We start from the raw sequence: 144,179 nt of genomic DNA on the forward strand, positions 1-144,179 counted from the left end.
ATTTCTCCATTTATCTCGCTTATTTTCCTGCTCCTCACGTTCTTTTTCTAATCTTTGCTCCTTTTCCTCTGCTGTCTCTTTTTTATAGTATACCTTATTAGCTTCCTTGACTAAATCTCTCAGAGCCATGTCCTGTAACCCATCCATCCTCTGGAGTTTCCTCCGAATATCAATAGCCGACTGTCCTATAAAAGCCATAGCCAGTGCCCCTCTCTGTTCTTCAGACTCAGGGTCGAAAGGGGTGTGCCTCCTATAGGCTTCTATTAGTCTCTCTAGGAATCTGGATGGGGATTCCTCTGGCCCTTGAATTACTTCTCTTACCTTAGCCAAATTAGTGGGGCGTCTCGCCGCCGCTCGGAGACCCATCATCAGAGTCTGGCGATAGAGTAAGAGTCGCCGCCTACCTTCAGGCGTATTAGGGTCCCAGTCAGGCCGCCTCAGGGGAAAAGCCTCATCTATAAGGTTGGGGAGTTGAGTAGAACGACCATCAGGTCCAGGAACCAATTTCCTGGCCTCGAGGAGAATTCAGTCTCTTTGTTCTGAGGTGAAGAGGATACCTAAGAGCTGCTGGCAGTCATCCCAAGTGGGCTGATGGGAAAACATAAGAGACTCGAGAAGGTCAGTAAGTTTGACAGGGTCCTCTGAAAAAGGCAGATTATTGTTTTTCCAGTTGTATAGGTCTGAGGAGGAGAAGGGCCAATACTGAAGTGCCAGCATGTTTCCCCCTTGACCGTCAGGGACAGGGGGTCCGAAAGGCCGAAGGGGCAGGGTGACGGCCACGTCATCCGGGGTTTGTGCTCTCCGGCTCCGGGTACCTTGGGCTGGACCCTCCACTGATGGTCCCCGTTCGTTCTGATGTGGGGCCCCAAGCTGGGAACCAGCAGCACCGGCAGGGACATCCCTGGGATAGGGAGGCGGGAGTCCCGAATCAAAAAGAATAAGGTCAGTTTGAGATTCAGGGAGAACAGAGGAGGGAAGGGGAGGATACAGGGATGAAGTAGGCGTCGTTGGCTCCGAAGGTTTGAGTGGAAGCATAGAGCAGATGTCTGGATGAGTTAGAGCAGGTCTGGGAGGGCCCGGAGTGGTAGAGAGGGTTATTGGAAGGGAGGGTGTAGGGGGAGGAAAGAAAGGTCGGACCCATGAGGAGGGTCGTCGGCCAGGTCCTCCCAAACCCAAATATAAGGCTGCTGATCCGGACGGCCATGAGGTCCTGGACTGAAGACGACTGCTTTAACCGCCTTTATGGTGTCTTTGTGGAAGGTTCCAGTGGTCGGCCAACCTACTCCTAAGGTGGGCCACTCGGAGGTACAGAAAGTTTGCCACTTGCGCTTCTTAACAAGAAGAGACAGATTATGAGCTCGGGCATTAACCTCAGACCAATGAGACAGAGTCAGGGACAGTGGGGTGGAAGCTCCTTGTCTCATTTTAATTTCAAAGAGATAAAAAGACAGAAAGAAGGCAACAAATAAGACACTGACAAAAACAGACAAAGCCGGCTGCGCCGCGAACGGCAAAATAAAACTAAAAATAAATCTAACAGTCCGGACCTACGAGCTCGATTGGAAACTGGCAACAAATTTACAGATTCTGTCTGAGACAGCAGATGGACTTCCAAGCGTCCTTGGTCGTCCTCACACTCCAGGGCGTCCCCCAGAGTCGTGGCCTGCGACCCCCTGACACGTCTGTCGGTCGCAGCCAGGAGGGACTCACGTCCCTGCCTGACAGCCACCGCCAGTTTCACTCACCAGACGTCAGGCGTCCCGTGGTCTATGAAGATACTGAATCTCAGTGGGACCTCCAAATGTTGACCGAGGACGCACCAACAGAATTCTAGACTCAGGGTAAAACAAAGAAAAGTTTATTATACTCGCGAGCGGGCCCAAGGCAAGGAAATGGCCAAGAGCCCCGAGCCACTCCAGTAAGCAAGTTTTATACTTATTTTCAGGGAGAGGAGTTGTAACAGTTCTCAGGGTAATTGATGGGCAAACATCTGCTTACTTTCAGGGAGGGGAGTTGTAACAGTTCTCAGGGTGATTGATGTGACATAACCTATTCCCGGGACAGATGAGTCCTTGAGGTAAGGAAGGTGTTAGACTCCCAGGATGACTAGGAACAGATGGAAGTTGTTAGACTCCCAGGATGGCTAGGAATAGATGAGTCCTTGAGATAGGAAAGTCGTAAAACTCCCAGGATAATTAGTGTAACCCAATCCTGGAGGATAGATACGGACTTTTCCAGCTGGGGGCTTTCAACTGTATGACTGGTTACTAAGGCATGTCTGACTAAAATTTAATTTGGGGGAGCCAAGTGCTAAACGCAAAATTCGCTTCTGTATGAACCGCTTGCTTGCTACGCTATAAAAACCCCTAAATTGCAGGCGCTCGGTGTGACTCTGGTGACTGCCACCTGAGCTCACCCCTGCGCAGGTTTTGCTTTTTCTTTGCCATAAAACTTTGTTTAAACTCTCTAAACGTCTCCAGTGTCTATTTTACCCGGCGAGTGCAACAATTGATTGCCTCAGATGCTTGCGGCCTTGCCTTTCCGATAAGCCCCTAATCAAACACCGGATGCCTGCGGCTTCTTCAAGGAGCCTGGGCAAACATCTAGGGGCCGGGTGGGCCAGTTATTGTTTTACAAGCCAAGATGAGTTAAGCAAAGATCAGATGAAAAAGATCAGATGGAATCCACTGTTACAAAACTATACAGGAGAAAAAGAAATGTCAATCAAATGTGAAGTAGGAAATATTGAGTGTTCTTTCTTTATATTATATCATTATTATATTATAGTAACAAGTAGCAATAGTTATTAATAGAATACTAACATGTATTACTGTATGACAGAATTATTCTCTATAAAGAGGCCATCAGAGAGCATCAGTCAGCACCGTGGACCATGTGCTGGGCAGGTGTCAGACTTGTGTGCCACATGGCCAGTAACATAGTCTGTCATTTCTCTGAATTGTCTTATATTTTGACTCTCAGCATTCCAGCTTTTGTGCCTTGATGTACCACATTTTGTATGTTTTTGAATCAGTCATCTCAACACTTGTATAAACATCAGTTTCTAGAAAACCTTCGTCCGCCCCTGCAGCAGGGAGCAGGTGAACGAGAGGTCCCCAGAGCCACCAGCCCCCACCCCGGACTCCTCACATTCTGCAGAGAAGACTGTCTTGTGCAAGCAAAGGACTAAAGACAGCAGGACTCCCATGGTTGTGTCCCCACAGTGCACATCGCTGAGCAGTCTAGCAAATCTCAAGCTGGAATGATAGAAAAGACAAATAATAAGTCTTGGCAAGAACATTCAGAAAGGGGAACCCTCTTGCACTGTGGCTGGGAATGTGATTTCGGGAAAACACTATGTAAATCTGTGTGGCAGTTCCTCAAAAATTAAAAATAGACCCTCCTGACATCCAGTAATTCCACTTCTGAGAATTTACTTGGAGAAAATGAAAACAGTAACCTGAAGGAACACGGGCACCTTTATGTTCACTGCAGGGTTGTTTACACTAGCCAAGATGTGGGAGCAACCTGTCTGTAAATGTATGAATGAATGGATGAAGAAAACATGGTGTATGTATACAATGGAATATTATTGTGCCATAAAACGGAACATGGTCCATCTATATTGTTTTGTAAACTAGTTACAGCATTTGGTATTTTGTTTAGGTCTTTAATACATTTTGAGTTAATTTTTGGATAGAAGGATATGATTTTTTTTTTAAACAAAGATTTTTTTTTAAACTTTTATTTATTTATTCATTTTAGAGAGGAGAGAGAGAGAGAGAAAGAGAGAGAGAGAGAGAGAAGGGAGGAGCAGAAAGCATCAACTCCCATATGTGCCTTGACCAGGCAAGCCCAGGGTTTTGAACCAGCGACCTCAGCGTTCCAGGTCGAAGCTTTATCCACTGCGCCACCACAGGTCAGGCAGGATATGATTTTGTGATGGAAACCTGGAATTGCATGAAAGAAACAGAAGTGTGAGTATAATTATTCCAAATATTCATTATTTAAATACTGTATGTTCTCATTTACATGTGACTCTAAAAAAGCTGAACTCACAGAAATCGTAGACTGGTGGGTGTCAGGGCCTGGGGATGAGGAATGAGGAGATGGAGCTCAGGGGCACAAACTTTCAGCTACAAGATGAATAATTCCTGAAGGTGTCACGTACAGCACTGAACAGTGTTGTATTATGTACTTGAGAGAGGCTAAGGGAGTGTGTCTTTAATGTTATAACCATAACAATGGTAATGATGTGAGGGGATGAAAGTATTAACTAACCTTATTGTGCTGAGCATTTCACTATAAATATGTAAATCAAATATGTACACTGTGCACCATAAATTTACATGTCTTTTATCTCAATAATATCTCAATAAATCTGGAAAAAAACCATTGTTTGCATCCAATTAACTGTAATGTTCTATGAAGTATATCACCTTTATAGATGTAAGATATATATGTTCATCGCAACATTATTCACAGTAGCCAAGACATGGAACCAACCAATGTGTTCTTCAATAGATGATTGGATAAAGAACATGTGGTACTTATATACAATGGCATACTACTCAGTCATAGGAAATGATGACATATTGCATGTACGACAACGTGGATGGGCCTTGAGAACATGATACTGAGTGAAATAAGTAAATCAGAAAAAGCTAAGAACTATATGATTTCACACATAGATGTGATATAAAACTGAGACTCATGGACAGAGATGAAGGTGAAGTTGTTACAGGGGAGGGCGTTGTGAGGGAGGGGTCAGAGGGACAAGTGTAAGGCAGTGGAGAGTGACTGGACTTTCGGTGGTGGGTACACAGCATAGTCAAGAGTTCAGATGCTACAGGGATGTTCACCTGAAACCTGTGTACTCTTATTGATCAATGTCACCGTTAAATATAATTTTCTAAATAAAAGTTAATAAATAAATAAATAAAAAGTTACTGAACTTGCAAAATAAAAATATAAACAATAATAATACCAAAATGAGAGCATAGATGGATGTGCTTTAAGTGTTGAAATCTTTTTATTATGTAGGAATAGATAAAAATACCAAAGGAAGAAGAAAGACAATATATTAAGAATGTATATTTTAATAACTAGACAAATACAAAAGAAAAGCTCACATAAACAAAAATAGAGGAGAATGAATAAATAAAAGACATTGGATTTATTTTAAACAGGCACAAAAGGAGTTTAAGTATAAAAAATAGAAAGAAAGAAACAGGACAAAATGAGGACAAAAAAAATTAAATTGAGTCACATCCAATTATATCAGTAATTACATTATCTGTATAAAGAAAAGCAATCCAAACAGCAGACAGATGGCCAGACTGGATTTTCAAAAAGGAACATAGCAGCACTAGTCACAACTATCAAACTCTGAAAACAGCCAAACGTGCTTCAGGAGCGAATGGTTATAGAAACGTGGAGCCTGAGGTTGGCTGGAAAGTGTAACTAACAGGAAACAGCACAAGGGGGCGTCTGGGAGATGGAATGATCCTGTATTCTAACCTCGGTGCTGGTGATGACACAAATCTACATAGATTCTTTTAAAAAAATATTTTATTTATTGATTTTTAGAGAGAGGGGAGAGAGAGAGAGAGAGAGAAGAGAGAGAAGGGGGAGGAGCAGGAAGCATCAACTCCCATATGTGCCTTGACCAGGCAAGCCCAAGGTTTCAAACCGGCAACCTCAGTGTTCCAGGTCGACACTTTATCCCACTGCGCCACCACAGGTCAGGCTACATATAGATTCTTAATTCTTAAATTCATGGGAATATACAACAAAAAAATAAATTGTCCTATGTGATTATTTAAAATAAAATTAATCTGTGGAAATATCTGATAAGCTCTATTGTTGGGGACCGACAAATAAACAGGGTATATTGCAGTCTGGATTTTGGGGACAGAGGTGTTGGGCCCAACCCCCCACCTCACCTGCCTAATTAAGTTAACAAAGGGCTGAGCTTCAGTACTCATCCTGCCTGCTCATGTTCCCTGGAAGAGACTGGAAGCATGTTTCTTCTTGATGTAAAGTTAGATTGACTAGTATGGTGGGGGTTGTCTTTGAGTTGCCTTGGAAACGTCATTGAATTGCTAATGAATCACATTACCCCGAAAATAAAGAGAGATGTTTTCTGGGGGCGGCCATATTTTTGTGGCTTGGACAGTAGTGACTGTTGGCAATGAACTGTGGCATCCATCGAACCCATCCTGTATAAAACTTTAAGTCTTTGTCTATCTTTCATTCAATTTCGTACTATTTCCCGCTCGAGACCCTGGAATTGACTCGTCGTGTGAGATATGGCACTCTATATGATACAAGGATATGCAAAGATGTCATAATTAGCACAGCAAGAGCACCACACCAATAATCTGACCGCCCCTCCCCCCAGCCGTCACCGTGTCCTTGGTGCTCCGGGTTCTCCCTCAGGAGCGTAGGTGGAGGTGCGTTTCCCCTCACCTGCCTCCATCTGGACACATGTCCACCTGAGCTGCCCGCCCACCTCTCCTCTGTCCAGCCTCAGCTCTGCCCCTCCTTTCTTCCTGGGAGCTGGACCTGGTCATCACCGGCAGGTCAGATGGGTCTGCATGTCGAGTTTGGTGGTGGAAGCACAGTGTGCACATATATAATCATTCATCTGGTTCAACTCTCGTTTTTGCATATTATGCTCAATTTACATTAGATATCAAAAACAACAACAAGTGAACAAAAAACCCTAAGATGAAACAGCTTCAACATAAAAGAACAGATGATTCAGATGTCAGATAACATAATTTGCTTCAAGAACACTCCCCCAGACAGTAAAGAGTAAAGTCTCTTTTAATCTTGTATTCCTTAAAAAAAAATGTTTATTTATAATTAAATGTTGTGATGTAGACACACTGACAGGACAATTTGGGGGATAAGAAACTAAAGTGTCAAACTGGTATTTCTGAAAAATGAGAGGAAAGGTCCCTGAGTTCAGTCCCATCCTGTTACTAGGGACAGAGAGGGAGGATCAGAGGGGTGGGGGGTGGGCGGGACCAGCCCTGAGAGAGAACAAGTCCAGTGGGAGAGGCACAGGCAGAAACAAGGGGCCGTCACTGGGTGGTATTACTTATTTCCTGTTTTCTGTATCTTATGAGACTTAAAACATTAATCATATTTGAGGCCAAAGAGAGACAGCTTTGCCCAGAGCAACATCTTTCCAGAGACAGCCAAGACCTCTGCCAGGAACAGCTTTTCAGAAGCAAACCAACCCACCCTGAGCCCATGGTCCCCAGCCACCCCGCCTGCCCTAAATCTCCCAGGACCTGGGACCAGACACACAGACACCTCCCCACAGACCCGAACCCCAGATTTATTCATCCCAGCTGATCCTAAATGCTCACCCTGCCTTTCCTTGTATTTCCCATGGAAACCCCAATAAAGGCTCTGGCTGGGCTCCCCACACTTGTGTCTGATTTCTGAGGGGCCCCTGCTTCCCCGGGGCCCTGCCTGGTGCGGTGGGGCCTCCTCTCAGGAAATGAAAGTAATACAATCTTCTTTCAAAGACATTGACTCTCCTTCTTGTTATTCAGACATTTTCACAAATTAAAATCCCAATGGTACAACTGAGACAGGTGAGTCCAGAGTTTCCAGGAAGAAGGTGACATTAATGTCCCACAACTGACACTCTAGCATTCCTGCCCACAAATCAGGCCTGCCTTTACAAAAAGAAGAATCAGTCAGGATGTCGGCCTTGTTCTCTGGGGACCTCCACACCTGCAGAGACAATAGGGATCTCAGCTCACAGACTGGCCATATTAGCGCTAACCTCAGGCAGGGTAGGACCGCTAAGCCTCACCTGGAACTAAGAGCCAATCAGAAACTTTTTTGTAGAGACAGACAGACCTGCTCACCTGGAGTAGTAGAGTCAGGTGAGGCCATAGGTGAGGAGAAAGCCGGTCCCCATGAGGGCCCCTATGATCAGGGTGAGGACCAGGGACCAGGAGCCCTGCTGCTCCTCAGTCACACAGCTGTGGGGAGGGGGGCTTCCTGGGGAAGAGCAGAGTGGGCTGATGTTCTGTCCCCAGGACCCAGTCCTGTCCACAGCCCCAAAACTTGACCAAACAGCCTGCCCCCAGCACCCACCTGTCCTGCAACTCACTCTGCACAGAGAGGCTGAAGGAAACATGCTGGGAGCCCAGCGGGTGCCGAGCCTGGCAGGAGAACTCCCCTTCTTCCGCAGTCCCCACGTGGGGCAGCTCCAGGGTCGCGGTGCTGGAGATGGGGGTTGCCTTCAGGGTTCGGGACCCCCGGAACCAGCTCAGCTCTGCAGGGGGGTTGCTGTCAGCTACACAGAGCAGCCGCACAGCCTCGCCCTCGGGGATGGGCAGGGAGGAGGTTGTTTGCAGAATCTTGATGGCTTTGGGGAGAGAAGTGCAGAGAGAGAGACAGAGAGAGGTGTAAAACAAATGTGCATGCTCCCACCCAGAGGAAGTGAGAAAGGTTGATGATTTTTCATCCTTCCCCACCCCTTATTAGATACCATTCAAACTATAATTTTCTCCTCTGCTCCATGGATGACCCAGGGGAAGGTCTCTGCCCCAGAGATTCGAGGTTCCTCTTACCTGTGACATTTCTAAAGAAGATGCCTATGGTGAGGTTCCGGGGGGCATCTGGGACAGAAAGACATGGTCCCGCTTCAGAGGGGAGGCGTGGATGGAAGTCCCCCTGAACCCAAGGAGTGCGTTGGGAACCAGAAAGGGATTGCTGTCCTCTGGCCCATCCCCCACCTGCACTCAGATCCATGCACGAGTGTCCTCTAGCTCAGCCTCCTCTACACACACACACCACTCACACGCATGTACACACAACAGCCACACTACCACCAGAGACCCAGCCATCCCTCAGACACTCACAGAAGACATTGAGCCAGATGGTTCTCTGTGTGATCATGGAAGATCCTGTGCATTTCACCTGACAGGTAAGGCTGGTGCCATGGTCCTGGGGCCTCGGGGTGAAGGTGAGCACCGAAGAATGGAGGGTGTTTGGATTCAGTGAGTCAAGAGCACCCCCCACCCAGGAGAAGGTGAGAGGGCTTCCCCATTTGCAGGCCCCTGGCAGGCTGCAGATCAGCTGTGTGGGGTGGCCAGCCTCCAGAGGCTCCGGAATGTGAATGTCGGGTTTGTCTGTCCGGGCTGAGGAAGACAGAGGGAGACGCTTGAATCACTGCATTTGGAGACCCAGTGTATGACCCTAAGAGGGACTGGTGGCTTAATTCCAAGCCAACCCTGGGTCATGTGCCTCTCATGCCCTCTCTGGGCCCAAGGCCAGGATCAAAGACTGTCCAGTGTTCCTGTTCCAGTTCTTAGACGGGGTCCCAATTCCCTGGGTCCTATTTGGCCCCCTCTCCTACCTGTCACCTGCAATTCCAGCATCTTTTTTTGGTAATTATATCTCACATAATGTCCTATCTCCATTCGGAAGAAGTAGGTTCCTGTGTCACTGATCCTGGCATCTCTGATGCTCAGGGAACAGTCGTTGGCCTTGGGGTCCGCGAGGAGGAAACGGTCCTGAAACTCTTCCTTCACAAGTTTCTCTGGGTTATTTGTGGCCACTGGATCGTCATGGTCTGTGTTGTCCCCATCCCGGTACCAGTAGGTGTAGAGTGTGCCAGAGGAATACCACCAATTCCACAGGAGGGAGAAGGAGCAGGGCACATGGACACACAGACCCTCCTGCACCGTCACCAACCCCTGCACTCGGAGCTCATAGCCTGGCTGCTCCTGCAGGGACCCTGCGGGGACACAGAGGCTCAGTTGTAACCACCACCCCTCCCCCAGCTGCCCGTCCTCCCTCCCTGGGCCCACTCACCCCCCCCACAGCAGGGGCAGCAGCAGCAGGGGCACCATGGATGCATCTGACAGGGCAGAGCGGGTCCAGGTCCCTGTGTCAAGGAGTAAATGTCCAGCTGTGAGGTGGAACAGAGTTTGCCCCAACAGGAAGCTGTGGGTGTGAGAGCTGTGACCACGCATGAAAGGGGAACTTCGGCTCCACAGGCCGTAGGGGTGCAGTGTGGTCTGAGAAATCATCCTGTAGTCCTGGCCATTGGCTCAGTGGAGAGAGCACTGGCCCAGCACATGGATGTCCAGGTTCAATTCTTGGATGGGACACACAGGAGAAGCAACCATCTGCTTCTCCCCCCCTTCTGTCCCTCTTCTCACCCTCTTCTCCTGCCACAGCTGTGGTTCAATTAGTTCAAGTGTGGCCCCAGGTACTGAGGTTAGCTCAGCTGGAGCACATCAGCCTCAGGCACTAAAAATGACTCAGTACTTGAGCATCAGCCCAAGAAGGGGTTGCCGGGTAGATCCCCATCGGGGCACAAGCAGGAGTCTGTCTCACTATCACCCCTCCTCTCACCTAAAAAAAAGAATCATCCTGTCTCACCTCCTGCATCACCTGACACAGCAAGTGGATATACTGAGGCCCCAGAGGTGGAGATTCTTGTCCAGATGTCAATCTAAAAGTGATCACATTATTATCTTACAAAGAGGCAATGAAAGAGCATCAGTCCACACTGTGAGAACCCGTGCTGTGCAAGTGTGTCAGACAGGTGTGTCACATGGCCAACAACATAGTCTGTACTTTTTCTGAATTGTCTTGTATTTTGGTTTTGAGCATTCTGGCTTTGATGACTTGATGTGATATGTTTTCTCATTTCAGAAATGTTCATGTGTGCCACGTTTTGTATTTCTCTTTGAAGCAGTGATCGATTTAACATTTGCATAAACATCAGGCTTCATAAGACCTGGTCTCACTGTGCAGTGGGGTCCAGGTGAACAAGAACCAACCAGCTCCACCCCCCCCCCCACCCACCTGGACTCCTCACGTATAACAAAGAAGATTGTGTTGTAAAAGCAAAGGATGAAAGAAAGCAGGATTTCCATGGTTGTGTCCCCACAGTTCACGTCACGGGGCGGTCTAGCAAATCTCAAGCTGAAATTATAAAGAAGACAAGAAATAAAAAGTGTTGGCGAGAATGTTGAGAAAGGGAAACTGTGTTGCACTGTTGGAGGGAATGTGAACTGGGGCAGCCGCTATATAAATCAGTAACACAGTTCCTCAAAAACTAAAACTAGAGCTGCCATATGATCCAGCAACTCCACTCCTTCATAGTTATTTGGAAGAAATAAAAACACTAACTTGGAAAGATACATGCGCCCCGTGTTCAATGGAGCGTTCTTTACAGTAGCAAGTTGTGTGAGCAGTAAGTGTCCACAGGTAAACGAAGAAAATGTGGTACATAGAGAATGGAAGACAACTCTGCCACAGAAAGGATGGAAATCCTGCCACTTGCAGCAGCGTGGATGGACCATGGGCCATTATGCTCAGTGAAGTAAGCGAGACAGAGAGACAAATGTCACATGATCTCACATAAGCTGGAAATGTTTCCTAAGTTGAACTCACAGACACAGAGTAAAGGTTGGAGGTTACCACAGGCAGAGGGTGGGAGATGGGCACAATGGGGGAAGGTGATCAAAGGTACAAATTTCCCTTTATACAATATTTAAATCATGCGGACGTAATGTACAACATAGTGACTGTTGTTAATAATAATGACTATTAATATGATACTAGTAACTATAATAATATAGTTGAATACTGCGTTGTATATTTAAAACTTGCTAATGGAGGACGTTGTTAAGATAGAAAATTGTTAAAAGTTCCCCTCAGAAGAAAATAAGTGTGTAACTGTGAGTGGGGATGAGGGTAAGAGATACAGCGTGATGAGCAATCGCAATATGTAACTTATCTAATCACATGATGGACACATGAAACTAGCAGTGTTCTGTCAACTAGATCTAATAACACTTATGTATATAAACACTAAAAAGATCTCACAGGAGAACCTCTCAGTGGGAAACCAGCACCTCGGGGTCCCTACCCTGATCTGAGAGAGGCGAGTCCTCAGGGAGCAGGGGGGGATGGGCTGGTTCTTTCAGGAGCTAAACTAACTTGGATTCTGTTTTGTGCATTTTCAGTCTAGAGTCAGTGCTTCCCTCCTGAGGAGAGGAATGAACTCATTAATCTCATTCATTACATGTTTGGCCAAAACCATTTGCTTAACCACAGTCAGTCTCAGAATCCCATAATTTGGACCAGGAACTCCCACAGCCACTAAATAGAAAAATCAATATATATGTTGTACTACTTAATAAAATGTTTATGTATAATTAAATGTTAAGCTGCTTTTTAATTAAGTGAGAGTTGAGGAGGCAGAGAGACTGACTCCCACATGTGCCCCAACCAGGATCCATTCATCAAGCGCACTAGGGGCCGATGCTCTGCCTACCTGGGCCGTTGCTTTGAAACTATTTTTAGCATCTGAGGCAGGAGCCATCCTCAGCATCTAGGGCCAACTCCCTCAAATAACTCCAGCCATGGTTGTGGGATAGAGACAGAGGGGGGGGGGAGAGAGAGAGAGAGAGGGAGAGAAGGGGGAGGGGTGGAGAAGCAGATGGTCTCTTCTCCTGTGTGACCTGACCGGGAACAGAAAAGGGGACATCCATACACCAGGCAGATGTTCTACAGCTGAGCCAACAGACCAGGGTCACGATGCTTTATAGTAACCATTACATGGTGGGCATCTTTGAACCGGGACAGAAGAGCTGTGCTCCTAACTCTACTGTGTGATGTCTGCACTGACAGGGCAGTTTGGGAGACCAGAACCTCAGGTGTCCACCAGGTAACTTCTGTGCAACAAGAGGATAAGGTCCTGAGTTCTGTCCCTTCTGGGGCCTGGGGATAGAAAGAGGAGCAGGGGGTAGGTGGGCAGGACCAGCACAGAGATAAGCAAGTCCAGTGGGAGAGGCACAGGCAGAAACAAGGGGCCGTCTGTGGGTGGGTTTTACTTGTTTTCTGTTTTCCGTGACTAATTGTGCTTTCACACCTTACACAGTGTTGAGGTCAAAGAAAGACAGCTCTGCCCAGAGCAAGACCTTTCCAGAGACAGCCAAGACCTCTGCCAGGAACAGCCTTTCAGAGGCAAACCAACCCACCCTAAGCCCATGGTCCCCAGCCACCCCGCCTGCCCTAAATCTCCCAGGACCTGGGACCAGACACACAGACACCTCCCCACAGGCCCTGCCGGGGTCCAGCCCCGGGGGGGCGATCCAGGGGTCCCACAGGAGGAGACGGCGTCGGCGAAATCGAGAGTGAGAGAGCCGAATTCTTTTCTTTCTCTATTCTCTGGTTAGCATTTACTGCCAGGCATCTCTGCCAAATGCTAGTATAGCTCCCTTTTTATACACATACACTGAGTTACAATTACATGGTGTTAATCATTGCTTTTGTTTCACTATGTTTACATGTTTTCAGATAACAGTTAATTTATATCTATAAATCACAAACCAGGTAGCAAATCATTCAAAATACAAAATAACTTGAATAGCAATAATAACATCGGTAAAAGCTTTTAAAGTATTAGTACTAATAGTTAACTAACTTTACTGCTGTTGTGAGTTAAGGGGCAGAGAGAGATTAGCAGACGAAATCATTAAGGACTAACAATGGACCACTGCTTGCTCAGGTAAATGGCTTTGAGTTTATGCAGTGTCCTATTTTTTCTCAGAAGATTCTAAAAGGCTTGCCTATAAAGAAATTGACATAACATTAAGAATAGCTTTCACCCAAAGATATACAGAGTGCACTTGCAAGATAGCCTCGTAGCAACATAAGACATTAACTGTTATTACTTCTATGGATTCCCCTACATTTTTCTCATTATCAAAGAATTTTGGAAAGTATATAAATCTCATGAGAACATCTCATTGAGAAAGCCTAGCAATTGCCTTTAGTCAAAAGACAATTCTCTTAGTAAAACATTCTTTTCTTGCTGACTGCGCTCTCATCCTAGGCCACACAATGGGCCATTCTACTATACCTTACTAAGATACTATTGTCTAGTAAAATATTACTTATTTATTATATTTAAACACTAGTTAAGTTCTGACTCTCTTATTCTCAGAGTGTACCACTATCTGCAGATCAAATAAGCAAGAAGAAAGGAATGTTTCTCTACTCTATCACATGAAAAGGCTAGGGAGGAAAAATGTTGAATTAAGTGAAGGCCGAAAGGCGCTCTGTGCACAGCCACTGCCTCCTACCTAGTCACAAGTCACAATCTAGTCTTTCTAACATGATTAAGAAGGAATTCTCCTACAGACTTAACCCTTTACAAGGGATATCATAGCCAGCCTCTTATGTCTATGAGCCCAGTTCAAGGGGCTTACAGGCTTTTCTGTGGAACTCACACCCTCTGTCTCATTTCCAAAGAAATCACTACGAATCTACAGAGAAAGCACGGTACTATTATCCCTGTGCCATAAATAATAGCACACACCCAGAAAAGGGGGGATATAAGGCCAGATTAATTCAAAAAGTCAAAGGGGGAAGTATCGTTGTGTCTCTCCTTTGGGTGACTTCGTCAACCCGCAGCCATTGGTCTTCTCTGCTGTGACTTTGTCAATCAGCAGTTTTTGATCTTCTTCTGCTGTGACCTTGTCAGCCAGCAGTTGTGGGTCTTCTCCTGCTGTGACCTTGTCAGCTAGCAGTTGTTGATCAGCTCCCGACAAGGCCCAAACCCCAGATTTATTCATCCCAGCTGATCCTAAACCCTCATGCTGTCTTCCCTTGTATTTCCCATGGAAACCCCAATAAAGGCTCTCGCTGGGCTCCCCACACCTGTATCTGATTTCTGAGGGTCCCTGCTTCCCTGGGGCCCTGCCTGGTGCGGTAGGCCTGTCTCTCAGAAAATGAAAGTAATACCATCTTCTTTTAATGGTATTGACTCTCCTCCTTGTCATTCAGACACCAGAAATTAAAATTCCAAGGGTATAATTGAGACAGGTGAGTCCAGAGTTTTTAGAAAGAAGGTGACATTGATGTCCCACGACTATCCCTATAGATTCTGTGCCCACATGTCGGACCCATCTTCACAAAAGGAAGAATCAGTCAGAATGTCGGCCTTGTTCTTCGGGAGCCTACACACTTGCACAGCGAACAAGAAATCGGCTCAGAGTCCAGCCATGTTAGCTCGAACCCCAGGCCAGGCAGAGAGCCCAGCCCCACCTGGAACTTGGAGCCAATCACAGAACTTCCCTAGATATAGAGACCTGCTTACCTGGTACAGTAGAGCCAGGTGAGGCCATAGGTGAGGAGGAAGCCAGCCCCCATGAGGGCCCCTCTGATCAAGGTGAGGACCAGGGGCCAGGAGCCCTGCTGCTCCTCAGTCACACAGCTGCAGGGAGGGGGGCTTCCTGGGGAAGAGCAGAGGGGGTGACGTTGTGTCTCCAGGTCTCAGTTCCACCCACAACTCCAACACCTGACTAGTGTGCTCACTCTGCACAGAGAGGCTGAGGAAACATGCTGGGAGCCCAGCAGGTTCTGAGCCCAGCAGGAGAACTCCCCTTCTTCTGCAGTCCCCATGCGGGGCAGCTCCAGGTTCGCGGTGCTGGAGATGGGGGTGGCGTTCAGGACTGGGGACCCCCGGAACCAGCTCAGCTCTGCATGGGGGTTGCTGTCAGCCTCACAGAGCAGCCGCATAGCCTCGCTCTCCAAGATGGAAAGGGAGGGGGTTGTTTGCAGAATTTTGAGGGCTTTGGGGATCGGAATACAGAGAAAGAGAGAGAGATGTGGAACACAGCTGCCGGCACCCACACACTAGAGGTGAGGGAGGGGGGGTGATGGTTTTCATTCTTGCTCTTCCCACATCTGACCCCATACAAACTCGGATTCAGCCCTTTGCTCTGTGGTTGAATCAATGGAACATTTCAGCCCCAGAGGGGTGAGGTTCCTCCTACCTGTGACATTTCTGAAGGAGATGCCTATGGTGAGGTTCCGGGGGGGCATCTGGGACAGAAAGACATGGCCCGCTTCAGAGGGGAGGGGTGGATGGAAGTCACCCTGAAACCAAGGAGGGCGGTGGGAACAGGGAAGGTGGGGTTGCTCTCCACCTGCCCATCCCTGACCTACACTCAGATCCAAGCACCAGTGTTCTCTAGGTCAGCCTCCTCTACACACACACACACACACACATGTACACACAAAAGCCGCACTACCACCAGGGACCCAGCCAACCATCAGACACGCACAGAAGACATTGAGCCAGATGGTTCTCTGTGTGATTACTGTAGAACCTGAGCATTTCACCTGACAGTTGAGGTTGGTGCCATGGTCCTGGGGCCTCAGGGTGAAGGTGAGCACTGAGGAGTGGAGGGTCTGAGTGTTCAGTGAGTCAAGAGCACCTCCCACCCAGGAAAAGGCGAGAGGGCTTCCCCCTTTGCAGGTCCCTGGCAGACTGCACGTCAGCTGTGTGGGGCGGCCAGACTCCAGAGGCTCCGATATATGGATGTTGGGTTTGTCCGTCAGGGCTGAGGAGGAGAGAGGGAGGCGCTTGAACCACTGTGTTTGGAGACCCAGAGTGTGACCCTAAGAGGGGCCCATGACTCAGGTCCAAGCACACCCTAGGTCATGTGCCTCTCTTGACTACCCTGGGCCCAAGGCCAGGATCAGAGAGTGTCCCAGTGTCCTGTTCTTGTTCATAGACCGGGTCCAATTCCCTTGGTCCTATTTGGGCCTCACTTATACCTGTCACCTGCATTTTTAGCATTTTTTGTTTGTAATTATATTTCACATCATTTCATTCTCCACTCAAAAGAAGTAGGTTCCTGAGTCGCTGGTCTTGGGTCTCTGATGCTCTGGGAACAATCGTTGGTCTTGAGGTTGCGAGAAGGAATCGGTTCTGGAACTCTTTCTTCACTGACTTAGCTTCATTGTTTGTGGTCACTAGAATTTCACGGCCTGTGTTATTCCCATGTCGGTATCAGTAAGTGTAGAGTTTGCTAGAGTAATTCCACGAACTCCCTGAGTAGGAGAAGAAGCAGGGCACGTGGACAGACAGGCAGATCATCCTGCACCCTAACTGATTCCTGCACTCAGAGCTCAGAACCTCGCTGCTCCTGCAGGGACCCCAGACGCTCAGCTGCAACCACCACCCCTCCTGCAGATTTCTCTCTCCCCTCCCTGGGCCCACTCACCCCCCCTCCACAGCAGAGGCAGCAACAGGGGCACCAAGGCTGCATCTGACAGGACAGAACGGGTTTAGTTCTCTGTGTCAGGGACAGAAATGCTGAGCTGTGAGGAGGGGTCGAGGACGCCCTAACAGGAACCCCGGGGTGACAGGGCTGCAGTCAGGTCTGGAAGGGGAACTTGGGCTCCACAGGCGGGTGATGGGAGGGTGCAGTGGGAACTAGAAATCATCCTTCTCCCCTCCCTGCCTGACCCTGCAGGTGGCTGTACAGAAGCCCCAGCGGTTGAGAGGATCATCAAGATGTGAATCTGAAATGGCTCACTTTACTGATGATGTTTAAGTCAAGAGGGAGGTCACTCAGAAGTCATCAGACTCAGAGCTGGTTCTGGTGAAACAGGGGGACCCACCGTCCAGCTGACACAACTTAAAGTTCTAAAAAACATTATTTTTAAAAAAGATTTTATTAATTGGTTTCACAGAGGGGTGTGGGGATGAGAAGTAGTTGCTTCAGTCTGGCTGTTCATTGGTTACTTCTCATATGTGCCTTGATCAGCAAGCCCAGGATTCTAACCGGTGACCTTAGTACTCCAGGCTGGAGCTCTATGCACTGTGCCTTCAACAGCAGGCAAGGTAAATGGTAATTTTTAAAGCTCTTTAGGCCACAGAAATGCTGGCAAGAAAGAAAGGAATTTAGACCCAACTCCAGTGGAGGGTGCAGCCCGGGGGGAAAGATGAGTGTTAAAGCCCTTTGCTCTGGGCTTTTCGTGGACATGGGATGCACAGTGTTGGTCCTTCTGCGTCAGACAGTGTGTGGGAGAGCAACGTGCACAGGTCTCCTCTAAATGGGGTGTGTGAAGGGTCATCTTGCCCCATTGGGCGGGGACATCAAAAGCTAGACCTCAGCACCTCAGCACAGCAGCACAGTTGCCACCGTCAAGCTCAGGAAACCCCATTTTCAGGACCCGCACGTGCTCAGTCCCTTTGCAAAGCTCCTGCAAGGGCTACAGTGACATGTGGGAATCACCTGCAATCCTGCTGATCTTTTATGAAAGAAGGAAACTTGAGAAATGTTTTCCCAAATTTGACAAAGGTGTGAAATAGTTCAGACCTCCCAGTAACAAGTTGTGTGAATGAAAGAAAGTTCCCAAAACTATACAGGAGAAAAAGAAATGTCAATCAACCGTGAAGTAGGAAATATTGAGTGTTCTTCTAGTCTTTATATTATATCATTATTATATTATAGTAACAATAGTTATTAATAGAATATTAACAAGTATTACTGTATGACAGAATTATTCTCCCATAAAGAGGCCATCAGAGAGCATCAGTCAGCACTGTGGACCATGTGCTGGGCAGGTGTCAGACTTGTGTGCCACACGGCCAGTAACATAGTCTGTCATTTCTCTGAATGGTCTTATATTGAGATTCTCAGCAGTCCAGCTTTTGTGCCTTGATGTACCACATTTTGTATGTTTTTGAATCAGTGCTCTCAGCACTTATATAAACATCAGTTTCTAGAAAACCTTCGTCTGCCCCTGCAGCAGGGAGCAGGTGAACAAGAGGTCTCCAGAGCCACCAGCCCCCACCCCGGACTCCTCACGTACTGCAGAGAAGACTGTCTTGTGCAAGCAAAGGGCTAAAGACAGCAGGACTCCCATGGTTGTGTCCCCACAGTGCACATCGCTGAGCAGTCTAGCAAATCTCAAATTGGTACGATAGAAAAGACAAGAAATAATAAGGCTTAGCAAGAATGTTCAGAAAAGGGAACCCTCTTGCTCTGTGGCTGGGAATGTGATGTCGGGAAACCACTATATAAATCTGTGTGGCCATTCCTCAAAAATTAAAAATAGAGCCTCCTGAGATCCAGTAATTCCACTTCTGGGAATTTACTTGGAGAAAATGAAAACAGTAACTTGAAGGGACATGTGTACCCCTATGTTCACAGCAGGGTTGTTTAAACTAGCCAAGATGTGGGAGCAACCTGCCTGTCAATGAGCGAATGGATGGAGAAAACATGGTGTATGTATACAATAGAATATTATTGTGCCATAAAAAAGAACAACATGGCCCATCTATATTGTCTTGTAAAGTGGTTACAGCTTTTGGAATTATATTTAGGTCTTTAATACATTTTGAGTTAATTTTTGGATAGAAGAAAATGACTTTGTGATGGAAACCTAGAATTGCCAAAAAGAAACAGAAGTGTGAGTATAATTTTTCAAAATATTTATTATTTTAATACTGTATGTTCTCATTTACATGTGACTCTAAAAAAGCTGAACTCACAGAAATCGTAGACTGGTGGGTGCCAGGGGCTGGAGGTGAGGAATGAGGAGATGGTGCTCAGGGGCACAAACCTTCAGCTCCAAGATGAATAATTCCTGAAGGTGTCACATACAGCATCATGACTGCACTGAACAGTGTTGTATTATGTACTTGAGAGAGGCTAAGGGAGTGTGTCTTTAATGTTATAACCATAACAACAGTAATGATGTGAGGGGATGAAAGTATTAGCTAACCTTATTGTGCTGATCATTTCACTATAAATATGCATATCAAATATGCACATTGTGCACCTTAAATTTACATGCCTTATATCTCAATAATATCTCAATACATCTGGAAAGAAAATCATTGTTTGCATGCAAGTAAGTATAATATTCTATAAACTATATCACATATATATATATATATATATATATATCAGATATATGTTCATCACTGCACTATTCACAGTGGCCAAGATGTGGATACAACCAAAGTGTCCTTCAATAGATGATTGGATAAAGAAGATGTGTTACATATATACAATGGCATACTACTCAGTCATAAGAAATGATGACATATTGCTTGTACAACAACGTGGATGGACCTTAAGAACATTATACTGAAAAAATCAGAAAAAACTAAGAACTATGTGATTTCACACTTTGGTGTGATATAACACTAAGACTCATGGACATAAATGAAGGTGAGTTGTTACAGGGGAGGGCGTTGTGAGCGGGGGGGTCAGAGGGACAAGTGTAAGGTAGTGGAGAGTGACTTGACTTTCGGTGGTGGGTACACAGCATAATCAAGAGTTTAGATGCTACAGGGATGTTCACCTGAAACCTGTGTACTCTTATTGATCAATGTCACCCGTTAAATATAATTTTCTAAATAAAACTAACTTAATAAATAAAGTTACTAAATTGTAAAATAAAAAAAGATAAATGACAAAAATGAGAGGATAGATGGATGTGTTTTAAGTGTTGAAATTGTTTTTATTATTTAAGAATAGATAAAAAATATCAAAGGAAGAAGAATGACAATATATTAAGAATGTATATTTTAAATAACTAGACAAGTACTAAATAAAAGCTCGCATAAACAAAAATAGAGAAGAATGGATAAATAAAAGACATTGAATTTATTTTAAATGAAAAATAAAGAAGTTTAAGTATAAAAAAAGAAAGAAAGAAACAGGACAAAATGAGAACAAATAAGATTAAGTCACATCCAATTATATCAGTAATTACATTATCTGTATAAAGAAAAGCAATCCAAACAGCAGACAGATGGCCAGACTGGATTTTCAAAAAAGAACATAGCAGCATTAGTCACAATTGTCAAAAGCTGAAAACGAGCCAAATGTCCTTCAGGAGCAAAAGGTTATAGAAACATGGTGCTGAGGTTGGCTGAAAAGTGTAACTAACAGGAAACAGCACAAGGGGGCGTCTGGGAGGATGGAATGATTCTGTATTCTAACCTCAGAGCTGGTGATGACACAACGCTATATGCTTGTTAAATTCACGGGAATATACAACAAAAAAATAAATTGTCCTACGTGATTATTTAAAATAAAATGAATCAATAGAAATATCTGATAAGCTCTATAAGATACAGGAATATGGAAAGATGTCATAATTGGCACAACGAGGGCACCACGTGAGTTACCTGACCGCCCCTCCCCCCCAGCCATCATCGTGTCCTTGGTGCTCCGGGTCCTCCCGAGGAAGGCACAGGTGGAGGTGCGTTTCCCCTCACCTGCCTTGGTCTGGACACACGTCCACCTGAGCTGCCCACCCACCTCTCCTCTGTGCAGCCTCAGCTCCGCCCCTCCTTTCTTCCTGGGAGCCGGACCTGGTCATCACGGGCAGGTCAGAAGGGTCGGCACGTGGAGTTTGGTGGTGGAAGCACAGTGTGCACATATATAAACATTCATCTGGTTCAACTCTCGTTTTTACGTATTTTGCTTAACTTGTATTAGACATCAAAACACACACAAAAACAAAACAAAACAATAACAAGAAATGAACAAAAAACCCTTAGGTGAAACAGCTTCAATAGAAAAGAACAGATGCTTCAGATGTCAGATGACATAATTTGCTTCAAGAACACTCCCCCAGACACAAAATAGTAACATCTATTTTTATGTTGTATTACTTAGTAAAATGTTTATTCATACTTAAATGTTGCAATGTCTACACTGACAGGGCAGTTTAGGGGACCAGAAACTCAGGTGCCAAACAGGAAAGTTCTGGAAAACGATAAGAAAAGACCCTGAGTTCAGCACCTCCATTGGCCTGAGGATGGAGAGGGAGGAGCACAAGAATGGGGGTGGGCGGGACCAGCACACACACAGGACAAGTCCAGTGGGAGAGACACAGGCAGAAACAAGGGGAAGTCAGTGGGAGGGTATTACTGATTTTCTGTTTTCTGTATCTTATGATGCTTTCACACCATAATCAGCTTTGAGGCCAAGGAAAGACTGCTCTACCCAGAGCGAGCCAGTTCTCAGAGACAGCCAAGACCTCTGCCAGGAACAGCCTTTCAGATGCAAACCAACCCACTCTGTTCCCATGGTCCCCAGCCACCCCGTCTGCCCTAAATCTCCCAGGACCTGGGACCAGACACACAGAGACCTCCTCACAGGCCCGAACCCCAGATTTATTCATCCCAGCTGATCCTCAATGCTCACCGTGCCTTCCCTTGTATTTCCCATGGAAACCCCAGTAAAGGCTCTGGTTATGCTCCCCACACCTGCGTCTGATTTCTGAGGGGCCCCGGCTTCCCTGAGGCCGTTCCTGGTGCGGTAGATACTCCTTTCAGGAAATGAAAGTAATACAATCTTCTTTCAATGACATTGACTCTCCTTCTTGTCATTCCAACATTTTCACAAATTAAAATCCCAATGGTACAATTGAGATAGGTGAGTCTATAGTTTCCAGGAAGAAGGTAACATTGATGTCGCACAACTGTCACTCTAGCATTCCTGTTCACACATCAGGCCTGTCTTTACAAAAAAAAGAATCAGTCAGGATGTCGGCCTTGTTCTCTGGGGACCTCCACACCTGCAGAAACAGTAGGGATCTCAGCTCGCAGACTGACCATGTTAGCACTAACCCCAGGCAGGGCAGGACCACTCAGCCTCACCTGGAAGTAAGATCCAATCAGAAACTTCTCTGTAGAGACAGGCAGACCTGCTCACCTGGTGCAGTAGGGCCAGGTGAGGCCACAGGGGAGGAGGAAGCTGGCCCCCATGAGGGCCCCTCTGATCAGGGTGAGGACAGGGGCCAGGAGCCCTGCTGCTCCTCAGTCACACAGCTGCAGGGAGGGGGGCTTCCTGGGGAAGAGCAGAGGGGGGTAACTTTGTGTCCCCAGGTCTCAGGCCCACCAACAACCCCAACAGCTGACCAGGGAACTCACTCTGCACAGAGAGGCTGAGGAAACATGCTGGGAGCCCAGCGGGTGCTGAGCCTGGCAGGAGAACTCCCCTTCTTCCGCAGTCCCCATGCCGGGCAGCTCCAGGGTTGTGGTGCTGGAGATGGGTGTGGGGTTCAGGACTGGGGACCCCCGGAACCAGCTTAGCTCTGCAGGGTGGTCACTGTCAGCCTCACAGAACAGCCTCACAGCCTCACCCTCCAGGATGGGCAGGGAGCAGGTGTTTTGCAGAATTCTGAAGGCTTTAGGGAGAGAAATGAAGAGAGAGAGAGAGGGGGGGGGGGGAGAGGTGTGGAACCCAGATGCAGGCACCCTCCCACAAGAGGAGAGGGAGGGAGGGTGATGATTTTCATCCTTGCCCTTCCCACATCTGATCTCATTCAAACTTCGGTTTCCCCCTTTGCTTCATGGCTGACCAGGGGCTGGTCCCAGCCCCAGAGGGGTGAGGTTCTTTCCTACCTGTGACATTTCTGATGGAGATGTGTATGGAGAAGGTCCATGGAGCAACTGGGAGAGAAAGTCATGGCCCTGGCTCAGATGGGAGCAGTGAATGGAAGTCACCCGGAACCCAAGGAGGGCTGGTAGGAATACATGCCCGAGTGTTCTCAGCTTAGTTGATCCTCCTCTACACACACACACACACACACACACACACACACACACACACACACACACACTCACACATGCACGGGCACCTGCACTACCCCCAAGGACCCAGTAATCCCTCCGACACTCACAGGAGACATTGAGCTGAATGCTTCCCTGCCTGGTCACCTGAGAACCTTGGCGTTTCACACGGCACGTGACATTGGTGCCATGGTCCTGGGGTCTCAGGGTGAAGGTGAGCACTGAAGAATGGAGGGTCTGAGGGTTCAGCGAGTCAAGACCTTCCCCAAACCAGGAGAAGGTGAGAGGGCTTCCCCCTCACAGGACCCCGGCAGGCTGCAGGTCAGCTGTGTGGGGTGGCCTGACTCCAGAGGCTCCAGAATCCGGATTTGGGTTTCCACTGTCAGGGCTGGAGAGAAGAAAGAAAGTCGCTTGGGTTCCTTGAGGTGAGAAGTCAGAGTGTGACCCTGAGAGGGACCCGAGCCTCAGGGCCCCAGCTCACTCCAGGTCTTGTTTCATCAGAAAACCCTTGGCCCGCATGACCTGTGGTGGCGCAGTGGGATCAAGCGTCGACCTGGAACGCTGAGGTCGCCAGTGCAAAACTCTGGGCTTGCCTGGTCAAGGCATATATGGAAGTTGATGCTTCCTGCTCCTCCCTCCCCCTTCTCTCTCTCTCTCTCTCTCTCTCTCTCTCTCTCTCTCTCTCTCTCCCCCTTCTCTAAATATTAATAAAATTTTAAAAATTAAAAAAATAAATAAAGAAAACCCTGGGTCCAGGACCTGTACAGGAAATGTCCCAATGCCCTGTTCTCATTCTAACTCTGGGTCCCATGTCTCAGGGTCCTCTCCTGGGCCTCTCCAGTACCTGTCACCTGCAAACTCAGCTTCTTATCTTGGTAACTATTTCACATTATTTCCTTTCCACTTGGAAGAAGTAGGTTCCTGTGTCGCTGATCCTGGCGTCTCTGATGCTCAGGGAACAGTTGTTGTTCCTGGGGTCCGCGAGGAGGAATCGGCCCTGGGTCTCTCTCATCACTGATTTATTTGGGTTATCTGTGGCCACAAGATTATAGTTATGTGACCAGTCCAGACACTGGTTACCAGTGGGTGTAGAGTTTGTCAGAGGATGACCACAAACTGCACGGGTGGGAGAAGGAGCAGAGCACGTGGACGCACAGACCCTCCTGCACCCTCACCAATTCCTGCATTCAGAGCTCATAACCTGGATGCTCCTGCAGGGACCCTGTGGGGACACAGAGACTCAGCCTCAGCTTCTGCCCCTCCTCCACCTGCCCACTTCCCCTCCCTGGGCCCACTCACCCCCCACAGCAGGGGCAGCAGCAGGGGCACCATGTCTGCATCTGACAGGGCAGAGTGGGTCCAGGTCCCTGTGTCAGGGAGGGAAATGCTGAGCTGTGGGGAGGGGTCAAGAATGCCCCAACAGGAACCCTGGGGTGACAGGGCTGCAGTCAGGTCTGGAAGGGGAACTTGGGCTCCACAGGCGGGTGATGGGAGGGTGCAGTGGGAACTAGAAATCATCCTTCTCCCCTCCCCACCCGACCCTGCAGGTGGATGTACGGAGGCCCCAGAGGTTGAGAGGATCATCAAGATGTGAATCTGAAACTGCTCCCCTTACTGATGATGTTTAAGTAAAGAGGGAGGTCACCCAGGGGGCCATCAGACTCAGAGCTGGTCCTGGTGACACAGGGGCACCCACCATCCAGCTGACACAACTTAAAGTTCTGGAAAACATTATTATTTTTAAAGATTTTATTAATTGATTTCACAGAGGGGAGTGGGGATGAGAAGTAGTTGCTTCAGTCTAGCTGTTCATTAGTTACTTCTCATATGTGTCTTGACCAGCAGGCCCAGAATTCTAACCGGTGACCTCAGTGCTCCAGGTTGGAACTCTATGCACTGTGCCTTCAACAGCAGGCAAGGCAAACAGTAATTTTTAAAGCTCTTTAGACCATAGAAATGCTGGTAAGAAAGAAAAAAGTTTAGACCCAACTCCAGTGGAGGGTGGAGCCCGGGGGGAAGATGAGTTTAAAGCCCTTTGCTCTGGGGGTTTTGGAGGACCTGGATACACAAGTGTTGGTCCTCCCGGATCTGAGGGTGTGTGGGAGAGCAACGGGGCACAGGCCCCTCTAAATGGGGTGTGTGAAGGGTGATCTTGCCCCATTGGGTGTGGACCTCAAAAGCTGAAACTTAGCACAGCAGTGAACTTGCTGCTTTGAAGCTCCAGAAACTCCATCTTCAGGATCCTTATGTGCTCAGTGTCTTTGCAAAGTCTCACCAAAGGATAGAAACTTTTATTTATTTATTTATTTATTTATTTATTTATTTATTTATTGTAGAGGCAGAGACAGTCAGAGAGAAGGACAGATGGGGACAGATAGACAGGAAGGGAGAGAAATGAGAAATATCAATTCTTTGTTGTGGCTCCTTAGTTGTTCATTGATTGATTTCTCATATGTGCCTTGACTGGGGGCTACAGCAGACCGAGTGATTCTTTGCTTGAGTCAGTGACCTTGAGCTCAAGCTGGTGAGCCTTGCTCAAAGCAGATAAGCTTGCGCTCAAGCTGGCAACCTCGGAGTCTTGAACCTGGGTCCTCCACATCCCAGTCCAATGCTCTATCCACTGCACCACCACCTGGTCAGGCAGAAACTTTTATTTTATTTTATTTTATTTTATTTTTTAATGAGTGAAGTGAAGGCAGAGAGACAGACTCCTGCAGGCACCCCAACGGGGATCCACTTGGCAAGCCCACTAGGGGGTGATGCTCTGCCCATCTCTGGCCATTGCTCCATTGCTCAGCAACCAAACCATTTTTTTAATGCCTGATGCAGAGACCCCAGAACCATCCTGGGCACCTGAGGCCAACATACTCAAACCAATCAAGCTATGGCTGTGAGAGGGGAAGAGAGACAAAGTATAGAGAAGGGGGAGGGATGAGTGGAGAACCTGATAGTCGCTTCTCCTGTGTGCCCTGACCGGAAGCACACTGGGACATCCACACGCTGGGTCGATGCTCTACCCCTGAGGCAACCAGTCAGGGATGAAAGAAATTTGACAAAGTTTTCACAAATTTGACAAAGATGTGAACAAGCTCAGACATCACAGTAACAAGTTATGTGACTGAAAGAAAGTTTCTGAAACGATACAGTAGAAAAAGGAATGTCAACCAACCATACTGGAGGAAATACTAAATTCTTTTCCTGTTCCTATATTATATAAATATATTATTATAATGATTAATAATATTTATTAATATAATATTAACATTTATCACTATTTGACAGAGTTAATTTCCTTATAGAGTCAATCAGCAAGTATCCACCCAAACTGTGGGGACCCTGTGTCAGTCAGGTGAGCCAGACAGATGTGCCATACAGCTAGAAAGTAGCCTATAGTCTTTCTGAATTGTCTGACATTTTGGTTTTCAGAATTTCAGCTTTTGACACTATGAGACATGTTTTGTATTTCACAGAAAGTTTATATGTGTCACACTTTGTATATATTATGAAGCAGTGATCTCAACATTTATTTAAATATCAGGCACAACAAAACCGTGTCTGTCCCTGCCGCCGTGAGGAGAGGAACAAGAGATACCCAGCTCTACCCATTACCCAGCCCGGACTCCTCACATGTTGCAAAGAAGATTGTGTTGTGCGCGCAAAAGACTAAAGAAAGCAAGGTTCTAGCCCTGGATGGTTGGCCCAGTGGTACAGCATCAGCCTGCGTGTGGAAGTCCTGGGTTTGATTCCAAATCAGGGCACACAGGAGAAGCAGCCATCTTCTTCTCCACCCCTCCCCCTTCTCCTTCTCTCTCTCCCCCTCTCTCCTTCCCTCTCCTGCAGCTATGGCTCACTTTAGCAAGTTGGCCCCAAGCACTGAGGATGGCATGAAAGCCTCATCTCAGGTGCTAAAATAGCTCAGTTGTCACGCAACAGAACAATGGCCCCAGATGAGCAGAGCATCACCCGGTAGGTGATCCTTGCCAAGTGGATCCAGTCAGGGCACATGCAAGAGTCTGTCTTTCTGCCTCCGGCTTCTCACTTAATAATAATAAAAAAAGCAGCATTTCTATAGTTGTGCCCCCACAACCTACATTACTGAGCAGTGTAGCAAATCTCAAGCAGGGATGATAAAAAGGATAAGAAATAATTAATGTTAGCAAGAATGTTCAGAAACAGGAACCCTCTTACACTGCTGGTGGGAGTGTAAACCGGGGCAGCACCTATGCAAATCAGTGGGACAGTTCCTCAAATTTAAAAATAGAGCTGCCATGTGATCCAGCAATTCCACTACTGGGTATTTATTTGAAGAAAAAGAAAACAGTATCTTGAAAACACACATGCACCCCCATGTTCACTGCTGTGCTGTTTACAATAAGCCAGATGTGGAGACAATACTAGTGTCCGTTGGTAAATGAATGGAAGAAGAAAATGTGGTGTATGTACAATGGAATATTATTCTGCCATAGAAACTAAGAAATCCTGCTATTTGCAAGAACATGATTGGACCATGAGAGCATTATGCTACATGAGGTAAATGAGACACAGAAAGACAAATACCATATGATCTTACTTGTATCTGTAATCTGTTAAAAAAAAATTGAACTCATAGATACAGAGAACATATTGGTGGTTGTCAGAGGCAGAGGGAGGTGATGGGAAAATGGGTGAGGGTGGTCCAAGGCAGAAGTTTCCAGTTATAAAATAATTAAATTATGATGACATAAAAAATAAATTATGAAGACATAATATCTAGCATGGTGACTACAGTTAATAATAATAGGATTAATACTATTAACAATAACACTATAACTATAATACTGCATGTTATATTTGAAAATATTTAAGAGTTTATATAGTTAAGAGATAAAATTGTTAAAAGTTCTCATCACAAGAGAAGAAACTCTATGTGTAACTCTATGACGTTATAGATGTTGTTAGACATATTGTGGTGAGCACATTGCTATGTATGCATACACTGAATCATCAAGTTGGACACTTGAAACTAGCACCATGTTATATGTCAGTTATGTCTCAATCATAGATCTGTAAACTCAGCCCGGTACTAGGATTAGATCAGAGTGCTCCCAGACTTCCAGGGAGTGTTCCCTTCCTGCTCCATTTGTGTTCCAACATCAGCAGAACAAATTCCTTACATTAAATCCTTGCTGCTGAAATACATAGTAGGGCTTCTGTGCTCTGATAGACCCTTGCCTGATTATATCTCAAGAAATAAAACAGTGAGCACTGGCTGATTTTAAACACCTTCATGGTAAACTCACAGCCAACTATGAATAAAGAGGAATTTCCCTAATGAGACGGGGAGTCTTCAGCAAACATCATACTTAATGCAGTAGCATTGCGTTCTAGTCTAGTAAGATAATAGTAAATAAAAGCTATGAAAACTGAAGAGAAAACAAAATGTCTTTCTTCATAAATGATTGTTTATATTTTAAAAATTCATGAGTATATACAGATATATTTTGGGGAAAATAAGAGTTAGCAAGGTTGCTAGAGACAATATCAAGTTACAAAAATCAAATGCATTTCTGTATCACAGTAAAACACCAAAAATAGGATTTAATTGACAATAAAAGATGCCATTGACAGTAGCATCAAAAATTATGATATGCCTGAAATACATTCAGGGATGTACATATCAAAAATATAATATGTACTTCCTCCATAAAGGAAATTACAAATTTGTCTGAAAGGACATTCAAGATGTAAGTGAATATAAAATATGCATATTAATGGATATAAAAACAATGTCGTGTAAAATTCTAGCCCCATTCTACCAGGTGACCCTTGAGAAAGATACTGCTATTGTAAAATTTGTACTAAAGCATGATTTTCCAAATCAAGGCAATGCAATCATGGGGAAGAACAATGTATAGGCATGCTCACAGGCGAACCAGGTGAAGGGGTTTCATGCAGGGACTTTGGCATCAACATGTTCAAGGGAATAGACACTAAAAGGGGAATATCACTGTCAAACTGAGAGGCATACAAAAAGAAGCAGGCAGGATGGCGTGACCAGTAGCAGACTTACCCTCCTGCTGTGAACACCTGTCAAACCAGACAGAACATGGGAGACAGTTCGTGCTGCCTTGTTCCACATGGAGCCCATCTTCCTAGTAGCTAATCCTGATGACAACACCAACATCAAACCCCCACCAGCCACTGCAGAGGGTGGCCACAGAGAGCAACAGCTTCCCTAGAACATTCGGGGAGTTTCCCCTTCAGACGCCCATGTTGGTGGCTGCCATCCTGGCTTTTCACACTGGCAGCTGCTCTGTTGTGCCCACACACACCTGTGCTTCAGGTGAGCTGCTTCGTGATGCGCCCTCTTCCCTCCTGTCCCCTCCAGAGCATCACTTCCTGGCTCCTGTCAAGTCGTGTAAGGTCAGGGTTTCCCAATAAATCCCCTTTTCACAGAGTCCTCTCCATGGCTGTTCCCTGACCACACTGTCTGATGCAGCTGGGACAACTTACACAGACACTTCAGACTCTGGGTGGTGTTCTCCTCCCCCAGACATATTCCCTGTTGCCGGCGGCAGGTGGGTCACTGCGGTCCAACCAGGGATTGAGGGAATTCAAAACCCAGCTTTCTGCTTTTTCCATTTTCACTGTGCAAATTCTCATTTCATTGATTTTGAACATTTAAATTTTTTTATCCAGCTTTTCTAGATTTTTCTTTTCCTTTACTTATTTATTTTTTTCTGAAGTGAGAAGCAGGGAGGCAGATAGACACTCCCACATGCGCGTGACTAGGATCCACCCCATATGGCTACTAGGGGGCGATGCTCTGCCTATCTGGGCAATTGCTCCATTGCAACTGAAGCCATTCTAGCACCTGAGGTGAAGGCCATGGAGCCATCCTCAGCGCCCAGGCTAACTTTGCTTCACTGGAGCCTTGGCTGCCGTAGGGGAAGAGAGTCAGAGAGAAAGGAGAGGGGGAAGGGCAGAGAAGCAGATGGACGCTTCTCCTGTGTGCCCTTGCTAGAAATCAAGTCAGAGACATCCACACACCAGATCAATGCTAAACCGTTGAGCCAACCAGCCAGGTCTTAGATTATTCTTTTCCAAGAGGAAGGTTTGAAAGAACATGGCAAGCCACTGCCACAATCATGTCACTGAACTAGAGAATTTGCTGAAAGTCCCTCCATGTCCTGAGTGACTTTCCCCTAAAGCCCTAGGAGGCCACCCACTGAGGGGCTTCCCCAGAGGTCTTGTTTCTCCCCAGACCACCTAGCCTGTCCCCAACTCATGGGACACAGCACAGGACTGTTAGCTCTATGAGGGCACCAGCTCTGGGTACAGTCTCTGTGCCTTCCTTGCCCTGGGCTCCACACACCCCACACCCATGTCCTCATCTAGAACCCACTCCAGGGAGGACCTGCTGAATTCACACAGAGTGAGGGTGTCCTTGTATCCACATCTGGGCACCTCTCAAGCATGGGGAGCAATTGCAGGTCTGAGGGGGGGCCTCAGAGGAGGTGGCTTTTTCTGGCCCTTTTGTCACTCATGTTAGACACTGTTATGTACAGTCACTGGAGCATCCAGGGGTGGGGGCATGGCTTTCCCAGCACCTGTAGCATGAACCAGATATGAGTTCACCTGGGGATGCTGGGATGGAGAAGGTGTAAGAATGCACAGTCCTTTTGGCATTATAAGATGTGTGTTGGACCGAGGGTGACTGAGGGTGAAATCTTGCTAGTAAAGGTTGGATGTTCTAGTCCCTACCAGGCCCTGGCATGGGTTCGCTTGTGTCCATACCCAATCTCAGGGTCTCCAAAATATGGATAGCAGGTATGTGAGTCAGCACCAGGAAGGAGAGGGATAGACAAGAGCTCAGGAAAATATACCAGAAGGGACTTTAATGCCAACCCAATCCTCTCCCTGAGGCTCCGACACCACCTGTCACATTCAGAGATCATGTATTCTATTTGGAAAAGTATCGCCCAAACACTCTTTTTCTCCCAAAGGAACAATGACATGTTCTTCCCAACCTGGCACCTCTGTTTCTCAGGGAACAGTCATAGGTGGGGGTTCCCAAAGACGTGGAGTCAGCCCAGTGTCATTGGTCATCTCCTGCAGGTTTGACCTTGTCTGTGTGGGCACAGGAGGGTGATAGTGCATGTGGTCCCCTTCCTTAAATAAGCAGATGTAGACTGCTCTGGAATAAAATCATACATTTCAGGATGAGAGGTCAGAGCATAGGGACACACAGGTACTTAGTCCTACGCTGCGTCCTCAATGCTCATAACTGCAGTTTCTACCCTGCGTGCTTCTCTAAGTTGTACCTCAATGGAAACCAAGAAACACGTCCCATAGCCACCTTCCCCCTACACTGTCAGAGCAGGGGTGGTGGCAACAGCTTGGGCTTGGAGGGGACAAGTCATAAACGACTAACACCACCAGACCTGTCCCTTCTCTCGTAGGATCAGGCACAGCTACAGGAGCAGTAGACATCAAGGGCTCTTTCTGGATTGGGCTTTCCCCAAACCTCCCCTCTGTCAGGAGCTTCCATGTCCCCAGTGACAACCAGGAAAGTGAAAGCTGAGCTGTCCTTACCCCAGGTCTGCTAATAACCTGTCAGGGTGACCGCTTTTCCTGCTGCTCCCCACTCATGTCATCTGTCTCAGGTGTTCATCCCCACCTCCCTCAAAGAATGCACAGAGCCTGGTCTCTCTCTTTTCTCACAGAATTCTCAGAACATCCTTCTGGGAGCAGCAGGATCAGGCACCAAATCCTAACTGAATCTGAATCCTGTCTCTGTTCTGCCCACAGCCCAGGCCTGGTCACACAGGAAGCCTCAAGAAGGGATGATTGAACTCATACTCATCACGAGGGGCCTCTTATGGTCAAAGGCCAGAACTGAGAGTTGTGATCCTGACTCCAGCCACAGACGTGACTGTGTTTGTGGGTTTCTGGTGTCTCCTTGAGTTTAGAGAGCCACTGGACTTGTAGGTGGCTCTCAGCCCATTCTCAGGGTTCCCATGAGACCTGCGCTCACACCTTTAGCAGCACTGCTAATTTCTAATCAGCCCCTTCATCCTCACAAGCGCTCTCCTCTTTATGGTATCTATAGAATCTTTCTCTCTTTACCTCACCTTCATTTCCTCCTGACCTTATCTGGCTTGCTCTGCCCTTTAGGACATCTCTCTCCATGCTGTGGTCCACTGAGGCCACAGCCTTTCCCCATTCCAAATACTCACCCTTCATGTGGAATGAATGAAAACTTACAATATATTCATGTGACCTATCAGCTGCAAGCACAGTACTTCACCCAGACTTCTGATACATCATTTCTTCATTTGAGCTGAATCAAGACTTGGCATGCTGCCAGGCACGGAAAAGGCTCAAGGATCATGCCTTCTGTTGTCCAGAGTTTGTGACGGTCCAGGGAAGGGATTAAAAGCAAGAGCAAAATATCAACCCGCTCTTCTGAAGAGAGGAAGTGAGGGGAGGAAGGGCAGCCGTCCGACATAGAAGGTGTTATGGAGGAGTGAGGGTAGACTCAGCCCTTAAGAACTAGGGACCCAATGGCCTCTGAGAAATGCATTGTGTCCAATTCCCTAGGACTAGGAGCAGTTCGGGGATGGGGGACTAAAGAGCAGTGTGGTTGCATCTCTGTCCTGAGGGACATAATGTCACCAGCCTCATTCCACAGCCTCACATCCGCATCAGACTGGTCGATCAAGGCTCTGCCTCTAGGGGGCGCGCCACTCACTCTGCCAGACATGGGGTGCGCCTTGTAAAAAGTTTAGCGCTGTCCGTGGTCCTGGAGCACACCTGGGCTCAACTCAGCCAAAGATTCCAATTCACAAACCCAAGGTCCTCAGACTTAGGCGGGCACAGCACCTTATTGGGAGGGGCTTTGAAAGACTGGTTTTCTCTTGGGAAGGAGTCAGAAGACGTGAGAGTGGGCTGGGCTCATCTCCATGCTTTTCCTCTCACCCCTCTGGTGGCCTTATTCTTTCAAACTTGTAGTGCCGGCAATGTGCTCATTGTTACTGAAAGGGTGGATTCCATTTAGCATTTGCCACTGAAATGTCCCTAAAAGAGGAAGTCCTGCAATGAATTGCTCCATGTCTTAGCTATCTACCAGGCTAGTCAGATCACTAATAAGAATTAAAATCAGTGTGACTACAGAGAGGGCAGTTGGGGGAAGGCGGTTGGGGAAGCTAAGGAGAAGCAGGAGGCTGAGCAGGAAGCCAGGCATGAGGAGGAACAACATGCTGACATTGATAATGACAAGAAGAAATATTGGTCATACGTGTTAACAGCCCGCAGGCTAGAAACTGTGTTAGCTGTACAAAGGTTTCAGGTGCACATCTCTACAGCACTGAACTGCTGATCGTGTTGTGTATCCAACACCTAAAGTCAAATCAATCTCCATCACCGCATACTTGTTCCACTTTACTTCCATCCCCCACCCCCTCTACCACCACTCGTCCCCCTGGTAACCACCTCACTTCCATCTATGTCCATGGGTCTCAGTTTTATATCCCACTGATGTGTGAAATCACGTACTCCTTAGCTTTCTCTGATTTACTGAATTCACTCAGTATAATGCCCTCGAAGTCCATTCATATGGTTGTAAATGGCAATATGTCATCATTTTTTATTGCTGAGAGTATCACACTGTATATATAGATCACATCATTTTTATCCAGTCCTCTATCAATGAGACTTTGGTTGTTTCCATGTCTTGGCCATTGTGAATCATGCTGCAATGAACATGGGAGTGCATGCACCTTTACATAGCAATGTTTTCTCATATATGCCTTGACCCCGAGGAGATGGTGTTACAGCAGAGCCAATGACTCCTTGCTCAAGTAAAAAATAAAAACCACAATAAAAAACAAAAAAATAAAAAATAAAACTTCCACAATAAAAAGTATAAGAATTTAAGAAAATAAAATTCAAAAGAGAGAAAGAGAAAAAGAAGAATAGATTTTGGGTTTGAGGAGATGTTGTTTTCTTCCTGTAGGTAATGATGTATTAAAAGTTTTAGCTCAGTGTCCCTGGCTGGTTGCCTCAGTGAGAGAGCATCAGCCCAGCCTGTGGATGTTGATTAAGAGCCAGAGCACACAGGAAAAGAGCCCACCTGCATCTCCACCCCTACCCCTCTTGCTAATTTCGCACCAACTCTCTCTTCTTCTCCCCTCCTACAGCCATGTCTCGATTGGAGCGAGTTGGCCGCATGTGCTGAGGATAGCTCCATGGCCTCCGCCTCAGATGCTAAAAAGAAAAAAAAATGGCTCTGGTTCCAATGGAGCATGGATGGGCAGAGTATCACCTTCTGGTGGGCTTGCTGGGTGGAACCCAGTTAGGGCACATGTGGGAGTCTGTCTCTCTGCCTCCCATCCTCCCACTAAAATAAAAAAAAATTATAGCTCAGTGATATTTCTGAGCTGACCTCCCCTGAGTGTTTCTGTCTCAAATTTGTAATGGTGGTAGCAGTCACGATTGTGGGTGGGACATGTTCTCAGGGCTTTATGGCTTTACAGCTGTATAGCTTTAGCAATGGTGATCTCTAGTCTCTGGCCACTCCCTGCCTCATGTCCCACCAGACCAGGGAACCAAACACAAAGCACCTCTCTTCTTCAGGGGAGAGAGTGGTTCTGGAAAGCTGGCTGTGGGGTACGTCTCTAGTACTCTCCATACCCGTGAGGTGACGGGGTCAGGATCTGGGAGGCTGGGGGGGTACACTTTGGTTTTTGCTGTCTCTGTACTGAATGTGGACTACAGACAGACCACGGGAACATTGGCCGGACCCCTTGTACTGCTGTTACTGTGGTTTAGTATCCCACGGCCCCCCTCACTGTCTCCGCTGCTCCCCAAAGAAGATCCAGTCACTCTAGGTCTCTCTCTCCTCTCCAGAGCAAAAACTCCGATGATCTCAGTCTCTCCTCTCCTTTGAGTGGCTATGAGTGTGTTCTATTTTCCAATTCCCTTCACAACCCTTCCCAACATTTGTCCATTTGGTGCATGGATATTTCAGGCATGCCTGAGAGTCCACTACAGTTGCTTCACTGCATTACCGCTGATCAATTATATGAAATTTCAAGGGGAAAGATGAGGAGTATCTCTCACACTGCTGTTACTCTGACCTCACTCAGCATCCCTTCCTGCTTCTCCTTGCCCAGTGTGTGCTCTGGCTCGCCATGGCTGCACTGACTGCATCCCAACCCTTTCCTTGTTTGTGAATAAATCCTTGTTGGTGATGACATATATAGTCAGCTTGTGCTTACAATTGACAGGCTGTTGGAATGATCCCTGCATGGCCAAAAATGGGACAGGGAAGAGATTGGTGGTCAGGGGGTGCTGGAAGATGGACAGGTAAAGTAAAGCGAGTTGACCCCAAAGAGACGATAAGATACCATGTCATGAACCGAATGCCAGATCGAAGGACTGGTCTTTAGCTGGAGATGATTAAAGAGTTCTGGAATGCACTTCTAGGAATTTACCCTGAGAATCCCAAACACTAATTTAAAGAAACATATGCACCCCGTGTTCATTGCAGTGTTATTTACAACAGCCAAGATCTGGAAACAACCCAAGTGTCCATCGGTGGACAAGCAGATAAAGAAAGCTGTGGTACAATTACACAATGGCATACTACACAGCTGTGAAAAAGAAGGAAATCTTACCTTTTGCAATGGCATGGATAGACCTGGGGATTATTTGCTAAGTGAAATAAGCCAGGCAAAGAAAGACAAATGCCATATGATCTCACTTATATGTGGATTCTAATGGACACAATAAACTGTGGAACAAAACTGAAACAGAATCAGGGTCACAGGGAATGATGGACAGCTGTCAGAAGGAAGGGGGAAGAGGGGACAAGATCAAATAAGAAAAACGAACTATCCAAATTATATATTCATAACACAGAGATACAGACAACAGGGCAGCAAGTCCAAGGGAAAGGGGGCGTGGAAGGAGGGGAAGCAGGTCAAAGGGAGTGAAACGGGGGTGGAAAGAGAGTTTGTATGGAACGTGGGGGCACAATGAGGTGGGTAGAGTCTGTTACATTGAGTGGGACACTTGAAACCGTGTCAACACAATAAATTAAAAATATAAAATTTTAATTAAAAAAAGAGTTTGGGGATGAAAAATGACATTGAAACGCTGCCACCCTGTCCTCTGTGCCTGGTGACCCCTAATTCAGAAGAACTTCCCATCAGTGTGTTTCTGTTCAAAAGAGAGTTAAGGAAGAGAGAGAGAGAGAGAGAGACCAGGAAGCCCTGAGGACACACCACAGGACAGAAGCTCTGTTGGTTGATTTTCGTATGTTAATATATTAAATGCTCACCACAATCAACTTTCAGTAGGATGCATGATCTCTGCTGTACAGAATAGGAAACTGAGGAACAGAAATGAAGTGAATTGCTGGATGACAATGCCTTAGGGAGCACTGAAGCCTGCATGTGAGCCCAAGTCCCTGTCATCCTGTCACCTGTCCCCTCTGCCCTGCCTGGGGACGCTCACACAGGAGTTAATGTTGATATTGTCACAAGGTCTCCTCCTGCTGCATTAGTTACTCCTGACTTCTTCCCCGGAGAGGCCGTGATGCCTGCGGTCAGGACTGAGCTCTGAGTGAGTCTTTATTTGCTTGTCTTCTTGATCTCTGAGTACACAGGGGAGCTGGTGGCCTCCTGGTCCTGAGGCTCCCGCTGCTTCATTCCAGGAAAGCTGAGGTTGACGTACTGGAGCTCCTGTTGCTCCTCTGATGGAGGGGAAGCCCCAGGAGGCAACGTTTCATCTGGGAGCCTGTCTGGCCCAGGGTTTTCTCTGGAACCCTGAGTGAAGAGGAGAGAAGGAGTCAGAGAAGAACAAGGCAGACATGGTCCCAAGGGGAAGTTGGGCTGATGAAACAGTTTTTCTCTCATCCTCTTTTTCCACTCACACTTCTCATGAACTCAAACTATTCATTCATGAATTTAAAATTTTCTAATACTACAATTGATTAAAAAATACCCAGGGAATAATAATCACATTTCATCCTCACAAAAACCCAATACGAAAATACCCTTTTTGTCCCCATTTACAAATGGGGAAGCTGAGGTGAGAAGAGGTGAAGCAACATGCCCAGAATGGGGACAATGTAACAGTTTTGGGGAGATGGTTCCGGCAGCCTGTAGCCAGCAGAGGGAGGTGGGCTCAGTGGTCAGCAGGGTGGGCAGGAGGCTGACCGTGGGCTCCGGGAGATGGAGGGAAGTCAGCTCCCAGCTGTCTGTCCGGCTGATCACAGAGGGGCGGGTTCGGGAAGATGCTGAGGAGCTCAGTCTGGACTCATTAAGCGGACATGCCCCGCCCCCCACACTGCATGAGAAGACACCCCACCACTCACCCAGGTGGCTGTGCCCACGACAGGGTCCTCACCATCCCTGACCTGGGTCTCCTGGCTGCTGGCTTCCTGTGGGCTCTCACTCTAAGGGAAGAAGTCAGCAGCCAGAGTGAGCAGGGGCCGCCACTCCCTGACAAAACTGAGGCACCCAGACCCTGGGACCAGACTCGGAGACTCTCCGGACATGCAAGCGAGTACTGTGTCCCCATAGATCCGAGGTCAAGAAACTTTTTGGCTGAGAGAGCCATAAACACCACATATTTTAAAATGTAATTTCATGAGAGCCATACAACAACCCGTGTACGTTTTGCATTATCCAATAAAAGTTTGGTGTTGTCCCGGAGGACAGCTGTGATTGGCTCCAGTCACCCACGACCATGAACATGAGCGGTAGGAAATGAATGTTTTATATTTTTATTGTTATTATTATTTTTATTAAAGATTTGTCTGCAAGCCAGATGCAGCCATCAAAAGAGCCACATCTGGCCTACAAGTCATACGTTCCCAACCCCTGCCCTAGATGATCAGGCATTTGGCAAAAACTGAATTTTCATCAAGAAAGACCACTTTTGCCCCTGGCCAGTTGGCTCAGTGGTAGAGTGTCAGCCTGGCGTGCAGAATTCCCGGGTTCGATTCCCGGCCAGGGCACATAGGAGAAGCGCCCATCTGCTTCTCCACCCCTCCCCCTCTCCTTCCTCTCTGTCTCTCTCTTCCCCTCCTGCAGCGAGGCTCCATTGGAGCAAAGATGGCCCAGGCGCTGGGGATGGCTCCTTGGCCTCTGCCCCAGGCGCTGGAGTGGCTCTGGTCGCAATAGAGCAACGCCCCGGAGGGGCAGAGCATCACCCCCTGGTGGGCAGAGCATCGCCCCCTGGTGGGCGTGACGGTGGATCCTGGTCCAGCGCATGCGGGAGTCTGTCGGTCTGTCTCTCCCCATTTCCAGCTTCAGAAAAATACAAAAAAAAAAGAAAGAAAGAAAGACCACTTTACACACAGAAATTTTCACACGAGTGATCATAACAGTTTTCTTTGTGATTACCAAAAGGAGAAACAGCCCAAATGTCCATCAATGAATGAACCAATAAATAAAATGTGCCCCATCCATACCATACACCAAGATCTTGCAATGAACCAATAAATAAAATGTGCCCCATCCATACCATACAATATTATTTGGAAATAAAAAGAAAGTACTGACACAGGACCCTTGACAATACCATTCTCTGTGAAAGAGGTCAGTCACAAAGGACCATGTACTGTATGAGTCCATTCACATGAACTGTGCAGAACAGGCAGGTCCTGAGACAGGACATTGGTCAGTGGTGAGTGGGGCTGGGGGTGGGTAGAAGCAGGGTGACAAGAAATGTGGGGTATCTTTTTTTCTTTTTCTTCTTTCATTTTGAGTTAATAAAATTTTAGAATTGATTCTGCTGATGTGTGCACAACTCCGTGACTAAACTAAAAGCCACTGAATTGTCCACTTTAAATATGTGGGAATTTTATCTCAGTAAAGCTGTTACCCTGCCCCCTCAAAAAAGTTCTTTCTGGATGTACTCAGCTCTGTTTTTGTGGAATCCAGTGTTCCCTATTCTCCCTACAACACAGCTCCCTATACCCCAGAACACAGACTTAAATGTAAAGGAACAGGAGACACAAGCACAGGGACAGCAGGGCCATGACACCAGCACCTCCAAGAGCCGCAGGAACCACTCCCACTGGGAACACGAACTTCCCTGCAGAGGAGAGGGCGTGAGACCACCCAACACAGGTCTCAGTCTCTTGTCTCCCCACCTCCTTGCAGAACCCACGGTAGGTTCTGTTCCTGCAGGAGATGGAGGGCCCTGTCCTAGCAATCACCTCGTCCAGGCCGGCCCCGCCCCCAGCTCCATCTTCTCTGTGACCCACTCCTCTCTCCCTAAGCCTGTCCCCCATTAGAGCCCCTGACCTGGCAGCAACAGGACAGCGGCGCTCTGGGCCCCGTGGACTCGCAGCTGAGTCTGAGGCCGGCACTGAGCTCCTGGCTGAAGTTCAGGGAGCTGTTGGCCCAGGGCCCCGCTGAGCGGGAGGTGACCCTGCAGGAGGCATTGCTGTGGTTCCCCTCCAGCAGCCCCGCCCCCAGCCGCCAGCGCAGGGAGGGGGCCGGCTGGGCTCGGGAGGAGCAGCTGCAGTGCAGACCCTGGTCCTCCCAGGAGCAGGAGGGGCCCAGCAGCTGCGGGGGTGGGAGGGGGGCTGGAAGGAGGGAGGAGAAAGGTCAGCCATGCTTCTCTGCTCTCTTAGAACCCGGGTATCCTACTCCCAGTTGCCCTCTTCTCTTCAACTCGCTGTGCACAGAGAGAGACTCATTGAAACTTGACAGGAACCCTGTCAAGGGTTTCTGAGCTCTGCAAGTGAATTCATCCCCGTGCTCCATGTGGATCTGAGGCAGCTCCAGGGACCCTTGGGGCTGAGAGCCTGGAGGGGCTCAGAGTCTGTCCTGCAGGGCCCAGCTCAGCTCTGCAGGGGGGTTGCTGTCAGCCACACAGAGCAGCTGCATGGCCTTGCCCTCCAGGATCCAAAGGGATGAGGTGTTTTGCAGACTCTTAAGGGCTTTGATGAGAGAAGTACAGAGAGACAGAGACACACAGAGAGAGGGAAAGAGAGGGAGAGAGAGGTGAGGAACACAGGTACAGGATCCTATCCAAAAGAGGTGAGGAAGGGAGTAGGATGATTTTCACCTTGCCTTCTCCTATCCGATTCCATTCAAACTGATTCACTCCCCTGCTCCACAGTTGCCCCAGGGACAGGTCTCAGCCACAGAGAGGGGAGGCTCTTTCTTAATTGTGACATTTCTGAAGGAGATGCCTATGGTGAGGTTCTGGGGGGGCATCTGGGACAGAAAGACATGGCCCTGCTTCAGAGGGGAGGGGTGGATGGAAGTCACCCTGAACCCAAGGAGGATGGTGGGATCAAGAAGGTGGGTTGCTGTCCTCTGGCCCATCCCCCACCTCTACTCAGATCCAGGCACGAGTGTCCTCAGGTTACCTCATTCTCCTCTACACACACACACACACACACGCGCGCGCGCGCGCACACACACACACACACATGCACACACACGCACGGGCACCTGACCCCCTACACTCAAGGACCCAGTAATCCCTCCAACACTCACAGGAGACATTGAGCTGAATGGTTCCCTGTCTGGTCACCTGACATTCCAGGCGTTTTACATGGCACGTGACAATAGCTCTATGGTCCTGGGGTCTTGGGGTGAAGCTGAGTTTGGAGGAGTGATGGGTCTGAGGGTTCAGGGAGTTAAGACCTTCCCCAAACGAGAAGAAAATGAGATGACTTCCCCCTTCACAAGCCCCCGGCAGGCTGCAGGTCAGCTGTGCGGGGCGGCCGGCCTCCAGAGGCTCCAGAATATGGATACAGGGTTCCACTGTCAGGGCTGAAGAGAAGGAAGAAAGTTGCTTGGACTCCATGAGGTGGGAAGACAGTGTGACCCTGAGAGGGACCCCATGCCTCAGGGCTCAGCAAACCGAGGGTCCTTTGTCTCTTCCCACCACCCTGGACCCAAGGCCTGGATCAGTGAGTTCCCAAGTGTCCTTCTCTAAATGGATCCCGCAATCCTGGGTGTTCTTTGGGACCCCTGCCTTACCTGTCACTTGCAAAGTGATCTTATTATATTGGTAACCATATTGTTCATTTTCTATCTCCACCTTGAAGAAGTAAGTTCCTCTGTCACTCATCCTGGCGTCTCTGATGCTCAGGAAACAGTCACTCTTCATGGGTTCCCCGAGGTGGAATCGGCCTGGGAACTCTTTCTTCACTGGTTTATCTGATTGTTTGAGGCCACAGGATCATTGACATATGGGTTGTCCTCATGCCGGTACCAGTAGGTGTAGAGTTTGAAAGAAGAAAACCACGACTTCCACAGGTAGAAGAAGGAGCAGGGCACGTGGACACACAGACCCTCCTGCACCATCACAGATCCCAGCATCTGTAACTCATAGTTTGGTTTTGCTGCAGGGACCCTGCGGGGATACAGAGACTCAGCCTCAGCATTCACCCTTTCCCCACCCGCCCACCTCCCCTCCCTGGGCCCACTCACCCCCCCCCCCACAGCAGGGGCAGCAGTGGGGCACCATGTCTGCATCGGACAGGACAGAGCGGGTCCAGGTCCCAGTGTCAGGGACAGAAATGCTGAGCTGTAGGAAGGGGCCGAGGACGCCCTTACAGGAACCCCGGGGTGACAGGGCTGCAGTCAGGTCTGGAAGGGGAACTTGGGCTCCACAGGCGGGTGATGGGAGGGTGCAGTGGGAACTAGAAATCATCCTTCTCCCCTCCCCTCCCGACCCTGCAGGTGGATGTACGGAGGCCCCAGAGGTTGAGAGGATCATCAAGATGTGAATCTGAAACTGCTCCCCTTACTGATGATGGTTAAGGCAGGAGGGAGGTCACTCAGGGGGCCATCAGAGTCAGAGCTGGTTCTGGTGACACAGGGGGACCCACCCTCCAGCTGACATCACTTAAAGTTTTGGCAAATATTAATTTTTTAAATGATTTTATTAATTGGTTTCACAGAGGGGTGTGAGGACGAGAAGTAGTTGCTTCAGTCTAGCTGTTCATTGATTATTTCTCATATGTACCTTGACCACCAAGCCCAGGATTCGAACCGGTGACTTCGGCGCTCCAGGTTGGAACTCTATGCACTGTGCCTTCAACAGCAGGCAAGGCAAATGGTAATTTTTAAAGCTCTTTAGACCACAGAAATGCTGGTGGTAAAGAAAAGAATTTAGACCCAACTGCAGTAGAGGGTGGAGCCCGGGGAAAAGATGAGTGGTAAAGCCCTTTGCTCTGGGGGTTTTGGTGGACATGAGACACACAAGTGTTGGTCCTCCCGGGTCTGAGGGTGTGTGGGAGAGCAACGGCACACAGGCCCCTCTAAATGGGGTGTGTGAAGAGTGATCTTGCCCCATTGGGTGGGGACCTCAAAAACTGGACCTCAGCACAGCAGTGAACTTGCTGCCTTGAACTCCGGAAACTCCACTTTCAAGGTTCTCATGTGCTCGGTCCCTTTGCAAAGCCTCACCAAAAGATAGAAACTTTTATTTTATTTTATTTTTAATGAGTGGAGTGAAGGCAGAGAGACACAGTCTCCCGCAGGTGCCCCAACCGGGATCTACTTGGCAAGTCACTAAGGGCTGTTGCTCAACACCCAGGCCATTTTTTTAACACCTCAGGCGAAGGCCCCAGAGCCAACCTCGGCACCTGAGGCCAACAAACTCAAACCAATCCAGCTATGGTTGTGTGAGAGGAAGAGAGACAGAGTAGAGAGAAGGGAGAGGGATGGTTGGAGAAGCAGATGGTTGCTTCCCCTGTGGGCTCTGACCGAAAGCACACTGGGACATCCACATGCTGGGGTGATGCTTTTCCACTGAGCCTACCAGCCAGGGACAAACGAAAGAAACTTGATCATAGTTTTCACAAATTTGACAAAGATGTGAATAAGTCAGACATCATAGTAACAAGTTATGTGACTGAAAGAAAGTTTCTGAAACGATACAGGAGAAAAAGGAATGTCAACCAACCGTGCTGGAGGAGATACTAAATTCTTTTCCTGTTTTTATATTATATAAGTATAATATTATTATGATGATTAATAATATTTATTAATATAATATTAACATTTATTACTATTTGACAGAGTTCATTTCCTTTAAAGAATCAATCAGCAAATATCCACCCAAACTGTGGGAAACATGTGTTAGGCAAATGAGCCAGACAGATGTGCCATACAGCTAAAAAGTAGCCTATAATCTTTCTGAATTGTCTGACATTTTGATTTTCAGAATTTCAGCTTTTGACACTATGAGACATGTTTTGTATTTCACAGAAAGTTTATATGTGTCACACCTTGTATATATTATGAAGCAGTGATCTCAACCTTTATTTAAATATTAGGCGCAACAAAACCATGTCTGTCCCTGCCACCGTGAGGAGGAAAACAAGAGATACCCAGCTCTACCCCTTACCCAGCCGGACTCCTCACATATTGCAAAGAAGATTGTGTTGTGCATGCAAAAGACTAAACAAAGAAAGATTCTGGCCCTGGATGAATGGCCCAGCGATACAGCATTAACCAGCATGTGGAATTCCCAGGATCGATTACCAGTGAGGACACACAGGAGAAGCAGCCATCTGCTTCTCCACCACTCCCCCTTATCCTTCTCTCTCTCTCTCTCCTGCGGTCATGGGCACTCTAGCAAGTTGGCCCCTGGCGCTGAGGAAAGCACGAAGTTCTCACCTCAGGCGCTAAAATAGCTCAATTACCAAACAACAGAACAACCACCCCAAATGAGCAAAGCATCACCCGGTAGGGGGCTTGCCATGTGGAGCCAGTCAGGGCACATGTAAGTGTCTGTCTCTCTGCCTCCTGCCTTCTCACTTAATAATAAAAAAAAGCAGCATTTCTATAGTTGTGCCCCCACAACTCAGATTACTGAGCAGTGTAGCAAATCTCAAGCTGGGATGATAAAAAGGACAAGAAATAATTAATGTTGGCAAGAATGTTCAGAACAGGAACCCTCTTACACTGCTGGTGGGAATGTAAATTGGGGCAGCACCTATGTAAATCAGTGGGACAGTTCCTCAAAAATTAAATAGATCCAGCAACTCCACTACTGGGTATTTATTTAAAGAAAAGAAAAACAGTGTTGTAAAGTAACTAAATCCACAAATCTGTGGGTGTACTAGAGGCACGTAGTCCAAATAAGTTTTTGAAAATTTTATCAAAGGAGGAAATTTATTAAATATACTGGCCACATTTGGCTGACACAGGGCAACAGACCCAAATTGTGCAGCCCCTAAAAACAGTTCAGGAACTGTTTATATACTCCTGATTGTACATGGGAGGGGAGATAACCTGACATCACGGCATAAGTTTATACCTTTTGTTTAGAGATACATACATTAACTACATGCTTTCAGGAGGGGAGGGGTAGTTTCCATAGAGACAGATGCCTGTAAATGGTTCATCAGTATAAGAAAAGATTTTAATTTAATCTTTTTCTTCCTGTACCTGGCTAACTATTCACCCCTCCTCCCATAGGTATGGGGGAAGGTCAGAGAATCCAAGTCTCTTTCCTCTTCTGCATTTACCACACAATGCCATTGGGCATCTTAGTTTTGATGCTAATCACACAAGCATAAAAATTACACTTACAAAATATTTCTGCATGCCTAGCCCAAATTAATAAAATGTTCTTTAAACTTCCTAAAATATTATTAATTCTGTAGCTTTTGGCACTTTACAACAACAGTAACTTGAAAACACACATGCACCCCCATATTCACTGCGGTGTTATTTATAGTAAGCAAGATGTGGAGACAATCTAAGTGTCTGTCGATAAATGAATGGAAGAAAATGTGGTGTATGTAGAAGGGAATATTATTCTGCCATAGAAACAAAGAAATCCTGCCATTTGCAAGAACATGGTTGGAGCATGAGAGCATTATGCTACGTGAGGTAAATGAGACACAGAAAGACAAATACCCTATGATCTCACTTGTATCAGGAGACTTTAAAAAACTAACCCACAGATACAGAGAACAGACTGGTGGTTGCCAGAGGCAGAGGCACAGGGAGGGGAATGAAGGTGGTCAAAGGAACAGATTTTTAGTTATAAAATAATTAAATCGTGAGGATTTAATGTGTAGCGTGGTACCGAGGGCCAGCCGCGACAAGTTTCTTCAGGTCTCAAGTGAGAACGGTACAGAACTGACGAAAATAGATGCAAAGAATTAAAGACAAATAAGATGGGTTTCAGAAGGGCTTCACAGTTCCTGCTAGCAGAAAATACTGCCCTAGCACAGCCACAAGACACGGCCATGCCCAGAAACTGCATCTTTCTTCATTTACTGGGCAAAGTGGAAATTATGTTTCCAAGGCAACTCAAGAAAACCACCAAGTGTAAAAAACCTCACTATATTGAAACATGCCAATCTTACACAAAGAAGTAACTTCCTTCCAGTCCTTCCGGGAACAGGGGAGGTAAAATGAGCAAATACATTCCAGCACTACAGCTTAACAGCCTTTTGCAACTTAATCAGGCAGGTGAGGAGGGGGGTTGGGAAGACTGTCAGCTTACAGTCAGTTCCCAGCACCTCTGTCTCCTGTTGTAAAGTACCATACCTTACTTCCACGGGTTTACCTAGAGACACCAAGTCCAAATGAATTTTTGAGGAGTTTTATTAATTAAGCCAGTTGTGTATGACAAACACGGGGTATAGCTGACCCAAATCGTGCAGTGTCGAATATAGCCCTGAGGCTGGTTATATACCCTTGACCACATATAGGTTGGGGGAAAAGAAGGGGGGACATGATACAATCATTAACAAGCTTATAACATTTGTCTGTAGGATTTATAAAAAACATTCCTACATATTAAAACTTACAAGGTAACACAATAGCGAAAAATGTTGTTTTATGTATCAAAAGACATTCCCAAATTTTTTAGTGTCTATCTCCTATTCCTTTGTCTGGAGGTACATACATCAATCACACCGACTTCAAGATGGGAGGGGGCTTACATGATGCCAGAGGATAAGCATTTGTAAATTGCCCATTTAGGAGAAAGAAAGGGGAGAGAAAAGGACCACTCAAATATTACCCCCCACACATACACATGGTAGCTGTTTACCTTCTTCCTCTCAGGTGTGGGGAAGGGAGGGGGTCCAAGTCTCCTTCCTCTTGTCATTCAAACTCAGCACAAAAACCTTTCTATTTACAATATAATAGCCCTTCCTAAGCATGAATGCGATCAGTCATCCTGAGCTGATATAAATCACACACAGGTATAAAAATCATATTTACAAAACCTCTCTGTATGCTTGCCCTAAATTATAAAAATGTCTTTTAAGCTCCTTAGTAAAAGGGGGTTTCTTACCTCAGTACATAGTATGTCCTTGTAAGCCAGGAAACTCCCACTTCCTTCTCCCTCCATTCTCTAAAGAAAGGACGGGGCAAGAAGCCTGACTTTTCCTCCTAAAATATTAATATTAATTCTTGCAATTCTTTGGTACCTTACCACACCCACAGATATCCAAACTCTAAAAATCCTGTTGAGTTTTTTGGTCCTCGACAGCGTGGTGACTGTAGTAAATAACATCAAACATTTAAAATTTTTTATCCAGCTTTTCTAGGTTTTTTTTCCCACAAGGAAGGTTTGAAAGAACATACTATATTTGAAAATTGGTAAGAGTCTACATAATTAAGACAGAAAATTGTTAAAAGTTCTCATCACAGGAAAAGAAACTCTATGTGTAACTCTATGAGGTGATGGATATTAAGAAGACATATTGTGGTGAGCACGTTCCTATATATACATACACTGAACCATGAAGTTGGACACTTGAAACTAGCAGGACTTTATACATCAGTTATCTCTCAATCATATATCTATAAACTCAGCCTGGTACCAGGATTAGATCAGAGTGCTCCCAGACTTCCAGGCAGAGTTCTCTGTCTGCTCCATTTGTGTTCCAACATCAGCCTAACAAATTCCTTACATTGAATTTCCTCCGCTGAAATACACAGTGGGGCTTCTGTGTTCTGATTAGCCCTTGACTGATTATAACTTAAAAAATAAAATAATAAGCACTGGTTGATTTCAAATGCCTTTATGATAAAACTCTCAGTGAACTAGGAATAAAGAGGAATTTCCCTAATTAGATAGAGGTTGTCTTCAGCGAACATCATACCTAATGTGGTAACACTGCGTCCTAGTCCAGAAAGGCAATAATAAATAAAAGCTATGAAAATTAAAGAAAAAAAAGGTGTCTTTCTTTATAAATGATTGTTCATATTTTAAAAATCCACCAGTATGTACGGCTATATTTGGGGCAAAATAAGTGTTAGCGAGGTTGCTAGAGACAATATCAAATTACAAAAATCGAATGCATTCCTATATCACAGTGATGCACAAAAGATAGAATGTAATTGACAATAAAAGATGCCACTGACAGTAGCATCAAAACTTATGATATACCTGTAATACATTCAGAGATGTACATATCAAAAATATAATATGTGGCCCTGGCCGGTTGGCTCAGCGGTGGAGCATCGGCTTGGCGTGCGGGGGACCTGGGTTCGATTCCCGGCCAGGGCACATAGGGGAGATGCCCGTTTGATTCTCCACCCCCCCTCCTTCCTCTCTGTCTCTCTCTTCCCCTCTCGCAGCCGAGGCTCCATTGGAGCAGGGATGGCTCGGGCGCTGGGGATAGCTCCTTGACCTCTGCCCCAGGCGCTGGAGTGGCTCTGGTCGTGGCGAAGCGACGCCCCAGAGGGGCAGAGCGTCGCCCCTGGTGGGCGTGCCGGGTGGATCCCGGTAGGGCGCATGCGGGAGTCTGTCTGACTGTCTCTCCTCGCTTCCAGCTTCAGAAAGATACAAAAAAGAAAAAAAAAAAAAAATATATATATATATATATATATAAAATATGTATTTCCTCCAGGGAAAATTACAATGTTGTGTGAAGGGACATTCAAGATGTAAGTGTATATAAAAATATAAATGGATATAAAAACAATATTGTGTAAAATTCTATTCCTAAGGTACCAGTTGAGTTTGTGAAAGATACTGCTATTGAAAATTTATACTGAAACACACTTTTCCAAATCGAGGCAATGCAATAATGGGAAAGAACAATGTATATACATGCTCACAGGTGAACCAGGTGAAGGGGTTTCAGGCAGGGACTTTGGCATCAACATGTTCAAGGGAATAAACACTAAAAGGGGAATGTCACAGTCAAACCGAAAGGCACACAAGAAGAAGCAGGCAGGATGGAGTGACCAGTAGCAGACTTACCTTCCTGCTGTGAACACCTGTCAAACCAGACAGAACATGGGAGACAGTTCACTCTGCCTTCTTCCACGTGGAGTTCATCTTCCCAGTTGCCAACCCTGATGACAACACTGACATCAGCCTCCACCAGCCACCGCAGAGGGTGGCCACACAGAGCAACAGCTTCCCCTAGGACTTTCAGGGAGCTTCCCCTTCAGATGCCCATGTAGGCGGCTGGACATTCTGGCTTCTCACACTGGCAGCCGCACACACCTGTGTCCACACACACCTGTGCTTCAGGTGAGCTGCTTCGTGATGCGCCCTCTTTCCTCCTGCCACCTACAGAGCATCACTTCCTGGCTCCTGTCACATCATGTAAGGTCTGGGTTTTCTAATAAATCCCCTCTTCTCAGACTCCTCTCCGTGGCTGTTCCCTGACCACACCGTCTGATGCAGCTGGGACAACTTATACAGACATTCAGACTCTGAGTGGTGTTCTCTTCCCCCAGAGATACTTCCTGCTGCCGGCAGCAGGTGGGTCACTGCGGTCCAACCAGGGATTGAGGGAATTCAAAACCCAGTTTCCTACTTTCTTTATTTTCACTGTGCAAATTCTCTTTTCCTTGACATCAAACATTTAAATTTTTTTATCTGGCTTTTCTAGGTTTTTTTTTCCCCCACAAGGAAGGTTTGAAAGAACATGGCAAGCCACTGCCAGAATCATGTCACTGAACTAGAGAATTTGCTGAACGTCCCTCCATGCTCTGAGTGACTTTCTCCTAAAGCCCTAGGAGGCCACCCACTGAGGGGCTTCCCCAGAGGTCTTGTTTTACGCAGACCAACTAGCCTGTCCTCAGCTCATGAGACAGCACAGGATTGTGTGCTCTCTGATGGCACCGGTTCTGGGTGCAGTCCCTGTGCCTTTTCTGCCCTGGGTCCCACCCCTCCACCCCCATGTCCTCTTCCAGAGCCCACCCCAGGAAGACTGCTGTGCTGACAGAGAGTGAGGGTGTCCCCGTGTCCACAACTGGGCACCTCTCATGATTAGGGAGCTATTGCTGGTCAGGGCTGTCTGAGAGGAGGTGGCTCTCCCTGGCCCTCCTGTCACCCATGTTACACTCTGTTGTGTGTGGTCACCGAAGCATCCAGGTGGGGATGGTTTTCTCCCAGCACCTGCAGCATGAACCAGATCTCTGTTCACCTGGGAATCTAGGAATGGAGAAGGTGCAAGGATGCACAGGCCTTTCAGCCTCATAAAAAATGTGTGGGACCAAGGATGACTTGGTGAAATTTTGCCAGTAATGTGGTGTGTCCTACTCCCTACCAGGCCCTGGTATAGGAGGTCAGGGTCCCGTTGTGTCCATATCCTCCCCCAGAATTCCCAGGATGTGAATAGCAGGTATCCAAATCAGCACTAGGGACAAGAGGGAAAGACTGGAGTTCAGGAAAATATAACAGGAGGGTCCTTCATGCCAACCCAATCCTTTGGAGAAGTCTGCTTCCTACACGTCCCATTCAGAGGTCATGATTTCTATTTATTACAATATCTCCAAGGAGTCTTCTCCTTTCAAAGAAACAACGTCCTACTCTCCCCATCCAGGCACCTGTTTCTCAGGGAGCAGTCATAGCTGGAAGGCCCAAGGAGGTGGAGTCATCCCAGTGGCATTGGTCATCTCCTGCAGCTCTGACCTGATCTGTGTGGGCACAGGAGTCATGCTATATGTTGGCTTCTTCCTTAAACTAGAAGGCATAGACTATTCTACAGTAAACCCATAAATTTCAGGAGGAGATGTGGTCAGAGCATGAGAACACACAGTTCTACACCATGTCCCCAGTCCTCACACCTGCAGCTTCTGCCTGTGTGCTTCTCTAGGTTGTAACCCAGTGCAGATGAAGGACTGTGCTTTGCATCTCTCTTCCACCTACACAGTCACAGCAGGGGTGGCAGCAACAGCTTGGGCTTGGAGGGAGTAAGTCCTGGATGCCTGACATCACTGGACCTGTCCCTTCTCTGGGGATCAGGGGCGACACCTAGGGCTCTTTCTGAATTGGGTTCCCTGAAACCTCCCCTCTCTCAGGAGCCCCCTTCTCAGCAAACAAAAAAGTGACATGTGAGCTCTCCTGGCCCCAGATTTTGATAACCTGTCAGGATGACCCCTTTCCATGTCGCTCCCCACTCATGTCACCTGTCTCAGGTGTCCATCCCCACCTCCCTCAAAGAACGCAGGGAGCCTGGTCTCTCTCTGTTCTCACAGAATACTCGGAACATCCCTCTGGGAGCAGCAGGGTCAGGGGCCAAAACCTAACTGATAGTGAACCCTGTCTCTGTTCTGGCCACAGCCCAGGCCTGGTCACACAGGAAGCCTCAACAAGGGATGGCTGAACTCAAACCCATCTCGAGGGCCCCTCATGGTCAGAGGCCAGAACTGAGAGCAGTGACCCTGACTTCAGCCCAGATGGGAGTGTGCTGTTTGTGGATTTCTGGTTTCAGTTTGAGTTTAGAAAGCCATTGGACTTCTGTGTGACTCTCAGCCTGTTTTCAGGGTTCCCACAAGCCCTGCACTCACACCTTTAGCGTGATTGCTGCTAAGTTCTAAACAGTTATTCCAGCCCACAAATGCTCCCCTCTTTGTGGTATCTACTGAATCTCCCTCTCCTTCCCTCACCCCCACCTCCCCCTGACCTTGCCTGGCTTGCTCTGCCTTTCCTGACAACTCTCTCCAGGCTGTGGTCCACTGAGGCCACAGCATCCTTTCCCCAATCTGAATATTTACCCTTCATGTAAAGTGAATTGAAACTTAAAGTTTATTTTTTGCCAAAAACACAGCATCTCAACCAGACTTCTGTTGCTTCATTTCTCTGTTTGAGCTGATCAGGACTTGGCATACCGTCCGGCACACTAAAGGAACACAGAATTTTAAAAAAAATTATAAAAAAAGAAAAGGAACACAGATTATGCTTTCTGTTACCAGAACTCTGTCACAATACACGAAATAGATTAAAAACAAAAGCAAAAGATCACTCACTGCTGTGAGGTAGGAAGGGCAGCAGTGTGACATAGATGGGTTTTGGAGGGGGTGAGGGGAGAGTCAGCCCTGAGGGACAAGGAACCCAATGACCTCTGACAAATGCATTGTGTCTCTGGAGCTAAGCGTCCTCCTTTCTAGGATAAGGAGGTGTTCAGAGGGAGGCTGAGAACCAGTTTGGCTGCACCTCTGTCCTGAGGAACAGAATGTTACCAGCCTCATTACCCCGCCGAGACAGGTCAAGGCTCTGCCTCCAGGGGGCGCGCCATCCACCCTGCCAGACCTGGGCGTTCCTCTCTGAAGAGTTGACTCTGTCCTGGTTCTGGTGCACACCTGGGCTCAACTCTGCCAAAGACCCCAATTCAAGAGCGCAAGGTTCTGAGCCTTAAGCCTGCAGGGCACTTTAGTTAGACGGACTTCTGAAAGGCTGACTCCCTCTTGAAAAGGAGTCAGAAGAAGCCGAGGGAGTGGGCTGGGCTCATCTCCACACTTTTCCTCTCACCCCTCTGGTGGCCTAATTCTTTCAAATTTGTAGTGCCGGCAACGTGCTCTGTTACTGAAGAGGTGGATTCCACTAAGCATTTGCCACTGGACTGTCCCTGAAAGAGGAAGTTCCCCAGTGAATTGCTTCATATCTTAGGGGATCTACCAAGCTAGTCCAGACACCATTAAGAATTAACATCTCCATGTGACTACAGAGAGGGCAGTTTGGGGGGATGGTTAATTCCGCTAAGCAGAAGCAGGGGACTGGGCAGGAAGCGGACATAAAGAGGAACAATGTGCAGATGCTGATAATGAGCAGAAGAAATACTGCTCAAATGTGTTTACAGCACACAGGCTGGACACTGTTAGCTGTCTGTGTACTTTCTCCCTGGTACTGGCAGTATAGGAGTTCACTTTACAAAATATTCTGAATTTGTGGAGAGGCTATGATACTTGAAACACTCATAAATAAATCTGAACATTTGCCATGGCTATGCACTGTGCTAGGTGCTAGACATGCAGCAGGGAGCAGAGCACATATAACACTGCCCTCAGAGTGAACCAGGACATTCTGTGGAGCCTCAGTCCTCTTATCTGTATAATGGGACAGGACACCATTGCCAAGGGAACCCTGGGGCTCTTATGAGGATGGGAAGGGCCTTTTGGGAGCTGGACTGATCCATTTCTACCAGGACTAATGGCTCTACCGCATTTACCCAGACTTGGCCACACCTCCCCTCATAATTTCAGGACAAGACAGGCCATACCAGATCTCCCAGCCTTTACTCAAGTAGGTCCTTCCAACTGCTATTCCCTGTTTCCCCACATCCAATTCTTTCTCATTGGAGGCATATCTTGCTGATTTCTCCTTTTAGTCTGTCATCTATTGACTGTTTCCAAAAAGTTCTTCACCACATGTTTTCAATTTTGGTGTTGTTTTATCAATCAAGATTTTTGGCAAGAAGGCTGTCTTTTCATTAATTTTTGTCAAAATCTCCTTTAATAACATTATTCTTCCTTCAACTTCTTTTGTAAATGCTTACCATCACAACATAAGACATTTCTTACCTTGACTGTTTCTTACATATATTTGTTTTTTGGGGTTTTTTAAAAAATATTTTATTGATTGATTTTTTTTTTAGAGAGAGGGGAGAGAGAGAGAGAAGGGGGAAGAGCAGGAAGCATCAACTCCCATATGTGCCTTGACCAGGGAAGCCCAAGGTTTCGAACCGGCAACCTCAGTGTTCCAGGTCAACGCTTTATCCCACTGCGCCACCACAGGTCAGGCCCATATATTTGTTTTGAAAAATATATTTTATATTGTATAAACCTTATATATTTATTATAGTTTATATTCTATCAATATAAAAATTTTGATATGGGCCCTGCCGGTTGGCTCAGTGGTAGAGCGTTGGCATGGCGTGCAGGAGTCCCGGGTTTGATTCCTGGCCAGAGCACACAGGAGAAGTGCCCAGCTGCTTCTCCACCCCTCCCCCTCTCCTTCCTCTCTGTCTCTCTCTTCCCCTCCCACAGCCGAGGCTCCATTGGAGCAAAGTTGGCCCGGGTGCTGAGGATGGCTCCATGGCCTCTACCTCAGGGGCTAGAATGGCTCTGGTTGCAACAAAGCAACGTACCAGATGGGCAGAGCATCTCCCCCCTGGTGGACATGCCGGGTGGATCCCGGTCAGATGCATGTGGGAGTCTGTCTGACTGCCTCCCCATTTCCAACTTCAGAAAAATACAAAAAAAAATTAAAAAAAATTTGATATGTAACCAATTATAATTAATAATATATTTTATTTGTCATATCGTATTTTGTATTCTATCATATTATATGTATATAAATATAACATATGATACTTTATGAATATAGTCGGTATTATATAAATATAGATTTACAGTTTACATTATGTGGTCAACTTTCAAGTCAAGAAATAGAACATGAAGGCTCCCCAAGGCACTCAGGATTTCTCTTTGTTTCCCATTCTGTCTAAGCCTCTCATGGTATACCAGCATACTGACATTTGGGGTCATCTATTTTTCTGCCTTTTCCTATAAGCATAACACCGGCACACTCATTCTGAAACAAGAGAGTTGCTTTAGAATTTCCCATAAATAGAATGATGTAGTAACATGTATTTTGTACGACCTTAATAGGGCTACCCGGCTTTCTTTTTAGTAATGTTTCCTTAGTATATAATTTTGTCTCTTTGTTGACATTTGTTATCTTTATACTTTAGACACATATATTATAAATAGCATAGACTGGAATGCTAATCCAAGACGATTCTCTGTACTTAATTGAAGTGTTTATCCCATTGTATTCAACGTAATTATCTCACCTTATATTTATGTCATATATGTGCCAAAAATTCAACATGATTTCATCTTTTTACTATTGTCATCTTTTGATTTACTAAGTTCTTCACCATACACTTTTAACTGCTTCTAGTTTGTAACCGCTTTTAATCGCTTCTAGTTATACATTATGATTCTATTTGTATGGTCACTACCATAAAATATTACTGCATGCAGAATTACCTTATCAGCATTTTAGTAAATGAAAGCCTGTCTCTTCTGCTAGATGATGTGTAAACATCAGGATATGTAAAGTCTTCATACCCCACCAGAACCACTTTGGTATTAGCTGTTATTATTGTCAAGAATTTAAAACTATATTTTCATTCTACAGACAATGATTTTCTCCATTTATTTGTTTTTCTTTAATTTTCTTTATTTAGCAAATTAAATTTAGCCTGATCTGTGTTGGCGTAGTGGGTAAAGTGTCAACCTGCAATGCTGAGGTTGCCAGTTTAAACTGCCCAGCCTGCCCGGTCAAGACACATGAGAAGCAACTACTACGAGTTGATGCTTTCTGCTCCTATCCGCCCCCTTTCTCCTCTCTCTAAAATCAATACAGTCTTTAAAGAAATAGAATAAAAAATTAAATTTAACAGGGTGACATTAATCAATCAGAGTAAATAGGTTTCAGGTAAACAGTTCCATTTATTTGTTTTAAAAGATCTATATTGCTTTCTCTCACTTTTGAATTCTCTCTGCTGAGTGTAGATTATAAAGTGATATTTAAAGGCACTATTTTCTTCTGTTTTCCATAATTGCTACTCATAATTCAATTAAACTGCTCCTGTTCTTGATGTAACCTGTTTTTTCTTATCCGAGTGTTGTTCAGATTTTCTCCTTGTCAACAGATGTCTTTGACTCAGCCTCACCCTGATTCAAACTCAATATGGGAATGGTCTCCTATGAAACTCCCCGCCTTGGGCAGGGTCAGTCTTGGCTCACATTACCAGGCCCCAAAGACCACAGAACCAATGCTCCCGTGACCTGTGTGGATAAATGCCATTGAGAATTTTGGGGGTTTGGCTTAAATCATCTTTCTAATTCTCTGGATTCAATGTTTGCCCCAATTCTAGCCTAATACATTCCTATTTTCTATTCTTTTCAGTTATTCTCTCCTTTTAAAATGAGGATTTTATTTTTTTCTATTTACTTTTTTCCAAAGGATTTTGTTATTTTTAGCAAAAATCTTGAGAAGAACAATTAAACCTGTTATTACAAAAACAAGAGTGACTATTCAACTTCTTACTGCACCGAAAACGGGCTCTGTGTAGTGGATGAGGGGAACCCATGTGCTCCAGGCTCACGCCGGGAATGTCCACTTCCTCCCTTGGGAATACTTTCTAAAGTCTAGGAAAGAAATTATCTGAGTTTGGGTGCTGTTGTGTCACTAGGGCACTCACCTGGGCCCATACTACTCGTGGCCTCCTCCACAGACATGTCCCCAACCAAAGCCAAGGTGGCTGGACCAGCCCTGTGGTTCTTACTGGGATTATATCACACGCTTCAGCAACAACCACCCGGGAACATTGAAAAAACAGGGTTATTACAGTTGTCCCCCCTTTTCTAAATCTGTGCTTTCTTTCCATCCTTCAGTTGCCTGTGGTCAACCACGGTCCAAGAATACCAAATGGAAAATTCCAGAAATAAACAATTCATGTTTTGAATTTTGCAATGTTCTCAATACAGCAGGATGACTCTTGTGCTGTCCTGCTCTGTCCTGACTGGTTGATCCATTTGTCCAGTGACTCTGTGATGTACACATGACCCATTTGTTCGCCACTTAGTAGCCGTCTAGGTTATCAGTTTGACCTCCACAGTACTGGGGTGCCTCTGCTTGAGTCACCCTCACAACTGCCTAACGCTAGGTGACAATGGCTACATCATTCACCTCATCACATAGGCATTGTGTCATCTCACATCAGCACCGGAAGAAGGGTGAGCACAGGACAAGAAGCTATTCTGAGAGAGGGAGGAACCACATTCACATACCTTCATCACAGTATATCGGTATAATTATTTTATAATTAGGTATTGTTGTTAATTTCGTATTATGCCTAATTTATAAAATAAACTTTATCATTGAACTGTATGAGGAAAATCACAGTATATATAGGGTTTGGTATTGTTCACAGTTTCAAGCACCCACTGGGGTTTTGGAACACGTCTCCTGTGGAGAAGGGGAACTACTGTACTTACAAGTCCTGGAGGACACACAACAGGCCCGAGGACCACTCGGCACCGTCACAGGTAGAGAAACAGAGTGGACCTAGGATCCTGCCTTTATTGAGGTGAAGGGTGGGGTGCCTTGAAATCTGAGGTTCTATTGGTGAATTTAGAACATAAGAGCAGTAGTTAAACTTCGGGAGCAAAGGAGGGCTGAAGCAAGTGGCGGTCACCTAAGTGACCCAGGGCTTTCTCAAAGGGAACATCATGGGAGAGGTGGCCTGGCTCGCCATCAGCTTGTGTAGCTGGCAATGTGGTTGTCCCAGGTGGATGCCTTTGAAACAGATGCCTTGGCAACCAAGAGCTCAATGTCAGCCACTTACAAACAAAACAGCTTCCTGTTAGGCGCTTACGCTATAATGCTGCTGGTAATATTTTGACCGGTTTTGTTGTACAGCTTTCTTTTTAAAAAGTAAATTAGAGAAGAAAAAGTTCAGGTCAGAGTAATGGCGGGGTAGGAAGCGATACCGATAAATCTCCCCCAAAACTCAACAAGATCTTCAACCAGAAACAGAAAAACCTATACTTGGAGCTTCCAGATGCTTCGCAATACACCCAAAGGTATGATTGAGTGAAAAATTGGCTAAATATATAACCAAACCCCGAAGGAAATAGGGAGTAAGAAATGCTCCGCCTTCCTCACTAACCTAAACAGGGCGGCTTTCTCTGGTAACTCTGAATATAGAAACTGAGGCGGGCAAAGGGGGTGAATACATCCAGGCCACGACACAAACGGCCGAACCAGGCTGTGGCACGGAGATCCAAGCCAAGGAAAATCTGATCCTGTGGCAACCCGGGCAATACAAGCTAACACTCGCGCCAAACCCAAACAAAGAAAGACAAGCGGCGCGGACATTTTACCCGGTCTCCTGGTTGGTGCGCAGTTAGTGGGCGAGAGATTTCTTCCTAAGCCCCGGCAGTGGGTGCCCGTGTTGCCCCACGGAGAGGCAGGGTCAGAGGCCTTTCTGTGGGCCGAGGGCAGAGTCTCTGGGCAGCCCCAGCGCCCTGGGAAAGCCACGCACGGGAGGGAGTGAGAACTAATTCCAACGGTGGAGATTTTCCGTACTGGAGGGTGTTTCACTCAGAGGGAAACGCGGCCGGCCTCATATCCTGGTTTGCGCGCGCAGATAAGGAGTGAGCGATTCCTCCGAGTGCCTCGGGAGTGCGCGCCCGTGTTATCGCACAGAGGGGCAGAGTCAGGGGCCTTTGTGTGGGCCAAAGCGGAATCTCGGGCCGCCCCAGCGCCTTGCAAAAGCCGCGCACGGGGACGGAGCGAGACTCAATTCCAACGTTGCAACTTTTCCCTGCGGTTGGGGGTTTCACTCAGAGCGTGAGACTGCTGGCCGGATATCCTGGTCTGCGCGCGCAGCCAGTGAGTGAGAGTTTCCTCCAAGCGCCCCGGAAGTGGGCGCCCGCTTGTGTTACCGGACAGAGTGGCAGAGCCAGAGGTCTTTGAATGGCCGGAAAGCCCGCCTGATTATGCTAGCAGCTCTGACTGACTGAGCCTTACCCAAAGCCCTGTGCTGAGTGGAAATAGAGTGGGGAGTTGCCAGCTCTTTGAGCCTCTTACTATCCAGGCAGAGGCAGCAGCAACCCCATAGCTGGATTATCAGGCTACTAATTGAGGAAGGAAAGACTAGGAGAAAGGCTCTAGGAACACGGACTCTCTCACTGTCGGAGCCTATAAATGCTAATAGCCTCGACTGCCAACGAGACTAAAGCACAATACATGACATTGCCATAGAGACTTATCAACTGCAAACCTCCACCTGAGCGTGGCAAAGGGGCAAAACCCGGGGTACAGAGTCACCGACCAGGAAGAGGGAGAGAAAAGAAAAAGCAAGAAGATAACCTCTCAAAATCAAGAATAATCTGCAGACTTTATAACCTATCCCATTTTATTATATTTGTTCGTTTGTTTCTCTTATCTTCATTCTTGATACTTTTTTTTTCCTCCTCCAATTTGGCCGATTAACTCTCTACCGGTCTTACTCTCTCCTCTCCTTGAAGTACACTACCCATAAGTGTTACATCTCCCATTATCTTTTCTCTTCTCTTCCTTTCTCTCTATGAGGGTTGCACTCCAAAACCCTTAACTCTCTCTCTCTCTCTCTCTCCTTTCTTTTTTCTTCTTTTAGTGGTTCCCTCTTTTTTTTTCTCTCTCTCTCTTTCTTTTCTCCCTCTATATTAGTTTCTTCCTTTCTCCTTTACATCTCCTCTCACTCAAACCTCAATAACAAACAAATTATCTTATCTGGGACTCAAACTTATGTTTGTGGCATTCTGGGGGTTTTTTACTTCATCTTTTTAACTCACTAGCAGTGCTCCCATCCCTGGCTCTCCATATTATCTAGTTCTTGTTCCACTAAATACAATAGTAATTTTTTAATTTGTCCCCCCATTTTTCCGTTTTCCTCTTAATCCTCTCATCATAACTCTTAGACAACCAACACCTAAAAGCAAATCATTTTATTCTTGACCCAAATTTTTTCCTTATTTGCTTTTTGTGGGTCCATACGCTCTTTTTTTTTTTTCTTCTTTTTTCTTTTTTTTTTTTTTTTTTTGTTTGCCCCTTTATTACTTTTCCCCAATTCAGGCCCTCCATCACAGGCATTGTTTGTTATAATTCACAGTCCACCATAAGATTTTATCAAGAAAGAGGGGAGAGGAGAGGAGAGGAAAAAAGGAGGGGGGGAATAATTTCCTTTTTTTTTTTTTTTAAATTTTTATTTTATTTTATTTTTCTTTATTTCATTATTAAGTTTTTTTTATTTTTATTTTTTTTAAAAAAACAACTTTTTTCGATTTTTTTTTATTATTTTTTAAACTTTTTATTCTTTATTAAATCTCATTAATACTATCAACAAAACCACCCTCAGATGCCATTAAGGAAGAGAAAATCGAATATCATGGATACAAAAGAAAGAGAGGTAACACAGCTAGATGAGGAAAAATCTATGGAGAAAAAATTTAATATATTGGAAACCTTGGAGCTAAATGACAGAGAATTCAAGATAGAAATCCTAAAAATCCTCCGAGATATACAAGAAAACACAGAAAGGCAATTTAGGGAGCTCAGAAAACAACTCAATGAACACAAAGAATATATGTCCAAGGAAATTGAAACTATAAAAACAAATCAAACAGAGATGAAAAACTCAATTCACGAGCTGAAAAACGAAGTAACAAGCTTAGCTAATAGAACAGGTCAGATAGAAGAGAGGATTAGTGAAATAGAAGACAAGCAACTTGAGGCACAACAGAGAGAAGAAGAAAGAGACTCAAAAATTAAAAAAAATGAGATAGCCCTACAAGAATTATCTGACTCCATCAAAAAGAATAACATAAGAATAATAGGTATATCAGAGGGAGAAGAGAGAGAAAATGGAATGGAGAACATACTCAAACAAATAATAGATGAGAACTTCCCAAGCCTGTGGAAAGAACTAAAGCCTCAAGTTCAAGAAGCAAACAGAACTCCAAGTTTTCTTAACCCCAACAAACCTACTCCAAGGCATATCATAATGAAATTGACACAAACCAACAGCAAAGAAAAAATTCTCAAGGCAGCCAGGGAAAAGAAGAATACAACATATAAAGGAAGGCCCATTAGATTATCATCAGATTTCTCAGCAGAAACTCTACAAGCTAGAAGAGAATGGACCCCAATATTTAAAGTCCTGAAAGAGAGGAACTTTCAGCCACGAATACTATACCCATCAAAGCTATCCTTCAAATATGAAGGAGAAATAAAAACATTCACAGATACAGAAAAGATGAGGGAATTTATCATCAGAAAACCCCCACTCCAGGAATTACTAAAGGGGGTTCTCCAATCAGATACAAAGAACAAAAAAAACAGATCCACAAGTAAAAGCTCCAAGAAGAACACAATAAAACCAAATTTAAACTGTGACAACAACAAAAAGAAAGAGGGGGAGAAGATGGAGATTAACAGTAGCAAAGGACGATGGAGTGCAAAAGTACTCACAAAATAGTTCGCTACAATGAACAGGGTAGGGACCCTTTTCATTATTCAAAGGTAACCACCATTGAAAAAACCACCACAGAAGCACATGAGATAAAAAAGATAGCAACAGTGGAAAGATGTATGGAATACAACCAAATAAAAACAAAAGATAGAAAAACAAAAGAGAAGGATCAAACAAGACGCAAAACTAACAGAAAGCAAGATATAAAATGGCAATAGGGAACCCACAAGTATCAATAATTACACTAAATGTAAACGGATTAAACTCACCAATAAAAAGGCACAGAGTAGCAGAATGGATTAAAAAAGAAAATCCAACTGTATGCTGCCTACAGGAAACTCATCTAAGTAACAAGGATAAAAACAAATTCAAAGTGAAAGGCTGGAAAACAATACTCCAAGCAAATAACATCCAAAAAAAAGCAGGTGTAGCAATACTCATATCAGATAATGCTGACTACAAGACAGGAAAAGTACTCAGAGACAAAAATGGCCATTTCATAATGGCTAAGGGGACACTGAATCAAGAAGACATAACAATTCTTAATATATATGCACCAAACCAAGGAGCACCAAAATATATAAGACAGCTACTTATTGATCTTAAAACAAAAACTGACAAAAACACAATCATACTTGGAGACCTCAATACACCGCTGACGGCTCTAGATCGGTCATCCAAACAGAGAATCAACAAAGACATAGTGGCCTTAAACAAAACACTAGAGCACCTGGATATGATAGACATCTACAGGACATTTCATCCCAAAGTGACTGAGTATACATTTTTCTCCAGTGTACATGGATCATTCTCAAGAATTGACCATATGTTGGGCCACAAAAACAACATCAGCAAATTCAGAAAAATTGAAGTTGTACCAAGCATATTTTCTGATCATAAAGCCTTGAAACTAGAATTCAACTGCAAAAAAGAGGAAAAAAATCCCACAAAAATGTGGAAACTAAACAACATACTTTTAAAAAATGAATGGGTCAAAGAAGAAATAAGTGCAGAGATCAAAAGATATATACAGACTAATGAAAATGACAATACGACATATCAGAATCTATGGGATGCAGCAAAAGCAGTGATGAGGGAAGTTCATATCACTTCAGGCATATATGAACAAACAAGAGAGAGCCCAAGTGAACCACTTAACTTCCCACCTTAAGGAACTAGAAAAAGAAGAACAAAGACAACCCAAAACCAGCCGAAGAAAGGAGATAATAAAAATCAGAGCAGAAATAAATGAATTAGAGAACAGAAAAACTATAGAAAAAATTAATAGAACAAGGAGCTGGTTCTTTGAAAAGATCAACAAAATTGACAAACCCTTGGCAAGACTTACCAAGGAAAAAAGAGAAAGAACTCATATAAACAAAATCCAAAATGAAAGAGGAGAAATCACCACGGACACCATAGATATACAAAGAATTATTGTAGAATACTATGAAAAACTTTATGCCACTAAATTCAACAACCTAGAAGAAATGGATAAATTCCTAGAAAAATACAACCTTCCTAGACTGAGTCAAGAAGAAGCAGAAAGCCTAAACAGATCTATCAGTAGAGAAGAAATAGAAAAAACCATTAAAAACCTCCCCAAAAATAAAAGTCCAGGCCCTGACGGCTATACCAGCGAATTTTATCAAACATTCAAAGAAGACTTGGTTCCTATTCTACTCAAAGTCTTCCAAAAAATTGAAGAAGAAGCAATACTTCCAAACACATTTTACAAAGCCAACATAACCCTCATACCAAAACCAGGCAAGGATGGCACAAAAAAAGAAAACTACAGACCAATATCTCTAATGAATACAGATGCTAAAATACTAAACAAAATACTAGCAAATCGAATACAACAACATATTAAAAAAATAATACATCATGATCAAGTGGGATTCATCCCAGAATCTCAAGGATGGTTCAACATACGTAAAACGGTTAATGTAATACACCATATCAACAAAACAAAGAACAAAAACCACATGATCTTATCAATAGACGCAGAAAAGGCTTTCGATAAAATACAACACAATTTTATGTTTAAGACTCTCAACAAAATGGGTATAGAAGGAAAATATCTCAACATGATAAAGGCCATATATGATAAACCATCAGCTAACATCATATTAAATGGCACTAAACTGAAGGCTTTCCCCCTTAAATCAGGAACAAGACAGGGTTGTCCACTCTCTCCACTCTTATTTAATGTGGTACTAGAGGTTCTAGCCAGAGCAATCAGACAAGACAAAGAAATAAAAGGCATCCATATCGGAAAAGAAGAAGTAAAGGTATCACTTTTTGCAGATGATATGATACTATACATCGAAAACCCTAAAGAATCCACAAAAAGACTACTAGAAAAAATAAGCCAATACAGTAAGGTCGCAGGATACAAAATTAACATACAGAAGTCAATAGCCTTTCTATATGCCAACAATGAAACAACTGAGAAGGAACTCAAAAGAACAATCCCCTTCACGATTGCAACAAAAAAAATAAAATACTTAGGAATAAACATAACAAAGAATGTAAAGGACTTATATAATGAAAACTATAAACCATTGTTAAGGGAAATCGAAAAAGATATAATGAGATGGAAGAATATACCTTGTTCTTGGCTAGGAAGAATAAATATAATCAAGATGGCTATATTACCCAAAGCAATATACAAATTTAATGCAATTCCCATCAAACTTCCAATGACATTTTTTAAAGAAATAGAGCAAAAAATCATCAGATTTATATGGAACTATAAAAAACCCCGAATAGCCAAAGCAATCCTAAAGAAAAAGAATGAAGCTGGGGGCATTTCAATACCTGACTTCAAACTCTATTATAGGGCCACGACAATCAAAACAGCATGGTATTGGCAGAAAAATAGACACTCAGACCAATGGAACAGAATAGAAAGTCCAGAAATAAAACCACATATATATAGTCAAATAATTTTTGATAAAGGGGCCAACAACACACAATGGAGAAAAGAAAGCCTCTTCAATAAATGGTGCTGGGAAAACTGGAAAGCCACATGCAAAAGAATGAAACTGGACTACAGTCTCTCCCCCTGTACAAAAATTAACTCAAAATGGATCAAAGATCTAAACATAAGACCTGAAACAATTAAGTACATAGAAGAAGACATAGGTACTCAACTCAGGGACCTGGGTTTTAAAGAGCATTTTATGAATTTGACTCCAATGGCAAGAGAAGTGAAGGCAAAAATTAATGAATGGGACTACATCAGACTAAGAAGTTTTTGCTCAGCAAGAGAAACTGATAACAAAATAAACAGAAAGCCAACTAAATGGGAAATGATTTTTTCAAACGACAGCTCAGATAAGGGCCTAATATCCAAAATATACAAAGAACTCATAAAACTCAACAACAAACAAACAAACAATCCAATAAAAAAATGGGAAGAGGATATGAATAGACACTTCTCCCAGGAAGAAATACAAATGGCCAACAGATATATGAAAAGATGCTCATCTTCTTTAGCTATTAGAGAAATGCAAATCAAAACGGCAATGAGATACCACCTCACACCTGTTCGATTAGCTGTTATTAGCAAGTCAGGTAACAGCAAATGTTGGAGAGGCTGTGGAGAAAAAGGAACCCTCATACACTGTTGGTGGGAATGTAAAGTAGTACAACCATTATGGAAGAAAGTATGGTGGTTCCTCAAAAAACTGAAAATAGAACTACCTTATGACCCAGCAATCCCTCTACTGGGTATATATCCCAAAAACTCAGAAACATTGATACGTAAAGACACATGCAGCCCCATGTTTATTGCAGCATTGTTCACAGTGGCCAGGACATGGAAACAACCAAAAAGCCCATCAATAGATGACTGGATAAAGAAGATGTGGCACATATACACTATGGAATACTACTCAGCCATAAGAAATGATGACATCGGAACATTTACAGCAAAATGGTGGGATCTTGATAACATGATACGAAGCGAAATAAGTAAATCAGAAAAAAACAGGAACTGTATTATTCCATACGTAGGTGGGACATAATAGTGAAACTAAGAGACATTTATAAGAGTGTGGTGGTTACGGGGGGGCGGGGGGAATGGGAGAGGGATAGGGGGTGGGGAGGGGCACAAAGAAAACAAGATAGAAGGTGACAGAGGACAATCTGACTTTGGGTGGTGGGTATGCAACATAATTGAACGACAAGATAACCTGGACTTGTTATCTTTGAATATATGTATCCTGATTTATTGATGTCACCCCATTAAAAAAATAAAATTATATATATATATATATAAAAAAAGTAAATTAGTTCAACTGTGAAGGAGGAAGACTATGAGCTCTTTCTTCAGTCCATCTTCTCAACCCACGTCTGTCCGTGAACTCAGGTGAGAAGGACAGGAGGTGTACGCCAGACGAAAGCAAGGGAGATGGCCCACAGGGGAGGAGCCTCGAATAGCAAAGGCTTTCGTAGGAACCTGCATGGAAGGTTAAGGAAGAAAGACCAAGAGGAGAGGGTGGGTGAGTAGATAAATGCCACAGGAAGATGTCTGTGATGTAATGTCTAAGGTGAAGGAGCCAAGAAGAGATTAGTGTACGAGAGAATGAGGGTCAGCTCTCTGGCTGGCTTGTCCAAATTTACAAGAGATCTTATCCCAGACAGGAATTGGGAGGGTCTGTGGGAGGTGCTATCACACCTTATGTACTGATGAGACCACTACAGAAAATCTCTATGGTTACAGCAGAGCTCTGGGGTCCCAACAGCCCCTCCCCATGAACTTCCTCATCCCTTCTGCAAAAAGGCTTTCATCCTGCTTCTACCTCGCCCAGTCTGCATGTGGCTCACCATGGCTGCACGGACTGCATCTCAACCCATTTCTTTCCCAGAATAAGTCCTTTTGGGGGATGAAATACCTAGTCAGATTTTGCTTATGGCCAATAGGCTATTGGATAGCTCCTTGTGGAGTCCATAAATGGGACAGGGAAGAGACTGGGGTCAGGAGGTGCTGGAAGAATGGACAGGTGAAGTGAGACAACATGATCCCAGACAGATAATAAGATACCCTATCATGAACAGAACACTAGGGAGAGAGGCTGGTCTTCCCCTGGCAAGGCTCTGAAGCGTTCTGGAATGGAAAATGAAACCTACAAGTTGACACCCTGTCCTCTGTGCCTGGTCATCCCAGGGTTCAGGAGAACTTGCCAGCAGGACATTTCTGTTCAGAGAAAGGAGACCAGCAAGCCCTGAGCACACGCCTGGATCAGGCGCTCTGTTGTTGATTTCCGTGAGTTAATTTATTTCCTGCTCACAACCACGTTCGAATAAAATGCATGGGAATCTGAGAGTCAAAGAAATGAAGTGAATCACTTGATGACAATGCCTTAGGAAGTGCTGAAGCCTGCATGTGAGCCCAAGTCCCTGTCACCCCATCACCTGTCTTCTGTGCCCTGCCTGGGGACGCTCACACAGGAGTTAATGTTGATATTGTCACAAGTTCTCCTCCTGCTGCATCAGTTACTCCTGACTTCTTCACCCGGAGAGGCCATGATGCCTGCGGCCAGGACCGAGCTCTCAGTGAGTCCTCACTTGCTTCTCCTCTTGATCTCTGAGTACACAGGGGAGCTGGTGGCCTCCTGGTCCTGAGACTCCTGTGGTTTCATCCTATGAAAGCTGAGGTTGGCGTACTGGATTTCTTGTTGCTCCCATGATGGAGGGGCATCCCCAGCAAGTGATGCTTGGTCTGGGGGCCTCTCTGTGTTGGGCTTTAGCTTGGAACCCTGAGTGAAGGAGAAACAAGGGAGTCAGAGAAGAATAAGGCAGACATGGTCCCAAGGGGAAGTTGCACTGTTGGAGCACTTTTACTCATCTTCTTATTCCACACATATCTCTTATGAACTGAACGATTTACTCACTCATTTAAAACTTTGATTATACTATAGTGAGTGCTTACAATCAGAATTCATCTTCACAGAAACCCAGTATGAATAATATTTTTATTATCCCCATTTATAAATAGGAAAACTGAGGTACGAAGAGAGGATGTACTACTCCCAGAATAGGGACAAAGGAACAGTTATACAGAGATAGTTCTGACAGCTTGTACCCAGCAGAGGGAGGTGGGCTCAGTGGTCAGCAGGGTGGGCAGGAGGCTGACCATGGGCTCTGGGAGATGGAGGGGAAGTCAGCTCCCAGCTGTCTGTCCGGCTGACCACAGAGGGCCGGGTTTGGGGAGATGCTGATGAACTCAGTCAGGACTCATTGAATGGACATGCCCACCCCCCACACTGCATGAGAAGACACCCCACCACTCACCCAGGTGGCTGTGCCCACGACAGGGTCCTCACCATCCCTGACCTGGGGTCTCTCGGCCGCTGGCTTCCTGCGGGCTCTCACTCTAAGGGAAGAAGTCAGCAGCCAGAGTGGCTCAGGCATAGGTGGGCAGGGGCCCCCCCTTCCTGACAAGACGACTGAGGCACTCAGATCCTGGGACCAGACTCGGAGACCCTCCTGACATGCAAGTGAGTACTCTGTCCCCGTGGATGACCAAGTTTTGGCCAAGACTGAGTTTTCATCACAAGAGGCCCATCTTACACACAGAAACTTATACAGTAGTGATCATAACAGTGTTTTTCGTGATAGCAAAAAAGTAGAAACAACCCAAATGTCCATCAATAAGTGGACAGAAAAATAAAATATACCCTGGCCATACCCTGAAATATTATTTGGAAATAAAAGGGAATAAAGAACTGAGACAGGACCCCTGACAATACCGTGGTCTGAGAAAGAAGTCACAAAGGACCATGTACCGTATGAGTCCATTCACATGAACTGTGCAGAACGGGCAGGTCCTGAGACAAGACATAGGTAAATGGTTGCCTTGGGCTGTTGGGGGGGAGGCAGTGTGACAATTTAAAAATATGGGACAGTTTTTTTTTCTTTCATTTTAGACTAATGAAAAAAATTCTATAATTGATTGTTGTGATAGGTTCACAACTGTGACTGCACTAAAACTCGATGATTTATACACTTTAATTCTATGGGAATTTTACCTCAATAAAGTTAGTTTCCCATCTCACTCCTCACACAAAGAAGTCTCCTCTGCATGTAACAGCTTTCTTTTAGTGAGAAACAGTGGTCTCTCCAATTTCTTCCTATGACACAACTCTTTGCACCTTCCCTGGTCACAAGCTTACATGTAAAGGAAGAGGAGACACAAGCACAGGGACAGCAGGGCCATGACACCAGCACCTCCAAGAGCCGCAGGAACCACTCCTGCCCGGGACATGGACTTTCCTGCAGAGGAGAGGGCGTGAGACCACCCACCACAGGACTCAGTCTCTTGTACCCCAACTCCTTGCAGAACGCACAGTAGGTTCTGTTCCTGCAGGAGATGGAGGGCCCTGTCCTAGCAATCACCCCGTCCAAGCACAGCCGGACCCCAGTTCCATCCTCTCTGTGACCCACTCCTCTCTCCCTAAGCCTGTCCCCCATTAGACCCCCTGACCTGGTAGCAGCAGGACAGCGGCGCTCTGGGTCCCGTGGACATTGCTGGCCTCGCAGCTGAGTCTGAGGCCGGCACTGAGCTCCTGGCTGAGGCTCAGGGAGCTGTTGGCCCAGGGCCCCGCTGAGCGGGAGGTGACCCTGCAGGAGGCATTGCTGTGGTTCCCCTCCAGCAGCCCCGCCCCCAGCCGCCAGCGCAGGGAGGGGGCCGGCTGGGCTCGGGAGGAGCAGCTGCAGTGCAGACCCTGGTCCTCCCAGGAGCAGGAGGGGCCCAGCAGCTGCGGGGGGTCTGTGGGGAGAGAGAAATGGGGTCAGAGGTGCCTCTGTCCTCCCAGGACCCAGGTGACCTGCCCCCAGGTGTCCCCACACTCACAGACCACAGAGAGGCTGAGAGAGAGAGTCTGGGAGCCCAGCAGGTGCTGAGCCCTGCAGGTGAACTCCCCTTCTTCTGCAGTCCCCATGCGGGGCAGCTCCAGGGTTGCAGTGCTGGAGATGGGGGTGGCGTTCAAGGCTGGGGACCCCCAGAACCAGGTCAGCTCTGCAGGGGGGTTGCTGTCAGCCAAACAGAGCAGCCGCACAGCCTCGCCCTTCAGGATGAGCAGGGAGGAGGTGTTCTGAACAGACTTGAGGACTTAGAGGAGAGAAGTACAGAGAGAGAGAGAGAGAGAGAGAGAGAGAGAGAGAGACCGACAGACAGATGTGAAACACAGGTACAGGCAGCACCCACAAGAGGAGATGGAGGGTGATGGTTTTTATCCTTGCCATTCCCATATATGACCCCCCAACACACACTAATGTCCCTGGGGGCAGGTCCCAGTCTCAGAGAGGTGAGGTTCTTTCCTACCTGTGACATTTCTGAAGGAGATGCCTATGGTGAGGTTCCGGGGGGCATCTGGGACAGAAAGACATGGCCCCGCTTCAGAGGGGAGGGGTGGATGGAACCCACTCCAGACCCATAGAGGGGAGGTGGGAACCAGGAAGGTGGGATTGCTGTCCTCTGGCCCATCCCCCACCTGCACTCAGATCCATGCACAAGTGTCCTCTAGCTCAGTCTCCCCAACACACACATACACACACACACACAAGAACACACAACAGTCTTATTACCCCCAGAGATCCAGCCATCTCTCAGACACTCACAGAAGACATTGAGCCAGATGGTTCTCTGTGTGATCACTGAAGATCCCGTGCATTTCACCTGACAGGTGAGGTTGGTGCCGTGGTCCTGTGGCCTCGGGGTGAAGGAGAGCACTGAGGAGTGGAGGGTCTGAGTGTTCAGCGAGGCAAGAGCATTCCCCACCCAGAAAAAGATGAGACGTCTTCCCTTTTCACAGGTCCCTGGCAGGCTGCAGGTCACCTGTGTGCGTTGGCCGGACTCCAGAGGCTCCAGAAAATGGATGTCGGGTTTGTCTGTCAGGGAAGAGGAGGAGAGAGGGAGGCGCTTGAACCACTGTGTTTGGAGACTCTGAGTGTGACTCAGGTCCAAGCACACCCCAGGTCGTGTGCCTCTCTTGACCACCCTGGGCCCAAGTCCTGGATCAGGGAGTGTTCCAGTGTCCTGTTCTTGTTCAAAGACCGGGTCCCAATTCCCTGGATCCTACTTGGGCCTCACTCATACCTGTCACCTGCAATTTCAGCATCTTTTTTTTGTAACTATATTTCACATCATTTTCTCTCTCCACTCGGAAGAAGTAGGTTCCTGAGTCACTGGTTCTGGCGTCTCTGATGGTCAGGGAACAGTCGTTGGTGTTTGGGTCTGCGAGGAGGAATCGGTTCCAAAACCCTCTCTTCATTGTTCCAATTTGATTGCTTCTGGCCACAGGATCATCAATGGCTGGGTGATCCCCATCCCGGTACCAGTAGGTATAGAGTGAACCAGAGGAAAACCACAAACTTCTTGGGTAGGAGAAGTAGCAGGGCACGTGGACAGACAGACCCTTCTGTACCCTCACCAATTCCTGCACTCGGAGCTCATAGCCTGGCTGCTTCTGCAGGGACCCTGCAGGGACAGAGAGGCTCAGCTGCAACCACCACCCCTCCCCCAGCTGCCCCTCCCCCCTCCTTCAGGCCACTCACCCCCCCACAGCAGGGGCAGCAGCAGCAGGGGCACCATGTCTGCATCTGACAGGACAGATCAGGTCCAAGTCCCAGTGTCAAGGAGAAAAATGTCCATCTGTGAGGTGGAACAGGGTTTGCCCAACAGGAAGCTGTGTGTGTGAGAGCTGTGACCACGCATGAAAGGGGAACTTCGGCTCCACAGGCTGTAAGGGGTGCAGTGTGGTCTGAGAAATCATCCTGTAGCCCTGGCCATTGGCTCAGTGGAGAGAGCACTGGCCCAGCACATGGATGTCCAGGTTCAATTCTAGGACAGGACACACAGGAGAAGCAACCATCTGCTTCTCACCACTCCCTCACTCCCCTCTCTCCCTCTTCTCCTGCCACAGTAGACAGAGACTTAAAGATATATACAGGATGGGTTCGGGAGGATGCCAGGTACTAATTGTTCAAGTGTGGCCCCAGGTACTGAGGTTAGCTCCGCTGAAGCACATCAGCCTCAGGCACTAAAAATGACTCAGTACTTGAGCACTGGCCCACGAAGGGGTTGCCGGGTAGATCCCCATCGGGGCACATGCAGGAATCTGTCTCACTATCTCCCCTTTTCTCACCTAAAAAAAAGAATCATCCTGTCTCACCTGCTCATCACCTGACACAGCAAGTGGATATACTGAGGCCCCAGAGGTGGAGATTCTTGTCCAGATGTGCATCTGAAAGTGATCACCTTACAGGTGAAGTTTAACCCAAGAGGGAGATCATTCAACATAGCATCACAGTCAGAGAACGTCCTAGAGATTCTGGGAAAACAATCCTTAGCTGGGACAATTGAACATTCTGAAAAAAGATAATTAAAACATTGTGTAGACCACTCAAGTACTGGCAAGAGAGAAAGCAATGTAGACCCAACCTCAGGGGAAGGTGGAATGCAAGGGAATGTTGAGCAATAAAGCCCGTGGCTCTGAGGGGCACTGGGGACATGGGATGCACACATGTTGGTCTTCAAGGTTCTGAATATCAGTGGGACAGCAATTACACACTGGCTTTCTCAGAACTGGAGGTGGATGCCTGACCCAGTGGTAGTGCAGTGGGTAGATCATCAACCTGGGATGCTGAGAATCCAGGTTGGAAACCCTGAAGTCACTGGCTTGAGTTCAGGCTTATCACCTTGAGCACAGGATCACCAGACTGAGCATTTGATCATAGACATGACCCCATGGTCACTGGCTTGAGTCCCAAGGTAGCTGATTTAAATCAGGGTTCCTGGATTGAGCAAGGGGTCAATGGCTTTGCTATAGCCCCCAGTAAAGGCACATATGAGAAGCAATCAATGAACAACTAAAGTGCCACAACTATGAGTTGATGCTTCTCTCTCTCTCTCTCTCCCTTCCTGTCTGTTTCTCTATCTCTGTGTGTCTCTTTCACTGGCTAAAAAAAGAAAAGAAAAGAAACAAAAAAACAAACAAAAAAACCTGGAGGTGTAAATAAAGATCTTGCTTCATGCTGTGAGGACCCCAAAGGCTAGACCTCACATAGCAGAAAATTTGCCACGCCACAGCTCAGGAAACTTCATCTTCAGGGCCCTCACGTACTCAGTCCCATTTCAAAGCCCCAGTAAGGGCTTCAGTGATGTGTGGGAATTGCCTGTTATCCTCCTTCTCTTTTAAGAATGAAGAAAACTTAATAATAATTTTCCAAATTTGTAATGATGTAAAAAAGAGGCGTCAACTAGAATGGTGAGGTCACTGGTTCAAATTCCAGGCTTGCCTGTTCAAAGCAAATATGGGAATTGATGCTTCCTGCTCCTCTCCCTTCTTCTCTCTCTCTCTCTCTCTCTCTCTCTCTCTCTCTCTCTGTCTCTCTCTCCCTTTCTCTCTTCCCTCCTAAAATGAACTTTAAAAAGTGCAAGTTATGTGCTTGAAAGTAAGTTTCTTAAACTATACACACAAAAAAGAAATGTCAATTAAACATGCCAGAAGAAAAACAGAATTTTCTTTCTAGATTCTATATTATATATGTAAGGTTGGTGGGCAACAGGGAAGGTCACATGAGGAACCAGACCCGGGAACTTTGGCTAGAACCGCCCACACCCATGTGCACCAAAAGATACTTCCCAGGAGTCCTTGGGAAAAGAGCAACCATCTGTCAGCCAATGAAATTTCACCACATCATATTAGCTCAACCACCCTAGACGACCCTTTAAATATTCCCCACATGGTTTCATCCATGCGACTTCTCTGGTCTCTTCCCCAGGACCAGAGAATATTGTATGGGAAGCTCTGTACTAAATAAAGCTTTTATTATTCCACACTTCGTGTCTATGCCCTTCCTTCTTCCTCGGTGGGGACAAATACCTTACAATATAAATATAATATTATTATATCAAATAAGTTATTAATATAATATTAACATTAATTACTATCTTGATAGAATTATTATCTTACAAAAAGGCAATGAAAGAGCATCAGTCCGCATTGTGAGAACTAGTGCTGTGCAGGTGTGACAGACAAGTGTGCCACACTGCCAATAACATAGTCTGTACTTTTTCTGAATTGTCTTGTATTTTGGTTTTGAGCATTCTGGCTTTGATGACTTGATGTGATGTGGTTTCTCATTTCAGAAATATTCATGTGTGCCACGTTTAGTATTTCTTTTTGAAGCAGTGATCAATCTCAACAGTTGTATAAACATCAGGTGTTGGGGACCAAAGAATAAACAGGACATTTTCAGCCTGGATTTTGGGGACAGAGGTGCTGGGAGCTGGCTGTGGGCTGAGGGTCTGCCCAGCTCCCCACCTCACCTGCCTAATTAAGTTAACAAAGGGCTGTGCTTCAGTGCTCGTCCTGCCCACCCATATTCCGCTGAAGGACTGGAAGGAAGTTACTAAGGTTGTGTATGTTAAGTATTGGTGGGGGGTTTTTTGCACCTAGTGGTTTTCTTGGGTTGCCTTGGAAACATCATTGAATTGCTAATGGCCTACTTTACCCAGAAAATAAAGACAAATGTCTTTCTGGGGAGGCCATGTTTTTGCAGCTCGGTCAGGACAGTAGTGACTATAGGCAAGGAGCTGTGGCATCCTCCCGAACCCATCCTGTATATATCTTTAAGTCTCTATTTTTCATTCAATTTCATACCATTTCCCACTCAAGACCCTGGATAGACTTGTCGTGCAGGTTGTGGCAGTTGGCACCCAACGTGGGGCTCAAAAAAGGGAAAGTGAAGGTAACAAAACTCTCCCCAGAGGTGTGCATGCAAAGTAAATAAAGCTTTTGAGATGTAAAGCTTGTAAATAGGGTTTGGGGGGAAAGTATAATAGTAAAATTCAGGAGTAAAAAATAATGGGACAGTTAGGGTCAAAAGTGAGGGAACTTTTTCTTTTTATACAAGTGTTTTAAGTTGAGGAGAAGAAGTTGTTTAATCAGAGTGAGGTAGAAATGGAGGAATGTAAATTTGAGAACTTGGAGTATGAGAATAACTCGGGAGATGAGAATATCATGGCTGTGGCCATTGTAATCTTTGCACCTCCGCAGCCTTCTGATCAGCTGCTCCCAAGGTCTTTGTCTCAGACCCTTGGAAATCCCCACTCTGGTGGGCTTTGGATCAGGATTGAGATACAGAGTACTGTTGGAGACTGTATAAGCCAGTGTTTCCCAACATTTTTTGTGCCATGCCCCACCTTAACCTTTCTAAAATTTTTATGTCCCCCCCTATGTAACATACATAATTTTTAACATTAAAAAATTGACTTGTTCACTTAATAAACATAAATGATAGGTTCTAGGAAGAAATCACTATGAAATTGTTAACAAAACACAGTAAGTAAAACTTCAAAACATATAATGAAAAACAGAAATTTAAATTCCAAATAATTTTAATACAGATTTTTCTATATTAATTTATTATTTTAATTTAGTGTGATCCTTGCGCTTGATGCTTGCTGAACGGAGATTTTATATTAGGTTCCAATTTGGTTAGCTTTAGTCTCAAGTCTCCACATTGTGTTATATCCAGCCGATTTCTTTTTTTTACCAGTAAATCATTTACAGCACTAAATCCACATTCAGCTAAAAATGAAGATGGAAACGGTAACAATAGTTTTCTTGCACATTTGGTTGAATTTGGGTATTTGATTTCTGTTTCCTCACAAAGCCATGCCATCGCTCCTTTGATATTAAATAAAGCTTTAACTGACTCATCATTTTGCAATTCTGCGAGTTCTTCTTGATACTGCATATTTGATATATCAGACAAATCCACTAACATTGGCTGCATCATCCATGTTGGGAAATCAATTTGTTTTAAATCAGAAAATCTTTCTTTGAAATCAGCCAATAGAATATTCAAATGATTGACAATAACAAGTAAAGCGGTATCAGTTACTTCACATTTTTGGAGCCAATGAAACTGTTTAAAGTTTTTGTTGTTAATATGTTTCTGACATAACTCAATATTGGTAATGAAACCAAATATCTTTGCTTTTGCATCCACAAGAGTTTTATTTGTTCCTTGAAGTTGCTTATTTAATATATTTAGTTTTTCAAAGATATCGGCTAAATAACTCACAAATGCTTTACCATCTATTGTTAACAGATACTTCATTTCAGGTTTGTCGCTTAAAAAATCACTAAGAGTATCAAACAGTTCCATAAATCTTTTCAAACAGTTTCCCTTAGATAGCCATCTTACTTCAGTATGAAGTAAAAGTCTCACATGGTCTTCATTTTGTTTTTCACAAAATAGCTTGAAAAGACGCTCACATTTGGCACTAGCTTTAATAGCATTAACACACTTTCTTACTGTATGTAATACTTCATTCAGAACAGGCAAGATGTTTTTAGCTACCAAGTTTTCCCTATGAATAACACAATGCACAAGAATCATTTCTGGATTCACATCTTTCATCAATTTTAAGCAGCCATTTTTCTTGCCCATCATATTGGGAGCACCATCTGCAGCACAAGATGTTATATTTTTCATTGGTATATCATTGACATCTAAGTAGTTTTTTAGCTTATTATATATATCTTTGGAGGTAGTGGTGCTTTCTGATCTTTTACAGAACAACATTTCTTCAGCAAAATGTCCTTTATCAATATATCTTACGTAAGTTATCAATACTGCCTCACTGTCTCTCAAAGTTGATTCATCCATTTGCAAGGAGAATTTTCTTGTTTTCAGCTTTTCAATAAGTTGTTTTTCAATATCCTCACTCATTTCGTCTATTCTTCTGCTAACAGTATTGTCACTGAGTGGCATAGCTTTTACATCTTTGTCATCTTTTTCAAGAACCATTTTTAAGAAATGCTGATATTGACGGTTTTATTAAATTCTCTCCTATAGTGTGATTTTCTCCAGTTTTAGCGATGAATAAAGAAATTTGATAACTAGCCTCAAGAACACAATTATTAGTTGAAGTATGAGCAGTAAATAGAGACTTTAATGTTGTTCTTTTTTCAAAATTTTTCTTTAAAGTTTTAAAGTAACTCAAATCTGAATTAATATGAGCACTATGTTTTGCCTTCAAATGCGCCTCAAGACGACCTCGTTTCATTGATTCGTTGGTCAAGCATTGCTGGCATAAAAGACAAAAAGGAATCCGCTCATTGTGAACAGCGGGTATGAACCCAAATTTTAAATATTCCTCTGAATATTGACGAGTTTTTTCTTGCTTGCACCACTCATTTTACTATGGGCTATAAGAAATAAAAATAAGATCAATTAAAACATGTGTTAAAATATATTCAATGTGACATAGAGTAAACGTATACTAAAAATTCATATTTATTTAAATGTATATAACACATTTACTACACTACCACTGCAAATCAAAAGGTATCTATATTTTTTCCACTTGACAAAATTTTCTGGAAAGTTATGCTTCTAAAATTAAAATTGTCGTGCATGCACTATTATAGCCCCAATAATATTTATAAAATATTATTGCTTTCTAGCCCTGATGCAAGAAGTACTTAATAAAGAGTTTAATATTGATAAAAATAAAATCAAATACTTACCAATTATATCTATACAATATATATATGTATATTTATTAAATCAACGAGCTTCTACAACAGTTTTGACTGACACTTATTTCAAATTAACACCAACTGAATGATGTGAAACACTACAGAAGTTGCGATGGGCCAATTAGGTGAGAATAATTGCATTGTTTAGCGAGTTTTTAAAACATCTGGGGTTCCCCGCGGCAGACAGCACGCTCCGCGGTGAACCCAGGACAAAGTTTTCTTGATGACGCCAATCACCCAGTTGATATTTTGGTCTCGTCAAACAAAATTATACTTAATAATTATTTACCGCAATTATTTAAGAATTGCATTTTTTGTTAAATTTGGCACCGATATCTAGCATTGCATTTAAATGGCCTGGGGTGAAAGAGTTAAAGTCGTGTTGAGTCCGTTTTCAAATTGCCCCCCTTAACTATCGAATTGCCCCCCTGTGGGGCGTGGGCCCCACGTTGGGAAACACCGGTATAAGCCAACAGGTTATTTTGTAATTTGGATATCTTGGGGAGAGAGGTGTTGGGTGTGGGAGACAGACTGTGGGCTCGCAGGGTCATTGTAGCCTAAGGTTTGGTTTGGGACTGAGCCTTTTAGACTCTATTAATACTAAGATCTCTTAATACTAACATCTTTAATACTAAGATCTTTTCAGCACTAAGCTTTTCTCCACACCCTTGACTGTTGCAGATGTAGGGTGGTGTACTCTTATGAGGAATCCAATTTATGCTTCAGATAACTGGCTTTGTATCAGAGACTTCCCTATTTGTACATTGGATTAAAGGCTTTAATTGCCTATGCTATATAATAAAGTAAATACCGGGGGCTCGCTCTCTCTGATATTGCCATCAGCATTGAAGAGGCCCCCCGATCCCATCCTCTTTTTTTGTTGAGTCTATTTTCTTACTTCTGCACTGTTCTTCCTCAGGATCCAGAATTACTAGGCACGCTGGTCCACGGCCAGTGGTGCCCAACATGGAGCCTGGGTACGAGAAACTAAACTAAAGGCAGGTGACAGAACTCCCCAAGTGTACACAGTGAGTTTTTGGGGAGAGTCAGGAGTAATAAATTATGGGACAGCTTGAATCAGAAATAAAAAATTTTTTGTAGAAATGTTTCCATATGAGGATGAATTGTTGTCTGAAGAGTATCAAGGTGAGCCAGAAACGGAGGGATGTGAATACGAGAACAACTTGGAGTCTGAGGATGACTTGGGGGATAAAAGTTTTGCGGCTATAGATGCCTTAACCACGTGGCCTCTGCCGCCCTCAGCTCCTTCCTATGTTCAACCCTCTGCTCCTCTGTACACTTATCAGGCTGATTCCAGAGTCTATAACTCAAAATCAGGGAAATCTCCACTCCAACAATCTATAGACCAGGCTCGAAATATAGGAGAAACAATAAATGGCCTTATCTGTTTTCCTGTTGCAGAAGACAGGATGATAAGGGGAAACTAGTGTGAGAACATGAATCTGTACCTTTTAAAACTCTGAAAGAACTTAAACTTGCTTCTGCTCAGTATGGGCCTACTGCCCCTTTTTACAGTTGGTTTATTAGATACTATTAGTGCAAAGGCTCTGCCCCCAAATGACTCGAAAGCAATTGCTCGTGCTTGTCTCTCCGGGGGTGATTATTTGCTGTGGAACTCAGACTTTCATGAAAAGGCCATGGAGCAGGATGAGAAAACTCAGCAAGAGGAGGTTGCTGTTACTATGGTATGTTAACTGGAGAAGGTCAATATGCCCATATGGCAACTCAATTAGAGTATCAACTAACTACTTATAATACAATTAATCAGCCACAAAGACATGGAAATGGCTGCCTACTCCATGGGCCAAAACGGAAAAATTTGGTTACATAAGACAAGACACAGATAAGCAATTCCAAGAATTTGTTTCATGGCTAATTCAAGCAGTCAAAAGAATAGCAGAGGATAAAAATGTAGGAAAGATTTTAATAAAGCAGTTAGCGTATGAAAATGCTAATTTGGCTCGTCAGGCTGCACTTCGGCCTCACCACCAGAAGGGAGATGCAGAGGACTAGATCAGAATATGCGCTGATGTTGGGACTTCATATATGCAAGGTCTTGTTTTTACCACAGATGTTAAGGCAAGACTTCCAGGATGATATTTTGATAAAAGGCAGAACAAATGAAAGGAAGGAAGGTCAGGGAAGTACTTCTGCCTGTGGATATTGTTTCCAATACGGGGGTTCGAGGCATTTTGCTAGAAACTGCCCTGCTCCCCCTGGATACCAGTCTTGGCCTCTCCCTCAAGGACGGCCAGCCCTTAAGGCTCCGGACCTCTGCCCACATTGTAGGAGAGGAAAACATTGGGCAAATGAGTGTAAGTCTAGATATACTAGCAAAGGGCAGATAATTTAGGAAAACAGACAATGGGGCCCTTCCTGGCCTCATCAAACAATAGGGAAAATGTCAGTGTTTCCTCAGCAAATTATGATTCTAGCAGGCCAAACACTGCCCAACTATCCCGGGCAACAACAGGCAATACAGGACTGGACCTCAGTCCCCCCTCCCAATTTGTATTAATTCCAGAAATGAGATCTCAAGCTATACCCACTGGAATTTTTGGGCCACTTCCCAGTAACACAGTAGGACTCTTATTAGGCAGAAGTAGTTTAACTATGAGAGAATTTTTTGTTCTCCTTGGAGTAATAGATTCGGATTATACAGGGGAAATTAAAGTAATGGCTCACACTCTGAGGAATAGTCACTATTTCCCTTGACATGAAAATTGCTCAATTAATCCTTTCACCTCTTTTAAGACAAGGCCAAACCTTGCAAAAAGGACCCTGAGAGAATCAAGAATTTGGCTCCACTGATGCTGCCTATTGGATTCAAAAAATAGGTCAGGAGTGCCCTGAAATGGAACTAACAATACAAGGGTGTAAATTTAAAGGACTTTTAGATACTGGAGCTGATGTATCTGTTATTGCTAAGCTACATTGGCCTTCTTCCTGACCCACTAATGCAGCAGCCACAGAATTATAAGGTATAGGGCAGAGTAAATCCCCTCAACAAAGCTCTAGCTTTTTACATTGGGAAGATAAAGAAGGTCATTCTGGACTTTTTCAGCCTTATGTGCTACTTGGATTGCCAGTTAATTTTTGGGGTAGAGATGTTTTGAAAAATATGGGAGCATTGTTTGTCAGTCCTAATAGTTTAGTCAGTACTCAAATGCTTGATAAGGAATTTTTGCCCACTAACGGACTAGGGAAAGAACAGCGAGGAATTCTCACCCCCATAGAAGTGGCACCCAATACCAGAAGTGTAGATTAGGATATCAAAATTTAGCATAGGAGCCTTGGTAGATCCTGCTACACCAATAATGCATTGTGCAGACCCAATTACTTGGAAATCAGATAATCCTGTATGGGTAGACCAATGGCCCCTTTCTCAGGAGAAACTTAGGGCAGTGCTTGATTGGCACAAGAGCAGTTACAGCTTGGGCACACTGAATCTTCTAATGTTATAAAGTATAGTATGTCATTTCTGCGGGTTCATGTGAAGGCATCCCCAAACTACGGCCCGTGGGCTGCATGCAGCCCCCTGAGGCCATTTATCAAGCCCCTGCCACACTTCCGGAAGGGACACCTCTTTCATTGGTGGTCAGTGAGAGGAACACTGTATGTGGCAGTCCTCCAATGGTCTGAGGGACAGTGAACTGGCCCCCTGTGTAAAATTTTGGGGACCGCTGAGACACCAAGTCCAATATAAATTTTGAGGAGTTTTATTATGAAAAGCCGGTGGCATACATGGGGCAATCCTCCTACCCAAATCATGTAGCCCTGATTACCTCTCAGAGGCTGCTATATACTCTTTGACCACATACAGGTGGGGGGAGGCATAACATCATGACACAAGCTTACAACTACATACAGGTGGGGATTCACAAGACAAACATTTCACAGATTCTTCCAGTGTCTCTCCCCTCCCTCCATTGCCTAGGGACATGCTATACCTAGGATTCAAAGAGGGGGAGAAAGAAAGCAATAGACAAATTCTATCTCCTATTGAAAGAGCAAGGAAGTTCTTCAAATGCCTTACTATATCCCCCCCCCCCCTGATCTTATATCATAAGTCAAATCCTTGACTTATTTTACTGAAGAGCATGAGGCCCTAATAGATATTTGACAATACAATTGAACAAATGCCATTGATTAATTTTTATTACTTGCACAAACATTCTGCAATTTACAAAAACTAACTGGCTTTCATAACAATTTAGTTTTTCCTTTCTCTTTCAAAAAATATTTCTATATCTTTTATTTTTAGTTACTAAAATTATACAATTCCTTTTTTTAGTCTGAACTTGTTAAAGAAACAACCTTAACCTTTAGTGACAGCCAAACTGGCTTTTCTTTTACCCTGAAGTCTAATTAAAAGGGGGTCCTTATTGAGTTCCTTTTGGCATTAATCGTACGTATACCAACCAGTTTTTTGGTTTTCAGTTGGAGCAGGGCATGCTGTACTTCTTACGGTTAATTTACAAGGATTGGTGGAATCAGTCTCTGCTGTCCATGAGGGTGTCTCTTCTGGGACTGCAGGCTTCAACTGGCTATGGTGGACCCAGGCGGGCATGCCTTCCACCTTGGCAGCAGTGGGAGTGGTCAGGATTACAGTGTGTGGGCCTGTCCACGTGGGAGTCAGTCATGAGCATCTGTGGCACAGTGTGGGCACACGGGCTCCCTCAGAACTGCAGGTGGATGCCTGACCCAGTGGTGGTGCAGTGGGTAGAGCATCAACCTGAGATGCTGAGGATCCAGGTTGGAAACCCCAAGGTCACTGGCTTGAGTGCAGGCTCACCACCTTGAGCACTGGGTTGCCGGACTAAGTGTGGGATTATAGACATGATCCCATGGTCACTGCCTTGAGTCCCAAGGTTGCTTGCTTAAGCCCAGGGTCACTGGCTCAGCTGAGCTCCCCAGTCAAGCCATATATGACAAGCAATCAATAAACAAGTAAAGTGTGAAAACTATGAATTGATGCTTCTCATCTCTCTGCCTTCCTGCCTATCTGTCCCTGTCTGTCCTTCTCTCTGTCTCTCTCTGTCTCTGTCATAAAAAAAGTGGTTATCTAGCAGTATCATTCAAAAACAGTAGGAATATGTGTTAGGCAGGTGGGCCATACAAATTAAAATAGTCTGTAATTTTTCCAAAATATCTTGTATTTTTGTTTTGAGCATTCTAGCTTTAGTGACTGGATGTGATGTGTTCTTTCATTTCAGAAATGTTCACGTGTGCCACATTTTGTATTTCTTTTCAGAGTAGTGATCCCAGCATTTGTATAAACATCAGGCTCCACCAAACTAGGTCTGCCCCTGCTGCGGGGAGCATGTGAACATGGGGTACCCAGCTCAACCCCCACCCATCTCAGACTCCTCACATATTGCAAAGAAGACTCTTGTGCAAGCAAAGGACAAAAGAAAGCTGAATCTCCAGGTTGTGCCCCCATAATTTCCATCAGTAAGTGGTCTAGCAAATCTCAAGCTGAGATGATAAAAAACACAAGAAATAGTAAGTAAGCATTGGCAAGAATGTTCAGAAAGGGGAACTGTGTTGCACTGTTGGTGGGAATGTAAACCGGGGCAGCCACAGTGGAAATCAGTAGGGCAGTTCCTCAAAAATTAGAAATAGAGTTGCCATATGATCCAGCAATTATACTTCTGGGTATTAATTTAAAGAAAAGGAAACCACTAACTTGAACAGATATATGCACCCCTATGTTCATTGCAGCATTACTTACATTAGACAAGATGTGGAAGCAGCCCCAATGTCCAGTGATAAATGAATGGAAGAAGAAGATGTGGTGTATGTACAATGGAATCTTACTGTATTCCTTCTTTTAGGAAATCCTGCTATTTTGACAATATGGATAGATCATGAAGGTATTATAAGACATGAAGTATATTTAACACAGAAGGACAAACACCACAGTATCTCACATATCTGTGGAAACTTTAAAAAAATATTGGACTTATAGATACAGAGAATAGATCAGTGGTTACCAGAGGCAGAAGGTGGGGGTGGGGAAAAAGAGTGAGGGTGGTCAAAGGCACAAACTTCTAGCTATACAGTAATTAAAGTATGGGACGTAATGTACAGCATCATGACTGTAGTAATAATAGTAGGTATTAATACCATTAAGTATAATAATGTACTTAATAATATTGTGTTGTATATTTGAAAATTGCTGAGAGCATACTGCTAAAAGAAAACTTAAAAGTTCTCATCGCATGAGGAAAAGTGCATAACTCTATGTGGTGACAGATGTTAACAAGACATATTCAGGTGAGCTCTTTGTAATATCGAATCATTAAGTTGGACACTTGAAACTAGCATCATGTTATACATCAGTTCTCTCTCAATCATGAATCTGTAAAGTCAGGCTGCTACCAGGATTAGATCAGAGTGCTCCCAGACTTCCAGGCGTGTTCCCTGTCTGCTCCATTTGTGTTCCAACATCAGCTTAACAAATTCCTTACATTCAATCCCCACTGCTGAAATACATAGTAGAGCTTCTGTGTTCCTGAACAGTCCTTAACTGATTAAATCACAAGAGATAAAAACTGAGCACTGGGTAATTTCAAATTCCTTTATGATAAAAACTCATAGCCTAATAAGAATAAAGGAAAATTCCTCTGAAGTGATGAGGGTGTCTTAGCAAACACCACACCTACTGCAGTAGCATTGGATCATAATCTAGAATGGCAATAAGTAAAAGCTGTGAAAATGGAAACAAAAACAAAGCTGTCTTTCTTTATTAATGATTGCATATGTACAAAAATTTACAAGTATAGACAGATACATTTGGGAACTTAATAAGAGAGCTAACAAGGTTGCTAAAAACAAAATCAAATTATAAAAACTCAAACGCATTCCTATATCACAGTAGTAAACAAAAGTAGGATGGTGTAAAAGATGCCATCAACAATAGGATCAAAAATATATTCAGAGAATATATTCAGAAATGGAATATATTCAGAGATGCTCATCACAAAAATATAATATGCACTTTCTCACGGAGGAAATCACAAACCTGCATGAAAGAACATTCAAGATGTAAAAAAAACATAAAAATATGCACGTTGGACAAACAACCCAATTTAAAAATTAGCAAAGGGAGTGATGTCAGAGAAATGGTGGAGTGAGAAATACCCTTGATTTCTCCTCTTAAAATTTCAACAATTTGAACAACTATAACTCAGTGGAGGAACCCCAGCTGGGCTCTCAGCCAGCCGGAAAGATCCACACATTGAATCAAGTAAAGGTGGGCAGGGTTGTGACCTGGGGAACGGGGCAACAGATCAGGATACAGCCCACTGCCAAGCACCCACGGTGGGACTCCAGAGAAGGCAGAACACTGTGTTTGCATTTTCTTCTGCCAGGAGGAGCGGAGAGATTGAGAGGGGCGTTTTGAAGTATGTTAAACCAAAGACGCAGCTGAGTGCAGGGACCAGGTAGAAGATGAACCTGGGACAGTGCCAGTGCTCCCGCAGTCTGCCCTAGGAGCGTATACACATAAATGTAAAATCCTGAACACATGCACTCATTCCAGAAAAACCACGACTACAGTTTGACTGCTTGTATCAAGTGAAGTAGGAACTTACCACACAACCCAGCGATTCTTCTCACAGGAATCCATCCAAGGAAAATAAAAACATATCTCTGCACAAAGACTTGGGCGTGAATGTTTGTAGCAGCACTAGTCACATTTGTCAAAAACAGAAAATGAGCCAATTGTCCTTCACGAGTGAATGGTTATAGAAACGTGGAGCCTGAGGTTGGCTGGAAAGTGTAACTAACAGGAAACAGCACAAGGGGGCGTCTGGGAGGATGGAATGGTTCTGTATTCTAACCTCAGAGCTGGTGATGACACAAGTCTATATGTTTCTTAAATTCATGGGAATATACAACAAAAAACTAAATTGTCCTATGTGATCATTTAAAATAAAATGAATCAATGGAAATATCTGATAAGCTCTATAAGATACAGAGTTATGGAAAGATGTCATAATTGGCACAACGAGGGCACCACGTGAGTTACTGGACCGCCCCTCCCCCCAGTCGTCACCGTGTCCTTGGTGCTCCGGGTCCTCCCTACGAGGGCGCAGGTGGAGGTGCGTTTCCCCTCACCTGCCTTCCCTTGCATTTCCCATGGAAACCCCAATAAAGGCTCTGGCTGGGCTCCCCACACCGGCATCTGCTTCCTGAGGGGCCCTGCCTGGTGCTGTGGGTCCTCCCCTCAGGAAATAAAAGGAATAAATGTCTTTTTTCAATGGCATTGACTCTCCTTGTTGTCACTCAGTCACATACACAAAGGGTCCAGTTGGGACAGGTGGCATTGATGTCTCCCAACTGTCCCTCTGGACTCCGCGTCTGTTCCTCAGCTCTGTCCTGACTTGACACAAAGGGAGCATCAGTCAGGATGCCGGCCTTGTTCTCCAGGGGCCTCCACACCTGCGGAGCCAGCACGGGTCTCAGCTCACAGATCAGGCCACTTTAGCTCTAACCCCGGGGAAGGCAGATCAGCTCAGCACCCCCACCCTGGAACTCAGGGCCAATCACTGAACTTTCCTGTAGAGAGACAGACCTGCTCACCTGGAGTAGTGAAGCCTGGTGAGGCCATAGGTGACGGGAAGCCAGCCCCCATGAGGGCCCCTCTAATCAGGGTGAGGACCAGGGGCCAGGAGCTCAGCTATGGGGAGGGGGCTTCCTGGGGAAAAGCAGAGGGGGGTGACGTTGTATCCCCAGGTCTCAGTCCCACCCACAGCCCCAACACCTGACCTGCAACTCACTCTGCACAGAGAGGCTCAGGAAACATGCTGGGAGCCCAGCGGGTGCCGAGCCCGGCAGGTGCACTCCCCTCCATCTCCAGGTCCTTGGGCAGCAGCTCCAGGACCCCAGTGCTGAGGGCTGGGAGGGGCCCAGGGCCTTCTCTCCTGGGAGCAGCTCAGCTCTGCAGGGGGGTGGCTGTCACCCAGGCAGACCAGGCACAGGGACTGGCCCTCCAGACAGGCTGTGATGTGCGGTTGCTCAGAGTCTTCGGGGTTTCGGGAGAGACACAGCAAGGTGGGTGAAGGGACAATGACCCTGGTGGTCAGGTCAGGTGACAAGAAAAAAGGGGGCTGAGCTGAGGTTGGATGGATGAGAAGTGGGCGGGCAGCTCGGATGGAAATGTGTCAGAAACTGGCAGAGCCCGGCAGGTGAGGGCAAATGAAATTAAACCTGCAACTTGTCAGAAGGCCCAGGAGCACCAAAGCCCTGCTGTGAGTGGAGAGGAGGCAGGACCAGAAATTCTGGAGCCTTGAGCACCAGGCTGAGCGCACTAGGCTGTGCCCTGGACTCCCTGGAAAGCTGTGGGGAGCTGTGCAGCGGAAACAGAGTCAGTGCTGAGTCTAGAAAGATCCTGCTGGGCCAAGGGGGGTCTGAAGCAGAGGGATTAGACTGGAGGCAGGGAGGCTGAGGAGGAGGTGACACCGTAGGTCCAGGGTCGGGGACACGACTGGAGCTGGGTCTGGGGCCAAGGGGAAGGAGAAGAGGGAAGTGAATTTAGGAAGTAAACTGTACTCTTTTTAAAGTGAAACTTCTAAGACTCTCTTACTTTGGTGCAGCTGGTGAGAAAGGGAATCATTTAGCATGAGTCAGACCACACATGCATTAAGTGTGGGCGCCGGGCAGTTGAGAGGCAGCTATGAAGCCCTGGCTGGTTGGCTCAGCAGTAGAGTGTCGGCCCAGCGTGTAGAAGTCCCAGGTTTGATTCCCAGCCAGGGCACACAAGAGAAGCACCCATCTGCTTCTCCACCCCTCCCCTTCTCCTTTTTCTTTATCTCTCTCCCCCTTCCACAGCCAAGGCTCCATTGGAGCAAAGTTAGCTCGGGTGCTAAGGATGGCTCCGTGGCCTTTGCTTCAGGTGCTAGAATGGCTCTGGTTGCAATGGAGCAACACCTCAGATGGGCAGAGCATCGCCCTCTTTCTAGGGGCATACCACAACCCCTAATACCAGAACTTTATACAATCAACTTCACTCTTAAAACTCTACTCCTAACCATCGCATTTCTATGAGTCCGCATATCATACCCCCGATTCCAATATGACCAGCTGATACGTCTATTATGAAAAAATTTCCTACCTTTAACACTGGCCCTCTGCATATGACATGTTGCCATGCCTGTCCTCATAGCCGGCATCCTGCTGCAAACATAAGAAATATGTCTGATAAAAGAGTTACTTTGATAGACTGAATAATTGGGGTGCAAATCCCTTATTTCTATGTTTAGAACTATAGGACTTGAACCTACCCCTAAGACTTCAAAAATCTTCGTGCTACCACACTACACCAAATTCTAAGTAAGGTCAGCTAAATAAGCTATCAGCCCATACCCCGAAAATGTTGGTTTATATCCTTCCCGTACTAATAAATCCCCTTATCTTTACCATAATTGTATTAACAGTTGCATTAGGCACAACAATTGTAATAATAAGCCCCCACTGACTAATAATTTGAATAGGCTACAAAATAAATATACGGCTATTATTCCCGTATTAATAAAACAATATAATACCCGATCAGTAGAAGCCACCACTAAATATTTCCTAACACAAGCCACTGCCTCAATACTCCTTATACTGGCCGTTATTATTAACTTATTATACTCAGGCCAATGAACATTCACAAAACTAATAAATCCGACAGAATCAATCATCATAACTTTGGCCCTAGCCATAAAAATAGGCCCAGTCCCCTTTCACTTCTGAGTCCCAGAAGTTACACAAGGCATCTCCCTCTCATCAGGCCTAATCTTACTCACATGACAAAAATTCACACCATTATCAGCCCTTTATGTAATTAACCCCGTTATTAACCTAGACCTAATTCTATTCATATCCGTACTATCTATTGCAATCGGGAGCTGAGGAGGACTCAACCAAACACAGCTACGCAAAATTCTAGCATACTCCTCAATCGCCCACATAGGATGAATAACCTCAATCTTAACCTTTAATCCAACCATGACACTACTAAACCTTGTCCTATATATCTCAATAACAACCACAATTTCTGTGCTACTTATGGCAGCCTCAGCAACAACAACATTATCCCTCTCCCACATATGAAATAAAATACCCCTAATCACCACAAGTACCCTAGCCATCCTACTCTCATTAGGAGGATTTCTAGCCAGCTTTTTACCTAAATGAATAATAATTCAAGAACTGACAAAAAATAACAATATTACCCTAGCAACACTAATAGCCATTACCACTTTATTAAACGTTTTCTTCTACATACGACTAGCATATGCCACATCACTAACAATACTCTCAACCATAAATAATATAAAAATCAAATCACAATTTAATAATAAAAAACAAATAAAATGCCTCCCAACACTAATTACTCTATCAACAATAACTCTCCCACTCGCCCCAGCAATAATTCTACTCAACTAGAAGTTTAGGTTAGCCAAAGCGAGAGCCTTCAAAGCTCTAAGCAAATAGCACACATAGTTAACTTCTGTAATAAAAGGGCTGCAAGACTCTATCTTACATCAACTGAATACAAATCAACTGCTTTTATTAAGCTAAGCCTTTACTAGATAGGTGGGCTTCCAACCCACGAAATTTTAGTTAACAGCTAAATATCGTAAACAACTGGCGTCAATCTACTTCTCCCACCGCTGTGTAGGAAAAAAATGAGGGACAAGCCCCCACAGGATTGAAGCTGCTTCTTTGAATTTGCCATTCAACGTGTAATGCACCATAGAGCTTGGTAAAAAGAGGACTCACACTCTGTCTTTAGATTTACAGTCTAATGCTTCCTCAGCCATTCTTACCCATGTTCATAACTCGTTGACTCTCTTCAACAAACCACAAAGATGTCGGCACACTCTACCTCCTGTTTGGTGCTTGAGCGGGAATGGTGGGCACAGCCCTTAGCCTCCAGACCCGCGCAGAACTTGGCCAACCAGGAGCCCTACTAGGTGACAACCAAGTTTACAACGTAGTAGTTACCACCCATGCATTTGTAATAATTTTCTTTATGGTAATGCCTATTATAATCTGCGGTTTTGGAAACTGACTCGTACCCCTAATAATTGGTGCCCCAGATATAGCATTTCCTCGTATAAACAATATAAGCTTTTGACTACTGCCCCCTTCATTTCTACTATTACTAGCTTCCTCCATAGTTGAAGCCGGAGCAGTACTGGATGAACGGTGTACCCCCCACTAGCCCGCAACCTGGCCCACACCAGTGCCTCAGTTGACCTGGCTATCTTTTCACTACACCTAGCAGGTGTGTCTTCTATTTTAAGAGCAATCAACTTTATCACTACTATTATCAATATGAAGCCCCTGCCCTATCCCAGTATTAAACACCTCTTTTTGTCTGATCCGTCCTAATTACCGCAATCTTACTCCTTTTATTCCCTCCCCCCGGCCTAGCTGCCGGAATTACCATAGTACTAACAGATCGAAACTTAAACAAAACCTTTTTTGACCCTGCTGGAGGAGGTGATTCCATCTTGTATCAACACTTATTCGGAATGTTTGGTCACCCTGAAGTGTATATCCTTATTTTTCCCGGGTTCGGGATTATTTCTCACATCATCACAGACTATTCAGGGATAAAAGAACCATTCGGCTATATAGGAATAGTACGAGCCATGATGTCTATCGGGTTCTTAGGATTTATTGTATGAGCCCATCACATGTTTACCATAGGTATGGACGTTGACACGCGGTCCTATTTTACATCTGCTACTATAATTATCGCTATTCCTACTGGTGTTACAGTATTTAGTTGAAGAGCAACCCTTCATGGAGGTAATATTAAATGATCACCTGCCATGTTATGAACTCTCGGATTTATTTTGCTTTTTACTGTGGGAGGACTGACAGGTATCGTACTAGACAACTCATCTCTAGATATTGTTCTCCATGACACTTACTACGTAGTAGCCCACTTCCACTACTTCCTCTCTACAGGGGCAGTATCTACCATTATAGGTGGATTTGTCCATTGATTCCCCTTATTCTCCAGCTGTACCCTATACCCTGCCTGAACCAAAGCCCATTTCCTAGTTATATTTGTAGAGGTAAACATAACCTTTTTCCCTCAACACTTTCTAGGTCTGTACTAGAACACTTTCTAGTATCCAGAATGCCACGACGATACTCCAATTATCCAGATGCTTATACAACCTGAAATACCATTTTATCTGTGGGTTCTTTCATCTCATTAACAGCAGTAATACTAATAGTTTTCATCATATGAGAAGCATTCGCCTCTAAATGAGAAGTCTCGCTAGTGGAACTAACAACTACAAACCTTGAATGACTTCACGGCTGCCCTCCTCCTTATCAGACATTCGAGGAACCCACATACATCAACATTAAGTAATTAAGAAAGGAAGGACTCGAACCCCCTTAAATTGGTTTCAAGCCAAGACCATAACCACTATGTCTTTCTCTATAATAGAGGTATTAGTAAAATTTACATAACTTTGTCAAAGTTAAATTATAGGTGAAACCCCTATATACCTCCATGGCATACCCATTCCAAACAGGTTTCCAAGACGCAACTTCTATTATAGAAGAACTACTGCACTTTCACGACCACATTTTAATAATCATTTTTCTAATTAACTCCCTAGTCCTCTATATCATTTCAATTATGTTAACTACAAAACTAACCCACATGAGCACAATAGACACTCAGGAAGTAGAAACCATTTGAACAATCTTACCAGCTATTATCCTAATTATAATCGCACTCCCATCCTTACGAATCTTTTACAATAACAGACGAAATCAACAGGGGAATCGGTTGTTCGTGTCTGATGGGGACAGAGTTTCTCTTCTGCCTCTGGGCCTTCAGGGAGACAAAGGCCAAATCCATTATCCCACCGTGGGAGCAGTCTGAGAGGTGCCCACGCTGAGGGTCCAGGTGACGGAGGTGTCCTATGGAGAGAAGGTATGTTCACAGGGACAAATCCATCGGGGGGACATGACTTATGGTTCCCACCAGGGACTCTGGGGCTTCCTGACACTTAGGAGTGGGGTCCCCATTCCCATCACTGTCCTGGTCCCAGGCAGTGTCCCTCAGGTCCTGGCATTCATGCCCAGAGAAGGCCTGAGAGCCGGGCATTTGGACTGTGGACGTTGAGGGCATGGAGTGCCTGGTTTCAGACCCCTCCCCGCTACCTCCCCCAACACCTGTCCCCCTTTACCAGAGTCGCTTAGCCTCCCTGTGCCTCAGTTTGCTCATCTGTAAAATAGGGCCTCTACTACTAATCTGCGTGAGGATCAGAGGAATTCACATGTGTCCAAACCCCTGGAAAGAGAGCCTAGTGCTGAGTATTCGCTCATTTGTCTAATGTTTTGTGGGCGCCAGCGGTACCCGGCCCTGCTCTCAGGCATAAAGATACAGCAATAGTATGTTCTGAAGATAAAAGAGGTGAGTCTAAAGCTCACCTTTTAATAGGACACACATTCCACAGGACTATCAGAAAACAAGGTCTACTAGAGAATGGTTCATTTTAAGTCAAAAACTAAGAATAAAACATCAAAACACCCAGAATAATGTTTGATCAAATGTCTGTGCAGCCCGTGGCCCAGGTCAAGCTGTCACATAAAATGAACCATCACCGTGTGCGAGTTGTTACGATTCCAACAGCAGTTGTGATATGTGATTCCACATCACCAAGCAATGAACTCCAGCTGTGTGACCCCCACAAACGCCCCTTCCCAGCACCATTTCTCAGAACACGTGTCCAGCTGTTTTCCTCACACTTGTCCACCTCACTCCTTTACCATAGCTGCCGGTCCATTCAGGGCTTCATTTGAGGGACCCTGAACGTACCAAACAAAAGTCCTGCAACTGCAGGTCATTCGTCCCTAACAGGTCTTAAAGAGGCAGACCTAAAAAACTGGGAAGAAAAAAAAGAATAAGACCGCCCCCTGCTGGACATTGTAAACTTAGCATTTCTGACGTATTCTAGAAGTTAAGCTTCGCAAAGTTCCCAAAGTGTAAATGAGCAAGGCCCCGCCTCCAGCAAAAATATACCCCCCGAAACAGAAAAGCAAAAAATAAAGAAGGAGACTCTGATTTCAACTCTGACGTGCAAAATGTCTAGAGCATCACTTTCACCCCTAGAACAAGAAAAAGCTGAACAATTCGGAAGAAAGGCTTTTCTTACACTCCTCACAGAACTAAGATCACAGAGCCAGCCACCATCCCCAAATCTAGACAGACCGGCTAACGCAGAAAGCTACACCTGCGATCTGTTGAGCAGCCACGGAGGCTGCTGCAGTCATGAAGGGGTAGGGACACTGACATGGGGATGGGGACCCTTAGGGGGCGGCTGAGTGCGGGTCGCCACGAGAGTGAGAAACTCCCGCGGGTCTCGGTCTTCCAGGTCCCCACACTTTGCGGATTTACCTCCAGGTTGCACAAGAGAGGGACCCTCCGTTTGAGAGAGAGTAAAGAATAATCGTTGTGAAGTAAGTCAGAACATTTTGCATAACCTATCCCGTCTGGAGGGAGGCTTGTCTCTACATCGCGCACAGCCTAGCTTTCCCGCCTCACCTCAGAGGGGCGGAGGGAAGCTGAGGGTCACGTGTGAAGGCCACAGCCCAGAGACACAGCCCGCTGCGCCGGGGTCCCAGCCTCAGCAGTGATGCTATGGGCTAGAAACACCTGGGAACCCACCCGGCCATGTCATTTGTAGCCAGATCCAAAGACATTCCCCCAACAGAGTCAATGTTGTTCTTATAACGATTGCAGGACGCACTACAGCAAAAACCATCAGGGAAATGTGAGAAACAGGATTTATTAGTCACAGGTCCTGGAAAGGGCTCACAGGTGAGGTGCAGGTCGCAGGTAGAGAGAGAAGGAGGGATCATGACCCTGGGGCTCTGCCCTTATTGGAGTCCAAGGGTGGGGGGTGGGGTCTCACAGGCTCACTCTCTATGGGGTAATTTAAAGCACAGAGAGGAAACCAGGGTGTGGGGATGGAGAAGCAGCACCACTCAGCTGTTCGGTTCTCTAGGTTACCCGTGCTTCCTAACAAAGGGACGTAGGTGGGCGGCAGTGGCCTGGTTCCCCATCTGGCTGCTTTGCTAGGCGCTCTGCCTCCAAGCTCCTGACGTTTATTCAGGATGGATGTCTCCGGAAACGGAAACGGGTGCCTTGGCTATCAAAACGTAATGTCGGGCACTCACCCTACACCCATTAAGATTTTTTTAAGTTTTATTTTTCAATTACAGTTACATTTAATATTATATTAGTTTAAGGTACACGGCATACAGGTTAGACATTTTTATAATTTGCACAGTAATCCACCCCAATAAGTCCACTACCCACAAAATGTGGTGGGCTGAATACTGACCCCTGACCCTAATCCCCATAACCTGTAAATATGACCTTATATGGCAAAGGAGATTTTACAGATATTTTAAGTAAGGACTTTGAGATGAGGACATTATCTTGAATAATCTGGGTGGTCTCTAAATATCACCACAGGCAGACGTCGATTTGACTACAGAAGAGAAGACCATGTGATGATGGAAGCAGAGATGGGAGTGATACACTCTGAAGATGCAGGAAGGGGCCACAAGCCAAGGAATACTGGAGACCATGAGAAGCTGGCAAAGATACAGGAATAGATTCTCCTCTCAAAGGCTGCAGAAGGAACTGGCCCCGCTGACGTCTTCACTTTCACCTTATGGGATTCATTTGGGATTTCTGACCTCCAATAAGAAACATCTGTGTGAATTAGGCCACAGAGTTCACAGTCATTTGTGATAGCAACCACAGGAAACTAACACATAGACCTTACAATACTTCCCCTAGCCACACCTGCAAGACTCTTCTGGTACAATAACAACGATTACAGCTGAGAGAAGACAGGAAAGGAATTTGAAGTGTGGCACCTACAGCTACAGAAAACATGAAACACAACCCAAGTCCTAGTCACGTTAACATAAACCCTACACTAAAGCATCTATGTACCTCAGTTCCAACCACACCATGCATCGTGTCTGGCTTTCAATAAAAAAAACTCAAGTTATGCTAAAAGACAGGACAAGACAACACTAGTTAAAGTAACAACAAACCACAGGGAAGATATTTAAGAACTCTGTTCTTTCTGTGCAATTGTATTGTAAACCTAAAACTACTCTAAAAAAAAGTGTTTACTTTTTTAAAAACATCACCAACGCTTCAGTCTGAAGAGACAAATCAAGCATCAGAACCAGACTCACACTATACACAGATGTTAGAATTATCACACTGGGATTTTAAATCACCATGTGTTAAAGGTTCTAAAGGAAAAAGTAGACAACATGCAAGAACAGATGGTAATGTAGCAGAGAGATGGAAGCTCTAAGACAGAACCAAAAGGAAATGCTAAAAATCAAAAACATTACAACAGAAATGAGGAAAACCTGGTGGGTCTGTCTTACAGCAACTCTGAACCCCTCCCCCCCCCACCCCCACTCCCCCCCCCCCCCACACACACACACAAACTAAGATAGATCTGGGAAGGAAATACCCTCAGCACCTGGGGTTAGGTGTTAACTTCTTTAAAATGTCAAATATTTTTATTCATAAACATGATATAGCTCTTACTTAGGGGTTCTTCAATATTTCTCAGCAATGCTTTCCAGTTTTTAGTGTAGAACTCCTGAAACTATTCTGTTAGTTTCACTTTAGAAATATTGGGAGTTCAGTTAGTTCTAAAAATGATATTGTATCTTTTAATATTCTATGTTGCTAATATAGAGATAAAAAGTGTTTCTGTACATTGGTTTTGGGTGCAGCTATTCTGCTAAATTTACATATCAATTCCAATAGTTTGCTTTTAGGATATTTTGGACTTTTGATGGATACTATCTTGTCATTAGAAACAATGTTTTACTTTTCTTTCTTCAATCACAAAGCCATTTTCATTTTCATATCTCATTGTTTCTTCTAGAAATTTTATTAAAACACTGAAAAGTGGTGAGAATAAACATCTTCATCTTTCTCTTGACCTTAGGAGAAAAGTGCTGATTCAATATTTCACTCTTCAGTAGAAGTGGAAGCCCAGGCTACACAGTACAGTGAATCCACTGCTGCTTGACAAAAAAAAATTCTAGATTCCACTTTGGTTTCACTGGTGGTGGTGGAGGGGAGTTGTTCTTTCTTATTCTTTTTTTTTTAAATACAGTTGGCATTCAATGTTTTATTAGTTTCGGGTGTACAGCATAGTGGTCCGACAACCATACACTCTACAAAGAGCCCCCTCCCTGTTTCCAGTACCCACTCAGCACCATGCGTACTTATTACAATATCATTGACTATATTACCTGTGCTATGGTTCACATTGCTGCTACTATCCTGTAACTGTCGACTTAGGTTTTTTTTTAAGCTTTTACTTATTTTTTTAAATTTATTTTTGACTTTGTAGATACAGAGTTTTAAAATATTTTTAATTTCTTGGTCACAGTTTAAAACTATCTCACAATAATCTCACAATAATCTGAATGGAAAACGTCTTTTTTTAAAATGTTAGCATCTGGCATTTCCACGTGACAGAATCAGCTGTAGCTGAGCAGAGCTGCGGGTTAATTGCCGGCTTCTCCCGCTGAGTGCAATGGCCTCCCCCGCGCTGAGGCCAAAGATCCCTCCAGACTGAGGTTTCCCCTCTAACTTCACTTCTCAACAGCGGGTCTTTCTCAGCCTCAGGCAAGGACACAATCAAAGTTCAAGTCCGCCTCCTGCTGGACAAAGTGTGCTCAGCACACTCGACAGGTAAATCACGGAACTACCGGGCTCCACAATTCGGATACCCAAGGCTCCAGCTCTCCTCCAACACAATTTGACACTCCATAAAGTAGAAAAAGAATATGCCATTTAAATAATTATGAAGAGTATTTTATTTTTTTATTTACAAATTAAATTTAATGGAGTGATGTTGGTTCATAAGAACACATAGGTTTCAGGCAAACATCTCTACAGCATTTGAACTATTGATTGCGTTGTGTGCCCATCACCCAAGTCAAATCATTTTCCGAATATTTTAATTGATTAACCTTATAAAACACGCCCTGGCCGGTTCGCTCAGTGTTAGAGCCTCGGTCAGGCGTGTGGATGTCCCGGGTTTCAATTTCCGGTCAGGGCACAAAAGAGAAGTGGCCATCTGCTCCATCTCTTCTCCTTCTCTCTCTCTCTCTGTCTCTCTCTGTCTCTCTCTGTCTCTCTCTCTCTCTCTCTCTCACTCTCCCCCTCCCGCAGCCATGGCTCCATTAATTTGAGCGCTTCAGTCCAGGTGCTGTGGATGGTTCCGCGCCTCTGCCTCAGGCGGTAAAAAAAAAAGGCTCAGTTGCTGAGCAACAGAGCAAGGGCCCCAGAGAGGCAGAGCATTGCCCCCTTGTGGGTTTTCCGGTGAATCCCAGTCCAGGTGCATGCGTGAGTCTGTGTCTCTGCCTCCCCTCCTCTCACTAAAATAAATAAATAAATAAATAAATAAATAAATAAATAAATAAATAAATAACAAAAGACTGGTAGACGGAAGCAGCTTCCATTTATAAGGAAATTAAAGGAAACGTTCTCTTTAGATATAAGCCACGATAGGACAACAGAATAAAAACAGAACTAGAAAATATAGGGGAAATAATTAAAGAGAAAATAATGACAGCTAAAAATACAATATACTTAGAAGCTTCAAATACAATATACTTGACACACAGAAAGTAAAAACCAGTGGCCTAGAGTCCACAGTCAGGACAATCCCCAGGCTGCAGGGGAGAGAACAAAGGTGATAATGATGAGGGAACGGAACAGCTCTGGAGGAACCGAATTATTTATGGAATCCTTTGTTCTAGTCCATGCTGATAACTGGAAAACTTGGGATTAATGAATGTATTTTCAGGAACATGTACATTACAAAATCATCCTCAAGCAGGGATGACCATATTAACTAGATGAATAACTATAAAATGAACTGACAGAATTATATTACATTATTTCAAACTACCAAGAAACAAGGCCGGTTGGCTCAGCGGTAGAGCATTAGCCCTATGTGTGGATGTCCCAGGTTCAATTCCCAGTCAGGGCACACAAGAGAGTTAAACATCTATTTTTCCAACCCTCCCCATCCCCCTCCTCTCTCTCTCATTCTCTCTTTTTCTCCCACAGCCATGGCTCCACTGGTTTGAGTGCATTGGCCCCGGTGCAGAGGATGGCTTTGTGCATCCTCCACTTCAAGTGCTAACAACAGCTCAGTTGCAAGTATGGCCCAAGATGGGCAGAGCATCCCCCCAGACAGGGGTTGCCTGGTGAATCCCAGTCAGGGCACATGTGGGAGACTGTCCATCTCCCCTACTCTCATTTGGAAAAGAAGAAAAAGAAAAAATACTACCAACAATCTTGATTCAATGTAAACTAAAGATTTTAAAAAGCTTTTCAATAATTTGTATAGAGCCAGCACGCATATAAAAACCAAACATGGTACACAAAAAGGGAAAACTACAGACAGAACTTCCTAATGAACACTGATGAGGACATTTCAAATAGATTACTAGCAATGGGAACATCCAGTAAGTTAAATGTATCTACATATACAATGGCCAAATGGATATTACCTAATACAGACAATGGATGTACAATGCCATTTATAATAATGGTTGTTCTGTAATTCAGTTGTGATTTTGATGTTGTCATGGGAGGAGGTGAGCACAGTGTCTACCTACTCAGCCATCTTGACCAGAAGTCCTCATGAACCTTTATTTAGAAAAATCAAAAAAGACTATGCCTATCACTTGGTTACAGGCTAAAAAGACACTTCTAAAACTCAGTTATCTTCTGCAACAAAAATCCATTTATGTAGAATTATTTTCTTAATTTTTAATTCTAGCTACATTCCCATCTATCAGATCACATAAAAACAAAAAGAAGTTAAATACTTCATTGTCAAGCACTACCTTGGTCAACGGGGAACTCAGTCCTTCGACCACTTTACCTTAATTACCTCATCCCCAAAGCAACCTGTTCCAGTCCAAAGGTCTTACATGATAGCCAGTAATGATAACTCCCACATGTATAACTTCATCCTCATTCTCTCCCCAGAGCTCCACATTCATGAATTTAATTGCCTGCTTGAGTATCTAACGCAGGTCTTTAACTCCTCGAGTCCCAACCTTCCCCTAGATTTCTGCTCCCTGCTCTTCCCGCAGCTTTTTCCATCACAGATGTTAACACCGTTATCCAACTGCTCAGTCATTCTGTCTCCCGTCCTCTCACACACCCCACACCCAGTCAGAGGTATCCATTCAAACGTATCCAGAATCCACTCTTCTCCTTTTCTTCCCTTCTCTGCTCATCCCTTCTTTTTCTCTTCTCTTTCTTTCTTTTCCTTCCTTTCCCTTTATTCCTCTTCCTCTTCTGATCTGTAGAGCCCGAAAGTCACCAGGTGTGACAGAGCAAGGTGTGTACCTGATCAGAATGGTGCCTAGAAAGAAGTGTCTCAAAGAGAGTGAGCAGGGTGTCTACCCAAGCGTATCAGAGAGGAATGTCAGGACCCCAGCAAGGTGAGAGGGAATGGCATGTGTTTCCACTCAGGAGGACCCGGCAGGGTGATGAGGGGCCCTTGATGAGGTGGGGAGGGGTGGGGACATCCCAGCAGGTAAAATAGAGCCAAGCAGGTTGAGGAGGAAACCTCACGGGGAAGGAATGGGGGTCAAGATGGGAAACTAGCTACACTCAGTGGAACAGCTCAAATAAATACGTTATGAATGCTGGGAATCAGGTTTGTCATTGTCAGAGAAGAAATCTGTTCCCATGGGAAGACAGAAGATGAGAATGACTCATTTAGTATGGGATTAGACTTGGAGGCCAAAACGTGAACAAATAGATTTCAACATTTGTTTTATGAATGAATTAATGAATGAGTACAGACAAGAGACTATTTCCAACCAAGTCAAGAATAAGACGCTGGCACCTGCTATCTGAATTATTCCTATTCTAATAGTGCTGTTCATGGTTGAGAAGAAAACCAATTTGGATTAATTTAAACAAAAAAAATTATTTTGTAGGAGATTGGAAAGCTGACAGATTGGATGAGAAAGCTAAAGTACCAAGTTTACAGAATGGATCAGAACCCAAGGAAACAATGAATAGAGAACCATCACCAAGTTTGCCTAGGGACAGCCTGTTCATCAGAGGGAGCACTGGACCCTTCTCTACATCTTTGTAAGGTCGCAGTGAGAGTTTCCTCAGACAGCGCACATCAGGCACTAGGTGCCAAGGAAAGCAAATACCCAGCTTCCTTAGTGGTGGGAAGTGGGACCCCCTCAGTGATGGAATTCCCAAGCCAAGAAATACAGATCATCTGCTCAGTGCAAACAGTGCTCTCAGACTGTTAGCCATATTTTTTAATGGCCATGAATTTAATGGCCTACTTGGGTATCTAATGTGGGTCTTTTTTATATGCAATTAAAAAGAGAACCAAATAAAAGGTATAAGTACTGGGAAAGATATATTCTTGTTATTTGCAATTAGTTTGATTGTAAACCTGGGATGTCCACAACTAACTAGAAAAACTATTAAAAGCAATACAATAACTCATTAAGGTATCAGGTTACACCACACTTTTTCCATTTTCGAACAAGTGGCATTGGAAATCAACAACATTATAAGAAATTTGGACACCAGGAGTCAGCTTGGATGTGAAGGAAAAGGTCCCCTGCTGGGACTGGGGGAGCAATCTGACATCATTCATGAGCGTCACACCCACACACACATGTAACCTCAATGTTCCCACTCCTGGGAACCAATCCCATTACAGCCAAAGCATCAGTATGTATGGATAGACATACAAGGGTGTTTGTTGCTGCCCAAAACAAAACCCATGAAACGGGAAACAAAACAAATGCCCGTCAGTCGGGTAGTGGCTTTGGCACACTGACACCAGTGAACACAAGCAAATTTTGTAACTATCACAACAAGGTGACTGCAGAAGCAGGTTATGTGAATGCAGTTATCCTCCATGAAACCAGGTGTTTTAAAAAACTTGTAAAAATGTGAAACAACGTCATTCTTTATATTGACTTTCGGATTTGAAAATACAGGTATGTTTTATTCAATAGCTTAACTATTTTACTTTAAATGAATTAATACACAAGTATCCTGACAATAAGTTTCACTGAGTGAGGATTATAAAGTAACTAAAAATTTACTTTAAAAAATAAATAGCCCAATAGAAAAATTAGTTAATGATCTGAGCAGATGTGGCAAAAAAAAAAAGTCCAGAGAATTTCTAAATATATATAAAAGGTGCACAGTAATGATATTTTTGCCTGACCAGACGGTGGCGCAGTGGATAGAGCATCAGACTGGGATGCAGAGGACCCAAGTTCAAGACCCCGAGGTTGCCAGCTTGAGTGCGGGCTCATCTGGTTTGAGCAAAGCTCACCAGCTTGGACCCTAGGTCGCTGGATTGAGCCAGGGGTTACTCGGTCTGCTGAAGGCCCGTGGTCAAGGTACATATGAGAAAGCAATCAATGAACAGCTAAGGTGTTGCAAGGGAAAACTGATGATTCATGCTTCTCATCTCTCTCCGTTCCTGTTGGTCTGTCCCTATCTCTGACTCTCTCTCTCTCTGTCCCTGTAAAAAAAAAAAAAAATACTATTATTTTAAAATATATAGTAATGTTATAATATTGTACCAATGTTAATTTCCTGAGTTTTTAAATTTTTTATTTCATTGTGCTAATGCTTCACATGAGATCGACCTTCTTCACAAGCTTTTCAGTGTGCCATGCTGGGTTGTAGTTACAGGTACAGGGTTGTGTAGCAGACCTCCAGAACCTGTTCATCCTGCTTAACTAAGCTTTATGTCAGTTTATTAGCAACCCCCAGGCCCCTCCCTCCAGCCCCTGGCCACTACCCTCCCACTCTTTGATGCTGTGAATTGGACTCCTTTAGAGACCTCACATAAGTGGAATCACTCAGTGCTTGTCTTTCTATGACTGATTTACTTCAGTGAACATGATCAAGTTTCGTCTTATTACTACATACTGCAGAATTTTCCTGCCCTTTTTATTGTTGTTGTTATTGCTACTATTTATTTAGGTTGAGTTTATTGACACTGGTTAACATAGCACACAGGTGTCAGGAGCCCAATTCTGAAACACATCTCCATACACCATATTGTGTGTTCACACCCCAAAATCCAGTTATTGTGGTTGGAGGGGGGAGAAGCTGGGTGAGGGAGAAGAAGGAATAAAGGAGAAAAAAAAAACCAAATTATAAGGGGGAGACTCATGGACATGGACAACAGTGTAGTGATTGCTAGGGAGGGGAAAGAGGGCATAGGAAGGGTAACTGGTGAATTTTCCCCCTTTTTAAGGATGAATAATATTCTGGTGTATGTATACACCACATTTCCTTTTTCCGTTCACCTGTCAATTCCCACAATCTGGCTGTTGTTAATAGCGCTGCAGTGAACACGGGAGCACTCATATCTTCTTGAGATTCTGATTTCAATTCTTTTAAATAACTATCCAGAAGTGAGATTGCTGGATCATAATTTTAATTTTTTGAGGAACCTCCATACTCTTTCTACAGCTACCGCCCCATTTTCTCATTCCCACCAACAGTGCACGAGGTTCTTACCAGCACTTGTTGTCTTTTGTGTATTTTTTTTATAGCAGTCATCTTAACACGTGTGAGGTGACATCTCATTGTGGTTTTGATTTGCATTTCCTTGATGATCAGTGCTATTGAGCATTTTTTTATACAGCTACATGACGACATGGACAAGTCTTACAAACACAATGTTGGAGGAAATAAAAAGACATAAAGGAATGCATATAAAGTTTTGTTCAGATATAAAAATATTTCATCTTAATAGCCACTTGTATGTCTTCTTCCAAGAGAGGTCTAGTCCAGTCCTTCTCCATTTTTAAATTGGGTTATTAGGTTTTTTATTCTTGAATTGTAGGGGTTGCTTTTATACTTTGGAGATTAACTCCTTATTAGATGTATGGTTTGCAAATACTTTCTCCCAATCCGTAGATTGTTTTTCACTCTGTTGATTGTTTCCTTTGCTGTGCAGAAGCTTTTAGTTTGATGCAGTCCCACTTGTGCTTTGTTTTGTTTTTATTTTGTTGCCTGGGCTTTGGTGTCATATCCATAAAATCATTGTCACGAGCAGCATCATGAAGGTCTTCCTTATGTGTTCTTGTAGGAGTTTTACAGCATCAGGTCTCATGTCTAAGTCTGCAATCCGTTCTGAATTGGTTTGTGTGTGTGGTGTAAGAAAAGGGTCCATCTTCATTCTTCATGTGTGAACATCCAGTTTCCCCAGCACCATTGCTGTAGGGACTGTCCCTTCCCCACTGTGTATTCTTGGTGCCAGTAATATAAGATCTGAACATGAAGGGAATTGGGGAGAACTGTACCTGGGAATTCTGAGTACTATTTTTGCAACTTTTCAAAACACTAAAAGTAATGCAACATGAAGAGTTAAAAACTGTATAGTAGTCTTTTTTTAATATCCTAACATCAGGGTGTGGGAACAATTATTTATCAGCACTTTTAGCTCTTGTTCTTCTCTTAGTTCTCATACTGACTAGATACTAAATAGTTCTGATGCTCACTTGGCCAGTAAAAGATCTTAGTGACAGTAATATTGCCACCAAGTCATTAAGCTTTCCTTCCTCACTAATAGATACTGACTAAGGGAACAGATTACTTCCTCAGGAGATTAGGTCGAAAGTGATGATATCATTTCACTAAATTGTACCGCAAACTGAGTCTTTGCTTCCTCAACACTTCATGAAGTAGATAGAGGATTGTTGCCCTCAGCTATAATTTTTGTGAAGTAAAACATATGTGAAGGTTAACAGACCAAGTGTTTCATACATACATTATAAATTTAAAATAAACACCCTTATTGTCATACAGGTCAAGAAATGAAATATACGCAACATTTCAGTATCTTCTCCAGCGACATTCTGAACAGTAACTACTGCATCGCTCCAGAAGTCAGTGCATAATATCAAATATATTTATAATCTTGCCTTCAGTTTTCTTTTTAGTGCTGTCACTTATGTAGTTTTCTTTTTTGTTGTTGTTCTTTTTTAAAAAAATTTTTAATTAATTTTAATGTGGTGACATCAATAAATCAGGGTACATATATTCAAAGAAAACATGTCCAGGTTATCTTGTCATTCAATTATGTTGCATACCCATCACCCAAAGTCAGCTTCTCTTCCGTCACCTTCTATCTAGTTTTCCTTGTGCCCCTCCCCCTCCCCCTCTCCCTCTTTCTCTCCCCCTGCCTCCCGTAACCACCACACTCTTGTCCATGTCTCTTAGTCTCATTTTTATGTCCCACCAATGTTTGGAATCCTGCAGTTCTTGTTTTTTTTCTGATTTACTTATTTCACTCTGTATAATGTTATCAAGATCCCACCATTTTGTTGTAAGTGATCCGATGTCATCATTTCTTATGGCTGAATAGTATACCATGGTGTATATGTGCCACATCTTCTTTATCCAGTCTTCTATTTTTTTTTTACAGTGATTAAAGCCTTTAAGCAAACTCTTGGCCAATACAGCAAGAATCTATAAAAGAGTAGTGTCCTTAACAAGTTCACCAAGTCCAAGTTGGCCCCAACACCATGCCAAGTCCCTGATAAATACAACCCAACCCAAGTTCAGTCCGTTAGGAGCTGTCCCAAGGAGCAGGAGTCCAGGAAATGTCCACATCCAGGAAAAGTCCACATGGCACTGGAATTGTTGTCACAACTCTATACTTTGTAGTTTTCTTTTTATATGGAACAAGATTTTGTGTGTTATTTTGTGTCTTCTTATTTTCCCCAACATTATGTTTGGGAGAGTTGTCCGTGTCATCATGTAGTGATAGTTTCTTTTCATTGCTGCATAGTATTTCATTGTGTGGATGTACAACCTTTATTTATCCATCTGACCCCAAGTGGACATTTAGGTTGCTTCCAGATTGGGGGCATGACAAGAAAGGTTGCTGTGAACAGGCTTGCCCATGCATCTGGTGTAACTGTGCACAAGTATCTCTGGGGTAGCAGTTCTCAAACTTTTTTATCTCAAAATGCTTTCACACTATTTAAAAAGAAAAAAGGTATTGAGTGCCCAACGAACTTTTGCTTTGCAGGTTATATCTATCTATATTTGCCTTTTTAGAAATTAAAACTCAAAATGTCAAATATTTATGCATTAATTCATTTAAAATAACATTTAAAATTACATGTTCTGAAAACAAAAATAAAATCATGAAAAGAGTACCATTGTTTTTACATTTTTTTGCAAATATTTTTAACATCTAACTTCATGAAACAGATTGTGGGACTTTTCAGCTTCTATTACATGTCAGCCAATTTCTTATAGTAAATCACTTTCTATGTATCTATACCACAGCAATATCTAACCTTTTTCATCTAGTGACACACATAAACTAATTGCTAAGATTCTGTGGCACACCAAAAAAAAGTATTATATTTTCACCGATGTGACAAAAAGATTGGTATAATATTGATTTACGCACACTACATAGCTATTGTTGTGTTAGCTATTGTCATTTTTTTATATTTTATAATTTAAAAAAAAGATTGCTTGTTTTAAAATTGCTGTGAAACACAGCTTGAAATTCGATCTGCCACATCTTACTGATTCTGTTTCTCTACACAACCCTCACCCAGGCACCGTCCTCCAAGGCTGCAGCTCTCACTGGCCTCAGGTCCCATCCCCCACCCTTGCCCCATCAGGTCTGGGGGTGGTAATGGCTTCTCACTGTTGCTTGTCCCAGGATCCCTCACCGTCTCTTACTAGACCTCTTAGTCCTGCCCCTCGGTAACTCTTCCCTCCATTAGACACGTGTAATCAGTCTCCTGACTGTGCCCTCAGTCTCCTACTGAGATCCCGCTGACACACCTGTGCATGTACCATCCCCTTGCTCTGTGGCTCTCAGACCTTCCAGCTGAGATCATCTGCCTTGTGCCACTGAAGTGCCCTCCTCCGGGGAGGGTCTAAGTTTGCTCTGCCATTTGCCACGGCTCCAGTTTGGAACCACTTTTATTTCTGTTCCCCTCATTCCAGGAGACTTTGAAAACTGCAGGTCATCTCAGTAACCAGAATAAGAAAATGCTCATCGTCCAAAAGCAGCAGGGAGCGTACTGCTTATTGATCTCCGTTCTAAACATCAGCAAATGTCAGCATGGAGATTCCTCACTAGCTTGTCACATTTCATGATTTTATACAGACTGTTTAATATCTTCTTGGGCACTTTTAATTGTTTTCAGCATGAGAGTTGATCTAACTACCCTAACCTGCCATTATCAAAAATAAGAAAGTACTGCCCTCTCTTATATTGTTTCTCAGATTTTTGCATGCACTTGCTGTTCTACATAATCAGGAAGAAGCTGTCTTTGAATCCTGAATGAGAACTATGACAATTGAACAAACCATTGAATTTCAAGATATCTCTATTATATTAGTCATCTATTACTACATAACAAATTATCCTCCAAACTAAGTAACTTAAAACAACACACTGTCATCATCTCATAGTGTCTGTGGGTCAGAAATTCGAGCAGGGCTCATCGTGGTCTGTCTCACAGCTTCTCACTAGGCTGTGATCAAGGTATTGGGGCGAGGGCTGCAGCCTAATCTGAAGACCCAACTGGGGTATGACCCACATTGAAGCTCATTAATTGGTTTGCCCGACATTCTGTTTCTCACAAAACTTTGGAATGAAGGCCTCCATTTCTGACTAGCTGTTGGGAAGAGGACACCCTATGTTTCATGCTACATGGCCTTTTCTAAAATGGCAGCTTCCAATATACCCACTTCATTAAATTGTAGAAGCTGAAAAAGCAATAGACAGCGTTTGCTAGCAAGACGTAAGTCCAGGTTCTATGTAATTAATCTTGGACATGATGTGACATCTGACAACTTCTGCCATATCCTATTGGTGATAAGCAAGTCATTAGGCCCAGTGCACACTCAATGGGAGTTGGATGATACAAGAGAATGAATATCAGAAAGTGGAGAGTTTTGGGAGCCATCCTGGGAGGCTGCCTACACTACAAACGTGATGTCTGAATTCCCATCTCTACCTCAGCTGGGAAGAGCTACACACTGGTTCCAGCACGTAGCAGGAGCAGAGTGATAGTACGTAGCAGGAGCAGAGTGATAGCAACATTATGTACCATATACCTCCTCTCTGACGACCCCCCGACAGGTTGGTTTGACTTCTTCTTTAGTAAGTTCCTCAGATAAACCAAACACTGTCTCTGCAAACAACTCTCAGTTGTCAGTAATTCCTGAGAAGTTCCTATTGTCATCTGCAGAGGACACTGTCAAATTCCTATCTTTTTCTTGTTGTTATGCAAGTGGCCCTTTGAACATGGAAACACTTTTTTTGCCATTTTGTAGAATAGCTTGTATGAATAAAGTTCCAAAGTTTTTGTAATGTCACAAGTTTGATTTTGGCTGAAGAAGAATGATGAAAGTGTAACTCACCATGTTTCTGCTTATGGCCATTAATTGTTTTTCTTGATACTGAGCTCTAATTACTCTTGAACACACAACTAAAGAGTGTGAATAAATAGAAATATGTCATTTCTAATTCACACATAGCGTTGGCCACTCTGTCCCATTATGAATGACAACTACTGATTTTCCATTCTGCATACATTTCATAAGCCATAGTCACTATGTTGTTAACTATGTGTAAGACCCAGCCATGTCTGAGCAAGCAAGTAAAAACACACATAAATTCCTTATAAATCAGATAAAGAGACACGTGATGGCTTCTTCATGGCCAAATGTTTTGTGTAAAAGATACAAAAGTAGCATATAAAATAATTCTGTACACAATTTAATATCATCCAGAATAATTTTTGAAAACATGTTTATAAAAAGAAAACCTCAGGGATAAAAACTAGGGCAAATATTGAAAAGCATTCATCTTCTCCTTCTGAAAATTGTTGAGTTGCCAGCCAGAGCTGTTCTGTACAGAATGGGAAACTGGGGGGCAGAGAAGTGAAGTGAATCATTTGATGACAATGCCTTAGGAAGCACTGAAGCCTGCATTTTAGCCAAGGCCCCTGAAATTCAGTCACCTGTCTTCTGTGCCCTGCCTGGGGACGCTCACGCAGGAGTTAATGTTGATATTGTCACAAGGTCTCCTCCTGCTGCATCAGTTACTCCGGACTTCTTCCCCCGGGGAGGCTGTGATGCTGCGGCCAGACCGAGCTCTGAGCGACACCTCACTTGCTTGTCTTCTTGATCTCTGCACACACATGTGTACTTTTGGCCTCCTGGTCCTGAGGCTTCCGTGGCTTCAGCCTATGAAAGCTGAGGTTCGCATAGTGTAGCTCCTGCTGCTCCCCTGATGGAGGGGCATCCCCATCGAGTGTGGCCCAGACTTTTGCTGGGAATCCTGAGTGAAGGGGAGAGAAGGTGTCAGAGAACAAGGCAGACATGGTCCCAAGGGAAACTTATGCTGATGGAACACTTTTTCATTCATCCTCTTAGTCCACACATATTTCTCATGAACTCAACTATTCACACATTCATTTAAAATATTGTAAAACTGCAATTGATTAGACCATATCAAGAGCTTATTAATCACATTTTTGCCTCAAAGAAACTCAATATAAATGATACCCTTTTTATCCTCATTTACAGATAGGGAAATCAGTGAGGAGAGGGGATATACTATTCCCAGAATGTGGACAATATACCAGTTATGGGAGATTGTTCTGTCAGCCTGTACTCAGCAGAGGGAGGTGGGCTCAGTGGTCAGCAGGGTGGGCAGGAGGCTGACCATGGGCTCCGGGAGGTGGAGAAGTCAGCTCCCAGCTGTCTGTCTGGCTGACCACAGAAGGGTGGGTTCGGGGAGATGCTGAGGAACTCAGTCTGGACTCATTGAACAAACATGCCCAGTCCCCACACTGCATGAGAAGACACCCCACCACTCACCCAGGTGGCTGTGCCCACGACAGGGTCCTCACCATCCTTGACCTGGGGTCTCCCGGCTGCTGGCTTCCTGCGGGCTCTCACTCTAAGGGAAGAAGTCAGCAGCCAGAGTGGCTCAGGCACAGGTGGGCAGGGGTCCCCACTCCCTGACAGGACACCTGAGGCACCCAGACCCTGGGACCAGACTCGGAGGTTCTCCGGACATGCAAGGGAGTACACTGACCCCTGGGTGGCCAGGCATTTGGCCAGGACTGAATTTTCATCAGAAAAAAACTACTCCTACACGCAGAAACATACCTAAGTGACCACAACAGTGTTATTTGTAATAACCAAAAGCAGAAACAAGCTAAATGCCCACAATAAATGAACAGACAAGAAAAAGGTGCCACATACATACTATAAAATATTATCTGAAAATAAAAAGGAATAAAGTACTGAGACAGGACCCTTGACAATGCCATGCTCTGTGAAAGAAGTCAGTCACAAAGGACCATGTACTGAATGAGTCCATTCACATGAACTGGGCAGAATGGACAGGTCCTGAGACAGGAAAAGGTCAGTGGTTGCAAGTCTGGGCAGCGGGGGGATGGAGACAGGGTGACAGTTAAGGGATGTGGGGTTCTGTTTGGTTTTGTTTCTCATTTTTTCTTTCATTCTGGTCGAATGGAAACATTTCAAAATTGATTGTGGTGATAGTGGCTGCACAACTCTGTGACTGAACTAAACTATGTTGAACTGCACACTATAAATACATGGGGATTTCAATAAAGTTATTATTCCCACCTCCCCAACCCCCAGAAAGTCCCCTCTTCATTTAACAGCTCTCAGTTAGTGGGACTGAGTGACCTCTCCTCTTTTCCCTACAACCCAGCTCCCTGTATCCCCGGGACACAGACTTACATGTAAAGGAACAGGAGACACAAGCACAGGGACAGCAGGACCATGACAGCAGCTCCTCCAAGAGCCGCAGGAACCACTCCTGCCTGGGACACGGACTTCCCTGCAGAGGAGAGGGCGTGAGACCACCCAACACAGGTCTCAGTCTCTTGTCTCCCCAACTCCTTGCAGAACCCGCTGTAGGTTCTGTTCCTGCAGGAGATGGAGGGCCCTGTCCTAGCAATCACCTCGTCCAGGCCAGACCCCTCTCCCCAGCTCCATCTTCTCTGTGACCCACTCCTCTCCCTAAGCCTGTCCCCCATTAGACCCCCTGTTCTGGCAGCAGCAGGACAGCGGCGCTCTGGGCTCCGTGGACATTGCTGGCCTCGCAGCTGAGTCTGAGGCCGGCACTGAGCTCCTGGCTGAGGCTCAGGGAGCTGTTGGCCCAGGGCCCCACTGAGCGGGAGGTGACCATGCAGGAGGCATTGCTGTGGTTCCCCTCCAGCAGCCCCGCCCCCAGCCGCCAGCGCAGGGAGGGGGTCGGCTGCGCTCGGGAGGAGCAGCTGCAGTGCAGACCCTGGTCCTCCCAGGAGCAGGAGGGGCCCAGCAGCTGCGGGGGGGGGGGGTCTGTAGGGAGGGAGGAGAAAGGTCAGCAGTGCCTCTGTCCTCCCAGGACCCAGGTGACCTGCACCCAGGTGTCCCCACACTCACAGAGCACAGAAAGGGTGAGAGAGAGAGTCTGGGAGCCCAGCGGGTGCCAAGCCCGGCAGGAGAACTCCCTTTCTTCCGCAGTCCCCACATGGGGCAGCTCCAGGGTCGTGGTGCTGGAGATGGGGGTGGCATTCAGGGCTGGGGACCCCCGGAACCAGCTGAGCTCTTCAGAGGGGTTGCTGTCAGCTTCACAAAACAGCCGCACAGCCTCGCCCTCTGGGATGGGCAGGGAGGAGGTTGTTTGCCAAATCTTCATGGCTTTGGGGAGAGAAATACAGAGAGAGAGAGAGAGATGTGAAACACACATGCATGCTCCCACCCAGAAGAAGTGAGGCAGGGAGGGTGATAATTTTTCATCCATTCCCATCCCATATCAGGTTTTATTCAAACTAGGATTTTCTCCTCTGTTCCATGGATGACCCAGGGGCAGGTCCCTGCCCCAGAGGGGCGAGGTTATTTCTTACCTGTGACGTTTCTGAAGGAGATGCCTATGGTGAGGTTCCGGGGGGCATCTGTGACAGAAAGACACGGCCCCACTTCAGAGGGGAGGGGTGGATGGAAGTCACCCTGAACCCAAGGAGGGCGGTGGGAACCAGGAAGTGGGCTTGCTGTCCTCTGACCCATCCCCCACCTACACTCAGATCCATGCACGAGTGTCCTCTAGCTCAGCCTCACACACAGGTACACACAACAGCCGCACTACCACCAGGGACCCAGCCATCCCTCAGACACTCACAGAAGACATTGAGCCAGATGGTTCTCTGTGTGATCACGGAAGACCCTGTGCATTTCACCCGACAGGTGAGACTGGTGCCATGGTCCTGGGGCCTCGGGATGAGGGTGAGCACTGAGGAGGAAGGGAATTTTCGATTCAGCGAGTCAAGAGCATTCCCCTCCCTGGAGAAGGTGAGACATCTTTCACCTTGGCAGGCCCCTGGCAGGCTGCAGGTCAGCTGTGTGGGGCGGCCGGACTCCAGAGGCTCCGGAATATGAATGTCGGGTTTGTCTGTCAGGACTGAGGAGGAGAGAAGGAGGCACTTGAACCACAGCATTTGGAGACCCAGCGTGTGACCCTAAAAGGGACTCATGTGCCCAAACCAACCCTGGGTCATGTGCCTCTCATGCCCTCCCTGGGCCCAAGGCCAGGATCAAAGACTGTGCAGTGTTCCAGTTCCTGTTCTTAGACCGGATCCCAATTCCTTGGGTCCTGCTTGGGCCCCTCTCCTACCTGTCACCTGCAATTTCAGCATCCTCTCTATGTAATTATATCTCACATCACTTCCTCTCTCCACGCAGAAGAAGTAGGTTCCTGTGTCACAGATCCTGGCGTCTCTGATGCTCAGGGAACAGTTGTTGGTCTTGGCATCCGTGAGGAGGAATCGGTCCTGGAACTCTTTCTTCACAAGTTTATTTGGGTTATTTGTGGCCACAAGATCGTCATGGGTTGTGTTGTCCCCATATCGGTACCAGTAGGTGTAGAGTGTGCCAGAGGAATACCACCGACTCCCCAGGTAGGAGAAGAAACAGGGCACATGGACGCACAGACCCTTCTGCACCCTCACCAATCTCTGCACTTGGGTCTTATAGTCTGGCTGCTGCTGCAGGGACCCTGCAGGGACACAAAGACTCAGTTACAGCCTTCAGCTGTCCCTCACCAGCTTGTCTTCCCTCCCTGGGCCCACTCACTCCCCCACAGCAGGGGCAGCAGCAGCAGAGGAACCATGGATGCATCTGACAGGGCAGAGTGGGTCCTGGGTCCCTGTGTCATGGAGGAAAATGCCCAGCTGTGAGGTGGAACTGAGTTTGCCCAACAGGAAGCTGTGGGTGACATAACTATGACCATGCCTACAAGGGGTACTTGGGCTCCACTGACCCTGGGGGGTGCGGTGAGGGCTGAGAAATCGTCCTGTCTCACCTCCTTCCTCACCTGACACAGCAAGTGGATCTACCAAGACCCCAGAGGTTGAGAGGCTTGTCCAGATGTGAGCCTGAAAGTGGTCACCTTGGAGATGATGTTTAAGTCAAGAGGAGGTCACCCAGCATAGCATCACAGTCAGAGCTGGTCCTAGTGACTCCGGAAGGACAAACATTCAGCTAAAAAGATTGAACGTTCTGGAAAAAGATACTTTTTTTTCTGAAGTGAGAAGTGGAGAGGTAGAGAGACGGACTCCCACATGTGCCCGACTTGCATCCACCCAGCAGGTCCACCAGGGGGCGATGCTCTGCCCATCTGCTTCCAGAGACATTCTAGCACCAGAGACAGAAGCCATGGAGCCATCCTCAGTGCCCAGGCCAACTTTGCTCCCATGGAGCCTTCGCTGTGGGAAGGGAAGAGAGAGACAGAGAGAAAGGAGAGGGGGAGGGGTGGTGAAGCATATGGATGCTTCTCCTGTGTGCCCTGGCCGGGAATCAAACCCAGGCCATCCACATGCCGGGCCACACTCTACCACTGAACCAACTGGCTAAGGCAGGATAATTTTTTTTAAATGTTAGACCACTCAGGTGCTGGCAAGAAAGAAAGCAATGTAGACCCAGCCTCACTAGAGTGTGGAACTGATGGAGACAGTTAAGGAATAAGGCCTTTTGCTCTTTTGAGGGCCTTTGGGGGATATGGGATGTAGAATTGTTGGTCTTCAAGGGTGTGAGCATCTGTGGGACAGTGACATTACACAGGCTCCCTTCCTTAAAACTGGAAGTGTAAGTGAAAATGTTGCTTCATTCTATGGGGACCCCAAAGGCTGGACCTCACCTAGCAGCAAATTTGCCTCCGGAAAGCCCAGGAAACTCCATCTTCAGGGCCCTCACGTGCTCAGACCCATTTCAAAGCCCAGCAAGGGCTCCAGGGACGTGTGGGATCACCTGCACTCTTGCTGATCTTTTATGAAAGAAAGAAACTTGATAACAATTTCTCAAACTTGTAAAAATAAGAAAAAGTTTGACATCTCAGTAACAAGTTATGTGATTAGAAGAAAGTTTGTTAAACTATACAAGAGAAAAAGAAATGTCAATCAACCGTGCCAGGGGAAAAACTGAATTTTCTTTCTATTCTCTATATTATACAAATATAATATTATCATAACAATTAATAAACCTTATTAATATATTAACATTAATTACTACTTGACAGAACTAATTAAAGAATATCAGTCAAAATTGTGGATAATATGTGTTAGGAGCTGTGCCACATTGCTAATAAAAATAGTCTAATTTTTCTGAATTGCCTTGTATTTTGTCTTTGAACATTTTAGCTTCTGTGACTTGATGTGATATGTTTTCTCATCTCAGAAATGTTCATGTGTACCACACTTTGTATTGTTTCTTCAAAGCAGTGATCTTAACATTTGTATAAACATCAGGCTCCACAAAACCTGGCTCTGTCTCTACCCGGGAGCAGATGAGCAAGAGGTGACCAGCTAAACCAGCCCCACCCCGGACTCCTCACGTTCTGCAGAGAAGACTGTCTTATGCAAGCAAAGGACTAAAGACAGCAGGATTTCCATGGTTGTGCCCCCACAGTGCACATCACTGAGCAGTCTAGCAAATCTCAAGCTGGGGTTACAAAGAAGACAAGAAATAATAAGTGTTGGAAAGAATGTTCAGAACAATGAACCTTCTTGCACTGTTGGTGTGAATGTAAATTGGGGCAACCACTATGTAGATCAGTATAGCAGTCTCTCAGAAATCAAAGATAGAGCTGCCAGCGCTGGCCGGACAGTGCTTGTAGTTAGAGCACTGTCCCGATACCAAAGACTGTCGGTTCAATCCAGGTCAGGGCACATACAGAAACAGATTAATGTTTCTCTCTCTCTCTTTCTCTATTATTATACTCTCTCTCTCTCTCTCTCTCTGGCTCTCTCTCTCTCCCTCTCTGGCTCTTCTCTCTCTCTCTCTTTATTATTATACTCTCTCTCTCTCTCTGGCTCTCTCTCTCTCTCCCTTCCTCTCTCTCATTGAAATCAATAATTTTTTTATTTTATTTTATTTTATTTTAGCTAGAGAGTGATGGAGAGGAACAGATAGATAGGAAGGGAGAGGAATGAGAAACATCAACTTGTAGTCTCGTAGTTGCGGCACCTTACTTGTGCATTGATTGCTTTCTCATATTCATATGTGCCTTGATCAGAAGGCTCCAGCCAAGCCAGTGACCCCTTGCTCAAACCAGTGACCTTGGGCTCAAGTTAGCAACCATGAGTTCACACTAGCGAACTTGGGATTCAACCAGAGACCTTTGAATTCAAGCTAGTGACCATGAATTCATGTCAACGATCCCACACTCAAGCCGGTGACCCTGTGCTCAAACTAATGAGCCTCAGTTTAAGCCGGATGAGCACAGGTTCAAGCTGGTGACCTCGGTGTTTCTGTTCAATGCTCTATCTACTGTGCCACCAACAGATCAGGCAAATAAAAATATATTTTAAAACATAGAGCTGCTATATAATCCAGTAACTCTACTTCTGGTTATTTGGAGGAAATGAAAACATTAACTTGGAAAGACATATGCAGCCCTATGTTCACTGCAGCATTATTTACAGTAGCCAAGTTGTGGGAGCAGCCTCAGTGTCCAGCGATAAATGAAGAAAACGTGGTACATAGAGAATGGAAGACAACTCTGCCACAGAAAGGATGGAAATCCTGCCGCTTGCAGCAGCGTGGATGGACCATGGGCCATTATGCTCAGTGAAGTGAGACAGAGACAAATGTCATATGATTTCACTTTAAATGGAAATGTTTTTTAATCAAACTCATAGACACAGAGTAAAACTTGGTGGTTTCCACAGGTGGGGGTCAGGGCCCAACTGGGGAGGGTGATCAAAGGTAAAAATTTCCTGTTATAAAATATTTAAATTCTGAGCATATAATGTATAGTTTGGTGATTATAGTTAATAATAGTAGGTATTAATACTATTAATATATTAATATAGTTAAAATAGCTAATAGGTTAGTACATTGCTAAGAGAAAAAATTGTTAAAAGTTCTCATCACAAGAAAATAAATGTGTATGTCTGTGGTGACGGATGTTAACAAGACATTATGGTCAGCACTTTGTATTATGTACATATATCTAATCATTATGTTGGACACTCAAAGCTATCATAGTGTCAACTATATCTCAATAACACATATACAGAGAATAAAAAAAGCTTCAGATGAGTATTTGGGTTAATTAGCATGCTCCCAGACTTCCAGGCAGAGTTCCTTCTCTGTTCCATTTCTGTTCCAACATCAGCCTAACAAATTTCTTACATTGAATTCCAGCTGCTGAAATACACAGGTGGGCTTCTGTATTTGGATTATCCCTTGACTGATTACACCTCAAAAGATAAAACAATGAGCCCTGGCCAGTTGCCTCAGTGATAGAGCATCGGCCTGATGTGTGGAAGTCCCAGGTTCAATTCCCAGTCAGGGCACACAGGGGAAGTGCCCATCTGCTTCTCCACTCTTGCCCCTCTCCTTTCTCTCTCTCTCTTCCCCTCCCACATCCAAGGCTCCATTGGAGCAAGGTTGCCTCAGGCACTGAGGATGGCTCCATGGCCTCCACCTCAGGTGCTAGAATGCCTCCAGTTGCAACGGAGCAACAGCCCAGTTGGGCAGAGCAGCAACCCCTAGTGGGCTTGACAGGTGAATCCCAGTTGGATACATGTGGGAGTCTGTCTCTCTGCATCCCTGCTTCTCAATTCAGAAAAATACAGAGAAAAAAAGAAAGAATGAAAATAAAGATAAAACAACAAGCATTGGGTGATTTCAGATGCCTTCCTAATAAAAATCACACCCAACTAGTAATACAGAAGTGTTGTTGTGAGTTGGGGGTGCAGAGAGAGAGATCAGCAGATGAAATTATCATGGACTAGCAAAGGACCACTGCTCGCTCAAGCAAATGGCCTCGAGTTTGTGCTGTGTCCTATTTTTATTCACAAGACTTCAAAAAGCTTGTTTACTGAGAAATTGGCATAACATCAAGCATAACTTTTACTTAAAGATACACAGAGTATACCTGCATGATAGCTTAATAACAATATAATATCAAAAGGCATTAATAGCTATTCCTTCTATGGTTCCCATAACATTTCTTTCTTTTTCTTAAGGGATAACCTTGAAAGGAACAGAAATCTTATGAGAATGTTTTACTGAGAAAAAGCCCAGCAACTGCCTTCAGTCACATAGACCTGTTTCAGTGACCCGCCTTCAAGTCACAAAACAATTCTCTTGGCAAAACATTCCTTTCTTGTTGGCTGTGTTCCCATCCGAGGCCATGCAATGGGTTATTTCACTACATTTCCCCCTTTTTGTTTATGCTGAATGTTATGAAGCACCACAGAAAAAACAGCTTTCTGTCGTTCATTCCTTATTTCTCTTGCTTTGATTTGTCAACAGACTACATATACAAGAAAACATAAAATTAAAACTATTATAAAAAGTCCTACAGTGGATTCCCAAAAACCTTTAATATATTCAATAGGATTTAATTGCAATAAATTATTCATTAATCCCTTCACTATAGGTTGACATGTTAGAATTTTTAATTTTTTTGAAAAGCTTCATGAATATGTCTTTGTAATATAATGATTTCTTTAGTTACATTATCTTGATTTAACAAATGCTTTTTAACATTTTCCTAAGGGAAATAAGTACAATTTTAAGAAATAAGGGTAACATAAAAAAAAAGTAGTTACATTCTAATCACATCTTAGCTTAATTTGTCTTTGCAGGCTAACAATTTGATCTCTTAAGACAATCATAGTCTGTTCTAAATCATTAACTTTAGTATTAATGTTATGATCTCTATGTTATTGAGAAGTCCACAGTTGTTCAGAATCTTCATGCCATTTTTGTACAAAGTCTTTATACTTTGATGTAACGTAACTCCAGATACAGCAGCTGCGGTGGTTACAGCTATTAGTCCCATAGTAATGGTGATGATTAGTCCAAGTAGTCTCTTGGTTCACTTCAAGGACTTAATAAGATGTTGTAACAGCATCATGGAAGGGGAATCCTGCCACATCTGATGCATCTGTACTGGAATCTAAGACTCCTGTTCAGGTTCTTAAAATGTAAAGACTTTGACTATTTTTATTAAAAAGAATAAAAGAGTTAATACATGTATAAAAAGCACACTTATTGCAAGTTGTTGAATAAATTTCAGCTGTCTATTTGGTTTCACCTATAATAAACATATAAGGCAATCTAACACAAGCAGATATGAAATGTGTGTCATTCTTCTTAAAGATTAACATAATACGATTAGAAGGATAATCTTTCTAGATTTCTCCTTTCCACACTGACATATGTTTAAGTGCCATGGCACTTTCTACAAATGATATTGTATAGGGCCAAATTTTATATGAGGAGCTCGAGGTGACATTCCTCCTCTATGCTATATGATAGTATAATTACTTTGACAACCAGCTGTAATTAAACCATTGTTCTTATGCCACCTTAAATCAGCACCCTCCCTTTAACTCGGGCAGAGCTATGAGGGTTTTAATCTATGACGTTTTATGTACAGATGTCTTACCTTTAAATCTATATTCTTGTAAAAAATGTGTTTTTTTTCTTTACTGTTATTTTTGACAATAGAGAGCCAAGCTTGAGCTTCTATGTTTAAACAATGTGGCTCATGTCCTATACATATAGGTAATCCCTCAAATCCTGTTGTATGATTTTCTAATTTCACGCCTTTTTCTGAAGGTGCTAACGGACCTCTATCATTAAAAGGAAGCCAATTAGAGTCATTAACAAAAATAGGAAAGGTACTATTTTCCTAATAAATAGCTCTACTTAATGGAGGATTAGTGACATATGCCTAATAACTAAAATTTTCAGCTCTACTTACCAGAACTTTTACCAAAGCAATCATTGCTAAAAACAGATTAGTAGCATTTTCTTCTTTTCTAGTAGCTTGTAGCATTTTTTTTTTTTTTTTACCATTGAAGGTAAGTTTTTTAAGTTGGCCCCAACTTGGTATTTTAGCCTTTTCAATACCAAGCAGCAGCACCTTTAAGATGCTTCTTTTGAAATTCAGTTCTTCCATTTCAGCAATGGGCAGATATGGAAATAATCTATTGTTCTTACTCATGTTGTTAGTTTAATTCTGTGAGCAGGACTCCAAAGGACTTCACCGGATTCTGCAGTGACATAAGCAAACCCTCTTCCCCAATGTTGTACTACACTAGGTACCTATTGATCCAACTCACTTTTGTTGTTGTTGTTGTTTTGTTTTTTGTTTTTGTTTTTACAGAGACAGAGAGTGAGTCAGAGAGAGGGATAGACAGACAGGAACGGAGAGAGATGAGAAGCATCAATCATTAGTTTTTCATTGCAACACCTTAGTTGTTCATTGATTGCTTTCTCATATGTACCTTGACCATGGGCCTTCAGCAGACCGAGTAACCCCTTGCTGAAGCCAGTGATCTTGGGTTCAAGCTGGTGAACTTTTTTGCTCAAACCAGATGAGCCCGTGCTCAAGCTGGCGACCTCGGGGTCTCGAACCCAGGTCCTCTGCATCCCAATCCGATGCTCTATCCAGCGCGCCACCACCTGGTCAGGCGATCCAACTCACTTTTATAATGTATAGGTTGATTAATCTTGGAACTGTTATTTCTTGTCCAATGTCTGCAGCAGTCAAATTATCTTCTCCTGTATTTAAGAGATTTAAAGTAAATAAAACTTTGTGTAACATAATTTTAGGGGATAATCTCCTTTCTTCTCCCTCCTTTTGTTTAAGTAACATATTTTTTAGAGTGCAATTACTGTGTACAATAATTGCTTGTTCTTGTGGATTATATGGAATTCTAGTAGTATGTTTAATATTTTAAAATGTTAAGAATTGTTGAAAATTAGTAGATGTATAGGCAGGACTATTGTCAGTTTTAATTGCTTTAGGAATGCCTATAACATTAAAAGCTTTAATAAGATGTTGAATGACATAATCAGCCTTTCCTCTAGGCAAAGGTGTGGCCTATTGAAAGGAAGAATAAATATTAATAAAATTGTATATAAGAGGTTTTTTAAAAGAAGAAATATCAGCAATATTTATTTGTTACATGTTACTACTGTGTTGTTCTTTAAGATTCATTCTTCTTGATAATAAAGGAGTATTTATAATACTATACTGAGGACAGTTTCTAACAATATTTTAAGTTTCTTGCCAGGTTATTTTAAATTTTTGCATAAAATATTTTCTATTTGTATGAGTCTTTGTATGAAATTTAGTAGCTATTTTTATTGATTTAATGAGTAATTGATTAATTTTATTATTTGTAGTAGACATAGGTGTTGGTAAAGCTGTATGAGAATGAATGTGAGTTATATAGACAGGCGAATTTCATTCCTATAATAAAAGTTGTAACTTTTGAAACAATTTGTGCAATCTAGAACTATTATTTGAAATATAAAGAGTTTCTATAAGTTTAATTGTATGTTCTACATGTTGTGAATTACTAACAATGTTAAAAGGACAAGATGTTTGAATTTTGTCTTCAACTACAATCAAACTACACTGATTTAAGGTTTTAGAAGCATTTTTAAGGATGACTGAAAGTTCAGCATTATTTTTATAAGCTATTAATATGTCATTTATATAATGGATTATTAAAGATTGAGGATTTTTTTTTCTTTTTTCTTTTTTTTTAAATTTTTTTTTATTTTATTTATTCATTTTTAGAGAGGAGAGAGACAGAGGAGAGAGAGACAGAGAGAGAGAAGGGGGAGGAGCTGGAAGCATCAACTCCCATATGTGCCTTGACCAGGCAGGCCCAGGGTTTTGAACCGGTGACCTCAGCATTTCCAGATCGACGCTTTATTCACTGCGCCACCACAGGTCAGGCAGATTGAGAATATTTTTAATGAATTTTTTCTAAAGGTTGATTTATATAATGTTGAAACAGTGTCGGGCTATTCAACATTGCTTACTTACATAATATAAATTTAGTAAGAATAGTTAAGCTTATTGTTATAGACTCAACAGCTAGCATTGCTAGAAACAGAGTCAAAGATGGTTTTTGAAATCTTAGTCTTAATTAAAACATTTTTTGCCTCCTGGGTAAGTTTATTTAATTGTCAAATTTCCCTTTTTTTCTATTTTTAATTTACACCAAGGCTTTAATTTTTTGGAAGGTATTTACTGGTCTTCCATATTTGCAGAGATAAGAGCAAATACTCACCCCTACGTTTTGCCTATATTGCTGTTGTAAATTAGCAAACTGCTCATTTAAAAAGTTCATTTTGTGTAATATTAATAAGAGGGTTAGCATTAGCATTTTGATTAGCTTGAATACAAGCTTGATTCTCCTATTAGGTCATAAATTGTAATTCTTTCGCTTTTGAAAGAACAGTCTGAGTTAACATTTTTAAATTTTTTTGAAATAAAACATTCAGAGTCCATGAAGAAGAATAGCAGTTCCTGCATATAAAGACAGTTAGTATTATACTGGGAGAAAGCCATTTTTAATTCTTTAAGAGCTTTGACAGAAATTTGGTCATGGTGTGTATAAAAAACTCTTTGTCAGAAAGTTTAGACTGTAATTTAAAAAGTTGCTCTTTTAATTACTTATAAGATAAACATTTTTTTTAATTAAAGGCCAAGTGACCCTTGTTATTTTCCTATAATAAAATTTTTAGAGCTTTGTTATGGACTTTCCCTAAGCCATGCAGCTTAGTGACTACTGCCTAAGTGGGCTAAAAAGAAAACTAATGTTGCTTAGTAATAAGAGATGCATCAGCTTTTATATTTAAAAGTCTTTTGTATAGTTAAGTCTATTATAGGGCATTAGAGGAACTAAATTCCCACTTTCCTCAGTGCCTCTTTTTCAGGATGTTTCCTTACAAGTAGCCAACTGTCTGAAGCAGCTTGAGATAAATTCTTGAAATGACTTAATTTTACTTAATTTCTTAGTTTTACAAATTTGAGCATATTTTATACACAAATAAGACAATTTTCAACACAGAAACACAAGTATAACATATAACTTTAATTCTAATACTTGAATTCTTATTTGATTTCAAACTTTGAATATACCTTACAATGTATTAACCAAATTAGCAAGTCTTAAGGATCCATAGTCTATTCTATTTAAATTTAAATGAGCGCTTCTTATAATTTCTAATTTTAAAGCAAAAAATATATGGATGAAACTATTTTTTCAATATAAAAGCCAGCATTTTAAACTTTGTATGTAAACACTTAATTCAGGCATTAAAAATCACATTTTATACAACATCAAATAAAAACTAAACAGAAATTAGAATCAGACAAATCAGACCAGACAAACCAAAGAGAAACCCGGGATTTCAGAGCACAGTCAGACTAGAAAGATGCCTGCCTGATTTTAATCAGGGCATTTTCTGACAGAGGGACTGATGATGGATGAGACTAAACAAAATTTCCCCCAAAAAATTCTCTTGGCAGCTTCTGGGATATTTTCTCTAGTCAGATCCAACACATATCCCCTGCCTCAGTTTCCAGGCAAAGAATAAGAAAGAAACAAAATGATAGCTCAGAGGATTGTAGCTAAAACACCAAAGAAAATTAGTATTTATTTATTTTATTATTATAAAGACTAGAGAATTTTAAGGACTTCATGATTCTTCTATATGTCCTAATTCTAATTGAATTTGTACCAACTGATGTAAAGCTGCAAGCTTTTCTTCCTTGTATTCAACTCTAGTGATTTATATCCAGGCTTTAAGACAAGCAATCTAATCTGAGCTATAACAGCATCAGTATAACCAGTTTGTTGTCCCACAGCTGCATAAGCGCCAACTCTGATGAGCATTTCAAAAGTAGCTCCCGGGGGATTATTTCTGGCATTCATGTGAGACATTTGAAAAGCCTCCTCTCTCCACCAAGATTTGAATTGTAAATATTGTCCTGGTTCCAAAACCATACTAGCAAGTAAATCCCAATCCAAAGGAATGATTAAATGACCATTACATTAGGAAAAGATAAGACCTTGAACATATGAGGACTGATGTCCATACATAGCAATAGATTGTTTGACTAGCTTTAAGAAAGTAAATTCAGTTTGGTCAAATTGGATATTATGCCCTCCCCCAGGATCTGGAACACTAAGAGGAAAAGGCTGTCAAATAATTGAAAAAATAGATGCAGAAAAATTACTAGAATTAGATTCTAAATCATCATGATGCATAAGCACCTGTTGCATTTCAGAGATTTTAGGGAACTGAAAAATCCTTCCCCTGCCAGTACCAATTAATTTTTTACCTTGAATTGGAGGAGCTGTAGGCTCACATATATCTTGTTTTTGACCAGAATAAGCAGTATAGTGAATTTCAACCTCCTGTTGTTCCAGTGTAAATTGTACTTTATTTAATAAATGTTTTAGACAGGCAACATCATTCATAGGGGTTCCCTCATTTTTTAAGAAAGAGGGATGAAATCCTGTGGATAGCTGAATTTCATTAACATTATCAGTAACTTCAGAAGAAGAGACAGTATTGTCCAAATCATTATTCTGTTTATTCTGTGCTGAATTAAATTCTTCAGGCTCATTATAAATAACCTCACTCAAGTCTTTAACAGAATCTCCATATGACTGCAAAGTGCCAAGGGCTGTAGCAATAAGATTATAAGCAGCCCGCATTTCAGCATCAAGTGGATCTTGGTGCTGAAGAGTGCGGTGTAAAGATTTTCCTACTTGTTGCCAAACATTCAAATTCAATTGATTATGATGCTCAGGAGTATACCAATAACAGTGTTTCTGAGTAGCATTTAAAAGACATAACAAAACCTTATCTTTTATGTGAATCCCAGACCCTTTTAAAAGGAATTTTAAAACTTGTACATAATTGTCCAATAATGAATGGGAATTTTCCATGACTTTGCTAGTTTTCCTGAAAGTTTCACGTACACAGAGCATCCAATTTACCTTTTCAGGGTTCCGCCTCTTCCTCATCTCTTCTTAAGGCCCCACGGTAGGTGCCAAATGTTGTTATGAGTCGGGGGCACAGAGAGAGAGATCAGCAGATGAAATCATCATGGACTAGCAAAGGACCACTGCTCACTCAGGCAAATGGCCTCGAGTTTGTGCTGTGTCCTATTTTTATTCACAAGACTTCAAAAAGCTTGTTTACTGAGAAATTGGCATAACATCAAGCATAACTTTTACTTAAAGATACACAGAGTATACCTGCATGATAGCTTAATAACAATATAATATCAAAAGGCATTAATAGCTATTGCTTCTATGGTTCCCACGACATTTTTTTCTTTATCTCAAGGAATAACCTTGAAAGGAACAGAAATTTTATGAGAATGTTTTACTGAGAAAAAGCCCAGCAACTGCCTTCAGTCACATAGACCTGTTTCAGTGACCCGCCTTCAAGTCACAAAACAATTCTCTTGGCAAAACATTATTTTCTTGTTGGCTGTGTTCCCATCCAAGGCCATGCAATGGATTTTCCAGTACACAGAAGAATTTTCCTAACAACATAAGGGGAGTCTTCAGCAAACATCATACCTAATGAAGTAGCATTAGGTCTTAGTTTAGAAAAGCAATAATAATAAGTAAAGGCTATGAAAATTAAAAATAAAACTAAGCTGTCTTTCCTCATAAATGATTACATGTAGAAAAAATTCCACAAGTATAGACAGATACATTTAGCTTAACAAGGGGGTTAGCAAGCTTGCTATAAGCAATATTAAATTGCAATAATTAAATGCATTTCTATATCACAGTAATAGAGAAAATTTAGGATATCATATAAAATTCCATTGAAAATAGCATAGGGAGGACCTAAAGATGGCAGTGGAGTAGGCAGATGCACAGACTCCCAGATCTCACCAACAAACTGGAATACAAATCAACTTAGGAACAATCAGCGTAAAAAACCAACTCTGGACTACAAGAACAGCTCTCAAAAATCAAGGAGGATAGAGGAAGCCACAACAAACCTGGAAGGGAGCACCTGAATCTCCCCTGCTTACAGGAATGGGGCGGGGGGGGGGTGAGGCTGAGAGCCCAGAGGGATCTCACCCCAGGAAAAGGAGCAGAAAATACTGCTCACAGACACTTGCCTGGCAACCAGGGAGCGAGGTGTGTTGAAAGGACTGGCTTATCTTCCAAGTGTTAAGGGGAGAGAGAGGCACAGATGGTGAGGAGCAGAGGAATGCAGGGGATGACCTAAAAGAGCTGACTCTTTCATGCTGGAGGCAGCCATAGCTGGGGGAGGGACTGATCCTTTCACAAAACAGAACTGAATTACTTCCAGATCACAGATCTCCAGATATCTCTCCAGCTCCAATCAGCACAACAGGTCACAGTTGAAAACAAGAAGTGGGGAGGAGGGGCAGTAACTCAGGTCTCCACAGAGATCTGAGACACACCTTCCCCTACTGAAGCTGAGAAAACACCAGGTTACACCCATCCTGTTCTTGGATACAGTTTCAAGGAAGCCCCCTGCTGAGATCAGTAAACAAGACTATCACCTGTTAAGAAAACAAACAAATCAAGACTTCAAAGCAGCCCAAACTGAAAGTGGATTACAAATAATAGTTGATGCCAACCCAAGAAGACCTAGAAATAACACAATTGAAAATTGGAGGCAGACAAAACCAAGCCTAGACTCAACCAGCTCTACAAGCAAAACACCCAAACACAGACATAATGAGAAGACAAAGAAGTGCAATCCAAATGAAACCACAAGAGAAAGCTTCAGGAGTTGAACTGAGTGATATGGAAATAACCAAAATTCCAGATGCAGAGTTCAAAATAATGATTGTAAGGATGCTTAGGGACCTTACAACAACAATGGATGGTCATTACAAACACCTAAATAAAGAAATAGCAAGTATAAAAAAGGATATTGAAATATTAAAAAAGAATCAGTCGGAGATGACAAACACAATATCAGAAATGAAGACCACAAAGGAAGGAATTAAAAACAGGATAGATAGAGCTGAGGATCGAATCAGTGAGTTGGAGAATAACTTGAATGAAGGCAAGAAAGCAGAGAAAAAAAAAGAAAAGAGACTCAAAAAGTCTGAGGAAACTCTAGAGACCTCTGTGACAACATGAAGAGAAATAACATCCACATCATAGGGGTCCCTGAAGAAGAAGAGAAAGAACAAGGGATAGAGACTTTGTTCAATCATATCATAGCTGAAAACTTCCCTAAATTAATGCAGGAGAAACTCTCACAAGTTCAAGAAGCACAGAGAACTCCATTAAAGAGACACCCAAAGGGGAGGGGAAAAAGGGAGAGGGAAAGGGGGAGGGGGAGGGGCACAAAGAAAACTAGATAGAAGGTGACAGAGGACAATCTGACTTTGGGTGATGAGTATGCAACATAATTGAATGACAAGATGACCTGGACTTGTTATCTTTGAATATATGTATCCTGATTTATTGATGTCACCCCATTAAAAAAATAAAATCATTTAAAAAAAATACATGTAAAATTATATTTGACATAAATAAATTAAAAATAAGCCAAGATATTATTTTAATAAAACAGTTTGAAATACATTCGCTAGCAAAATAAAATGTGTATGGGAAAATTAAAAAAAAAAAGAGAGACACCCAAAGAAACCTAGACCAAGACACATCATAATTAAAATACCAAAGCTAAGTGATAAAAAGAAAATAGTAAAAGCTGCTAGACAAAAAAAGGCTATCACCTACAAAGGAGCCCCCATAAGGATGACATCCAACTTCTCAACAGAAACACTTGAGGCCAAAGGGGAATGGCAAGAAATATTCAAAGTAATGCAGAACAAGAACCTACAACCAAGACTACTTTATCCAGCAAGGTTATCATTTAAAATTGAAGGACAAATAAAAAGCTTCCCAGACAAAAAACAACTCAAGGAATTCATTACAACCAAACCAATGCTGCAGGAAATGATAAGGGGCATGGTGTAAACAGATCAAAGTGGGAAAAGACATAGCAAAGGAGGAATACAGCTTTAAAGAATAAAATGGCAATAAACAACTACATATCAATAATAACCTTAAATGTAAATGGATTAAATGATCCAATCAAAAGACATAGGGTAGCTGCATGGATAAGAAAACAGGACCCCTACATATGCTGTCTACAAGAGACACACCTTAGAACAAAAGATGCACATAGCTAGAAGGTAAAAGGATGGAAAAAACAGTTCATGCAAATGGAAATGAAAAACAAGCTGGGGTAGCAATACTTATATCAGACAAAATGGACTTTAAAACAAAGAATATAGTAAGAGATAAAGAAGGGCACTATATAATGATAATGGGAGCAATCCAACAGGAAGATATAACCATTATAAATATCTACACACCTAATATAAGAGCACCTAAATATATAAAGCAGACTTTGATGGATATAAAGAGCGAGATCAACAGCAACACTATAATAGTAGGGGATTTCAATACCCCACTAACATCACTAGATAGATCCTCAAGAAAAAAAAATTAAAAGAAACAGCAGACTTAAAGGACACACTAGATCAACTCGATTTAATAGATATCTACAGAACCTTTCACCCTAAAGCAGCAGAATATACATTCTTTCCAAGTGCTCATGGTACATTCTCTAGGATAGACCACATGTTAGGGCACAAAAGTGGTCTCAACAAATTTAAGAAGATTGAAATTATATCAAACACTTTCTCTGATCACAATGGCATGAAACTAGAAATCAACCACAACAGAAAAGCTCAAAAATTCTCAAACACATGGAAACTAAATAGCAGGTTGTTAAATAACAAATGGATTAAGAATGAGATCAAAGAAGAAATAAAAAAATTCCTAGAAACGAATGATAATGAGCATATAACAACTCAAAATTTATGGGACACAGCAAAAGCAGTACTGAGAGGGAAGTTCATAGCACTACAGGCACACCTTAAGAACCTAGAAAAAGCTCAAATAAACAACTTAACCTTGCATCTAAAAGAACTAGAAAAAGAATAGCAAGTAAAGCCCAAATGTAGTAGAAGGAAGGAAATAATAAAGATCAGAGCAGAAATAAATGACAAAGAGGCTAAAAAAACAATACAGAGAATCAATGAAACTAGGAGCTGGTTCTTTGAAAAGGTAAAAAAAAAGATCGATGAACCTTTAACTAGACTCACCAAGAAAAAAAGAGAGAGAACTCAAAAAAATAAAATTAGAAATGAGAGGGGAGAAATAACAACTGACACAACAGAAATACAAAATATTGTAAGAAAATACTATGAAGAACTGTATGCCAAAAAACTAGACAACCTAGATGAAATGGACAAATTCCTTGAAACATACAATCTTCCAAAAATCAATCTGGAAGAATCAGAAAACCTAAACAGACTGATTACACCAAATTGAGATCGAAACAGTTATCAAAAAACTCCCAACAAAGAAAAATCCTGGGCCTGATGGCTTCACAAGTGAATTCTACCAAATATTCAAGGAGATCTGACTCCTATCCTTCTCAAGCTATTTCAAAAACTTCAAGAGGATGGAAGACTTCCAAGCTCCTTTTAGGAGGCGAGCATAATACTGATTCCAAAACCAGGCAAAGACAACGCAAAGAAAGAAAACTATAGGCCAATATCCCTGATGAATATAGATGCTAAAATCCTCAACAAAGTATTAGCAAACTGGATCCAACAATATATGGAAAAAATTATATACCATGATCAAGTGGGATTTATTCTGGGGAGGCAAGGCTGGTACAACATTCGTAAATCAATCAATGTGATTCATCACATAAACAAAAGGAAGGAGAAAAACCACATGATAATTTCAATAGATGCAGAAAAAGCATTTGATAAAATCCAGCACCTGTTCATGATCAAAACTCTCAGCAAAGTGGGAATACAGGAAACATACCTCAACATGATAAAAGCCATCTATGACAAACCCACAGCCAACAGCATACTCAATGGGCAAAAATTAAAAGCAATCCTCTTAAGATCAGGAACAAGGCAGGGGTGCCCCCTTTCACCACTCTTATTCAACATAATCCTGGAAGTCCTAGCCGCAGCAATCAGACAAGAAGAAGAAATAAAAGGCATTCACGTTGAAAAAGAAGTAAAACTATCACTATTTGCAGATAATATGATATTGTATATAGAAAACCCTAAAGTCCCAGTCAAAAAAACTACTGGACCTGATAAATTAATTCAGCAAAGTGGCAGGACATAAAATTAATACTCAGAAATCAGAAGCATTTTTATACACCAAAAATGAACAGTCAGAAAGAGAAATTAAGGAAACAATCCCCTTCACTATTACAACCAAAAAAATAAAGTACCTAGGAGTAAATTTAACCAAGGAGACTAAAGACTTGTACTCAGAAAATTATATAACATTGATAAAAGAAATTAAGGAAGATACAAACAAATGGAAGCACATACCCTGCTCATGGTTAGGAAGAATAAACATTATTAAAATGTCTATATTACCCAAAGCAATCTATAAATTCAATGCAATACCAATGACATACTTTAAAGATATAGAACACATATTCCAAAAATTTATATGGAACCAAAAAAGAACACGAATAGCCTCAGCAATCTTAAAAAAGAAGAATAAAGTGGGAGGTATCACACTTCCTGATATCAAGTTATACTACAAAGCCATTGTACTTAAACCAGCCTGGTACTGGCATAAGAACAGGCATATAGATCAATGGAACATAACAGAGAATCCAGAAATAAACCCACAGCTCTATGGACAACTGATATTTGACAAAGGAGGTAAGGAAATACAATGGAGTAAAGACAGCCTCTTTAATAAATGGTGTTGGGAAAATTGGACAGCTACCTGCAAAAAAATGAAACTAGACCACCAACTTACACCATTCACAAAAATAAACTTAAATGGATAAAAGACTTAAATGTAAGGCGTGAAACCATAAGCATCTTAGAAGAAAACATAGGCAGTAAGCTCTCCGACATCTCTCGCAGCAATATATTTGCTGATATATCTCCACAGGCAAGTAAAATAAAAGACAGGATAAACAAATGGGACTATATCAAACTAAAAAGCTTTTGCACAGCTAAAGACAATAAGAATAGAACAAAAAGACAAACTACACAATGGGAGAACATATTTGACAATACATCCAATAAGGGGTTAATAACCAAAATTTATAAAGAACTTGTAAATCTCAACACCAGGAAGAGAAACAATCCAATCAAAAAATGGAAAAAAGAAATGAATAGACACTTCTCCAAAGAGGACACACAGATGGCCAATAGGCATATGAAAAAATGCTCAACATCAGTAATCATTAGAGAAATGCAAATTAAAACCACAATGAGATATCACCTCACACCAGTCAAAATGGCGCTCATCAACAAAACAACGCAGAATAAGTGCTGGCGAGGATGTGGAGAAAAGGAAACCCTCCTGCACTGCTGGTGGGAATGCAGACTGGTGCAGCCTCTATGGAAAACAGTATGGAGATTCCTCAAAAAATTGAAAATCGAACTGCCTTTTGACCCAGCTATCCCACTTTTAGGAATATACCCCAAGAACACCATAGACCTGCTCCAAAAGGAGAAATGCACCCCCATGTTTGTGGCAGCATTGCTCACAATAACAAAGATCTGGAAACAGCCCATGTGTCCGTCAGAGGATGAGTGGATTAAAAAGCTTTGGTACATATGTACTATGGAATACTACTCAGCCATAAGAAATGATGACATCGGATCATTTACAATAACATGGATGGACCTTGATAACATTATACGGAGTGAAATAAGTAAATCAGAAAAACTAAGAACTATATGAATCTATATATAGATAGGACATAAAAATGAGACTCAGAGACATGGACAAGAATGTGATGGTAATGGGAGGATGGGGGTGGGAGGGATGGGGCGGGAAGGAGAGAGAGGGGTGGGGGCAGGGGAGGGGCACAAAGAAAACCAGATAGAAGGTGACAGAAGACAATTTGACTTTGGGTGAGGGGTATACAACATAATCAAATGTCAAAATAATCTTGAGATGTTTTCTCTCAACATATGTACCCTGATTTCTCAATGTCACTGCATTAAATTTAATTTAAAAATGTAAAAAAAGAAAGAAAGAAAATAGCATAAAAATAATGATATACCTAAAATACATTTATTTATAAATGAAAACACACAGTGTTAGGAGAGTGTGGGCAGTGGTTGTTGACATGCAAACTGGTACCAGTGCTTCAGAGAAAACTGGCCTCGTCCACTAAAGTGAGGACGGTTACCCCACACCCAGCAACTCCACCCCCACACTTCCCTCTGGGAGCAGTCCTGTCCCATGTGGGAGCCATCGCCCCCCGGGGCAGGTAGTCACTGAAGGCTGGCTGTAAGGATGTGGGCTGTGAGGGGCTGGACAATGGGCTCTAAGGGGAAAACATACAGCAGATATTGAAGACTCACTACTCACCAAGAAGATGAATATAAACAATTTTGTATTCTGAGAACAATTCCCATGGGGGTGAACATGGGGAGTTTCTCTCACACAAACAAGCAAATCACCTCAATTCTGACACCACCTACTTGGGGAGATAGATCATCAGAGTCCACAGGTTAGGGTGCAGTTCTTAACCGGCCCCCCACCAACCCCATGTCAGATGTCTGTCTCAAGTCCAGGTGTCCCCTGCGCTCTGACCAGCCGCCTATAACTCAGAGGTTCCCAAGACCTCCTCCCCTTGGGATGTGTTCATTTCCCAGAGCGGCTCACAGAACTCAGAGAACAGGTCACTTCCTACATCGCTGGTCTATTATAAAGAATGTGGTTCAGGGACAGCCAGATGGAAGAGGTGGGAGGGCAGGTGTGGAGTAAGGGGCTGGGGCTTCCATGGCCTCTCTGAGGTCACCTCTCTCCCAGCACCTACCTGTGTTCCCCAACATGGAAGGTCTCCCAACTCAGGCTTTTTGGGTTTTCACAGAGGCTTTGTTATATAGTCATGGTTGATTAAATCAATGGGCAATGGCAATTGATTCAACTCCAGGACCATCTCCATCCTGGTCCCCAGGGGCCTTCACACCACCCGGCACTGGAGGCATCTCCCAAGCTGGAGGTGGCAGATGTGGCCCCAAGACAGCCCCAGCCCCCTGAGCCCATACTCCGTCCTGTCTGTCTGGAGTGAGGAACGGGAGCTATGGGAAGAGGAGAGGAACTTTCCAGCTCCAGTCACAGGTACAGACAGAGGGCGGGGAAGGAGATTCCCCACAACCTGTACCAGGAAGACGGGGTTCAGGGGCAGAGGAGAGGCCAGGCTGACCCCCTCAGAGCACTGGGCCCGTCCTCATGCACCCACACTAATGAGCTTGGGGAAGACGCTGCCATTTTCACACTCGGAAGGACCACAGAATTCAACTTAAAGAGAGGAGTGTATTTTTTCCAAATAATCTAATGGAGGTGAAAGTCACATGACATAAAATCGCTCATGCTATTTTAGATGTGTAATCCTGGCACTGTTTCTCCCTACACCCCCTCTCCCATCATTCTCTTTACCGTAGGCCTACTCCACTCCTCTGCCCCACCTGCTCTGTCCCTGTGGGAACCTGATTGGGGGTTCCTGAACAGAGTAATGCACTGAGGCACCAAGCAGCAATCCTACACTTTGAAAGGTGCCTTTTTTCCAATTTAAATTTAATTTTACAATTTCAGTTCACACTCAATATTATGTGTATTAGTGTCAGGCATACAGCAGGGTGGTTAGACAATCACATACTTTACAAAGTGAGCCCCTTATATTTCCAGTGCCCACCCGACACCGTGCACGGTTATCACAGTAGTGCCGGCTCTATTCCCTGTGCTGCACTTTACACTCCTGTGACTATTCCAAAGGGTGACTCCATAATTCAACTTCTCTGCAAGGGTCTGGATCAGTCATCTCCAGGATGGGAAACCAAGGCCAGTGCCAACTTCTGCAGGACACGGTGCCATTAGCATTTTATGCTCTGGAATTCATGTCACAGGATAACCCCTCTCCACAGGAAACCAGTACCTGCTGAGTCCCTACTCTGACCTCTCAGAGACGCAAGTCCTCAGGAATCAAGGGTGAATTTGGTGGTTTCTTCAGGAGCTAAATTGATTGGGATCCTGTTTTGTATATTTTGCATCAAGAGTCAGTGCTGCCCTCTAGAGGAGAGGCATGAACTCACTGCTCACATACATACAGTACAAGTTCAGCCCAGAGCAATTGGTTTAATCACAGTCAGTCTCAGATCCTATAATTTTCCTCAAGAAATTCTCACAGAACTAAATAGTAAAATCAGTGTTTAGTTACAATTGAATGTTGAAATGTTTTAGAGTACTCATCGCCAGGTAGACATCTTTGATCCGAGACAGAAGAGCTGTGCTCCTACCTCTACTGTGTGATGTCTACACTGACAGTGCAGTTCAGGGGACCAGAAACTGAGGTGTCAGCCAAGTGACTTCTGGGCAATGGGAGAATAAGGCCCAAGTTCAATTCCTTCCTAGGCCTGGGGATGGAGAGAGAGGAGCAGGGCAGAGAGGTGGGGTGGGCAGGACCAGCACAGAGAGAGAGAGGACAAGTCCAATGAGAGAGGTACAGGCAGAAACAAGGGGCCATCAGTGGATGGTTATTACTTGTTTATTGAATCTTATGATGGTTTCACATCCTAAATAGCTTTGAGCCCAGGAGACACAGCATTACCCAGGGGGACCTAGTTCCCAGAGACAGTCAAGACCTCTGCCAGGAACATCCTTTCAGTTGCAAACCAACCCACCCTGAGCCCATGGTTCCCAGCCACCCCGCCTGCTCTAAATCTCCCAGGACCTGGGACCAGACACACAGCGACCTCCCCACAGGCCTGAACCCCAGATTTATTCATCCCAGCTGATCCTGAACACTCAACCTGCCTTCCCTTGTATTTCCTATGGAAACCCCAGTAAAGGCTCTGGCTGGGCTCCCCACACCTGCGTCTGCTTCCTGAGGGGCCCCTGCTTCCCCAGGGCCCTGCCTGGTGCGGTGGGGCCTCCTCTCAGGAAATAAAAGTAATAAAAATCTTCTTTCAATAACATTCTCTCTCCTTGTTATCATTCAGTCACTTCCACAAATTAAAATCCCAGGGGTACAATTGAAACAGGTCAGTCAAAAGTTTCAAGGGAGAAGGTGACATTGATGTCCCACAACTGTTCCTCTGGACTCTGTGTCCACACCTCAGTCTGGTCTTGACATGAAGGGAGAATCAGTCAGGATGCCGGCCTTGTTCTCTGCGGACCTCCACACCTGCGAAGCCAACACAGGTCTCAGTCAGAGAATGGGCTACTTTAGCCCTAATTCCAGGCAGGGCAGTACAGCTCAGTCCCACCTGGAACTCAAGGCCAATGACAGAACTTCCCCATAGAGAGACAGACCTGCTCACCTGATGCAGTAGAGCCAGATGAGGCCACAGGTGAGGAGGAAGCCAGTCCCCCTGAGGGCCCCTCTGATCAGGGTGAGGACCAGGGGCCAGGAGCTGGAGAGTTCCAGCAGCTGTGGGGTGTCTGTGGGTAGAAAGGAGCAGGGTCAGTAGTGACTCAACCTCCCCAGGACCCAAGTGACCTGCTCCCAGGTGTCCCCACACTCACAGAGCACCGAGAGGCTGAGAGAGGGAGAGTCTGGGAGCCCAGCGGGTGCCGAGCCGGCAGGAGAACTCCCCTTCTTCCTCAGTCCCCACGCGGGGCAGCTCCGGGGTCGTGGTGCTGGAGTTGGGGGTGGCGTTCAGGGCTGGGGACTCCGGAACCAGCTCAGCCTCACAGAGCAGCCGCACAGCCTCGCCCTCCAGCATGGGCAGGGAGGAGGGTTTGAAGAAATTTGTGAGCTTTGGGGAGAGAAATACAGAAAGTTTGACATAGAGGAAGAGAGAGAGAAAGAGGTATGGAGCACAAGTACAGGCTCCCACCCACAAGAGGTGAAGGAGAGAGAGTGATGATTTTCATCCTTGCCTTTCTCATATCTGGTTCTATGCAAAATCTGATTACCCCCTGTGCTCCACAGCTAACCCAGGGCAGGTCTCAGCCCCAGAGGGGCAAAGTCTTTCCTACCTGTGACATTTCTGAAAGAGATGCCTATGGTGAGGTTCCGGGGGGCATCTGGGACAGAAAGACATGGCCTCGCTTTAGAGGGGAGGGGTGGATGGAAGTCACCCTGAACCCAAGGAGGACGGTGGGTACCAGGAAGGGGGGGTTGCTGTCCTCCTGCCTATCCCCCACCTGCACTCAGATCTACATGCAAGTGTTCTGTAGCTCAGCCTCCTCTTTCCCTCCCCTACACACACACACACACACACACACACACACACACACACACACACCAGTCTTACTACCCCTAAGGGCCCTGTCATCCCTCCAACACTTACAGGAGACATTGAGCTGAATGGTTCTCTGTGTGGTCACTAAAGCTCCCCCAAGTGCCACCAGACAGGTGAAAAAATTAGACCCAACTCCAGTGGAGGGTGGAACCCAGGGCAGAAGCTGAGGGTTAAAGCCCTTTGTTCTGTGGGGTTTGGGGACATGTGAGGCACAAGCCTGGGTCTTCAAGACAGTGAGGATCAGCAGGACAGCGACGGTGCACAGGGCCCCATTTGACAAGGACCCAAAGGCCAGACTCACACAGCAGACAATTTGTCTCCTGAAAGCCCAGGAAACTCCATCTTCAGGGCTCTCACGTGCTCAGTCTCTTTGCAAAGCCCCAGCAAGGGCCTAAGTGACTGTGGTCATAACCTGCAATCCTACTACTTTTTTATAAAAGAAACTTGATGAGCATTTTCCCAGATTTGACAATGATGTGAAATATTTCATACATCCCAGTAACAAGTGGTGTGATTGAAAGAAAGTTTCTTAGTCCCTGGCCAGGCAGTTCAGCTGGTTAGACTCTAACTGATACACCAAGGTTATTGGTTCAATCCCTAGACTGGATACATAAAGGAATCAACCAATAAATGTAAAAATAAATGGAACAACAATAGGTGTTTCTCTCTCTCTCTCTCTCTCTCTCTAAACAATACATATTTTAAAAAAGAAATTTTTTAAAACTATACAGGAGAAAAATATTTCAATCAACTTTGCCAAGGGAAATACTGAATTCTCTTTCTCTTCTCTGTATTGTATAGATATAATAGTATTATAACAATTAATAATAGTTATTAATATAATATTAACACTTATTCCTATATGACAGAATTATTCTCTCATACAGAGGCAATCAGAGAGCATCAGTCAGCACCGTGGGAACACGTGCTGTGCAGGTGCCAGACAGGTAGGGGGCCACACGGCCAATTACAAGGGTATATAATTTTTCAGAATTATCTTATATTTTGCTTTTCGGCATTTTTACTTTTGTACCTTGATGTGATATATTCTCTCACTTCAGAAAAATGCACATGTACTACATTTTCTATTTATTTTTGAAGCAGCAATTTCAACATTTGCATAAACATCTGGCTCCACAAAACCTGATCTGACCCCCGTGGGTCCAGGTGAGCAAGAGGTGCCCAGCTCTGGCCCCCAACACCGCAGACTCGTCATGTACTGCAAAGAAGACTGTCTTGTGCAGGCAAAGGACTAAGGAGAGCAGCATTTTCATGGTTGTGCCCCCACAGTGCACATCACTGAGCGGTCAAGCAGATCTCAAACTGAGATTATTAAAAAGACAAGATATAGCCTGACCAGGTGGAGGCGCAGCAGAGAAGACATCTGCCTGGGACGCGGAGGACCCAGTTTCAAAGTCTCGATGTTGCCAGCTTGAGCACAAACTCATCTGGCTTGAGTGCGGGCTCACCAGTTTGAGCACAGGGTCATGGGCTTGAGCGTGGGACCATACACATGACCCCATGGCTGCTGGCTTGAGTCCAAAGGTCACTGGCCTGAAGCCCAAGGTCGCTGCCTTGAGCAAGGGGTCACTCACTGTGCTGTAGCCCCCCAGTCAAGGCACGTATAAGAAAGCAATCAATGAACAACCAAGGAACCGCAACGAAGGACTGATGCTTCTCATCTTTCTCTCTTCCTGTCTGTCTGTCCCTATCTGTCCCTCTCTCTGCCTCTCTCTCTGTCTCTGTTACAAATAAATAAATAAACAAAGATATATATAACAAAAATATAATATGCACTAACTTAGTTAAGGAAATTGAAAATCTGTTTGGAAGGACCTTTAAGATGTAAACAAATAGAGGAATATGCACACTGAAGGCTACGAAAACAATACTGTGTAAAGCCTATTCCACCCAAAATCATCCACAGAATTACAGCCACACGGCATCCCATCTCTCAGTTGATTTGTGCAACTTGGTACCTCTAGTGTGAAATTCATACTGAAGTAGTTTTTTCCAAATTCAGCCAAGCCCCAGCAATCATGAAGAAGAACAACACATGAGGACTGGCTCTGTAAGACGTCTAGACATGTTAAAATGTCATAGAAAACAGGATGGTGTGGGACTGACACAGGGTTAGACCGCCAGACCACAGGAACAGAGTAGGGCACCTAGAAATAACATGGACCTAAACCACAGGAAATGTCGTGTGTGATAGAAGAGGTGACACAGAGAAGTGACACAAAGATAAACTTCTCAATAATATGTCTGGGCCATTGGTGACTGGTTCAACTTTTTGATTGGAACTGAAAGTTCCAATCTGCTAATCACATGGTTGGTTCCCGTGGCAACCAGCGCCCATCCTTAGGTGTTTTTCAAAGTCACTTCATCGACCTGACAAGACACCTTTAGTGTTTTCACCATTTAGGAAATTAGAAGGTTTTTAGGAGCTCTGTGCCAGAAATGGGGCATAAACCAAACATATATATTTTATTATAAATCACATTATCACAGGTGGGACGGCAGTTCAGGGCTCAAGCAGAGGAGGGACAGGATCTGACCTCCTTTCTCCTGATCTCTCTGCTGGCTGTGCTGAGCCCAAACACCTGCCCCGGAGGGGCTGTTGCGGCGCCCAGATGTGAGATGAGGGTGCCGGGGTCTGGGTGGACCCACCAGAGCTGATAAAAATCTGATGGGTTCGCCGTACTTGTTGACAGATCAGGTGTTCATTGGGAGTGAAAGAGAAAGTTCTAGAACAAGGCTATTTTTGGTGTGTAGCCATCACTGCCAGAGAAAGAAATGACTTTCAGAGATTTTTAAAGAAGAGAATTGGGAGTTCAGTTAGGGATGTGTTGGGCGGAGATGCATATTAGACACACCAGTGGAGCTTTGGCCGACCGTGTTCGATATACAACTTTAAGAAAGAGTTCTAGTTTGCAGATGAACTTGGAGGGTCAACATCCAGAGAATATTTAAAGTCATGAGCCTGAGAGATAGCACAAAATCCAAGTATTCATATAGACAAGAAATGAGGACCATCTCCAGTTATTTTGTGAGCTGGGTATCGGATTCATCATCCCACTAAAAAATACCAGGGAGAAAATCACTGTAAATCCTAAAGCAATTGAAGCGGTTAATGAGAGAGAAGAAGTTTCAGTCTAAAATCAAGGAGACAGTGGAAACCCAGAAAGGAAAGAGGGGAATGGGAGTCATACATGCCCCGGGGGAAATTCTGAAGGGGAAAAACTTTAATTTGGACCTTCATGGACATGGGGAGGAAGTCAGACTAGATGTCTGGGTAGGAGAAGGCTCGAGGATTGTGGTCACAGGTATCAGCCTGCACACCCCCAGGCTCCTAGCTGGTCACCGCAGGGAGGACGGCGGCATCTCCAGGCTGGAGGATCAGGACCCTGCCCTGGGATACTTCCTTCTCTTACAGCGCGCTCTGCTTCAGCCGCCAGGAGCTGGAACATGAGATCAGAGGGCGAGAAGGAAGTTGCATCGGCAGCCACCTGTGTAGACAGGAGGACCCTGACTGAGCAGAGGAGGAAGTTTCCCCATCACACCCCTAAGGAAGGGAGACCCCGCGACAGGACAACCCCAGAGCCCAGCCCTCGGGGAGCGCCGCCTGAGCACAGAGCCCGCAGCGCGCAGCAGAGCCACAAAGCTAAGAAGTACAGAGAAAGGGTTCTGGGGACACCTACCGAGCTCTGGGCCCCTCAGTGCCTGGAGCCGGCGTATTTCAGAACCACTCACAGCTTCTCCGCGGACTCCTGCGGGCTCTGCTCTCAGGCGGCTCCCCACCACGCGATCCTCTCCCCGCCCCGTGAACGCCCCATCCCAGCACCGTTTCTCAGAACACGGCCCAGCTGTTTTCCTGACCCTCGGCTACCTCACTCCTTTACTGCAACTGCTTTGGTCTCAGAGGGATTTGATGTGGAGAACGCTGAATACACCAAACAAAAAATCCTACCAGCTGTAGGTTTTAGAGGCCAAGCTCACCCGAGAAAGGGAAAGAAACAAACTGCATCATCGCCCCCTGCTGGACTTTGGGAGATTAGCATTTTTGACATCTAACAGACCTTAAACTGGGCGTGGCTGGCTCATCTACCCATGTTCCCAAAGTGTAGGTGGGCAAGGCTCAACATGGGACAAAAATGCATCAAAAAAGAGAAAAGAGGGAAAAAAAGTAAAATGACATAGAAGGAGGCCTTTGATTTCAGCTCTGTGTGCAAATTGCTTGAAGTATCACTCTCATTCTTACAATAAAAAGCTGATCAACTGGGGATCAATGACTTTTCCCAAAGAATAAAGTTCACAGAGCGAGCCATCATCTCAAAGTCTAGAGAGACTGACAAATTCAGAAAGTTCCAACTGAGAGGTGTTTACCTGCCACAGAAGCTGCCAGAGTCAAACACTAGAGGGATGCTGACATGATGTTGACAGTTAGGGGGAGGCTGTGTGTGGCTCACCATCAGAGTAAAGAATTCCTGCAGGTCTTGGTCTTGCAGGTCCCCACAGTTTTGTGGGGGTTTCACCTCCAGGAACCCCACCAGGTTTGCACAGGAAAGAGCCCCTGGTGGCCCTGCAAAGAGAGTGAAGAGTAAAGTAAGTGAAGTAAGTCAGAACATTCTGCATAACGTAAGGCGACCCTGCAGGGAGAGAGTGAACCAGAGCCCATTCCCGTCTGGAGGGAGGCGTGTCTGTACATCCTGCACAGCCTAGCTTTCCTGCCTCACCTCAGAGGGGCGGAGGGAAGCTGAGGGTCACGTGTGAAGGCCACAGCCCGGAGACACAGCCCACTGTCCCGGGGGTCCCAGCCTCAGCAGTGATGCTATGGGCTAGGTGTGAGATTGGTTGAAAATGAAGGAAAGTCACTTGGAGAACCAGGTCCAGGGACTTTCCACCGGACCTGGGGATTTTCTACTGAGCACCAAAAGAAATGGCCCAGGAGTGCTTGGAAAAAACAATTGTCCAATGAAATTTCGCCAGAACTCATCACCCACCACCACCCTACCGACGCTATAAATTACCCCCCGGGCAGGAGAAGCTGCGCAACTTCCCTGGCCCCTGTCTTGCGGACCATTGAACCTCACCTGGGAGTGTTCTAAATAAAGCTTTTGCTTGTCCACATCCTTCTTTTTTGGTGGTTACGTCCTTCTTCCTTCCTCAGTAGAAAATACCTTACATTTGATGCCGAAACCCGGGAGGAGCTTGACCCCCCACAAGGGCCGCTCCTGTCCCCTTCTCTTCCGAGAAAGACCAGGGACCTCCAACCTCTCACCCACTTCTGCACATGGTGCAGTAAGTCCCCTGCCTCTGGCCACCCCTCAGTTCTTTTCAACTCTGAGACTCCCTGTCCGTAATCGCAGCTGTGTCAGGGATCTCCTACCCTTTCTGAGTGCGTGTGTGCCCGTGGAGATGTCCCAGACACTCCCACTCTGCCTGACTGTCCGGTGGCCAGAGATTGAGTTGTAGGACACCAATTCTCATCTCTGATCACCCCAAGGCTGAGGGTGGCCATGAGGGCACAGAAATATAAACCTGACTCAAAAACACCCCTACGGTGCCTTATCTGGAATTTCTCAAACATAGATCCCTCCCTAAAGAAGAAGAAACTGATCTTCTTCTCCACTGTGATCTGGCCACACTAACCACTGGATACCAGACCAGGTGGCCTCCTGAAGGGACTTTCGACTTTAACACTCTCACCGATTTATGGAACTATTGCTAGAGAACTGGGAAATGGTCGGAGATCCCTTACATTCAGGGCTTCTGGTATTTGCGCTGCCGTCCTAATCTCTGTGCTGTCTGCTCTATGGCACAGGTCCTTTTAGCCAGAGAAACCTCAGCTAAACCCTCTGTTCCTGATCGTTCCTCCTTCGCCCCCCCCCCTTGATAATCCCCCCCTGCATAACCCCCTCTGCCCTGTCAGGGTCCTCCTCTCCCCTTGCCAGATCCTGTATCTAATCTGTCTGTGGAAACCTGTCGCTCTCTCTCCTCCCCTGTCGGTGCTCACACCAGAACTCACTCCGGGCCACAAGAGGGAGCCAACCTCCTATGCCCTCTCCGCAAGGTGGCCAGAGCGGAAGGAGTTGTTCGGGTTCATGTTCCATTTCCCCTCTCTGATCTGTCTGCAATCGAAAAGCGTTTGGGCTCCTACTCTTCTAATCCTACCGCATACCAAGGAATTCCAATATCTCACTCAGGCATATGACCTCACTTGGCATGATCTCTATATTATCATGTCTTCTACCCTTACCCCTGACAAACTGGACCAAATCCGGATGGCGGCATGGACTCATGCCAATCAGGTTCACCTCACAAACAACCAAGTTCCAGTTGGGGTACAGGTGGTCCCTGACACGGACCCCAACTGGGATTACCAGATGGGACAAACAGGTAAGAGGTGATGAGACCAAATGATTGAATGTCTCATAGCTGGCATGCAGAGCACAGTACAAAAGGTAGTTAACTATGACAAATTGAGAGAAATCACTCAAGGGCCTGAGGAAAACCCAGCCCTCTTTTTGAACCACCTCACTGATGCTTTGGTCCTCCATACTCCTTTAGACCCCTCCTCCAATGCCAGGGCCAATATATTAGCCACCCACTTCATTTCCCAATCGGCCCCGGACATTCGGAAGAAACTAAAAAGGTGGAAGAGGGCCCCCAAGCCCCTATCCGAGACCTCATGAACATGGCGTTTAAAGTTTTTAATGGTTGGGATTAAAGGCCGAGGCTGCTCGCCAGGCCCACATGCAGCAGAAGGTGACACTCCAAACCCAGGCTCTTGTGGCAGCCCTGAGGCTGGCAGAGCAACAGGGACAAGGCATAGGAGGTGCCCGACCCAAGTCCAAGCTGCAAAGAAGAACCCCACCAGAAGCTTGCTTTAAATGCGGCAAAGAGGGTCACTGGGCCTGGCAGTGCCCCTGCCCGAGGCCGCCCACTAAGCCCTGCCCTGACTGCAAGCAGCCCGGTTACTGGCGGAGCGATTGCCCCCTTCAGGTAACAGGCTCTTTCTCGGCATCTCTGTGTAGAGGACAAGCCACCCAAATGGGAGGCCAAGCCAGCCAGGCTGGCATATCGCTTAAACTTCTCGTTCTTGTGGATGACTGATGCGGCCCAGACTTGAAGACCCCCATCACCCTCGCCGAGCCCAAGGTGATGCAACAGGTAGCAGGTAAGTCCATCTTGTTTCTTGTGGACACGGGGGCTGCCTTCTCTGTTTTGGCATCACACTCTGGACCTCTAGTTCCCTCACGGGTCTCAGTTATGGGAGTAGATGAAACCTTTTTTTTTCCCCTTCACAAGCCACCCCTGACATGTAGTTTAGACTGATTCCCCTTTTCGCACTTCTTCTTAGTTATGCCCTCATGCCCCATACCCCTCCTGGGCCGGGACATTCTACAAAGTCTCAGAGCCACTATCCAGCTGACAGCATCTTCCCACTTACTCCTAGCACTCCTTACTGAGGGCTGTCCCACTACCTCATAAGATGTGTGGTGGACCAAGGGTAACTCAGGGTGAAATCTTGCCAGTAAAGGTTGGGTGTCCTACCCCCTACCAGGCCTTGGCATGGGCGGTCAGGGTCCCCTTGTATCCACACCCTCCCCCAGTGTTTCCAAGATGTGGATATCATGTATGTGAGTCAGCACTAGGGAGGAGAGGGATAGACCAGAGCTCAGGAAAATATACCAGGGGGTCTTTCATGCCAACCCAATTCTCTTCCCGAGTCTCCGACACCACCTATCACATTCAGAGATCATGTATTCTATTTGTGACAGTATCCCCCAAGCAGTCTTTTTCTCCCAAAGGAACAATGACCTGCTCTCCCCATCCTGGCACCTCTGTTTCTCAGGAAGCAGTCATAGGTGGGGGTTCCCAAAGAGGTGGAGTCAACCCAGTGTCATTGGTCATCTCCTGCAGGTTTGACCTTGTCTGTGTGGGCACAGGAGGGTGATAGTGCATGTGGGCCCCTTCCTTAAATCAGAAGATGTAGATTGCTCCAGAGTAAAACCATACATTTCAGGATGAGAGGTCAGAGCATAGAGATACACAGGTACTTAGTCCTACGCTGCGTCCTCAATGCTCATAACTGCAGTTTCTAACCCTGAGTGCTTCTGTAAGTTGTATCTCAACGGAACCAAGAAATACGTCCCATAGCCTTCTTCTCCCTACACTGTCACAGTAGGGGTGGTCGCAACAGCTTCAGCTTAGAGGGGGCAAGTCCTAGACCCCTAACACCACCAGACCTGTCCCTTCTCTCAGGGGATCAGGGGCAGCTGCAGAAGCAGTGGACATCTAGGGCTCTTTCTGGATTGAGCTTCCCCCAAACCTCCCCTTTGTCAGGAGCCTCCATTTCCCCAGTGACTACCGGGGAAGTGAAAGCTGAGCTGTCTTCACTCCAGGTCTGGTGATAACCTGTCAGGGTGACCCCTTTCCATGCCACTCCCCACTCATGTCACCTGTCTTAGGTGTTCATTCCCACCTCCCTCAAAGAATGCACAGAGCCTGGTCTCTCTCTGTTCTTGCAGAATTCTCGAAACATCCCTCTGGGAGCTGCAAGATCAGGCACCAAAACTTAACTGAAACTGAATCATGTCTCTGTTCTGGCCCAGAGCCCAGGCCTGGTCACACAGGAAGCCTCAGGAAGGGATGGTTGAACTCATACTCATCACGAGGGGCCCCTATGGTCAAAGGCCAGAACTGAGAGTTGAGATCCTGACTCCAGCCCCAGACGTGACTGTGTTTGCGGGTTTCTGGTGTCTGCTTGAGTTCAGAAAGACACTGGACTTGGGTGTGGCTCTTAGCCCATTCTCAGGGTTCCCATGAGACCTGCACTCACACCTTTAGCAGGACTGCTAACTTCTAAACAGCCCCTTCATCCTCATAAGCGCTCTCCTCTTTCTGGAATCTATGGAATCTTTCTCTCTTTACCTCACTCTCATTTCCTCCTGGCCTTACCTGGCTTACTCTGCCCTTTAGGACATCTTTCTCCATGCTGTGGTCCACTGAGGCCACAGCCTTTCCCCATTCTGAATACTTAACATTCATGTGGGTTGCACAAAAACTTATAATATATTTGTGTGACCTATCAGCTCCAAATATAGCATTTCAACCAGACTTCTGATACATCATTTTTTCATTTGAGCTGAATCAGAACTTGGCATACTGCCAGGCACAGAAAAGGCTAATGGATCATGCTTTTTGTTGTCCAGAGCTCCGTGAGAGTCCAAGGAAGGGATTAAAAGCAAGAGCAAAATATCAACCCACTCTTGTGAAGGAGGAAGTAAGGGGAGGAAGGGCAGCCGTCCGACATAGAAGGTGTTATGGAGGAGTGAGGGTAGACTCAGCCCTTAGAAGCTAGGGACCCAATGGCCTCTGAGAAATGCATTGTGTCCTATTCCCTAGGTCGAGGAGGAGCTCGGGGGTGGGGGGACCGAAGAGCAGTGTGGCTGCACCTCTGTCCTGAGGGACAATAAGTCATTAGCCTCATTCCACAGCCTCACATCCTGCCAGACCTGGGGAGCACCCTGTAGAAGGTTTAGCGCTGTCCGTGGTACTGGAGCACACCTGGGCTCAATTCTGCCAAAGACCCCAACTCATAAACCCAAGATCCTGAGGCTTAGGCAGGCAGAGCACGTTATTGGGAGGGGCTTTTGAAAGGCTGGTTTCCTCTTGGGAAGGAGTCAGAAGAAGATGTGAGAGTGGGCTGGGCTCATCTCCACGCTTTTCCTTTCACCCCTCTGGTGATCTTATTCTTTCAAACTTGTGCCTCCAGCGTGCTCTCTGTTACTAAAGGGGTAGATTCCACTTAGCATTTGCCACTGAAATGTCCCTAAAAGAGGAAATTCTGCAATGAATTGCTCCATGTCTTAGGGAATCTTCCAAGCTAGTCAGGTCACTACTAAGAGTTAAATTCAGTGTGACTACAGAGAGGGAAGTTGAGGGAAGGCAGTTGGGGGAGCTAAGGAGAAGCAGGAGGCTGGGCAAGAAGCCGGGCATGAGGAGGAACAATGTGCTGACGCTGATAATGACAAGAAGAAATATTGCTCATACGTGTTTACTGCCTGCAGGCTAGAAACTTCGTTACTTGTCCAAAGGTTTTAGGTGCACATCTCTACAGCACTGAATGGCTGATTGTGTTGTGTATCCTTTCAGGGACTGAAAATTCAACAAGGTTTTTAGAGTTTGAATTTCTGAGGGACAGAGATGCTGGAAACTGGCTGATGCCCAACCCCCCACCTCACTTGTTCTGTGAACATGTAAAAGGCTAAGCTCTTCCCCACACCTTCATGTATTTGCTCATCCTACCCCGGTATTCCCTGGAGAGACTAGAGACAAGTTTCTTCTTTGTGTAAAGTTGGTATGTTTAAGTATCGGTGGGGGTTTTTTGCACGTGGAGGAATTTTTGAGTTGCCTTGCAAACTGTAATCAGAATAGCCATTGATTTGCTAATGGCCCACTTTGCCCTATAATAAAGGAACATGCAGTTTCTGGGGGCGGCCATGTTTTCTCTCTGCTAGAGCCGTATTTACCGCTAGCAAGAATTGCAACGCCCTCCCAAACCCATCTTTTATATTCTTTAATTCTTTAAGTCTATTTTCTTTAATTCTGTTCCGTTCCAGCTCTGGACCTGAATATACTCATCACGGCTGGCCTGTGGCAGTATCCAATACCTAAAGTCAAATCAATCTCCATCACCGTATACCTGTTCCACTATACTCCCACCCCCCACCTCCTTCTACCACAATTCCCTCCCCCTGGTAACCACCTCACCTCTATCTATATCCATGGGTCTCAGTTTTATATCCCACTGATGTGTAAAATCACGTACTCCTTAGCTTTTTCTGATTTACTGAATTCTCTCAGTATAACGCCCTCGAGGTCCATCCATATTGTTGTAAATGGCAATGTGTCATCATTTCTTATGGCTGGGTAGTATTCCATTATATATATGGACCACATGTTTTTCACCCAGTCCTCTATCAATGACACTTTGGTTGTTTCCATGTCTTGGCCATGGTGAATCATGCTGCAATGAACATGGGAGAGCATGCATCTTTACATAGCAATGTTTTCCCATATATGCCTTGGCCTGGGGACAG

At 44.5% G+C, this 144,179-nt stretch overlaps 4 protein-coding genes and 3 pseudogenes across 4 annotated transcripts in view; all 7 read right to left on the reverse strand.

Annotated features, from left to right (window-relative positions):
• Positions 1-1,204, reverse strand: part of LOC136398204 (uncharacterized) — a 4,934-nt gene extending 3,730 nt beyond the window's left edge. The window contains 2 exon segments of the mRNA XM_066372578.1: positions 1-870; positions 989-1,204. The exon segment at positions 1-870 is cut by the window's left edge and continues 1,071 nt beyond it. Coding sequence (XP_066228675.1) covers positions 1-870; positions 989-1,204 — 1,086 coding nt within the window.
• Positions 1,205-7,906: 6,702 nt separating this feature from the next.
• Positions 7,907-9,887, reverse strand: LOC136399277 (sialic acid-binding Ig-like lectin 14). The gene is made up of 6 exons (XM_066374331.1): positions 9,850-9,887; positions 9,392-9,789; positions 8,895-9,173; positions 8,604-8,651; positions 8,141-8,398; positions 7,907-8,028 (listed from the first exon to the last, which is right to left on the reverse strand). The coding sequence occupies exons 1-6, from the start codon at positions 9,885-9,887 to the stop codon at positions 7,907-7,909; spliced, it is 1,143 nt and encodes a 380-aa protein (XP_066230428.1).
• Positions 9,888-13,592: 3,705 nt separating this feature from the next.
• Positions 13,593-17,117, reverse strand: LOC136398205 (sialic acid-binding Ig-like lectin 5; annotated as a pseudogene).
• A 5,244-nt stretch (positions 17,118-22,361) lies between these two features.
• LOC136398206 (sialic acid-binding Ig-like lectin 14) lies at positions 22,362-29,522 on the reverse strand (annotated as a pseudogene).
• Positions 29,523-36,807: 7,285 nt separating this feature from the next.
• Positions 36,808-55,884, reverse strand: LOC136398207 (sialic acid-binding Ig-like lectin 5; annotated as a pseudogene).
• A 9,103-nt stretch (positions 55,885-64,987) lies between these two features.
• Positions 64,988-110,559, reverse strand: LOC136399263 (sialic acid-binding Ig-like lectin 5). Its single transcript, XM_066374302.1, has 9 exons — positions 110,523-110,559; positions 110,065-110,445; positions 109,573-109,851; positions 109,301-109,348; positions 108,837-109,094; positions 108,454-108,752; positions 108,150-108,232; positions 107,253-107,334; positions 64,988-66,430 (listed from the first exon to the last, which is right to left on the reverse strand). The coding sequence occupies exons 1-9, from the start codon at positions 110,557-110,559 to the stop codon at positions 66,236-66,238; spliced, it is 1,662 nt and encodes a 553-aa protein (XP_066230399.1). The 3' UTR covers positions 64,988-66,235.
• On the reverse strand, positions 67,073-70,080 carry LOC136399276 (sialic acid-binding Ig-like lectin 5). The gene is made up of 6 exons (XM_066374330.1): positions 69,772-70,080; positions 69,294-69,563; positions 68,998-69,045; positions 68,527-68,784; positions 68,158-68,442; positions 67,073-67,946 (listed from the first exon to the last, which is right to left on the reverse strand). Exons 1-6 carry the CDS (start codon positions 69,944-69,946, stop codon positions 67,843-67,845), a joined length of 1,140 nt encoding a protein of 379 aa, XP_066230427.1. The 5' UTR covers positions 69,947-70,080; the 3' UTR covers positions 67,073-67,842.
• Positions 110,560-144,179: the final 33,620 nt, after the last annotated feature.

Source organism: Saccopteryx leptura, chromosome 3 (genome assembly GCF_036850995.1).
Source record: "Saccopteryx leptura isolate mSacLep1 chromosome 3, mSacLep1_pri_phased_curated, whole genome shotgun sequence".
Taxonomy (NCBI): Eukaryota; Metazoa; Chordata; class Mammalia; order Chiroptera; family Emballonuridae; genus Saccopteryx; species Saccopteryx leptura.

Coding starts and splice junctions, on each gene's coding strand:
- LOC136399277 (XM_066374331.1), bottom strand. CDS start 9,887: ATGGTGCCCCTGCTGCTGCTGCCCCTGCTGTGGGGGGG. Junction 9,790..9,849: donor CTGCCCCTGCTGTGGGGGGG/GTGAGTGGGCCC, acceptor GTTACAACTGAG/CCTCTGTGTCCCCGCAGGGT. Junction 9,174..9,391: donor GCTGGAATTGCAGGTGACAG/GTAGGAGAGGGG, acceptor TGTCTTCCTCAG/CCCGGACAGACAAACCCGAC.
- LOC136399276 (XM_066374330.1), bottom strand. CDS start 69,946: ATGAAGAGAGGGTTTTGGAACCGATTCCTCCTCGCAGACCCAAACACC. Junction 68,785..68,997: donor CTCCTTCAGAAATGTCACAG/GTAGGAAAGAAC, acceptor CTCTCCTCTAAG/TCCTCAAGTCTGTTCAGAAC. Junction 68,443..68,526: donor TCTCAGCCTCTCTGTGGTCT/GTGAGTGTGGGG, acceptor CTCTCCCCACAG/ACCCCCCGCAGCTGCTGGGC.
- LOC136399263 (XM_066374302.1), bottom strand. CDS start 110,559: ATGGTTCCTCTGCTGCTGCTGCCCCTGCTGTGGGGGA. Junction 109,852..110,064: donor GCTGAAATTGCAGGTGACAG/GTAGGAGAGGGG, acceptor TCTCCTCCTCAG/TCCTGACAGACAAACCCGAC. Junction 108,753..108,836: donor TCTCACCCTTTCTGTGCTCT/GTGAGTGTGGGG, acceptor CCCTCCCTACAG/ACCCCCCCCCCCCGCAGCTG.